The 123,779-nt window shown below is 35.9% G+C and overlaps 1 protein-coding gene across 2 annotated transcripts; it reads right to left on the bottom strand.

The window, feature by feature from the left end:
- Positions 1-20,898: 20,898 nt before the first annotated feature.
- Positions 20,899-118,107, bottom strand: Tbcd (tubulin folding cofactor D). 2 transcript variants are annotated; one of them, XM_081748995.1, is made up of 17 exons: positions 117,650-118,107; positions 93,605-93,792; positions 84,581-84,716; positions 79,323-79,521; positions 73,656-73,893; positions 72,619-72,767; positions 71,760-71,989; positions 70,832-70,971; positions 68,511-68,616; positions 65,568-65,754; positions 62,646-62,804; positions 61,144-61,359; positions 47,551-47,721; positions 32,203-32,336; positions 29,677-29,828; positions 26,404-26,599; positions 20,899-21,764 (listed from the first exon to the last, which is right to left on the bottom strand). In XM_081748995.1, the coding sequence occupies exons 1-17, from the start codon at positions 118,019-118,021 to the stop codon at positions 21,177-21,179; spliced, it is 3,561 nt and encodes a 1,186-aa protein (XP_081605121.1). In that variant the 5' UTR covers positions 118,022-118,107; the 3' UTR covers positions 20,899-21,176. The 2 variants fall into 2 exon arrangements, with proteins under 2 accessions (XP_081605121.1, XP_081605122.1); XM_081748996.1 differs by lacking the exon at positions 47,551-47,721.
- Between the last annotated feature and the right edge of the window lie 5,672 nt (positions 118,108-123,779).

The raw sequence follows: 123,779 nt of genomic DNA, 5'->3' as shown, positions 1-123,779 counted from the left end.
GGGAGATTCAATGTTAAATTTTAGAAGCAGTTTTCTCCAATAATTATTCGTGAAGATTTTGGAGCAAATGAGTTGTATTTGTTACAAAATGCAAAACCACTCATTCACAATGCTAGTAAAGCCGTCTCAAACATTATTTTGCGAAGGTCCTCCTTTTCGGGGGCAAGGGGCGTAAAAAGGTGGTAGGTGGTATGTTACCAAACTCCCAAAATGTATTTTCAGAATGCCAGTAAGCGTGAGATTAATCACAAATGTCACAGAATTAATGCTCCAATGTCCTTACATGTAAGAGTGACTGATAATGGGGCTACAGCCCCCTTTCAAAAATAAAAAATTACCATAAATATCCTTAGTAGGGACATACGAGGCAGAAGGTATTTTTGTTAATTAATGTGAAATTTGGCGTCATTGTATCAAATGAGTATGCGTTTTTCAAAACTGGAATGTTATTTTGATAACGCACCGCCTTAGGGGGGCACAGGGGGCGAAGCACTCAATGATGGATCTTTATATAAATAAAAATTCAAAATTTTGTTCCGGAAATACCAGTGAGCGTCAGATTTTTCACCACTGGCACGGAATTAATATTCTAATGCTCCTTGCATGTGCCAGTGACTTATATGGAGCTATAGCCCCTTTCAAAAATTAAAAAAAAATCACCATAAATATCCTTAGTAGGAACATACGAGAAGAAGGTATTTTTTTAATTAATGTAAAATTAGGCGTCATTGTATCAAAGAGTATGCGTTTTTCAAAACTGGAAAATTTTTCGGTTTTAATTCTACTTTTTAGTTTTCTGATTTCTGGTAAAATCCCTCTTTATTCTTTGTATATTTTTCGAAAAACTCAAAAAGAGAGAGGATCTTATTTACATATACACACATATACCGCACAAGTGAGTGAATTTGAGCAGCAAGAAATATATTAAAGGGTTGAGTATGTGAAACTTCCGTTCGTTATTATTAGACTAGCAGAATACCCGTTCTTCGCACGGGAAGAATACGTTTCATTTTGGACACAAAGGGCACAAAACTGTCACCAACGAACTTATGAATTCGACATTAATATCCGTAATTTTCAATTATCTTTACATGTCACCATCCCCCCTTAGAGTACCGGTACTAATGGGACTGAATTTCGATTTAAACGGCCGGGAGTGTCACTGTTCATCTCAGCGACCCCGAAAACTATGATTCGACACTAATATCGGTCATTTTCAATATTTTTTATATATCTTCTCCCTCCTCCAAGTTGTGGGGCCGAATTTTGATTTAAAGGGCATCGGAAGTGTTATTGTTCATTTCAGCGACCCCGAAAATTATGGATTCGACACTAATATCTGTTATTTCCCCCTCCCTTTCCCTCAAGTTGCACCTTCAAAGCGAAATAATAAAAAGCATCCCGAACCTCATTTATATTGAAAATTTTATCAAGGTCGGTAAAATTTCCAAAAATTTTGAACCTATTAATTAAAAAAATGTTCGGGAATATTTAAAAACTATTTTTTCGTCTGATGCTAGTAATCTTATTTGCTGTAACATGTTTGCAGCATATATACAATGTATTTTGCTAACAGGAAAAATACTTAAAGCAACAGGTTTTAATTTTACTTTTTAGTTTCCTAATTTCGGGTAAAATCTTCCCTCTCTATTATTTGTATGTTTTTCGAATAACTTAAAAAAAGAAATGAACTTATTTACACATATACACATATACCTCACAAGTGAATAAATTTGAGCAGCGACAAATATTTTAAAGGGTTGAATATGTGAAACTTCCGTTCGTTATTATTACAGACTAGCCAAATACCTTGCATGGGGAGAATACGTTTCATTTTAGACATAAAGGGCACCAAAACTGTCACCAATGAACTTATAGAGCCCCAAAATTATGAATTCGACACTACTGTCGGTAATTTTCAATTACCTTTACATGTTCCCGTTTGCCCTTAGGGGTACTAATGGGACTGAATTTGTGGATTTAAACGGCATCTTCTGTTCATCTCAGGGACCCCGAAAAGTATGGATTCGACGGCCATTTTCGATCATGTCTCTCTCTCTTTCTCTCTCTCATCGGAAGTGTCATTGTTCATTTCAGCGACCCCGAAAATTATGATATCTGCCATTTTCCCCTCTCCCCTTCCCTCAAGTTGCACCTTCAAAGTGAAATGATAAAAATCATCTATGTTGAAAATTTTATCGATGATTCAGGAGTTATTAAGTTGGAAACATTAATCCTCACTTTCATTTTGATTGTAATAGATAATCTGTCGCACTAGAAAACATGTGTTTGTTTACATACAGGTAGAGGTCTGCGCGGATACAAAATATCGCATCCGCATCCGCAGCATCTCTATCCGCATCCGCAACATCTCTATCCGCACCCACATCCGCAGATAATGAGGTAACAAATATATACAACTTACATATTCTATAATACACGTAGTTTTCTGAATCAAACGAAACGATATATTATATCAGTTTCCTCGTGATCAAATACCAACTACGATAAATAAAATGCAATATACACCGTGCAGATACAAATTAGAAATTAATGAACGATTTATGTATTTACCCAAGATCTTCAAATAAAGATATTGGACCAAAATAATGCCACGTAGGTAATATCCCCTCAATCGACTAATTTTAGAGCACGTCACTAAGTTCTTAAACTTGATAAAAAAAAAAAAAGGAGCATTTGTTCTAAACACAAAGGCGAATAGAAATAATTGTTATTAAGAAATAAAAATCAATCACAGGACTGCAAACACATCCACATATCCCAAACTGACACTGGCACCAGTAATTGCACTAAATTTTAATAAAATAAGTGACGAAACTAACAACGCAATACAATGCATGCTTTCACGACCAAGCTCCTTCGTGGCTAAGCGGTTAGCGTACACGCCTTTGGCGTGGGAGACTCGGGTTCAATTCGCGGCGGGAGCTCATGTGGTTCGGATTCCACGTTAATCGGTAGGCGTACGTATCATATAGCCTCGCTGCTGAATGGGACGTTAAACTCAAAATCAACTCAAGCTTTCACGACCAAGCTTTTACTGAAACTAGAAGTGAAAATAACTTCGAATACAAATAGGAAGTCTATACCGTTAATTTCGGAAAGAGGCAATAGAGGAAGTTTAGAATTTACTGCATTTCTTTGCAGCCCCCACTCATTGTTGGACACATTTAGGGTAGGAGAAACAACGCATTGGTTGTTCTTTCTTTCTTCATCAGAGGCCCAGAACATACATACATATACACATACACACAAGAAGAAAGAGAGAGAGAGAAAACAATTTCTGTTATAAAACTCCAATCCCTCGGAATGTTCAATAAAGTCCGTGGCACCTCTCCGAAGAGAGAAATCTGTGGGATCACAAACGTGCATTCAGTATCTGCTGTACTTCAAAGGAAACAGTGAAGATTTTTTTCCTTTTTTTTTAAGAGAGAGGAAGAGAGAAAGATGAGCGTATGATTTGATTTGTTTACTATTTCGGTGACCTACGCGCTTCTCCAGTTTGTCACAAAAGGCAAAGATAATTCTGCTGACCAGTTTTCAGTTTCTGGAAGGGGATGCGGTGTTTTAAATTAGGGTTTTGGTTCCTGACCACTCAGGCTAGAAAAACTTTATTTGAAGACATTTCTTCCTCTTCAAGGCGAATGGTCTGAAAATTTTCAGCTTTATCAGAGGGGCTTTGGCGGCAATTATTTTTCTTGTTTACAGTAAATAGAGGTACTTGAGGATTACCAATGGGGCCTGTCGTTTCTTTCTGTTTAGGTCAGAGATGTCATTCACCTACAAAACGGCTGCTAAAAATATTGAAAACAGCAATAAAAGGACAACTCTCTCGTGTCATATTTTTTGTCCTTTTGCTGTCACTGAGTCACAAGCTTCAAACACACATTTCTTTTTTATTTTAGTATTTTCAACTGGTTTTAAAACTTTTAATTCAAAACGAACGTTTCTAATGCTCTTTCCACCATTATCAGAAAATTCACAGCATTTTTTTTTTTTTTTGGTACAAAAAAATGTAGGAAACATTATCCGCAATTTTATTCGCTATCCGCACAGAAAAGAGATATATATCCGCATCCGCGCAGACCTCTACATACAGGATTTTGTTCATAAAGTTTATATAAGTGTCTATATTAAAATATTAAATAATAGTAGTTATATGTTTTAGTATTAGTATTAGTGAAGTTTGCCTACTGCTCTTTCTCTTAAGAAGTGATTTGGTTAAAAGTAACAAATTTCACTAGATCAAAGAGCATATTAAGAACTCAGTTTCATTCAAGAGACCTATTTGTTGCAACAGAAGCACTTCATGTTGGTAGGCTTGTATGTAACTGTAAAAGTTCTGTAATTAATGCACATCCACGAATAAATGGCATAATAGAAATAAGTGCAGACTATTAATTTTCAACTAGCTGAACCTGCGCTCTCTACACAGCGCACCATTCATATATGAGCATGAATCTCCTTGTCAATCCTCATATCTGTACATGTCCCTTTACAGATACAAGTGAAGTACACCTTCATAAAAATCGGCAAGGGGTATCATAAACGAGAATTTTTTTCGATTATTTTTTTTTCAATATTTCGCACCGTTTGCAAGATTTGAGCCCACTTGTAGTTGGAATTTCTAATTCATATATGACCAGTGTTTCCTTTCTTTTTGCATGCATTATGTAATAAATAAATAAATTACACACATAATTAATTATATCAGAGATATACGGAGTTCATTGTGAAAAAACTCCCCAAACAATGAAGATCCATCTTAGACTGGAGAAATGGTTATCCTTCATTTTCTTATACTTTGGCCATTAATCAAACCCCTGAGAGATATACAACCCCTATATACAACTATGCGACGTTGGAATATATAACTCATAGAGTATGATGCTTTACTTTTACAAAAAAAAAAAAAAAAATCAGTACTTCCACTGTACCCCTAAAAATGTAATAAAGAACTAATGGCCATGTTGTTTTTGTTTTTAAATATTCAATTAGAACTGGACAATTTACACAAAATTTTGGAATCGACCAATGAAAACGGCACGTTTCTAGCACTTGTGGGTTCAAGATCTCATTGTCGAAAGGACTGGAGACAAACATACAAACTTTTCTGTGAGGACAAACATATACGCGTAAATCTAGTATTTTAATATATAGATAATGATTGGAATAGTTTTATTTTCGAGTGCTATTTTTTAATATTGGCAATATTGAAATTTTTGAACTTTCGCGTTTGAAGAAAAAGATATGATTACTAGTAAAATTAATCTAATACAAATATTTTTATTTTTTCAATTTTTCCAATTTTTCATACCAACATGTTCAAAATTTCCGGAAATTTTACAACACTAGTTCAGACACACTTGTACTTTGCCCAGCATTAATTAAACTCTGATGTTGGTTCCGACGCAGTTCGCTGCCTGTCCTGTTTTACCAGTCTGCCCAGCCTACGACGTCGAACAAAGGTAATGAGGTGGGGGGCACCCAACCCCTCGACGTTTGGACGTCGTTTCCCCATAGTTTCGGCACTTGTTGAAGACACTCACCACAACACTCCTCGAACACCTGACAAGTCCTGCAGTTTCCGAAATTCTCGTGCCGAGTGTTTCTGAATGAGTACTTTCTTCAAAATAATATTAAAAGTTATAGAAAGATTTTCGAGACATTCGAGTCGAGTCGAGATTTTTAGGAGCTGTCTCGACTCGAAAATTCAAGTCGAGAAATACGCTTGTCTCGACTCGTCTCGAATTTTACAAAGTGTGTCTCGACTCATGCGCATCCCTACGGATCTGACAATGCATATAGGTGAAATCGCGGAAAATACAGAAATCGAAATACGTCAACCGAACGTGTTACATCTAGCTATAACAATAAGTCATATTAGTTGTGATACCAAATGACGTACTGTTGACTGGATATTATGGATATGCTTTACTCAGCTTTACAGGTCCACTAGTATAGGATATTTATAGTGAAATAATCACGTTTTTTGGTTTTATTTATTAATGTAGGCAGGGCCGGATTTAGCATTTTGGCGCCCCTAGGCCCAATAATTTTTTCCGCCCCAAAGTCTGGTTAAAGTTACTTTCCTAAAAACCTTTATTAAAAAATTCCTGCCAGTTCTCCCGTGTTTGAGATCAATGTTGTAACGAAGTTGATGCATAGGTCTAATGTTGAAAAATAGTTTAACTTTACCAACAATTATTTGTTCCAATGAGCTTCAAAATCAGAATGCTTTATTAGCCTGATTTTTTAAAATCGATTCAAAAAATATGTTAAGTTATGGCTATTTATTTTTATTTCTAGATGTTTTTTTATTTTTTTCTCTCGGCCGTGCGCCCCCTGGGAGCTTGCGCCCATAGGCCCGGGCCTACCGGGCCTATTGGGAAATCCGGCCCTGAATGTAGGATATAATTGAGTAGTGCATATTATATTCTTAAGTCATGCAGATCACTTTCATATACAGACGTATAGGCGAAGTTGTTTTATTTCCAATCCTGAAGGGGTGGAGTCACTCCTGAGCAAGGAAATGAAACTTGTTTTGGAAGTTACTCGACAAATCCTTTCAAGATATATTAGATTATCCCTAGATTCAAAGTTCAACTTTGGAGTCATACCTAGTTAGATTCCCTCCAATATTTTATACCAATTAGATTTCCTCCAATATAAGAATAATACCACAAACTTTTTTTGCGTAATTATTTAGAACTTAGAAAATACTGCTAAGTGAAATAACTGTGTTGTTGTTGTGTTCCCCATTATCCAAGAAAACCTTAGGCATATAAATGTGCTGGAAAGAATATAATGAGTTGAGTTGAGTTTAAGGTCCAGTTCAGCAGCAAGGCTACATGAGACGTGGATCTACTGATTAACGTGGAATCCGAACCACATGAGCTCCCGCCGGGAATCGAACCCGGGTCTCACGCGCCAAAGGCGCGTGTACTAACCGCTTAGGCACGAAGGAGCTCAGAGGAAGAATATAACAAAAAACATTGATTAGTTTATTCAATAGTGTTTTGTATTTATTAGAAAATTAAGCAAAGAAATTCTTTAATTTCTACAGGGTCCTGAACGAGGCACGACTGACGATCACTTCTACGAACATAACTCGATTCACATTGATTAGCCATTTTAAAATCTTGAATTTTTAAACGGAAATTTTAGAGTTTCGTTCAAATAGCTACTGCATCATCACTATTTATCCTAGGATCATTATTTGTACGCCATTCTCTTCAGAATAAATCACATATTCTACTGCTACCTTGTGCATGTGCGCATAATGTATATGAAAATGGAAATTCGGAAGAATTTCGCAAAATTTAACTCCAAAAATCTTTTTTTTTTTTTTTTAAATTGCGTTATCTCGAGCGGCGCCGGTTAAGAGTACAAGATCCTAATGTAATTTGAAAAATACTATGGGGTATACGGAATGCGTGTGCCAAATTTCATTTCAATATCTTCAATAGTTACAAGGGAAATTTTTTTACCAGTTCTCTGTGAATATCCTAACCTATAACTAGAACATAAAAGTTGAAAATAGAGAAATATTCATCCGGGTATATTTCGTATCAGGTTCTCAGCATGAAGCAAGCTTTCCAATGGTACAGTGCATGTGTGTGACCATGTATGTGGAAAGAGAAATTGGGAGAAACACTATTCTCATGTGTAGGAGAATTAGTATAGAGCAAAAAAAAAAAAAAAAGAAAAAAAAGAAGTACCACAGAAAACAACAGCAACCTGCTAGAGGAAAAATAAGAAATAATAGTTACGAAATGTTGGGAGAAGATCTCGATCACTAAGTAGCAGAGACTTTAATGCAAGTTTTCTACTATAGAACATTTTTATTTGAGATCTTTTGTTTTTTGATATAAATTTTGATACTATGCTTTCTAAGTAAAATAAATCGGTGTCAGTCTCAAGTTACTTTTCGTATAACAATTCAAGTGTTCAAACATACCAATTTGAAGCAGGCAACGTCGAACTTATGTTTGTGCCATCTTGGTTGCAGTTTGCACCTTAACTATTGAAACGTTTTCTACAATTTGACACAATTAGCCTCGATACAATTTTAAAACACTGGCTGTAGACATGGATTTATACCCGCGACATAAATACATCATTTGTTGGTATTTATAGAATAGAATAGAAATGATGTTAATTTGCTTTAGATCGTGAAAGAATGTACGGTAGAATCGGAGAAGTTCGTGACACATAATTATTGAATATTAGCTGAAATACCCATTTTTCGCGTGGGTCAGATAAAATATCTATGTAAACAAACTGAGCAATGAAAGAAAAAAATATCGGTCATTTTCTACAACTTTTACATACGCCCCTTGAGACCCTCTGGTTTGAATTTTGTCCCCCAGCCGATGGGGACTGTATTTGGAAGTCAACGCCTGAGAATATAGCCATTCATCTCAGTGACCGCCAAAATTATGGATTTGACACTAATATCGGTCATTTTGGATTATTTTTACGTCTCGGTACCCCCCCTCCACCCCCACCCCCCCCCGCAGGTGACTCAAGACTCACATGCAATGTAGGTGAATTTGAAAGTCATCGCTAATGGAAGTATCACCATTGATTGATCTCAGCGACCGTGAAAACTGTGGATTTGACACTAATGTAAGTCATCTTGGATTATTTTTACATGTCTCGGTATTCCCCTCTGCCCGCAGCCGAATGGGGTGAATTTGGAAGTTAATGCGATCGGAGTTTCACCATTGATCTGAGCGACCACGAAAACTATGAATTTGACACTAATATCGGTCATTTTCTACTACTTTTACATGTCCCGGTAAACGTCCCCCCTGAGACCCCCTGGTTCGAATTTAAAAAAAAAAAACGCTTCGTCTTGGTCTGGGACCCGTGACCAAACTTTGGTAACTCCCGGTCCATTCGTCTGCCACGAGTAACCAAGCTGGCCACTTCCCATAAACGTCACTACAACTTTTCGCGGGAAGTCAATGACGAAGTTATACTGTACCTTCCGTACTATAGTTGGAACAAGCCCAGAATTGCCAGATACAGTATATTTACAAGTGGGGGCGTAGATAAACACATATCAGAACCAAGAAATGCATATTACTTTGAGACTTTCAACATGGAAGATACAAATGCTATAAGCTTTCTGTTCACTTCAAACATTACGATCTACCCAGTGCAATGATGATACAAACGAAGGGGGGAAAAAAAAGTTCTTATATCCGTGATGGCCAATTCCTTTATCACCAAGCGCTATTGATTGAATCTGCAGAACTCACAAAGCTCCTCAAGATTAATGCGAAGATCTGTGATGAAGCTAGGCTCCTACTTTTAGGAAAATGCAGCCTGGAGAAATTACCTCCAACTAGTGATGCTCTGAACAACAACATAAAGAGATTCAATTACCAAACAGCAATTTGGGAAATGCTGATAAGTGTTAGATTGATTTACCAAGGCCAGAACACTCCGGATGGTACTTGGAGAACCAAATTCTGAGACCAGTTTTGAAAACACTCGAAGATGTTCCCAAGGCTTGTTTAGAGATTACCATATGTAGCTGTCAGAAACTTGAGTATGCAAATATAAGAATCGCGGTTTCTTGTGCACTCCAATCTGTAGTTGTCCGAGCGATTATAAAAATTCAATATCAGTTAATGAACAAAGTGATGGAGACTGAATGATACATTAAAGACATCACAAATTTCTTTATCTTTTTCGAGATATAAACGCAACCAAGAAAGTTCTGTCGTTTTCTGTGGAGGTCTGTGTTCAATTGGCCCTCACACCATGAGTTGAATGCGAATGGAGATAAGGCCAACACCAGTTGTTGGTGTGGGTATGTCCAACATACTACCTGGTTGTGGCAGTTCAGTTACACCGTGAACTTGCTTAAGGATAGAGTGAACATGGGACCTCCACAGTGCGTCATAAGAACGTGTATGCTCTACGAGTTCAAACTGGGCTGCAGCGGGGCGGAAGATATGCCAGGCCTTTGGGGAGAATGTCGTGATTACATGGACAGTGCAGTTGTGGTTTAACACTAGAAGGACTGGGAAAATTTGCCCCACTAAGGACTAAGCGGTCAATCTTACCGTTACATTATTTTTGAAGGTGGAAGCGGGTTATTGGTTATTTATTGGATATCTTCTGTGGTATTATTTTATATGGCATTTGATTTCCAATTTGCTATAATAATTTTTAATGGTTTAATTACTTCATAATAAGTAACTAGAAATATTTTTTTTACATAGTATAATAGAATTTACTTTTACTGCAGTGTAATACATACAGATATGTTATATATTTCTACGATAAGGAATACAAATTTTAAAAAATCTTAACGCTGTGTAATTTTTTTAGACTAAATTTTGAAGAATCGTCTAAAAATGGTACTTTGCAAAGGAAATATGGAGGTAAAGGTTTTAGATTATCGCAATGTCCTGCAATGTCTGCAAAATTATAACAATCATATGCAAGAAACTATTTCTTCACTATAAAAGTATAACTATATTTGAATAAATTTTCAAATACATTCATTTACCGCAGAATATCTATTGTGTAATGATGGAAATCAGTTTTCGTTTTATACGGAAACAGTTTACACGCAAATCAATCACTTTTGTGTCGCATTCTCTCTTTCAAATTGAATACTCAATGAGAAACACACTTCTTAAAAAAGACTTGCTTTCTGATTTTACCGACACACTTCCCACATATAAACTTCTTACTCTCTTGCACACATCCGTAATTTTTTTGCCATTACATAGCAGACTTTGTTATTGTTTTCTAATCTTGCACTGTGGTTGCTCATCATCTGAGAAACTGTCACTCTCGTCCTGTACATGCTCAGCTTTAGTCAAACAGGTGTCTCAGGAATTGTCTTCTGCTTATATATCTTTTCGTTACTTCCTTATAAACAATGCGGGAATTGAGATATGCTATATCCATCACATTATAAAACATGAATCGGCCACCTCCTACTATGTGATTTTACAGAGCATTTCCGAAGCATTTGGTCAACGACATTGACACTAAATTTTGTTTTGTTGTAGTAAAGTACAGTCTCAGGTTTCTTCTTATCTTGTGACACACAAACTGCCTTATGCATAGTACTGAAAATAGCTACACTCTTGTTCTTCCTGCATTTATATAATACTGTTAGTGTGTGATTGCTACTATCTTTGTAAATGTCAGTGGTATACAATTGCTTATATTTAGAATGGACACCTATTAATAAACTTTTCATTGTATCTGGAAACTTAGACTGTAGTAACTACAAAGAATATATATATATATATATATATATATAGTATGAGTGTACACTGCGCGCGCGAAAAGTATTCCAACAACAATGACTTCACACACCACAATTACAACGAAATTATGGACCATTAACTGCAAATAAAATATGTTTTCAGTGTCAGTATAAGCAAGCGGACAAAATGACCGTTTCGTCCTTCTGAGGGTATTGCGACATAGCGCCCCCTCCCCCCAATAACGTTAACAGCCTCCAAAATTTTTACACATAGTCTACTCTATAAATGATAAAAAAGTCACGGAGTTTCAGATTTCTAAGTAAAATTATTAGAGACGAGCAATAAGAAAAGTTAGAAAAAACGGTCAAATTGACCACCCCGTCCTTCTAGTGTTAACACCTTTAAGGACGGTGACTAAACACTCGAAGACGCACTATTTGCCGGAAGACCAACATGTGTAGATCTTCAGACAGCAATTGGGACGGACAGTGGCTAGATATGTGAGGAACTGGGACTACAATTCAGTGTGAGTGGAAAAACCGTTCGGCAGCACCTCCATCAACTTCGGAAGCACTACAAGTTGGGTCAATGGGTCCCACATGATTTGACTCCGGGCCAGAAGGCAACTCGAACAGACACCTGTGTTTCTTTGCTGTCTCGTCTGCGGAAGGAACCATTTCTTGACAGGTTGCTGACATGTGATGAGAAGTGGGACTTGTACGAAGCTCCACGGCGCCATCATCATTGGTTAGCATTCCATGAACCAGTTTCAAAACAGCCGAAACCAGCACTGCACCAGAAGGTCCTCTTGTGTGTTTTTTGGACTGCTAGCATTGTGCATCGGGAACTGCTACCAGCTGGTCAGAGCATCAATGCAACTGTGTACTGTCAGCAGTTAAGACGTGTTCAAGAAAAACTCAAAACTCTGAACCAGCAGTTCTGAATTGGAAAGAGGTCCTCCTGTTACGGGACAACGCAAAAGCCCTACGTGGCTAGGATGATCTGGGACACCATTCTAGGCTTTGAATGGGAAACACTATTGCATCCACCACACTCCCCGGACATTGCACCGTCCGATTATCACCTGTTCCATTTCTTGGACAATCACCTTCAAGGATGTCAGTTCAAATCCCTAGCAGAGGTGTAAAATGCACTTGATACATTCTTCGCTTCACGCAAAGTTCTATCGCGATGGAATTCATGGAATTCCAGAACGTTGGTAGGTCGTAAATGTTGATGAGGACTATTTTTGATCTTCCAGGTACGTCTTAGGTGACATATCAATGTTCGAAAGTGGTGTGTGAAAAAGCGACAGAACTTTCTTGGTTACCTTTATATAAGAGTGACATAACATTATTGAGAACTAATTCTAGAAATCAAATAATTTGGTCTCTTGTGTAAAGATATCTTAAGTGTGGTTTCCTTCTATTGCGTTTCTTATTATAGATTTATTGTATTATAACAACTGTACACAATCTTAATAATAGGCAGTACTTCTTCTGTAAATAAGATTTAACAGTTTAATAACTGATCATTTATAAAATGTGTTAGGTATATATATATATATATATATATATATATATATATATATATATATATATATATATATATATATATATATATATATATATATATATATATATATATATATATATATATATATATAATATATATATATACCGTCACAGTAAGTGTTAAGAGGGAAAGGTGGTAATATATAAAAAAAACGTGGATGACAAATTGTTCATAATTCTCTCTTGAAGGCAATTTTGAAATCTGGTTCCTCATCTATTTCGCTCAGTACCATTGTAGTACATAAATCGAAGGACTTGTGGCAAAAACAACCCTTGTCGATACAAGATTTTTTTTTTTCAGAAAAATGAATAGAAATCTGCATGTTTGTGCATGTTTTAGACGGTATCAGAGACACGTATAAAGAACAGGTTTGCATAATTTCTCATACTGTGTACTAAAAATATACCTTAAATATAAATATATAATACCCTATTATAACTTGACACCTAGTCTTCAGTTCCAAGCGCTGCTATCGGCTGAAGGAATTCCACTCCCTTTCACTAAGACTCTCTCGCTTAGCAATAGCTGAGCCCTTATTGGCTCAATGTGTGGGTGTGAGCTTTAGTTCGCATTTTTGCCACGACTCAAGACATTTTGGCAACACTATAGAGAAAGTTTTCTTTTCATTTTTCACAGAAATTTTGTCTTTTGACAAGGGTTAGATTATAGACAAACTTAATCATCAGGATTATATACTTGCAGGCAGACAAGATTATATATATATATATATATATATATATATTAATCATCACCAGCTGCCGTTTGTGGGAAGGTAACTCTTGGGTCAGTTTCGCACACGACAGAATAAAGTCGTTTATAACCCAGGCACTATTAGTCCTACACTAATATAAGTATACATTTTTCGAAAGAGCATAAAATGACGAAAAACTTTTAGAGAAACATTTCTCTGAATTCGATCTTCTAAAGAATCTGTGGCTAAAAAACTTGTCACGCGCAAACAATACTGAGTAAAAATGAAAATAAGAAGAAAACCATTATATTTAGCTCAAAAATGCATTAGAATTAAATTGCAGAAGACAATTAGACAAACAAGATGAAAAAAGTTTGGATGCTCTAGCTCCAATGGTTACGGAGATATGGTGAATAATAGAAACGGCTAAAATTTCGGTTTTCTCCCCCTCCCTCTCTCCTCCCGTGGTGTTTTTTTCTAGCATCCGGCATTTTTGTGATGGGTATACATTTAAAAAATATCGGATGCCAAATTGTTACATGATTTGCCCTTAGAACTCAATTTTTAAGCCCCGATGCCTAGACTATTAGGTAACTATCGGTCACTAGCTACTCAGGAATCGACAATGGCATCTGGAAGTACACGTTTACAATTATTAGGGAAAATAATTATAACCTTTTCAATATATGGTAATTCACACACTAGACACTTATTCATATACAAGAAAATGTTAGCACGGGGTGTCATCGGATGTAATTTGTTTCGGCAAAGAACAGTATTCTTCTACATCAAGATGTACCGCAAACTAAAGATACGATGCATCTCAGCGCGAATATATAAATGGAACTAGAGACAAATTCAGAATCCAAGCTAATCTAACGGGCAAAAAGGCAATTATACCGTCAAGTTCAAGCTTATAGCAGATGATACTACTGACTACGTTCATTGCTATCTGCCAGGACGACGAGATGGCAAAAATTGACAAAAAATTGGAAAGTGTTATCGCGGTACCAATTCCAAAGTTACCCAAGGACAAGGAATTCGCATGAGCAGGAAGTAAGACGTAATCCGCACTAAAAAAAGAAGAAAGATAACAAATCAGGTTCCATGGTAGGGAAGGCGGCCTAAACACTGCAAGAAGGGAAGAAAACAATGGATTAGGAAAAAAAAAATCAAGCTCCATGTTAGAAGGAACGGCAAAACTCCGATAACCATCCGAGCCACTATACAGCTCCAACTTGTCCTGAAGTGACTCCTTCCTGTTTCCGAGGATAAAAAGTGCGTTGAAAGGACACTGATATGACACCATGGAAGACGTCCAAAGAGTCGTGAAGAGGGTACTCAACCAGAAAAAGACTTCCGAGATGCCTACAAACAGTGCAAAAATCACTGAGCTCCCTGTGTCGATTCACTTTTATTTAAAGAATACTAGGTGTATTGAAAGATTTTGTCAATAAAATGCGTTTTTTGTAATTACTTTCCTTACTTACTATGCGTTTCCTTACTTTCAGGACAGATCCTGTAAATTGCAACTTCAATATGCCTATGAAGTTTCCCTCGGAATTACTGCATTAACGTCGTTTAAAATTGGTCATTTTTTTCATAAAGCTTCATAGACTCGAAGATATATAATGAAAAGTGTTTATGGCCAATGTTAAATTGAAGCTTTGAATCCATACCAGCAGTATCCATTCCTGATCCCTCTTATGCCTTCTAATCCGGGTCGGGAATTATTAAAGCGGTGTTTTCATTGAACCTGTATAAGCACTACCTGAAGTCGAATATTGGTAAATGAGTTTGATATAACATACCGTTCATCGACGTTGCGTCAAGTCATAACAGAACTTCGAAATTATTCTGGTAACAGTATCATGTTTAATGATTATATTCTTTCTGACTTCAAAATACCTATGAAACAGACGAAAAGTTAAACTAACAAGTCATTTATTTATAACATTTAATAACATTAATCATATTTAAAAAAAAAAAAAAAAAAAAAAAAAAACTTTAAAACTTTCTTTACTAACACTTTACAGCCATATTTGTTTCCTATAGATTTACAAGTAGTATTCGTCACTACAAGAAGTGTGTGTGTCACCGCTAAAATAAGACAAACGAAATTATTTAGAATCTGCTAGTTAATGGCGTATTTTTACCCCGTATACAGGATATAAATAAAATAAATAATCTATTCCAACAGAATAAATACTATTAATTATTATTGACAACGAATGTAATACTTTTTAGCACCTTTTTTTTTTTTTTTTTTTTCCTCGAAACCTCCGTGGGATAAAGGTTTCCTATCACTTAATTGCAGTTAATGTAGGATATTGAAATTTTACATGTGTATTGATACACATCTTTATAGGTTATGAAGAAAATTTCATCTTTTAACTCCTATATTTTCTATGTTGCAAGCACTTACGTGAGAGAAAGTGTAAAGACTGGTAAAATTGAAACCCGAGCGATCAAGTTTCTGTACTTGAGAAGTCGCACACCAAAGGGAGCATTTGATGAGATGAAAGATATTGATGAAGATAAAGCCCCATTATATGAAGTTGTGAAGCATTGTCATTGTCAGTTCAAATATGGTAGGACTTCCGCAGAAACGACCCTCATTCCAGCTCGGCAAATGGAAGCCACCATCTTGGACTAACTAACTGAAGATGTTAAGATATGTGGAGTCTTTGGGAAAAATAATCCATGACCATTTGCATATGCATAAAAGTGTCTTTACGATGGATTCCCCACTTAACGACACATTTCCAAAAGCAGGAATACGTAGCCTGGTCCCAGAGAATTTAGATCCTGTACCATAAAACCAAGTAAGATTTTTTTTTTTTTTTTTTTTTTTAGATTAATAACTCAGGATGAAACAAGAGTCTATCATTATGACCTTGAGACTAAGGCCCAGTCATGTCAATTGTAGCATACTTACTTACCAAGTTCACAGGAGGTCCGTGTCCAACCCTTAGTGGGCAAAATCATGCTGGCAGTTTATTGAGAGCAGCATGGATTATGGATTTCCTAACGAAGGGTACCATAATTACAAGGATATACACCGGTGTACTATGCTTCACTGCTGCAGAAATTAGGGGATTCCATCAAAATCAAGAGGCGTGGAATGCTGACCAAGTATCAATATCCTTCAAGATAACGCTCCAGGTCATAACTCGAATGTTGTCCAGGGAGAAGCAAGATCCTCCTCATACTCTCGTGACCTTGCACCATTTCATTTCACCTCTTTCCAAGCGTAAAGTCATTTTGGTGGGAAAGCATTTCCAATAATATGAAACACTGATTTCTGTGGTCAAGTCATGGCTTCTGGAATATTCTGCGGGCTTCTAAAAACAAGGTCTTAACAGGGGACAACGGCTGGCCATTGGTGGTTCCTACATAGAAAAGAACTAATGTATATAGCAAACTTCGTTTATCTCAGTCAACGGTCAGTGGATCAGGCGAAATCTTTAACGAATGCCCCTCGTACACATAAAAATTTACCCTCAAATTTCATTTTGTTCAACTTGATGCTTCTGTGAATTGATGTGTGTTTCAGTTTTGTACAATATTATAGGTTAACGAAAATTAAATTTCACCAGTTGGCCAACTTTTGGTTATATTTTACTAGCTAAAATGACCATTCTTCGCACTGGATATTTTTTTGAAAATATTTGAACCCCCTTTAAATTAAATACATCTTGCATTTAGAGCGCCAAGTGAGTTTTGTGGTGGACAAACACCGTGTGCGTGTGTTTTCTCGGGGTTCTTTCGTTTCCTCCCAGTTTCTTCATTTCACCATTTCATTCATTTCTCATTATCAGTCTTCTTTAGCCTAGCCGGCATATCCGTGGGACGTAAAACTTAAAGATTTCATTTTTTGTATTTAGAAAATCAAAATTTTTGAAGTGTTTTCTCACGCTACCTTCATAGCGATAAACACACAACGGCCTTTGCCATTTTTTAAATCTACTGCTCAAACTCGCCTACACAAACTCGCAACCATTGTAGTTTCTTAGTTAATAATCTTGTAGTGCGTATTTAAAAGAGAATCGTAATTGCATTTGGTTAGAATATAATCAGTGGCTTTAAAATCCTAGAAACAAAGTTTAAAATGTATTTAAAAAGAAAAAGAAAACTGGCTGTTGTGTAATTCAAATAAACAAAATGAACTAGTTGATAAATTTTACTCGTATGTTAGCATTTGAATGCCGCTACTAGGAGCGTTTTCTCCCAGTACGGAACCCTCTCGAGAAAACTGTGATAAAAACCTAAATTAGGCCATGGTCCACCCATGTTTCAAAAAAAAAAAAAAAAAAAAAAAAAAAAAAAAAAAAAAAAAACCATCAAAATGCATGAAGCAGTTTAGGAGTTCGAGGAGAAACATTACATTAATGTTTATGTATATAGATTAAATATACTGTGTACTGTTGCTGTGTTAGTGTCATAATGAAAAGCTTAGTGCATATTTCATTATCAGTTTTATCTTTTAGATGGCGTGTACCTACGTATTATCTTATAGGTTTTATTGATTTTTAAGTTTAAAAACTAGTTTTAGTCGATTTTCTCGAAATCTACGCATTCGGATTTTGTTGAGCTCAACGAGATTTTTTGATTGGGTAGTCTCGTCTTTTGACTACATTTTTCCAATTACACACTAATAATGCTGCAGAAAGAAAAAAAGAAAAAGAAAAAAAGTTTATACTATGAACACAAAACCATTATCCCCTTCTATTAGGAATCATATTCTTCTATTCCTATCTAGTTTGAGAGCCCACCTTATGCACTGAATTGCGGCTTTAAAAAAAAAAAAAAAAAAAATTACACAAACTCAACTCAGGCTATGTTTAGATGACGTTTAGATGAGAGAGGCCAAAAGTAGGTTTAAAAAAAAAACTTACAAGGGAAATGAGTTTAATTAAGGGAAGCGTAACTGATTACTCTCTCATTTAAGAATGAAATAGAAGTACATGTTGCAGAAATGAGAAATGCTGTAGAGACTATATGTACTTACCGAAAGCTCACGTAAGAGAATATGAAAACAATGATGCAAGTAGTATCCCTAACTAACCAAACCTAACCTAATATTAATAGAAATTACTGAAATTGTAGCATTTTTTCGAAGAAAAAAAAAGATAGCCCCCTTCAGTTAAACATTGGCCCTTAGAACCTCCTTTGGAGACGCAAAAACAGGATTTTCCACTGTTTTGATTGTTTTCTTGTTTCTAGAGTGAAGCTGTGTTCCCATGATTCATTGCTGGTTATGAACTGACGAATAAAATCTACTGGATTTTTCTTAGAACAAGCTGAGTTGTGCTTTGCATTTTGGGGCTGCATTCTGATTCGGATTCGTTTCTGGCCGTATCATAAGAATTAATTTGTCAAAATGTGAAATCCATATTCACCTAAAATATCTTATTCTGCAATATTACTCACCTTTAACCGGTAATCCTGGATTATCATATCGTATACATTTTCAATAATGTCTGGTGCAAGTTTAGTCGCCCACTTCGCAAGTCATCTTCCAAGTTTTCACAACTGCGTTTAAACTCAAATGATCACTTCGCAACAACTGAAAATTATGAAGAATAGTCACACGTAGTATTTTTCATATCATTATGTATTTTGTTGCCTTTAAATCGTTGCTCGCAATTCAAAATTTGTTATTTCTTGGAACATGCGTACACTAGAATTACAGAACAACAATTATCTAGCGCGGCCCAAAATAATAACGTACTCTGACTTAGTGCTGCCATCTGTGGTATCATTTCGAGAACCTTGTGTAAGTTCTAACGAAAATGTCACAAGAAGAAATAAAAAAAATAGCCCTCTTGTAGGCTAAAATTAATAAACAATATGAAAGAAATTCGAGCAACAGTATCAGTGTATCGAAAGTGCCCTCCAAATTTTTCCCTCGTAGCTGTACTATTGTGTATAATGAACGTAATTCGCTATATAGGGTGTTTTTCAACTTCAGATTGCAAAATATCTGGAGAAATAAGGATCGAATGGAAAAAAATGTTCGAAATAAAAAGTTAATATTTTGGAGGGGGAAATTCACCTATGATAAAATTAGCCCCCATCGCTTCCTCCTACCTGGAAGTGGGGTAACTTTGAAAACTTAAAAATGGGGATCCTCTCTTTTTATTGCAGATTCGGCTTCGGCTTTTACGAGAAGTAAGTAAATTTTATTTGAATTTTTTCTCGGTCCGTAATAGATGGTGCTATAATAAGTGAAAATTAGTTTCACTAAGGTTTATTCGATTGGGATACGTGACGTAACTGACGTGGAAGATTGATTTGCACTCGGCGTGAATTCAGATAATTCAAATGTGGTAGTGCAATTAGATGCAGCGTACGGTGTTGATCGTAATTTGCTACCAAACATTCTGTCGGTTGCATCTCTCCGTGTTCCACGCTTACGGTACCTTAGGAGCTATCCAATATACTTCTTATATATTTGATACACTCTTCTCTGAGAGAGGTTTTAATCTAATTGTTAATCAAAAAGTGTCAGTCGCTTTGTTTATTTATTTTCTATTACTTTTGAAGTGTATTTTATTTTACATTTTGGGTACTACTGACACCATACCCAATTGGATATGTTTTTATTACATTCGTGTAGTTGGGTTATTTGTTTTGAATTGTGTTCATTTCTTGTTTTTGAGCTAGTATTGCTTAGTTTTGATTATGGAGCGATGCAACCGATAAAATGCTAGATAGTTATCTACGATAAACACCATATGCTCCACCTAATTGCACTGCCACATTTGAATTATCAGAATTCACACAGAACGCAGACCAATCTTCCACGTCACCTATCACGAGTCAAGAAAGCGTTTAATACAAAAGACCTGTATTGTTTATCGCAGATTTGTTCTGCAATTAAACGCGGTGCTTCCCAATCGAAGAAACTTTAGTGAAACTTATTTTCACAGATTACAGCGCCGTCTATCACGTATCGAGAAAAATTTTTCGAACAAAATGTACTTGTTTTTCCCGTAAAATCTGAATCTACAATAAAAAGTTAGTGCGCCTTTTAAGTTTTCCAAGCTCCCCATCCCCAGGGGGAACGATGTGGTCTTATTTTATCACACATGAATTTCCTCTTCCAAAATATTAATTTTTTATTTCGAATATTTTTTTTTTCGTCCGATGCTTATTTCTCCAGATATTTTGCAGTCTCGAGGAAACACTTCACCCTATATATTGTCGAAACCACGCTTAAATTTATCCATTACTTCCAACTTTATTGCGAGAAAAAAAAAAATGGGTAAGGTGCGCACTCTTGCACGTCACAGAACTATGCACGTAACACAAACTTGAGTATTTCAAATTCGAAATCAAACGTTTTGACACAAACACTAGAAAAAATATTCAAGTACTTTAATATCAACTTTTAAATTAACAAAATTCATTACATGATTCTCTTGATTAAATAAATATACATTTTTAACAGCATATAACTTTCTTTCTATTCTGTTAAATGTATTCAAATTTTGCATGAGTTAACATTTTCTTCTATTTTAAGTCGTATATTCATATTAAATTAAAGTCATTTAACAAGCGTATTTAATTAGTTATTTATTGTTGTATTTGCAACTTACTTAAGTATTTAGAAGCTTCATTTTCATCTTATTTTTCAAATATTATTTCGCCGCTGTTACTGGTCTGGGAATTGGAACACACATTAGTTCACACAGGTTATTTCGGATCGGTTTCAATGTTTCAACAGGCTGATCCCAATTAGTTTCACTAAGGATCGTCATCACTTCTTCGAAGTTTTCTTCTGGAAACAATTCTAAATCAGAATACATTGTTATGGATTCGTACAGTTTACTTGCAGTTGCCTTCCGTATTCGTGGAAATTTGTGACAAAGAAAAATGGCTAGATGGTTCAACGCCTTCTTGGACACATCTCCCGAAACTTGAATTAACTGGCAAAACACATCACCACTTGCCATTAATTTCTTGGGATCTCCACATCGCATGATTTCTAGTTTTGTTAGCCTTAGAATATCACGAGCAAATCTTGATGCGGGATCTTCTAAGACGTTTCGTACGCAGCCTGAGCCCAAAAGATGATCAAGAAATTTCAATAGAGGAAACGTTATTCTATCTATCTTCTGGTTTTTCTCGAAGATTTCTATGAAGACATTACACAACCTGTCAAGCTCATTCCTATCATTATGTTTGGATTTTAGGTACGAAAATAATGAGGAGCTGGAATACTTCACCTGCGAAAGAAAATAATTCATGTAACGGATTTGTGTAAATTCTTTACACACAATTGTCCACTTCTACTATAAGATACATAATGAATAACTTATTACCTTACCTTGGATCCGCGGAATTAAAATCCTTCCAAATGGTTTCGATGTTCGTTGACCTTTCTATCAATGACTTATATTAGCTGCTAAGCTAGTATCACACGGATAAATTTTTGCCTTCCTACGAAACCCTTTTGAGGGCGAAAAAGTAAATGGAATCCTCACTTTTCAAACTATGTTGAACTTAGCCCCGTGAAAAATATGTTACAAAGTAGAGAGTCTTTTCAGTATTTGAACGTTGATATAACAGAGCAGTCAAAAGAGTTTCCGAGATGTTGTTGTAGTTTTGGCATTTGTAATGCAATCACAATGACTCTTGTACAGCACAGTCCTTAAGTTGTCTAATTATGAATGTGACAAAGTGTGAACAGGTTATAACAGGCAGTATACAAGTAGTGTAGCTGGACAGAGGAATGCGTGATCAGCAGTTGGCACAATGTCGCAGTTCAAGCAATGCGCAAACATCAAGTTCATGTGGGAATTGGGGAAATCTAATTCAGAGGCGTCGATAGCCTTAAAACAGTTTACGGTGACAATGCTTCAAAGTACAATTGACTACAATGGTATCCGTTTCGTCACCGAAGAAGACAATCAAAACCAATATGACGGCTGAACTTCAGAAGATTTCAAAAGAAGTCTTTCGTCTGTGTTTCCACCAATGGCGGGAGCAGTTGAGCAAGTGTGTGTGTGTTTCAAAGATGTCTACTTTGAAGACGATTAGGTAAATGTGTACTTATATTGTGGTAATAAAGAGCTGCAACAAAATTCCGGGAACTTTTTAACTGCCCTGGTATGTTCTTCCTGTTTGTAAAAAATGCTGTTGCAATTTTCTCTATCTTGTTCCACTTCATTACAAGAACCTGCCAATGCAAATCTATATCAACTTTATTTTCTTCTCTGATTTTCTTAGTATAAATTGATTATTTCCTCCTCAACAAGTAGACAAATGAACTAACGTCATGAAGAAAATTGCACCAACTTGTTTGCGAACAGGGGCCATGGTGGATCAGTGGTAAAACATTCACCTCTCGTGCATGGGGTCCTTCGTTCGATCCCAGCTCGCGCCAACTGAACTTTGTGGTGGACAAACACCGTGTGCGTGGGTTTTCGCGGAGTTCGCCCGTTTCCTCCCACTTTCTTCATTCCATCATTTCATTCATTTTTGATCATCTCCGTCTCCTTTAGCCTAAGCGGCATAAACGTGGGATGTAAAACTTAAAGATTTCATTTTTCATTTGCGAACAGAAAAGGTATAATATATAAACCTTCAATAACCTATAATATATCAACTTCGTACCGTATTTTTTCATGAGGTCAAGTGTGGAGAAGTGGGAGTATTATTTACTTTCTCTCTCTCTCTCTCTCTCTCTCTCTCTCTCTCTCTCTCTCTCTCTCTCTCTCAGAGGAGTTACACAGGAAGGCAGGAATCCACTTGCATATTACCAGCTGAGCAAGTAACAGAAATAATTGATAAAGATGTCAGTGAACATCTAAACCAACTGAAAGTATCAGGTTGTCTAAAATGTATTAAGCCTTTTGAAGTCAAATTAAGAATACGTTTATTCTGATTTGAAAATATTATTATGAAACCACATATGCACCATTTTGTTAGATGGCCTTTTGCCACTTGTCCGACAACACCATAATACCGTCGTTATAGAACTTCCGTAGTATCTGGGCAAAGCGTGTTTCACAGACCTCTTTTGAAACTAACTGAACACCATTCAGAAGGGTCGGCAGAGACCGAAACAGATGTTAGTTTGGCGGTACCACATCAGTGCTATACGGTAGATGCATTAGAACCTCCCGACCAAATCCTCTTAATTGTTGACGGGTCGTTAAAAATTATGCCGTCTCGCTTTGCCAGCATGGTGTACTACACCATTTCTGTTGACCGGTTACGATCGTTTTTAATTGGCAGGTGTACTCTCGCTAATTCTCAACAGTACAGTTCCGAGCGCCCGGCAGCAACAGCTCATAATACACGTTGTCCTTCCAATGCCACAAACGCACAGTCGTTAGTGTGGGTTTTGTCACAGATGGTGGAGCTTTTCCTCCTTCGACCACACTCTTTGTCGCACTTGTTGTAGTACCACTTTCCATCACTCGTGCTCAACCGCTTTAGAAATGGCTCGAGTTCATAGGATCGAGTAAATGTTTTAAAGTCAGATCATGTGGCACCCAAACGTCGAACTTCCTTTTGTTGCCAGCTTTCTCTAAATAATTTAACACTGTTTGGTGATGGATGTTTAGGTCATTGGCGATTCCATGACTGGTTATATTCTGATTTTGTCAGACTTCTGCCAGAATATCATCCACTTTCGCCGTGATTGGTCTTTCACTGCGACGAGCATCTTGGCCATGAACGAAAGCGACTGAATCATCTTTTGGCTGTTGCTTTAATAACGTATCTTACCCATAAACATCACAAATTTCTTCACGGACCTGCGCAGTATTTGTGCCTTTATCCAAAATTGTCAAATGTAGTGCAGTTTTGAGAAAGGTCACTCATCTTCACAGCACAATACCTTAGGTCTAATCAAAAGAATTCCAACACTTTTCGTACATCTACTACGAGGGTCATTCGGAAAGTAAAGAACGTTTTTGTATAAACACTTTAATAACTGATATACAAAGGCGAAATTTGTGTTACATACTATGTGATACTTAAGTTACTTTTCGACATAGTCGCCGTGTAAATTTAAACACTTGTCATATCGTGGTACAAGTTTTTCTATGTCTTCGGCATACACAGTTGCCGCCAAACTGTTGAACCAATCACTAACAGCTTCCTCATCATCATCACTAACAAAGTTCATCATCACTGCCGTAGAGGCTTCGTGCGGAAAGATTTCGTGCAGCCCATCAATAGTGAATCGCCTATCCTCTTGAATTTTCCGCTCAATTCTTCCTTTGAGTTCGTCAGTCACAACAGAAGGCCGGCCCGAGCGTTCATCATCGTGCACATTCGTCCGTCCGTCATTAAACATAATGCACCACTTACGAACTGATGCTTCATTCATTACATTTCCATACACCTTAGTGATTTGTCTATAAATTTCTATCGGACGCACTTTTCTTGCATTCAAAAATCTTATCACACTACGAACCTCACACTTGGCGGGATCAGTAATTGTATCGCACATTTTACAGTCGCACAGCGAAGCAATAACGGACCGTAGCGGATCGCAGCTGGTGCCAGACTGAGGCTAAAGCATGCCCAGGTCAATAACCCAGCGGGGGTGGGGGAACACGCGCACGCGCTAGCGCAAAACGTTCTTTACTTTCCGAATGACCCTCGTAGCTTCAACTGTCAGCTGTCGAAGTGACGTAAGATCTAACCCGCTGCGACTCTCATGCCCTGCAAGTTGGGGCACTATCGCCATCTTAATACTTTTTAGACTACCTCAAGTTTTTAATTCCCTGGATACAAGATATAACTTTGGTTGTACTTTTTCTTTCAATTGTTTTTTACTGTTAGTATTATCTAGCCTTACTTATATCTTAAATCGCTTTACGTAAAATGAGGTTTCAAATTCAAAATACTTTGTCTTGTTTAATTCTTCCTCCTGGTTACGCTATAAATAAGAGTAAGTGAGTTTTCATTTTGCTAAATTAATTAATATTCACTCCGTAAGACTCATGAAACAATGACATAGTGTTTTGAAGAGCACTATGAAGGGGAAACACCGGAAAAATTTTCAAGAAACCTTATTTGAATGACAAAATACCTTATCAAAGGTAGTGTAAAAGGAAGAACAATTCACTACTCATTTTTTTTATTTCTGAACACTGCTTTTAATTACCCTGCATTTAGGATTAGTTTGTTTCTATCCAGGTGGTTCGGTATGCGAGTTTATGGGTAGTATAGATAACCCTATACTGTTCGAATAATATTGAATAGGTCAAAGCTGTTGACGTAACGAGTTTGGAAACGAGGTTTCCCATATAGTACAACGAATTAGACAGCGTCAACACCGGTATGCTGCACATTTCTTTCAAATCGCGGTATATCATTCCAAAATATAAATACAAAAGTTAGTTAGTTAGTTAGTTAGTTTCTTTCTTTCTTTCTTTCTTTCTTTCTTTCTTTCTCTCTCTCTCTCTCTCTCTCTCTCTCTCTCTACACCCACCCACCCACCTACCTACCTACCTATTCTGAAGCCATTACTTAGCAGAATTTCGAAAAAAAAAAGAAAGAAAAGAAATGTTTAATCCAATTTTGAAAAAAAAAAAAAAAAAAACTATATTTCACACTGATAATATGTACGGCAGTTTGGAAGGAATATTACACATACAGATGACCATACCCTACTCTAATCATACCCAGAATACAACTCAATTCGTCCAAAATTGGTCTAATGAATTTGGAAAAGGCTTCTTCATTTACATCAAACATTCCCTTTTAGCCTTGGACTACAGTGCTCACTTTTGACGTCCATTCTCGTAGATGCAAACCACGTTGGAGATACACTCACCATTACACATGGACGTTATACATAATCAAAACAAAAGTTGATTCAGCATTTTTGCCTAAAGTACTTACAAGCCTTTCCGTTAATCCACCAATGCTAACCACCACACCTAGCAAAACATTATGAGTATATGGTTTGTAGGCTATAAGCTGCGTAAATCTTGGAAATGTTTCAGATTCTGAACTCCAATTAATATCCTCACATTCTGCCTTCGGGAAGATCTTAAGAATCTCTTCATGGTAAGGAATATTTGGAATTCGAGGTTCACTGAAAAAGAAAGAAAACAGCAAGAATAATAATAAAAGGAAAATGGTATTAGCATTAGTGAATTAAAAATTATAGATTAAAAATATATGTAAAAATGCTATTACACGTTGAAGTTACTCCAATGATTCGCAAAAATTGCTTTAAAAAATAATGATAACATAACTTTCGGTTTATGTTTTCAAAGAAAGAAATATTTTGTGTCCTAAGAAACATTATCACTATTTGGGTTGTATTTGTTGCTCTTTTTGATTTTAAAACATGTTCCTTTTGCAAAAGATCGTGTAACGTTTGAAATCATTCTGAAACCGTTTGTCCGAAATCCTCCAACAGTTACTTTGTCTTGCCCCGGGCGCTGATAGCAAGAGGGCGCCGAAGGAGCGAGAAAGGGAAAGTGCTGGAAATGAATAAACGATGCGTCGCCCCGAAAAAGTATTGGCGCCCTCTTTTCGGTTTGTAAAGAAATAATTTGGTAAAAATTTTCTTGCTTCGCTCGCAATCCAAACGTTTCAATAAGTCACAATAAGTTTTACTTATTACTTAAAGAAAGTTTATATATTATGTCTTAATGATGTGATATAGAAAGTACCGAGTAGTGACTTATAGTGTACGTAGGAGCGTTAGGTGTGAAATACATCTTCGACGTTTTGATGGTGACGAGTTTATCAAGCTTTTCTACCCAATCGGATTAATCACGGCGGTGAGAATGAAGGTATGGAAATGAGATGAGTAAAAATACACATTCCGCCTGCTGTTTATGCGGAAATATTAAAAATTAAGGTAAATAAGGGGAATAATAACATTTTCGAATTCGAAGTAGTTGTAGAATAGGGGCTTAAGGATCATAACTTAACCCAACGAATTTCGTTTTTATTCAAAGATTGATCACTACGTTTTTTTTTTTTTTTTTTTTTTTTTTTTTTTTTTTTTTTTTGTGCATACGTATCTAGTTGTGTGATACTTTTATCTATCTACGTACATACAAAACATATACCCACATTATATATATATATATATATATATATATATATGGGGGTGGGGGTGTTAGTGTATTATTAATATGTTAATAATAAGTAAATTTAAATTCAGAATTTTCATTCATTAAGAAATTAAGTGATTACTATAATTTCAAACATATGTAGTAGCCAAACTATATTTTGGATTTTAAATACAAACATTAAATATATTCTTCCCCTCCATCGATCAATATTGAGAAATATACAAATACGGCTCCTTCTGAACTATAGATTTTAGCCACCTATCATCCAGAAAAGTAATCCTGGTACAGTATTGAATATTACTATCTTTCCATTTACTGCTAAATCAGTTTATTTTCGTGTGCTTATATAAATAGAGTGTGTTTAAGAGTTGAATATACGTGCAATACTATTAAAATGAAGCAAAACACATATCGGACAACGTGATGAAAATATCTACATTCGATATAAATATGAAGGACTATAATTAATAATTTGGTTAAAACAAAATGTTACACCTTTTCCTTTCTATTCATCTCATAGTTTATCATATTCTTCCATCCTGAATTCAATACGACTACTTTTCCACGACGGATGTTTCCAAGTACTGACGTCATCACCCACTAGGTTATTCGCATGTACGGGAACGCTACTTACTATTACCAATATAGCGAACAAGGGAGTGGTCCCAGCAACGTTGAAATCTTAAGACACTATTAGAGCTCCTTCGTGGCTAAGCGGTTAGCGTACGCGTTTTTGGCGTGGGAGACCCGGTTCGATTCCCGGCGGAGCTCATGTGGTTCGGATTTCATGTTAATCAGTAGGTCCATGTCTCATATAACAACGCTACTGAAAGAGACGTTAAACTCACAATCAACTCATTAGATGCTATTAATTTCTGAATCTACTATTTCTCTATCATCTTCGGACTTCACAAAATGTCAGTGGATTCCCAGAATTTTTTGAACATACATCATAAATAGGCAATATTTTGAGTGTCGTTATCACTTTGTGCTAGGGTCAAGTTTGAATAATTAGGTTTTCTGCTACTTAGATATCTGAGAGTAACAAACTTTTTCTGATATCCATGGAGGTATAAACTTTCTGAGAATATCTGAATATTTTGAAGTTGCTTATACTTTTGCGTTGAACTGAATATTTTTAACATTACTGTTTAATTAAACAAGATATAATTTCAAGCATAAGAAATTAACGATTACTTTTATATTTCATGTTATGTGGTACGTACTTTTTAAAATTATTTCAACATCTTCTATTTTCCAGTGCCTGAGAGTTTTAAAGGTCCGTGGGGGTATATTATCTGCCCGAATTCTCGAATATACAAGGTACCTCATTAGTGGAACTTGCTAAACTCGGAAAATTCTATTTTAACCAGCATTATAATCAATTTAAACCCAAAGCGGTTGTTTCCTCCTTTTATTAATATATATGAAATCACAACCGTCATAAGAAGCTCGGTATATAACACTGGATTTTCCAATCACAGCTGGGGTCTGTGGTACAACCCACGTGGTCCGAGATGAGAGCACCGACCTCGACAATGAGTGACTGTTCTGGGAAGTGAGCTGGGTGGCATAGTAGTTAACGCATCGGCACGGTATGCCGGAGGTACCAGGTTCAAGTCCCGGTCCAGTAAGTCACTTCTTCACTCTTTGCGTTAGAATTCATACCTATAGAGGATTTGGTGTATGAAATAAAAAATCGGTTGTTTCTCCCTTTCATTTGTACAGTTTAAACTATTTCCAAAATTAAAGGTATTTTCTTCTTTGTAAATGATCTTTATGTACAGAAAAAACCCTTAACGTTATTACGGAATATTTCCGTTTACTCCATACACTTCTTCCTGATTTCTGTACAACTATAGCGAGTAAAACACGAACTCGGAAAACCTCAGTACAACTTTACTGGAAAATACCGCAAAAACAGAGGGAAGTTACGCATTAATAGTTACTTGTAGAACTAAATATGATAAACAATAGACATGTTGCCTAATCTCTTGTTTTTGTCTATCAAGATATACGAGTATCAAGATTTATACAAGATGTATAAAAAAATCATGCTATATTAAGACGTTAATCGTACCTGTGAATGATATTGTAAAACACTCGACAAGCATGTGCTCTTGTCCTGTCAATCCTCTCCACAGCCTGTTGTGCAACTTCAGCAACTAATTTGGACATCACATCTGGAGTAAGTAGTTCTGGTTCATACTGCACGACAAGTTTCAGCACATTCTAGAAAAACAATATGTATATATAATAACATGTTCCATGCACTTTTATTCAGTTTCATTTGTAACCTCATGTTCTTGCTATAAGGGAGAAATACCAGAATCGCTACGACTTGATCATACTCGGATATATCAGCTGCATCTGGGAGTACACTGATTGCTTGACTTTCCAAGTGCTGCCGAATTTTGACGACTTTGTAATTTCTTTTTCATAATCAAATTGCTCAACAACTGCTCATACTTCACTACTGAACTGAATTTCACTTTTAAGAGTTCCGACGATTACATTACTCACTTCTTTATTATTATTATCAGTATTAGTAGCATATACAGATCTGTATCAATTTAATGGAAAGACGTAATGTCTGAGTTAGATGGTGACCTCAGCGCCGAGCTCTTGGTGGTGGAGTCTTAGGGCAAATTCCGTACTACATGAGGAGCAGAAGAACAGCAATGTAGCAGCCAACTGAGCAGACGGTGTTAGTGTGAACTGGGCGATCTCTCTGATTTTCAAAGAAATGAAATTTTCGCGGTCGGTTATGTGGTGCGAGCATGACCAAAATGCCAAGTATGTTGGGTATGTCCAGAGTGACAATATCCAAGGTGATGGTGGCCCGGAAAACTAACGCCAAAACTACATCGGTGAAGAGGAACAGTGATCGGAAGAAAACTCTTATCTACAGGTCCCCACCGTGCATTGATGCGGACTGTCACTCAGAACCGTTGCATGATTGCAGTGGAAGTGACGGTGGAAATGACGAAAGAAGTCAAGCAGCACCTCTCACAGCCTTTTCGACGACCAGTCTGCAGCGAGTTACACTTTGTGGACATATGGGTTCTTGTACAGACGAAACCGTTGGTAAAATATCATCACACTTTAGCACGACGCTAACAGAGCCGCGAACATGCACCATGGGTCGCTGATGGCTTGAAATATACAATATTACTAAATAAGTAATCGTTCACTTTATTTCAAATCACGGACAATATTTATCGCGGAGGCTCAAAAAGCATATGATCCGCAGTGTCTCCGCTCAACTGTGAAATATGACGCCGGCCCTGTGATACTGTAGGCAACAATATCCTGATTTTCAGTGAGTTCTGTGTTAACGCTTACTGGTCGCATCACTTCCCGTCATTATGTCGCTATTTTAGGAGACCATGTGCATACTATGGTCTAATGTTTAAGCAATAACATTCCCGGATAAGAATGAGCTCATTCACACAGCTGGATCTGTTACATCGTAGTTTGAGGAGCATAGGGATGAAGCTGAATACTTCCCTCGGGTCTTCAAATGCCTGGATTGAACATAACTGTGGTCTATTTTGAGACCGAATCCGTCTCAGATTTTCGCCTCCGTTCTCTCTCACGGAACTGAGTGATGCACTGCGTGTGAATGGTGTAATATTCGACTTGCTACCATTCATGACCTCTATGACTCCATTTCACGTTACATCAGAGCTGTTCTGAGGCAAAAGATGTTCCAACGGCACATGAATTTGGTATGTTGCATTGTTTCCTCAGGTATTTACACTAAATTGATAAGGAACTGTAACCATTCTATTCTACTGAAGGTTTCCATTGTTGCTTCAACTATCGAGACATCTTGCTTCCTCTCCATAATTACAATGCCCTATACGTATTTTAAAAAATGAGAAATAACACAATCCAATAATAAAAAGAAGTCTGTTCGTGTTATCACTATTCTAATATATATAACCATCTGTTTAAGTTCTATAGTCTTCTGCTCGCGCCAAGTGAACTTTCTCTTGGACAAACATCGTGTGCGTAGGTTTCCTCGGGGTTCTCTCGTTTCCTCCCACTTTCTTCATTCCACCATTTCATTATTTCTCATCATCACCGTCTCCTTTAGCCTAGCCGGCATAACCGTGAGATGTAAAACTCAAAATATTTCATTTCTATAGTTTTCTGTGTAACCATGAAAAGAATACAATTTCTCGATTTGGTTTTTGGTAAAGCATATTAACGACGAGTGAGAGTGCTTGAAGAAAGCTGCTTAGATATAAAAGATCCTTGTCTTTCGACTGCTACTGGTGTTATTGGAATGTTAATATGAAAACTGCATTTCCTGTATGTATATAACCGAAGAGAGAAATTTGTTTCTCTCTCTTTTTCTTTTTCTAGGTAAAGTGATCAGATGAAGGCAGCCCATAGAAAAGCAACACTACAAAACAAAAGAAAATTCTGTAGATACAAAGGAAAATTATTGAGGCAAAGAGAAACAAAGTAACAAATCCTTACTTCTCGTTTTATTTACAGCTCATTGTTTCTCCTTCCCTCATTCCACTTACTTTACAAAATTAAAAACATTGTACTGGTTTAAGGTAGATATGATTATGTTGTTGTCAAGGCTTACCTGAACACCGGTCATGCAGGCTTCTCTCATCCAGGCACCTATGTCGCCTCGGCAATCAAGTGTGTAATCGTGCATTCCTTCTATAAAACAATTGAGTATCCTACGCAACGTTTCACCATTGATAACGTTCGACTCTGAAAAAAAAAAAAATTAAAATTCTCCATCAAAATGAGACTGAAGTTAAGTATCATGCTACTGAAAATTCAAAGGTAAAAATTTTGTTTTTCAGTTCCTACTTCTCTTACATAGTTTGAAATCACCAGCACGGCTGTTATCGATCAGGACACGGCTTCAAGTCTACCACCCGTTTTACTGTTGCCTACATGCAGGATACAGAGTGTAAAACTGATATTAGTTTTATATCATATTCTGACATACCAGAAGAAGTATGTGACACATATCCAATGGATTTCTGTGGCTTTGAGTAATACTAAAAGCTCCTGAAAATACACAACAGCGACCCATTAACAGTTTATTCAAATCCGATAGAAGAGATGGTACAAATAGAAGTTTCCATCGAAATTTGTTACAATGAAAAGAAGTTCCTAGCTAAATGATTTTGATAATCTAGTGGAGGGTTAAAAATTTAACCTCCTTACCACGAACACACACACACATACATACGTATCTTCGACAGGTTGAATTTCTCAAAGCTTCGTCTTATCTACAATCTAGAGTTAACGAGAACTGTGTAGAAAATTTCGACTTCTAAGCTAGAAGTTTTTCGGAAATCTCCCGACAAATTAATAAGATAATGAGTTGCGTGAACAAAAGTAATTACATAATCAGCGCACTACCACAGTAGAATTATCCTCCGCATTTCAACATTAAAGTAGTTATAAAATAAATTAAAAAAGAATGACCAAAGATTTAAATGAATGAACGAGAAAAAAAACTTCTACTAAAAGAAAATAAATTATTCTGGAAGTAAATAACCTGTTTTACTTTTAAAAAGCACATTGACATTGAAATGTGATGTAAGTCAATAGTTTTCGATGTTAATAAGATCAAGATTAGTTGAAGCCTGTAAAATAAACTTCTATGCGCCAGAAAAAGGTAAGGCACATAGACAATACAACATTTTCATGAAGTCAGGGTTGTTGGAATTTTTACCGGCCCAAAAATGTCCAGTGGATTTTTTGGGTAAAACCCACACAAAAAAAAAAAAATAAAATAAAATAAAATAAAATAAAATAAAATAAAATAAAATAAAAAACTCCAAACATACAATCCAAAACTTGAATGGAAATAATAATCTTAATGTGATTATAATTACGTTCTTCAATCGTGTTTCTTCGTACACGCCTATTTTCAGAATAGGTTTAAGATATGTATTTATCAAGACATCGTCACCAAACTGGGCTTTTGTTATGTTACTTTGATTGAAAATGAGAATTCTAAAGGGAGAACAAAGGATCAAACTCTATGCGAAAAATCGAATATCTAACAATCCTGTCAGGTTAGGGAGATGAAACCTGGTATGTAACTCCTCATTAAAAATAAGTGGAAATGTGTTCCAGCGCTTTTGAAAATGTTCTTTTTTTATTTTTTTAATTTTATTTATTTATTTATTTATTTTTTTTATTATTATAAGACGTTACTTGTCGTTTGTGATCGCGTCACAGGAAGATGGTTGAACAAGTTGAAATGAGTTTCTAAACATAGTACCTACCTCATGCTGAGATTTTATTATGTAATTTTATTTAAAGAGAGAAGAGGGTACAAAATTTATGCCAAAAGTAGAAAAATCTTATGGAGTTTTCATTATTACAATTTCATTAATATACGTATCCTAAGTGGGAGAGGAGGCTCAAATATTTTCCATAAACTTCATTCTTCCCGTGCAAAGAATGGACATTTCAGCTAGTCTGGAATAAATAACAAGGTAACTACGTTCCTTTGTTTTTGTAGTACATACTCGTGTATTAATACAAACAAATAAGAAAATATCTTTCAGTATGTCTCAGTTATATACAAATTGAAAACGCTTCTAAAAGGAAAATTGCTAACGATATATTTCTGTCTTCTCAACACTAACGGCAATCAAATCGTAAAACTCCCGAATTCTTCTTGTGCATCTGGTGAAGTATGTATCTACACTAAAATTATCGTATGTTACAAAGACTCTTGAAGCGTAAAATCTCTTGTGAAAACAAGTCAGCAACTAGAAATGAGAATTTTAAAAAACTCCATTCCTAACATTGTAATTCTTAAAATAAATATATAAATATATAGGGTGGCCCAAAACTAGGTATGCACCCTTGCATGGATCAAGTATAACATTCTAGCTTCTTGGTTTATTTGCTTCGGCTGTTCCGAGCTTAAGCTATAAGTAAAAAGACATTAAGAACAAATAATAAAGGAACTAAGTCTACATGATAAATAACAATAAGAAATGATATAAAAAGCAATGAGTTGATCAGTACGGGACTGTATACTTACTTTTGGGCCACCCTGTATATTAAAGAAATAAATAAAAATATCTATTTATCAAAGCCGTTTTTTTATCTCTGACTCCTAAACTTGAGGTACTATCCCAGTATTTCCCTGGTATGTTTTGAAGGAAACTAAAGGCTTCTTCAGCCAGAAAGACTGGCTTAAAAATTTGAATCCTGAATGTAATAGGAGATTTTATTATTTTTTTCTATATTATATAGAATTACCTACCTCTTTGTTACTCTACAAAATTGTCGATTTCCTTTCTAGAAATCGAAATATAACCGAGTGTCAATGCTGCAAAGCGAGTCCCACAAAACGCGGATGGGGCTTCACGGATTGCCTTATAGGACTTTCCTCTCCTTTCTTTTCAAGTTTATTTCAATGTCTCACGATTATGTACCGGGGCTAAGGAAGATAACGAAAACAGGAAACGAAAGAACCAAGGAAACGCATGCAAGGGACTCCTTCAGGGCCACTTGCTGGTTTCTTATATATGTATAATAATAATAATAATAATAATAATAATAATAATAATAATAATAATAATAATAATAATAGAAATATATATATACATATATGAATATATTCTTGTATATTTGTAACTACGTACAATATAGGTATAAGATAGCCAGCGTTGGTTTCAAAGGTAAAAGGTTATATATATATATATATATATATATTAGGGTGGAGCCAAAAAGTAAAATTTTCGAGTATCGAATTCTAATAGGGCTCAAAAGTTGCGTATTCGCATGCTAATCAATGGAAAAATAATGGAAAAAAAATCACACTTTGGATCTTTAGTTCGCGCAAACGGCCTAAAGTTTGAAAAATTAACCCCAAAAAACAACAAATTTACCTTTACACGAAAGAATCAGATTTTTGAGTATCGAATTCTAATAGGGCTCAAAAGTTGCTTACTGGCATGATAACACTGTTCAACAACGAAAATGTAAACTGAACAAAATCAGCTAATTCTTATTGATTTTGTGGTGCTGATCACGAATTTGAAAGTTATTTTCGAATATAAGCTCTACTTTTCGTTTTACAGGCATGTCTAATAATAACGCTTTAAAAATAAATATATTCGCTTCGTTTGGGGTAAAATGTTACACTGATCCGGCAACACTGGAGAAACTATATGAACGCTTGGTTTCATTATGTTCCTTCTCTCAGTAGTGTTCTGCTATTGTTAGAAAAGACAGGTTTAGTGCAGTTATCAGCCGTTTTGGGTGTGACGTTTGTGTAGTGCAGGACATAAAAATACAACTACAAGTACGCAAAAATACTGGTATTTCGAATGTATATTTTTAAATAGTCGTCGGAACTATTTCAAGTGACATTTTGAGGATTTCAATAAACAAAAATGCCGCAAAATTGTGTAAACAGTGCGGATAGTTTCTGCTACGTGGTGGGGAAGTGACATTTTCCTCACAAAAGCAGACTATAACACCACTAATAAGAAAAGCCTATCAATATTACTTTGGTTGTAAAATTGGAGACCAAGATAAATCTTGGGCACCCCACATTGTGTCTAACACTTGTGCCAGCAATCTAAGAAATTGGATTAATGGGAAGGGGCGCTCAATGCCTTTTGCAGTGCCCATGATTTGGAGGGAGCCAAGCGACCACATCAGAGACTGTTATTTTTGTATGGTTCCTTCCGTCAAGAAGGGAATTTCCACGAAGAAGAAGCGGGCCTTGATCTATCCTAAGGTTCCTTCTGCAATGCACCCTTTCCACATGGAGAAGGACTACCTGTTCCTGACCCACCTAAAGAATACGATCTTTTTTCTGATGATGATCAAGAAGTTGAAGCTCCTGAATCAAGTACTTCGAAGGACCCTACGTTTGTTGTAGAAGAACCTCCATGTGAACCACATAGACTTACTCAAGAGGAACTAAGTGATCTAATCAGAGACTTGGACCTCTCGAAAAGCAAAGCCGAAATTTTAGCGTCACGCTTAAAGCAACTGAATTTATTGCAGGAAAAAGTAAATATTTCAGTGTATCGGAATAGGGAGAAGATGTTCACTTCATTTTTTACTATGGAAGACACACTTGTGGCATGTACAGATGTAAATGGTCTCATGAGGGCACTTAAAATTAATTACGAACCTACGGAGTGGAGGCTCTTTATAGATTCGTCCAAGGTGAGTTTAAAGGCAGTGCTTTTACATATTGGAAATGAACTTCCTTCAATTCCTGTAGGTTACGCAGTTTATATGAAGGAATCTTATGAAAACTTGAAACGTTTACTTCAAGCCATTAAATATTACGATTTTCAGTGGCTCATTTGTGGTGACCTTAAAGTAATAGCACTGTTGCTAGGTATGCAGTTAGGGTATACAAAGTATTGTTGCTTTATATGTGAATGGGACAGTACAGATCGTGGATCTCATTACCGCAAAAGTGATTGGAGTACCAGAGAAACTCTTCAGCCGGGAGTGAAAAATGTGCAGCATGAACCACTGGTAGATCGTAACCGAATTTTGCTTCCCCCTCTACATATTAAATTAGGTCTTATGAAAAGTTTTGTTAAGAGCATGAACCAAGAGGATGAGGCCTATAAGTACCTAAGAGGACAATTCCCTCGATTAAGTGATGCCAAAGTTAAAGAGGGTGTTTTGATAGGGCCACAGATTAGGCAACTATTCAAAGATCACAAGTTCGACGAAATTCTCCAAGGTGAGGAGAAAGCTGCGTGGGAAAGCTTGAAGAGTGTTTGTTCACAGTTCTTGGGAAGACACCGAGCAACAAATTACAAACAACTGGTAGCAAAGTTGTTACTGTGCTACGAAAATCTTGGTTGCAATATGTCTCTGAAACTCCACTTTCTTCATTCACATCTAGACTTCTTTCCCGAAGATTGTGGAGCAGTAAGTGACGAACATGGTGAGCGTTTCCATCAAGATATTGCAGCCATGGAGAAGAGATATGAGGGAAAGTGGAGTTCTAACATATTGGCCGACTACTGTTGGACTATTGCAAGGGATGCTCCAGATGTAACCTACAAAAGACAAGCCAAGCGAAGACGCTCAAAATAAAATAAACATAATCCTGTACAGGGGATCACTTGAAACTTTTGTCTACATTGCAGTGTAGTTCTTGCACAAAAAGGTATTTATACATATTTTTCATGTTTTGATGTTAATACTGATTTTTATTACGGAATTGTTAATGTTTAACTTGACCACGGTTACTTTATTTTCTGTATCGCTGTGAAACTGGTATTTGCGCAATTTTGAAAAAGGAAGTACAAGGGTATAGAAAGCTATAGGTTAGGGTACTTCTTAACTCCCAAACTTATCACATCACAGTGAAATAGATAAAAAAAAAAGTGAAATGTAGGTTTTTACAAGGATTTTGCTTAAATGTTCTATAAATATTAATACATTTGTATATATACAGCTACTGTTGTACAAGGGCGTTTTTTTTTTTTTTTTTTTTTTTTTTTTTTTTTTTTTTTTTTTTTTTTTTTTACAACCTGAGCTAAGAAAATTCTTCTATTATCATTTCCTTTCATATTATGCTTAAATGAATGTAAAAATCGCAATTTCAAAGAATTTACGTACTTTCGATCAAAATTTGTTGAACAGTGTAATCAATGGAAAAATAACGAAAAAAAACATACTTCGGATCTTCAGTTCGCGCAAACCGCCTAAAGTTTAAAAAAAAAAAAAAAAAAATGACAAAAACACCAAAATTTACCTTTATGCGAAAAAATCAAATTTCTGAGTACCAAATTCTAAAAAAGAGTCAAAAGTTGCGTATTTGCTTGCTAATCAATGGGACAATAACGAAAATAATCACACTTCGGATCTTTAGTTCGCGTAAACTGCCTAAATTTTAAAAAAAATGACAAAAAACACGAAAATTTACCTTTACGCAAGGAATATACAAATTACTTTTTTTTTCTTCATTTCTATAGCGTCTAAGTACTTTATTTTAGTTGTATGAGGGCATGTTTGTTATTAATTCGTTTATATGAGTGATTTTATACATTTTATTTTCATAATGATTTTGCAGCTCTTAACTTTTTTTTTTTTTTTTTAATGGCCCAGAACTCATCACGAGGAGGTGACTGCAATTCGAGTTCCACCCACATCCTACTCAACTCTCCGACCAATTAGGATGTGCTAAATTATGTTGATTTAGTCAAGGATGTTTTAAATTAAGATTTTTTGATCAAATTTACAATCTTGAGAGCAATTTTACTCTAATGTACCCTTCTCTGGTTTCTTGTCCACATAGTTTTCCTGCACACACTGTAACAAGTTTGACACATCTTTCAACTTCCTGAGTATGGCACGGAAAATTTAAGAAGTCAAACTCATGAGCATATTTGTCATGCATAAGTGATAAGATAGTTTCTGTTGTCAAGCTTTCGAGCGCTGGAGGAGGCGACTGCTTACATTTTCTCCAATCTATCAGCTCACTGTAGTCCGTGGCATCAGAGGTGAAATTGCTCTCAAGACTCACAATCCCAAAATTTGATTTAAAAATCTGAATTTAAGACATCCTTGACTAAATCAACATAATTTAGCACACCCTAATTGGTCGGAGAGTTGAGTAGGATGTGGGTGGAACTCGGATTGCAGCCACCTCCTCGTGATGAGTTCTGCGACATTTCATGAAGAAAAAAAAAAAAAACGTTGACAAATAGGTTAAGAGCTGCAAAACCATTATGAAAATAAAATGTATAAAATCACTCATATTAATGAATTAATAACAAACATGCCCTCACACAACTAAAATAAAGTACTTAGACGCTACAGATATGAAAAAAAAAGTAATCTGTATATTCCTTGTGTAAAAGTAAATTTTCGTTTTTTGTCATTTTTCATTAAATGTTAGGCCGTTTACACGAACTGAAGATCCGAAGTGTGATTATTTTCGTTATTGTCCCATTGATTAGCAAGCAAATACGCAACTTTTGACTCTTTTTAGAATTTGGTACTCAAAAATTTGATTTTTTCGCATAAAGGTAAATTTTGGTGTTTTCTGTCATTTTTTTTTCAAACTTTAGGCGGTTTACGCGAACTCAAGATCCGAAGTGTGATCTTTTTTGTTATTTTTCCGTTGATTATCATGCCGGTAGGCAACTTTTGAGCCTTATTAGAATTCGATACTAGAAAATTTGATTTTTTCGCTCCACCCTAATATATATATATATTACAACGGTACTTTGGTTAGAGATAATATGTCACGTAAATGAAAGATTGGAAATTAGATTTTATATTTTATTACAAAATACATGATGATGAAAAGATGAATGAATGAGATGAAAGATCCGGAGTTCTAAAAGGGGATAATTTAAATTTCTAACTAGACCGGTCTACACATTGACCTGAAGGGTCTCGGTTTATGACCGGTTGTCTCGTTAGCTGAAGGCTAGCCAAATTGAGACAAATGAATTAAAACATGTCAATGCAAGGCTATGTGTGGGAATAGAATATTAGCTTCCTTTTTCCTCAAATGAACCTCTTTGAGAAACAAATCAAAATATGGTTTTGCTTACTCACGTATCTCTCGGCTGGATGCTGTCCAATGAACTGGGCTAACTATTGACACTGTTGTTGTTGAAAATCATACGACGCACTATGCACTTGTATTCTGTTGTTGAGGTCCTTGGTTCAAACCCGCCGGGAAACTTCCTCTTCTTCTTCCCTTGTGGCGTCGCCTCGTAAACTCGCTGGGCCTCGCTACTCGGCTTGGAACCTTCTGGTCCAGGGTTCGAACTTGGGTGGCGGCTGTCCTCGTCGTCAACCTCAGCGGAGCTGGACTGGGTCTGTGAAGTCCTCCCTGGAGGTCGTCTCAGGCAGAGACGTTTCTGGACACTTGGATATGGGCCGGATCAGCTACTTGGACCTCTGGTGCTAGATGCTACATCACCGAAGTATTGGCGTCGGGTCCTATCTTTCGGCGCACAGAGCGACGGCGTTGACACTCTATTCACTCGTGTTGAATTGGACAAGTAAACTTTCTAAATTTGAGCTTATAGTATACGGATAAGCATCCTAGTTTACTCATATGGGTTTTAATTTTAAGTCGATGAAAGTGTGTTACTGTGACATCCATGTCCCTATTTCCGGAATAACAGTCTATTCTGGAATCGCAAAGGATGCTCACAGTTCCAAACAAGAAATGTTAATTTCTTAATAATAAAAGGTGTTTTTAAAATAAACTTATAATTTTGCCCATTCTGGCTGCATGTTCGCTACAATATAAAGATAGATAGATTGATAGATAGGTAGGTATAGATATATATATACAGCGCGATTCGAAATGATGTGAACGATAAGGAAACGTTCTATAAGTGATAATACTCTATGAACAATGAAATCTCTATGGAAATACTTTCAATATTATCCTCAAGTTCTGTTTGGAACGAGCGTAGTAATTTAAAATTTATCCGCTAGGTGGCAGAGTGATTAGATCCAAGATGGCTGCCTGTGGAGCAGAGAGAGAGAGCATTTTAGGTTTTAGTTTCACGTTTGTCGGTCTGTTGTTAGTGTTCAATGGGAGTTCCGCACAAAATTTCATAAAGATCCACCATCAAAGAACTCCATACGTAAGTGGTATGACAAATTCAACAGAACGGGATGCATTTGTAAAGAAAAATCGCCCGGTGGGCCGTCCACTTCTGAGGCAGATGTCGAAAGGGTTCGACCCAGTTTTCAACGCAGTCCACAGAAGTCAACAAGGAGAGTTAGCAAAGAGGTTCAAATGCGTCAAACACCTGTTTGGCGTGTAGTGCGTAAACATTTAAAGATGTATCCGTATCGAGTGCAGTTGTTACAACACTTAACACCTAATGATCACACGTGTCGCAAGACTTTTTGTGATTCATTTCAAGAGTTGTGCAGTGTTGATGATGATTTTTGGGCAAACTTTGTTTCAGTGATGAGGCAGCGTTCCATGTTACAAGAAGAGTGAATAAACAAAATGTTCGCATTTGGGGAACTGAGAAGCCTCACCAAATCTGTGAAATTGTGCGTGATTCACCGAAGACGAATGTGTTTTGTGCAATTTCATCTTCAAAAGTTTATGGTCCGTACTTCGTTGACGATGGAGCTGTGACTGGACAAACATTTCTACAAATGCTTACTACGTGGCTTATGCCACATGTCGAACATGACAGTGAACTTCATCTATCAATTGGATGGAGCTCCATGTCACTTTCATCACAATGTCAGAAATTTCCTCAATAACAGACTGCCACACCGCTGGATTGGGCGGTCAGGTAAAAATGATCATCAGCTTCTACGTTGGCCACCAAGATGTCCCCTGCGATTTTTTTTTATGTGGGGACATCTAAAGGACATTGTCTACAAACTCCCTCTCTACCCCAAGATGTGAATGAACTGAAAGAGCGCATCACTGCTGCAATGGAAACTGCTGATGCAAACATGTTGAAATGAGTCTGGGTGGAATTGGAATACCGAATAGATGTATGCAGGATAACAAAGGGGGCCCACATAGAACATTTGTGATGTACTATTTTCATTTTTTTAATCACAAAAACTTAGAGAGTTTTAGCATTTAACTGTAAGATTTGAATCTATTTGGATGATTAATAAAAAAGTTATACGGAGTTGTAATCGTTCACATCATTTTGAATCACGCTATATATATATATGTATGTATGTATACATGTAAAATACCTTGTATTTATCCTGTATAATCCATATATTAATCTTGCATATTCTTTTCTGCAGCATATACAAATTTTCCTCTTTTATAGATAACGAATACTAGTTGGAAAGATTTTCCCGTTGCCAGCACGTTTAGAATACAGAGGGAAATGGGGACCTGATTTACTTTCGTTTTCTTTTATTCCGCCTATGCCATCTATATGTGTCAATGGGTGGTTTTACTAGAAAAACAATCGGATATCTTTCCGAACCTCTCATATATATAGAAGGCATTCTCTTGAAGCGGGGAACCATTTTAGTGCTTCGAATAGCGAGAGAGGCAGCTTTGTCCTTCTCTGGTTCTATTTCAGACGATGTGAGTTCCTTGGTGAGAACAGTCTAAATGATGACTTGTCTTTCGGGTATTTTCATAATAGGCTGAAAAGTTCATGTATAGTATAGTCAGTGTGCAAGTGAGTCCACGGGGATAGCTTAGAGCTAAATTTGTTTTACTTCTCTATCTAAAGGAAATATATATATATTTATTTTGGATAAATGTTAGCTCGCGATTTCACTTTAAGCATTTTAACATTTAGTGTCTTTTTTGTTTGGGCTCCTTGTCTGGGTCCAGTGGCTAGGCTTACTGCTTTTGAATTAGAGGGCTCCGTGTTCGAGCCCGGCCGACGTCTGGCTATATAAGGCCAGACTGATAGTTTGTTATAAAAACACATTTGGTTCCGCTCTAGATTGCTAGGGGACTGGAACGGGTGAATTTAACCTATACCTATAGATCTGAGTGCTCATCTAGAAAGGCCTCTTATTGGGATCTATTCCTCTATCCTCACTGAACCTATTCCTAGTAAATTTTGTTAGATAGTATCCTTTCTTGAGGAAGGTCTGGTTCCGGGCATTTCCACGAATGGGTTTAGGACAGATGCTGGATAAGTGGTGACGGCATCTTTAGTACTGTAAATTGGTTCACTTCATTAGCTTGTAAGAGAACGCTTCCTGAGTGAACCCTAATAAGCGAGTATTAGTTTATGGGTCAATCCATTTGTGGGTCAATCCATTTGAAGTGATCCAGAGTTGGTTGCTGGACCATTTTTGAAAATTATGAAACCTACACAGTTGTTTGCTTCATGTTTTAAGACTTTAAAACTGTGTTTACAATATGTCTATCTGAAGTGGTTTGCCACTGGCGGCCATATTTGTTTCATGATTGTAAGGGTTAACAAAAACGTTCTTTGCGAAAACAGTACTTGGTCTAGAAGAATAAAACAAAAATCATTTGATTGGTAATGGACTGAAGTAAAAACGAGGCCTATAGGTGTTTACTTATGTTTCTCCTTTCTATGAGAAACTTACTAGTAAAAGTAAACATCAATATCGGTGAAATTTCACTTTTTGCAATGTTTTGTAAGTAAGAAGGAGCGGTATATACAGTTTGATTTTGCTTGAGATATGAAGATATATGTCGATAGTTTTACCAGAAAAAATATTGATTGTGATATACTTACCCTTACGTTTTTATGGCTGTTAAAATCACGGTTTTGTCGAAAAACCCGAAGTTTGGGTTCAAATAACTCTGATGGGGCTAGTGATAAAAATCTCAAATTAGCACAGGATGTAGTGCTGTTGTGTATGTTTATGGCAAATAAAAAAAACATTCTTGTGTATTTTACTGCTACAAAAGTTATAGCATCTCAAAAATAAAACATACTCCGTTGTAGTGATACCGTTTTGGCACACTAAAGAACGGCTATATAGGGGGTTACTTGTCTTCAGAGCACGTTGATAGCTTCACACGTATCAAAGTAGAGTTTCAATAAATTATATTTGAACATTTTCACGGCTAGACTACGTTATGACAGGCTTGGGGGCATTTATAGCCGCAAGTGTTGATGCAACACATACAGTGTAGCTATGCTGTATGTGACCGATCAGTCTGATAGTAGTGAGTAATCTGTTTACATCTGTAGCAAATGGCATAAGGGTTTAATAGTGTCATAGGAATCTATATTTTTAAAATCTAAATGTTTATGTTGTAGGTGCCGTGTAAACAGGTAGGTAAACAGGCATTGTTGGACATGTTTATTATTTCCAACGAAACTGATGATTTGCCCGACACAATAACGTACAGAAAGCGGATAACAGCTGATAGGGCAGAGATGAACACAGATCTCAAGAGGAAAGTGGAGTTTTTTGAATTGTTAGCGGAGAAATTGGAAAACCTGAAACCTGTGTCAAAGTCTCAAGCTGTTTCTCAAGAAGAAAAAAGCTCAACTTACTGCAGAAGAATGTTTGGTGTTAACAGATTTTGCAGAAAATTATTCATTCATAGTTCAGATTGAGATTCAGTTTTCATTGGATCAATATCCAAGCCACGGTTCACCCTTTCGTGTTGTTTTAAGAAATGAAATCTTTCAGTTTTACGTCCCACGATTATGCCGGTTAGGCTAAAGGAGACGGTGATGATTAGAAATGAATGAAATGGTGGAATGAAGAAAGTAGGAGAAAACGGGAGAACCCCGAGAAAACCTACGAGCATGGTGTTTGTCCACCACAAAGTCTACACGGTGCGAGCTAGGACCGAACCATTGACCCCAAGCACCGGAGGTGAACACTCTACCACTGAGCCACCGCGCCTCCTCTGTTTTAAGGAAAATGATAAATTAGAACACAAGACATTTTATTGCTTTCAAAAGATTTTCACAACGTATATTAAAGAAGTACATCCGAACATTAAAAAACTTGGAGCTTCAAGTCAACATAAAAACAGAAAGAACTTTGCTAATATATGCTGTCACAAACACGACTTCGATCTGGACGCTGAATGGCACTTTTTCGGATCATCCTATGGGAAGAAACGCCTGTGATGGTGTGGGTGGAACTACAAAACGAGAAGCCTCAATAGCAAGTTTGCAAAGGCCAACCAGATACTAAATGTAGATGACGTTTTCATTTTGTAATGAAAAGTTACAAAACAAAATATTTTCTGCTGAAATCAGATGAAGTAGCTAAGATCTCCAAAACTCTACAAAAACGTCTTGACCGGTGTACTAGATTTGTTGGTACTAGAAGGTACCACAAATATATTCCTATCTCAGAAGGCAGAGTCAGAGGACTACGACGACCATCCTGTGTTACGTATTCTGCAATTTGCATCAAATTACTTTGTTATTGCTAACATGCAGTTATGTTTTGTGTCTTTACAACAACAATACGATTTTGTTTTCAAAATAGTTTCTTTTTATTGCAATCTCATTTGTGCTAAACGCTTTGGGTAAGGTATTCTCTCTCAAACAGTAATATGTTATTAGTATTGTGTAATCTCCGTATGTTTAAGTACTGGGAATAGAAAAATACAAAAGAACATAATAATTGTTTCAATATTGAAACAATACACAACATATAGAACAAGTATATACCATATCAACGTGTTCTGAAAACAAGAAACTCCCTATATAGACCTTTTTTTAGTGTACCAAAGAGGTATCTCTACAACGGAGTATGTTTCATTTTTGAGATGCTATAACTTTTGTAGCAGTAAAATACACAGGAATGTTTTTTTTATTTCGCATAAACATATACAACAGCACTACATCCTGTGCTAATTTGAGATTTTTATCACTAGCCCCTTCAGAGTTATTTGAATCCAAACTTCGGGTTTTAGACAAAACCGTGATTTTAACACAACCATAAAAACGTAAGGGTAAATATATCACAATCAATATTTTTTCTGGTAAAACTATCGACATATATCTTCATATCTCAAGCAAAATCAAACTGTATATACCGCTTCTTCTTACTTACAAAACATTGCAAAAAGTGAAATTTCACCGATATTGATGTTTACTTTTACTAGTAAGTTTCTCATAGAAAGGAGAAACATAAGTAAATACCTATAGGCCTCGTTTTTACTTCAATCCATTAGCAATCAAATGATTTTTGTTTTATCCTTCTAGACCAAGTACTGTCTTCGTAAAGAACGTTTTTGTTAACCCTTACAATCATGAAAGTAGGCGCGCGCCACGAAATAAATATGGCCGCCAGTGGCAAACCGCCTCAGATACATATTGTAAACACAGTTTTAAAGTCTTAAAACATGAAGCAAACAACTGTGTAGGTTTCATAATTTTCAAAAATGATCGAGCAACCAATTTATTTTTTTCTGGATCATTTTAGATGGATTGACCCTTATGTAATTTTGTCTTAATGACAGAAGTAGGAAATTTTTAGACCTACAAATAGTAGGAACTAATTCCCTATTCTTTATGGATTAGGATAAAGAAATTCTTAAGCCTTTCTCAGTCTCCGGGAGGGCAAGCAGAAAGAGATAAATATTTTATCTAGAGATCATCGACTATTCTGAGCCATCAGTCGCACTTTATTGAAATAAAGATATCTAAAAGAGGAAACCTGACAAGTTTTTGATTTAAATTTGAGTCTGGTATGCTAGTAGAAGTAAGAACACCCCTAGATTCTTACAAATAAGTGAATTGGTTAATTTAGAATTGGTCGACAAGAAAGGTTGTACGAGGATATTTAAAGGATTAGGAGATATTTAACCTATTTTCTCTCTCTGCCTCCCTTGAGTAAGTTAAAGAAAATAAGGGAGAGACTGAGTTCTTAAACCGTCCTGACCGAAATCAACCTTGGTGAAGTTAATTATTTGAAATTAGTGGTTCTATCATTTCTCCTCCAGAGGAATATTCTTTTTGGAGAGATAGCTGTTATCTGGTGGAAGCGAAAATTACTTTAAATACTGTGAGACTGGTAATAGCACTAGCATGCAGAGAGGTTCGCCTATAACCGTTACAAGCTGAGGGCTCTTAGAGAGCCATTGCAAACAGGGGGCTCGAAGAGCGCGATTACTTCATTCACAGTGTTTGTTCACCACAAGGCCCACCTGGCTGGAGCTGGGATCAAACCAGGAACCAGCACCAGAGGAGAGCCACGCGGCCTTATAAGGGAATTCTATAGTTTTAGGTGTACAATTGAATATGAATGCTTAAATGGTTTTAAGTACGAATATAGCTTTAAATATAAATACAAATTTTCACAACCCTAAATAAACAAATCATACAGATGAAGATCCATTTTTCAAATATCTAAAAGGCATCTAATAGATTTATAAGTGACTAAGGTAACCTTCTTCAGTAAGGTTGATTGAAAATACAGAGATTTAGAAAGAACGATAAGTATTATTTTTCAAACATAAGTGAATTTGCAGTATTATTTATTCTGCTTTCAATTCCTAGTCATTTTTACCTACCTGAGCCTTTCTCCTCTATTCCAACTGTTTGGCATACTGAAGTAAGAGCAATTATGGCATCACGTCTACAATCAGCCCACTTCTGAGTGTGCTCTGTGATTTTAGTACACTCAATCAAAGCTGGTACAATAATATGGAGCTGTCCCACCAACATACACTTGGGAAACGAGCCTGTCAAAACAAAAGATATATATATATATATATATATATATATATATATATATATATTAATATTGGACAGAAATACATACATTATTATTACATATTGTATACAGTGTAGGTTAAAAGCGAATCACTAACTCAACTTTTCTTGGTTCTCAGTTTTTGAACAAAAATGACCAAAAAATTCAACTCCAGTCATTATAAATACTGGATTATAACTTTTTATTAAAATCACACGTCGAATTTTGCCCATCAAAACTATTTACATATAGACTGATATATTTGGTCACTGAACAAACTTTATTTTTTATTATTTATTTATTTTTTACTTTATTACCGTATTTTCCTAATATATACCTTTAATGCGCAACCAAATTTTCAGATTAAACTTAAAAATAATTTTAAAAAATACTGGATTGTTCGGTCCTACCTAAGGTACACACAGAAAAATTTTACAATGTTACGCTACGGTATAAAAAAAATTCAGCAGCATCTACAGTAAATAGTCACTTATTCTATAGTTTTAACAATACGTTCCTTTTCGTTTGATTACATCTTAACTAAAAACAACTGTCTGCAAAGCAACCATGATTTCAACAAATCAGAAGATCGTATTCCAGGGTATTACAATATTTTGTGTACGGGTTTCGTAATTATTCTCTACAGAAATACTTTTAACCATCAAAACACAAATAAAAGAACTGAAAATACAGGGTGTCTACTGAGTTGCATTTTCAAAATTCCAGTATATTCAGTACAACTATCAGCAAAATTCCAGTACCTAATACTGTTCCTTTTTAAGTTCTTTAGGGATAATCACACTCTTGATTACTGCAGGTTTGTAATGGTTTTACCATCAAAAAAATTTTAATAAATTTAGTTAGCCTTGATTTTTTTAAAATACAAATAATTTTTTAACATTTTTAAAGGATCCCCCAACTTCCCTCACAGCCCTCGACTCCACTCATTGCTTTAAATGTCTAATTACAAAATGTATACAACTCTTGCTTTGGAAAAATTTACAATCTTAATAAATACAAAATTGTTTCTAAGATTATCAAAACAATTACAAAAAGTACTGCTCACCAATTACCAGTTTTACATAAATGATGAAAATCGTTGTATAAATTTATAGCTTCATATGTAACTGTTCATTTTTAATTCACAATGATATAACACACACAAAATATACTTGAATAGTGTTATCTAATATCACTGCTTCTAAGTGACAATGCACTTTCGGCTACGTGGATCACTTCGTGAACATTTACACCCAATAAACACAGCCAAAGAAAGATTATCACACAACATACACTGTGCAAGTAAACAGTTCTTCAGTAGATTCTATACCAGGCTTATTCTAAATAAAAACTTGTTCTAAATAATGTCATACGGTAGACATATGCTGATATGAAATCAACCACTTTTATATACAACACAGAAAGAAATTTAATACATTAGCCTGTATACAGTACTTTATATGCTGTATAAAATATGTAACACAAAACTTTATGTACTATGCTATATAGTCTACAGTATACATCTTATAACAAATTTGTGAATTATTAATTATTAATTCACAATGATTATACCTTATACTCAACAGGTACATACATTTAAGATAGTATCTTTTTCAAACTTTTCATCTTCTCCAGTTTTTACTTTCTTAGCACTCAGCATAATACATCGTTTCTTCAATTCTGTTTTATTTCTTCTGCTGCTAACTTTATTTTGGCTACATTGTTATTTTCACTCTTTTTATACTTTTCTAAAGCTTCATTTCTCAATGCTGATGCATTTTTGGACGCATGGATCATCTTTTTTTGAAACACTAATAACTAATACCTCACCAGCTGCAGATACTACATCATACACCACATGCTGTGCAATCAAGCTATTTTCATGAAGAATCTCTACTAGGTATTTCTTATTTATGGAAAAACTTCATTCAATAGCAGTGGTGCAGTAAAACAAAATCAGTACTTTTTGTGTGAAGTGGATCAGTTCTTTGGAAACATTGTGTTCCAAATAGACAGTGCTTAGAAAATGGTCCAATCGATCAGTTTTGGGATCAAAGTTAACAATCTAACAATTGTTAGATATTTCACCACTTCTTCCTTTGATGAGAAATCTAAGTAGTCTCGTTTAGCACTGTCAGCTTCCATACTAGATAATTGATTTGTCTCAAAAAGAGCTTCTAATGCAGAAGTTTCCCTGTAGGTCTTAATAGATGAATTGGTTGTAATTGCAGGATTGAAGCAGCTGGCACCTCTAACAAACTTGAAAGCAAGAGAGTTTTGACAAAAATCTTTATGCACATATTAACAAGGAATTTTCTGCAGTCTCCATAGAACTGAGGAACTTTCCCATCTTTTATTACCTTATCTTTTAAAGCTGCTGAGGCTGCAAATCCGATATCAACAGCACGGAAGATCTTCAGGTTTTCTGCCTTCTTCAAATCAATTCAGAGAAGTTTCTTATTAGTATTTGCCTACTTCGAAACCTGATTCTTTACAATTCTTCTCAACAGGTGTCGAAGCATAGTACTCAGATCAGTGAACATAAAAGACAAAGAGGATCATTACTCTGATATTTGGAAAGAAACTGTTCTACTTCAAGAGAAACAGAAAGCATGAATGTCAACTGGGAGCAGGTCATTTCTTACAAAACTTTTTATAACTACGAAGTTGTCTGATGTAGGTTATTTCACAAAAGCATCGACATACTTCTTAATATGTGGCAGCACTTTCAATAACTTTTGAGTTTTCGACCCATATGATAGAGCAAAACTTCAGAGGAAAGAGATGTAACCCTGTTATGCGTTTGTAATCTTCACCTCTACTTGGGTAGTCCTTGAAGAAGTAATAGAGAGCGTAAAAATCTGTGAATGTTCCATTTGGAGTTGCTGTTTCATATGCACCATCAATAGTATCCAAAGAGCACGTACCGAAGTCCACCAGCTTCGGATCTGAAGGTGAATCACTTAAGTACTTCTTTAGTCGTTCGAAAACTTAGGTTTACATTCGACCCGTCATTGACACTTGCAGCATCTTTTCCGCATCCAAACTAGTGTTTCAAGTTTTGCAAAAATGTCATCAGAAGGTCCTCAGCAGTAGCATGACCTAAATTGCGGACTTAAGATATCTTGTTTGAATTAAGTTTCCGTCCCAAAATCTAATAGCTATATCCTTTGACCCTTTCATCAAAAGAAATACAGACAAAAGGACATTCTTTAACCACGTTTGCCAAAGTAAGGACCCAGTTCATATGTAACTAAGTATCCAAGTTTACCCTTGTGCATCTTGAACTTCCCAATTTCGCTGTTGGAAAATATTACTTTAAAAAGATCACTAAAAATGCCAACACTTCTAGCAAAAGAATGGGTCATAACTTAATTAATAATCCACAATATATCTGCAGTAATAACTTCATCATTGATGATAAAATTGTTAAGAGTACTTCTAGGCATAACACAAGTATTGAATATTGTGACTCTAACTCAAGTATGTTCGTTGTTAACAACTGAAGTTCGCACTTCATACAGTTCAGCTTTCACTGGAACAGAGTTTGTAGGTAGTTGAAGGAGCAGCATTCACAGGAACAGAGTCCGTAGTTGCTTGAACTTACTCTTTCAATATGCTTTTTGCGTTTGACATGAGATCGAACTGAAGACACTCTTATATTGCCAATATCAAAACTAGTCATACACAAAGAGCAATACCCTTTATAATTATCATTTTCCAACGTTTGAAGCCAATTCCAATTTGAATTTATTGTACTATCCAACCACTCATATTTGAAAGATGTCTTTCCTCTTATTTTACTCACTGTCTCTGAGAAGATAAGTGCAACACTAATGTAAGTAAGTAAATAAATAACAATGGATGCAGTATATTATATACATAATGTACTCAGGGCTGCAAACTAGCTGTAGGGTAAAATTTACTGAGTAAAACTATGGAAATACTGACTAAATACCTGACATTACTGACATCAATCCTCTTTTAAATAAGAAGTAGGCTAGGCTATAATAACAAATCAAATAATTAATTGTTTTTAAAATTGGCCACCTTCTCCCAATACGCAGCTACGAAAATTGAAATTCGACCTTTAAATGATAAAGAAACGGGATAAACAGGTAATGCTGTGCAATCATCAAAGCCCAGAGAAAGTCACAGTTTCTCAGTCGAATTTCCTTGTCTCCTTTTTAATACACAACATAAAAACAAAGAAGTAAATATACAAAAATTTGTACTGCATTGCGTACGAAAAAAAAAAAAAAAAAAACTATCAACAAATGCTTCGTAGACTTCATAAAATATTTCTTCAAAAGTCAATAATTAATTCAATTTGCTACAAGAAACAATTTAAATAAAATTAAAGAAGAGTGGTGCTGTTAGGTATATATAGCTGCTCATGAAAGCGTTGAAATCTTTACACAAGCAAAGTGCCACATCCATATCAAGCATTAAAACTGGCCCTCAGTTTCCCATCATTGGGCATACTTTTACTGACTTTACTGACAAGTTTGCAGCCCTGTATACTGTACTTGAAGTGTTGCATATAATATAATGCATCCAATGTTATTATATGTGAGGTATTTAAAAAAAAAAAAAAGAAACTGAAACTGAAGACAGTATTAGTAGAGAAGGGGGAGTTAGTGATTATTTGCAGCCTCAAAAGAGATGGCGTCACGTCTTAACGCCGCGGTCATTTGACAAAATCACAATTTATTGTTTCTGTACTGTATATTACGTAAGTATTGTTGTTCTATATAATGACTTTTTTTATAAACTGAAACTCGATTTCACTACTTTCATGATCCTTTGACCGACAATCCCAATTCATGACTTTCATGGCCCGTAGACACCCTGCTCAGAGGCCTGATACAGTGAGCCAAGAGCATTATTTATTATCTAAATGTATTATTAAGTTATATTATAGCTTGTATAAATAATTGTATATTATTTATTCTAGTTATAATGTAAGATTGTTATTACCCTGCAAAAAAAATCTAGGGTAGATTATAAAGAATGGTAATATTTGTATATTTCATAATTTTTTCCAGTATGTGGATCAAAATTCCAGTATATTTCATGTATTTCTAGCACCAAAATTAAATTCCAGTATAATTTCAGTATTTCCAGTATCATTAGGCACCCTGAAATATTTATATCGATATGAAATTAGAACTAATATGTATAATGTGCATCCTTAGTTCGCTCTCAATTCGAGGAACAAGGTGTGTATTGTAAGCGCCAAACTACAGTATATTTTCGTCAAAGTCAATCCATTTATTATAATCAGTACATGATAATTAACTAACCAAATTATTAATAATAAAAAAAATCACTGTTAATATGTGTTGGTTAGTACTGATATGAACGATCGTACAGAGGTGAAAAGGCCGCAGGTTACAGATGATTTTCAAAAACCTTGCTACAAACTTTTAAGCATGTCGGAGGGATATTGTGTTACATTACAAAGCTCCCGACAATGTTCGCAGATTAGTTCTGCAGCATTTATACGGCAAACTTTGATTTCATGCCTTACTAGTACCTCTTGTTTAATTCCCCTCGTAAACAATAAAAAGAGTTGAGGTTAGAACGAGATGGCCAAGTAATCAGACTACAACGATCACGCATTAAAATGGTCAATAATCAGCCAACTGGCATAAGCCGGTGTTCCGATATGCTGCAAGACGAGATTCTGTCTTGTGTGTAGTAAAGGAACATCGTCTAACTGGTCTGTCAAATCACTGTGCAACAGGTGAAGGTACTGTATTGATGTGCATTCATGCGTTCATGAAGGATAACGAAGCTAACAAGAATGTCGCTAACCATACCACCAGATGTTAAAGAAATCGGTTTTGGTACATATGACAAGGACTGCGTTATGAAATGAAATCAATCTTTCAATTTATCGTCCCATGATTATGCCCTTTAAGATACAGGAGACGGATGATAAAGGCCACTGAATGATGACTGAAGAATCAGTGGAATGTTAATATGTTAATGTGGGTGGGAACGAGAGTTCCCCGAAAAAAACAATGGAAATGATGATATCCACACCAAACTTACTTGACCGGGATTGAACCAGGGACCCCACGCACCAGAGGTAAGCGCTCTACTACTGTGCCACTGTGCCCCCCTAGGATTGCGTTAGGGTCTTTTCGAGACCAAGTTTGTTTATTACGCCTCCTACTCACACTGGTACGAGTGAAGATCGACTCATCAGTGAATAACATATATGGCATGTGTACTGCATTGTGTAATAACAAATGACAAAATTGAAGGCGGGAAGCGTAATCAGCAGGATGCAAGTGCTGCGTCGGTTAGTGGTGAAATTGATACAAATTGTCCATGCATGAGGAATACCCAAACGTGTTGAAATTTATCTCTAACATGTATTAAGACTTCGTTGTACCAGAGCAATTATTTCCTCCTGTTCTTCCACAGATTGTCTCGTTTCGCGTCCGGAAGTCACTTTAGCACTGGAAACTGTTCCACACCCTCTCAATGCACGAAACGTATTAGTAAAAACTGCATTATTTCGTGTCCTGCGTAATGGAAAACACCTCCTGGATTCTGAAATAGCCGCGTGAGTACTTCCATTACAAAACCCGTATATAAACACCATGTTCGCATATTCCTCATTTCTGCATGTAATATTTTACTGTTGAGTGAAATGTTTCGGAAACAACCCAGATAATAGCAGCTCACAAATGTGCACGTGTTCCAGGTACACACACTCACAACATTGTAGGTATAACGCTACGATGAATACACCATCTGTTGGCAAATTTGCGAACTCAGTATGAAATCCTAATCAACAATCATTTTAAGATCTATTATCCTACAAACTACTATTCAGTAATTGTTAGGAAACATCATGGTTTACCTACTAGGTACTACGAAGCTCCTACATAATATTATAAATTATTTACTTTTAAACATCACATGCATTGACCTTGGTATCGGTAATTTTATTTCTGTTCATATCTTAGCTATATTTCACAATCGGACCCATGCTTATATGAGCTTTTTGCTTAGAATCACCTATACTATCATTTTCCAAAGCATTGACACCTTCTCCCGGGACACCGCCTATATATTTCCTGGACCTGACCACATACAGGAAATTAAACAAATTCTACACTGAGGTGCTCTGCAAAATGAAAGGAGCATTCAATACATAGACGTAAATTCTGCACACTCAAAATGAAAGCTAATATTTTTATTATTAATATTATTTTCCGCAGAACCACAGTCATACGTTACAATGGCACAATGTAGAGCTCAAACCCACTTTCTACTATGTTACAATGTAAATATTTTGAAAAAATGATTACATTAGATTAAAACACTGCTCACAATGAACATATAAATTCATTGCATTTGGTTTCAAAATGGACAGATAAACCCTCATTTTAATCAGTTTCAAACGAATTACAAAACGTTTTAGAAGCATAATTTTAACATATCATTAGTGCTCTCAAAGAACACTGAAAAAAAAAGTTTAGCAGGGTATAGACGTTTCTTCACTAATTAGTTGGATTCCGCTGAAGTCTATGCACATGCCAAGATCTTTATACAGTTCTGACAAAAAGGAACACACTAGATTTAAAGAATATATTCGTGATGCCAAATACAACGATGACCCAACGCAGGTCTTTTGCAACACCTAAAAGATATAAAACACAACATTGATAAAGCAGTGATCAAAACATCTACATTGTCCATTGAAAAACACGCATATCAATCCTTTATTATGGGAACGAAGAAACTCACTCACTCTATGCCTATGGAATCCGGAGATTTAGTGCCGTATTCACAAAAGCTCTCCACTGACTTCTGTCCTTTGCCAGTTTGTACTTTGTATTCTTATTCCTGCGAGATCTATCTTAATATTGTCCTCTCGTCTGCGCCTAGGTCTTCCTAATGGTCGTTTACCGATTGGATTTCCATTTAAAATTTTGAAAGCTTTCCTTTCCATTCTGGCTGCATTACCTGCCCATATGAGCCTCCTAGAATTGATGACCCTTAGGGTAGAAAGGGGGAATTGGGTGGAGGATGTAATTGGGCAGAAAACTTTTTAAAAATGTATATTTTGCATTTTAGTATATTTTTTATGGAATTTACAGTTAAATGTTGGATGAGTAGATGTTGATCAGAAAAAAAGCTTTGATGAATTTTCAGAGGGTGTAATAATGCCCAGAAAAACCAAAAACTGATTTGATTGAGAGATGACATATTTGAAACCGAGTTTCAAGTTTGTGTTTTGGTTTGAGCCACAATAAATCGCGCATCTGTTAATGTTTTGATCCCGATTTTTTTACTGCTGCTTAAAAACATCATAAGGATGGTGCCGTGAAGAGTAGCAATCTTGAATCCTCACTGTGAGGCAGTTAAAATTTTGTAAACATTTGTGGGCGCATGATGTGGGAGTAAATGGGTGGAATGTCTTAAGTGAGCGTTTCCCAACCTTTTTCAACTTGCGGCACACTACAGGTGTAACTTGAATTCTCGCGGCACACTCATATAGATATTATTATTATTATTATTATTATTATTATTATTATTATTATTATTATTATTATTATTATTATTATTATTATTATTATTATTATTATTTGTAAACATAAAACATCTTGGTAATTTTTTTCTGTGATTACTGATATCTTTTTCACAGACAAGAAAGTTCGATCATTGGTTTCAATCCGTGGTAAATCATTATGCTTATTTTTCATTCTAATTTAAAAATAGAAAACAATTACAATGAAATATAGGACTCAGGTTTATAAAAATACACTTTCTCTTTCGAAAATTGTATCCAACTTTTCACTAAGAAGGAATATCACTAAATAACGAACGAACAAACAAATCTCTTGTACTTTTAAAACACAAATGGTAATTTGTATGCAGGTTTGCTTTCTCGAAATGATTGAATAATATTTTAAAATTTCAAGTTACGAAATATTCTGCAACAATAAAGAAGCAATAATGGTGATAACAATTATAACAAATACCTTTTTAACATTAAAAATGTACAGAATAGTAACACAGTATGGAACTTAAAATTATAGATTCATAGTAGACGCTCAAAGTAATGTGAAACACAAATATACATTTTTCCTCACAAATATAATGTGAGACACAATGTCTAGCAATTTGATTGCAATAGAATTAATAATTATGTTTCGATTTCCTCGCGGCACACCAGCGGCCCATTCGCGGCACACCGGTTGGGAAACGCTGCCTTAAGTGAGCATTTTGTATTTAGAATTCATTTAATTGCTGTGCTATCTTTGTTTTTTGTGGTGTACACTTTTGTTTCATAGTGCTTATTAAGCTATTTTATTCAACTCAGGCCTCCAGTGGCCGTTGCGTATGCCAATAGTGCTGATGCTGTAAATAGAACCTGTTTATCAATCCAGAGTTCCAACACATGTTATATTGTAATAGTTTATCAATATTTAGTGTTAGTCTCATTACCTTCTCCTATGTTTGTTCGAATAACAGGGCCTGTTCTCTTTTTTTATTATTATTATTTTATTTTATTTTTACGTTTTCGGTCAAAGTTTTGACGGCTTATAATTTGTTTTTCGTATGTGATACATTTTGAATTACGTTCACAGGAGAATATACTATGCTATAAACAATAACTGGAAGGCTTGAAAAGGCATTCAAATATCTTTGAGATTTAGAAATAAGTTACTCCAAACTTAGGCCTCCAGTGGCCGTTGCGTATGCCAATAGTGCTGATGCTGTAAATAGGACCTGTTTATCAATTCAGAGTTCCAACACATGTTCTATTGTAATACTTCATAGCTATTTCGCGTCAGTCTTATTACCTTCTTTTATGTTTGTTTGAATATCAGGGCCTGTTCTCTTGGTTTTTCTATTTTTTTATATTTTTTTTATTTTTATTTATTTTATTTATTTATTTATTTGTTTTTATTTTATTTTATTTTATTTTTTACATTTTCAGCCAAAGTTTTGACCGCTTATATTTCTTTCGTATGTAATACATTTTAGGTTAAGTTCACAGGACAATGTATTATGCTATAAACAATAACTGGAAGACTTGAAAAGGCATTCAAATATCTTTGAGATTTAGAAATAAGTTATTCCTTATTTTGCGTAAACAAAGGTAATTATTTTTCTAGACCACATAAAACTATTAGTTTTTAAGTAGAATACAAGTTATATACATCAAATGAAAGCTTGAGTTTTCTTCATTTATACCCAATCACCTTCACAGGTTTATGTGCAACGGCAATTGTTTCAATCATTTTGCACCCAATTACCCCCTTGTTGCAACATCAAAAGTAAAGGTGCCGAAAGCTTACCACAGTAGGAGCAGAAGAACCTGCAACATATAATCAGTTCTTAAAAAACTAGAAAAACACCTATAACCTGTGACAGGGCGTCTACTAAAATTCCAAAATGAAATTTCGTGACCTTTTCTTTACCAAATCATAAAATTTCTAACATTTTCAAGAGCGAATTTGCGTGCGATTTAGGCCGAATTTTCATCCATAAGATAGAAACGTGCTTTGCTTGCGATTTGGTAGCGTCTAAAGCCGGCCATAGACATTTTTGGTGGTGAATTTTGACGTTCCACAGAACAAAATTCCAATCTGTATTTACATTTGTACAGTTAAAAAAAATCGTGACCCAAAGCTAAATTTCGTGACTTTTCCGTGACTTTCATGACCGTTTTCTGATTTTGTGACTTTTTCGTGACTTTCGTGACCGACAGACACCCTACCCTGTATGAAGGGAAAAAAAAAAAAAGTTGAAAAAAACATACCTCCCAATTCCCCCTTCTTCCCTACATTACCTGCCCACCTAAGCCTCCTAGACTTGATGACCCTAACTGTTTGGTAAACGGTAAAAACTATGTGGGAACGACGAAATCAAAATCCAATTCCGAGAAAAACACTCGGAACAAAAGTTGAAACAAAATCACTGACACCTTCATCAACTCTTACCATCCACAAAAGTAGTACAGGAGCTTAAGACTTGTACGCTGTGAAAAATTGCAATGGAAGACTCACCAAGCTATTATCTGTTATTTTGTGGTAAAACAATAGCAACAATGTTGGCTATTGTTTCACCACTTATCCAGTCTATCCTACTGCCACTAAAACCCTCGTTTCTTACCTATGGCAATGCTGACAACGGTCGGCAAAAATTCGACATATAATATGAATTTATGAAGAAAATCCTTAATAAGATGATACAGAAATACAAGATGAGTACCTTTCCAATTTATTATTACTATAATTATTTTCTTTCATTACAATATCATTCCTAATATAACTCGCTGTAAAAACAGTTTCCTTTAATCGGAGAGATTCCAAGTACGTGAAAAGTTAATACGATTATCTTTGGTGTATGCAAGCCATATTTCAATTCTTTACAAGACATCAGTGATGATTAACATTCAAGGAATAAAAATCAAAGAAATATACGAGCTGTAGCAATTTTAAAGCTACAAATTTAAATTTTAAAACGTAAAGATGTTAATTATAATATATATATATATATATGCAAGGTGATTCTTTATAGGGTTTACAACTTCAATCAGTTATAATTCTTTATTGGAACCACATACAGACTTGGTTGATATGTCATTATACTGTGCAAAACACTTCAAGTTTTTTGTGACAAATCCATTATGGCTCAATGTATGTACCTGCGGTCATCCTGAACACATCCCAACGAAAGTCGATTCCCTGCCAAACAGCAACCAGCATTTCGGGAGTAACGTCCGCGATGACTGTTGTGATGCGATGTTTCAGTTCATTAACATTATCAGGTAGGGGAGGGGTGTACACCTTATCTTTCACAAACCCCCACAGAAAGAAGTCAAGTGGCGTGTAATCTGGAGACTGTTTGGCGTGTAATCTGGAGACTGTTTTGGCCAGGCAATTGGTCCACCACGACCTATTCACTTATCTGGGAAACGCTGATCAAGAAATTCCCTTACGTGTATCAGGTAGTGCAGCGGGGCGTCATCTGGTTGCCACCATAAGCGGCCATCGTAGTCATCTTCATCTATCTGTGGAACAAGGAAGTTCTGGAGCATATCAAGATAGGCATTGACGGTGATGGTGCTCTCAGCAAAGAAGAATGGTCCATACACCTTTGCTCTGGAAACAGCGCAAAACATGTTCACTTTGGAGCTGTCACGAACCAGTTCCACGTGCACATGTGGATTTTCCGTGCCCCAAATACGACAATTGTGTGTGTTGACTCGGCCGGAAAGGTGAAAAGTTGATTCGTCACTGAATACCACATTGTTCCAGAATGACTCATTATCACTAATGCGATCCAACACGGTAACACAGAATTCATGTCGGGTATGTTTATCAGCTTCACTCAGTGCTTGAACCAAGAACAGTCTGTATGGCTTCATGGACAAACGTCTACTCAATACACGCCAAACAGTGGTCTGAGGGATACTAGTTTCTTGTGATGCACGTCATGTAGATTTTCGAGGACTGCGGATAAAACTCTCCCTAACTGCTTCCACCACATCGTCAGTCACGGGTGAGAGTCCTGCAGCCTTTGTGTGTCGCACAGAACAATCTGTTTCAACAAATGTCTGGTGCCATTTGTACACTGTTGGTCTGCTGGGTGATTACTTCCGTATTGTGTGCGAAACTTACGCTGTACACTCGTTGAGCTGACTTCGCTTCTTCACACCAAAACACGCAGTTAGCTCTTTCAGCACCAGTGAAAGTCTCCATTTTTGACGACTGACTAGTGGCGCCGCGTGTGGTTAACTCCGCAACTACTCACTACGTGAGTCAAACTTGAAGTGTTTTGCAGTATAATGATATATGATATATGGTATATGATAATGATATGTTTGTATGTGGTTCCGATAAAGAATTATAACTGACTGAAGTTGTAAACCCTACAAAAAATCACCCTGCATATCTTATCTAATATAAATAAAATAAAGAGTTTGTTTGTGGAAGTCTGTATGTGGTTCCGATAAAGAATTATGACTGACTGAAGTTGTAAACCCTACAAAGAATCACCCTGTATATCTTATCTAATATAAATAAAAGAAAGAGTTTGTCTGTGTGCGGCCTGAGGACCAGACGAGTGGACCAAGAGTTACCAAATTTCGGTCACGGGTACCTTGCTCCAGACCCCAGATCAAGGCAAAGCTTTTTTAAAAAAAAAAATCGAACAAGGGGTAGGGATGTTTACCGGGACATGTAAAAGTAATAGAAAATTACCGATATTAGTGTCAAATCCATAGTTTTTGCGGTCGTTGAGATGAATGGTGATACTCCCACAGGCGTTGACCTCCAAGTACAGTTCCCATGCGAAGAATGGGTATTTTCAGCTAATATAATATATATAATCTTTATGAATAACTAATTTCCAGGAATGATCTGTAACTCACCTAATGCTAAAGAAAATCCCATGCGATTTGCCTGAAAACATGAGGTTAATTCAGCCACATACTGTTTAACAATGCGTTCTTTCTTTCCTTGAATGGGGACGCCAGGAGCAGAGCAATAGTACTCGCTTAAAAAGTCGGGTATAGCTGACAACCCATATCCTCGAACACTTGCTTCAGTTTGGACTAAACAGTCATCAATAACTTGCTGCCACGCATCTGGAAACCACAAAAGTAATGAATTCATATAAATCGAAACCTTAGTATATTTAAATAAAAATGCATATGCATATATCTCCAACATATAGTATCTTTTTTTTAAAAATATACCTCTTAACACGTTTCTTTTAGAAATAACCAAAATTCATGAAATAATGCAATAATATTGCAAGCACACAAACCTATTGTAATTGTGAGATAATTACTTATTTCTTTATGTTTCTGTAGATGTTTATATACTTCTCGCTTTCAAACAAAGGTGTTTTGTTATTTTAAGAAACTGTAAAAGAAAATTTTACGTGGAGAATTTTCTTTCAAAACAGCGAGGAAAATTAACAGCAAAAACTGCTAATTTAAAAAGTTTCTCCAACTTTTCTTTTACAATTTCTTGAAAACAATTGCAAAGGATCTTTATTTGAAAGAAAGATGCATTTGTTAGGACCAACGTCTACTTTGTTCTAATTAGTTGGTTACTTTCCTTGATATCAATTCCTCAGATGTAAATTTTTATATAGCATTACAGAATCATCAGGTTTGTTACCAGTTTGTAGCAAATAGCACAATCACCCTTTAGAATAACTTACTTGCCAGAAAAAGCAATATATTTAACGAACCGGTACATGAGCACTAATCTTGCATCATAATACTAACTTATCCAGAGCGAAACAAAAACTTAATCTGTTCTGCATGGGACATGAACACATAAAGCAAGCCATATAACATCACAAACTTATTTTTTATTAATCTTCTTAATCTCGTATATAGTGACTCACTTCTCCCCTTACAAAAACCTCTACCTATTCTTCTTTACTGAAGGAATCTCGTAAAAACTACAGTGGTTGAAATTTAGCTCAAATATAATTCACTGATAGAACTTCATAGCCAGGTTACTAACTTATTATTGAGTTGTACTCTGCGTCACACACAAATACCTTATTACCCTCAGCAAAGTGAGTTTCAACCACAACATAAAACATCTTGGTTCCGTGCATTCCTCATGATTTTTCGCCTGTTAGGTTCATAAATTTGCTTACGAACAGAATGTTGTGATATCGACAAAAATAATGGAATCAAGGTAATATAACAAATAAATCTGCTGGAAGCATATTCAATATTTGGTTATATTCAATATATTCAATATACAAATCTGCTTCAAATAATTTATTGCATCCTTGATGTTTCAAAAAATAATATTCAAGGTAAGTGTTAAGCTTATAACAACCATAGCCCGTTTCATTACATTTAACTGCATGCGATCCTTATACTTATGGACAAAATGAACTCACCAATGACGTCTTCTCCATGAAATGGTAGATGAGATACGGAAGCTTTTTGTATAAGAACCGCAACAGCATGCCTCATGAAGTCCCCACCAATCCCACGGAATTTCTGCTTCTCCTTTAAACGAAGAACTAACTGTTTGATTTCATTCAGACTATCATCATCTAAAAGAAAATAAAATGAATACGAATTATATTAACGAATGTATTTTTAAGTGAATTTCTCACTTTTCGCAATGCTCTAACAACATTATCAGCTACTTTAAGAAGGTATTAGAAACTCACTTTAGATGTGTGTTCCCTGCGTTCTACATCTAATTATAAATATGCCTTTAGCTTATAGAAGGTATTATGGCCTATATATAAACATACAAAAGCACAGTATAAGTAAATATATGAGAACTCTTAAAATATATGTACTGCTTTGGTCAGTAAAATTATATATTTGTGTTACAGTTTCGGCTATGTAACACAGCCTTCCTCAGGCACATTATGAGAGAAATATCCAATTTGGACAGCTTATATATAATCTGGGTGTAAAACACGCCCACTTTCTCTTTACAAAACATGAACTTTTAATTGGCTCTAAAAACTAAATTTTTAATTACTGTAAACGTAAACTTTTAATTGGCTCAAATATATATACATATATATATATATAAGCTGTCAAAATTGGATATTTCTCTCATTTTGTGTCTGAGGAAGGCTATGTTACATAGCCGAAACTGTAACCCAAATATATAATTTTAAAATATATATACTGCTTTAGTCAGTTGGAGTTTTATTAGTAATCTTGGATTTTTCAAAGTTCCAATGAATAATTTACAAGATGAGAACTCCTGAACTGCTTTTCTGAATTTCTACTTAGATGTTAAATGACATTATAATGAGTACGCACTACAGTACTAAGTACAGAGCTCTTATTTATTTATTATTCAGACTACAAGGAAAATTCAAACATGTAATTTATGAAAACAGTTTAACACTTAAGCCGTATGCCCCGTCTGTGAGACGGGGTGGTATTTTTATTTCCATAGTGTAGCAACAATGAAGGTGCTAGAATCCTCCCCTCTACAGTACCTTTCCCCCTTTTCATCCTGCACCTCTGGGAATTTCTACGACTCAATACGAGCTCGGCATCTTTGTGTAGCAGTTGAATGTTTGAGAGTTAGTCCGTCTGACAGACGGGGCATACGGGAACTGTTACTTTTTTCCCCGTCTGTTTGACGGGGCATACGGTTAAGCGTATAAAAGTTTTAAATTTGGTGTTCTTTTTTAATTAATTTATTTAATTTTATTTTTAATGAACTATGTTTCTATGAATCTTTTCGCAATGGAAAGGCATTGTACTAGTCGTGGAGATATTGCTTGTTCAACTGATAGTGACTTTGATGCAAATATTAGTCGTTTATTGGCCGAACAAAGTGATGTTTCTAAACTCAGACTCGGATTACGATCCTAACGATACAAGTGGTGTAAAAGTAGATACAGGAGCAAGAGTTGGAGGATGAGGAGGAAGATAATTCAGTAGGAGATGAATTGTTACCGCCTGATCCTGTACAAATTTATGTTTCACCGGCAAATTATGTTGTCAAGGATGGTTACACATGGTCTTCTCAAGAGACTCTAGGAACTGTAGGACTTTACAGCATAACATCATTAGAGGTAGGTTCCCTGATTTGACTATTCAGGCTCGAGTGCTCCGACAAAATCCTTTCAAACATGAGGTGTGGTCCTTAATTTTCACAGATGCAATGATAAATGTTATTGTTTTGAAGACAAACAAAAGAAATGCTATAGCAAGACAAAAAATTCTAATTCCACTATCAAACTTACTTATAGAGACTCTGATCCGGTAGAAATAAAAGCTCTCATTGGTCTGTTACTTCTTTCTTCACTTATTTCATAACATAACTGAATGAAGTTACTGTTTGAAATGTGGGCTGGCCATCGAATTGTTACCGTAAAAGACAGTAACTGTGGGTCCAGGTAAATGGCAACGTTGCATTCCATTTAACATTGGGCGCATAAAGAGTGTACAGCCCAAACGATTATCCAATTAAAAAAAAAAAAAAAAAAAAAAAAAAAAAAAAAAAAACTTCGCTTTAGATTGAAACCATCATATTTGGAGACGGTTTTTCCTCTTACATTTTGTTGTAACTCTGATAATAACAGTTATCCTTGTCAGGGAACTTTTGAGACACCCTTTGTGTGTATATACATGTGTAAGTGCAAAATATCTTGTTGCTTTTCAAGGTGTTTAAGAAAAGTATAAACCATTCCAAAGCTGTTCTTAAACTGCATATGCATATATCGGTGGCCGTCTGAGAGACGGGGCATACGGTTAAGAGTTGGAGTAAAGGCATACGGTTTAAGTGTTAAGGAAGTCACAACTTTTCGTATGAGTCAGTTCATGAATGGAAAACAGACCTGGAAGCGGTAAACTTAACCCAGAAAATGGTAAATGAGCATTAGCAGTCAGTAATTTCAGAAGTAACAAAGTCTGGTTATGATGAAACGCAAGATTAAGATATAGGGAATAATTATGAATACCAGTATTTTAACACTTTTTAAAAACGATTAATTAATTATATCTAAGGTAAGAAGTCAGGTAAGTATCGAAAACTACTACGCTGGAAAAAAAAAAAGTTGAAAACTAATATTGCTCAGTGTGAAAATTTGTTTCAGCATATTACAACAGCGATCGAGCGAGAGAGAGAGAGAGAGAGATTTAACAGTATAGCGGTAGAAGCGTCCTGAATGACCCAGCGAGAATATGGTACATATAAAAGATGACATAAGGAATCATAAGAAATGGTGACTGCATTGGAAGCCCTTTGTTCATGTAAGAATGAAAGGGAATAACTAACTATGAAAGACATAAACATGTAAATAACTTACTGCATGAATACCTTATATAAAACTCACCAATAAATTTCCGAACGTCTGACCCTGACTCTTCAGCTAGTATGGTAAGGCTATGAAGAATTTCTCCAACAGCCAAAATGCATCCATGTCGTGCATTCAGATCAATGCCTTCAGTTCGTGTCAATATCTTTTTCATCACCTCCTTTGCCATATACTCGGGTGCTCTTGGTGTAAGATTATGCAACGCCTACATATATAAGCACACAAATAAATTCACACTTTATACATTTCAAATACAATACAATACATTGAGAAAAGACATGTTAGCAATGAAGCGCACATTTGTATATTCGGACCTGAATACACTAATCAGTTTTCTGGGTAAAATACTATATAAGTGAGTTTTCTTTTACTTTACTTATTATTATGCTCATCATACTATAAAGAGTGATTCCCAACTAGTGTGTAGCGAAGTCCCATAGGATGTATGGCGAAGTTTTTAAGCTTTAAAAAGCATTTAACAATAGAAAATATCAGTTTCGAGAAAGACTGTACCAGACAATGCTCTCAATAGCAGCAACAATGTTCAGTATTGCACAGTCACTTTATAGAAGCTGACATTCTTACATCTTTCAGAAGGAAAGGAAAAAATAAAATAAAATAAAGAGGGAATGCTTCTCATATGAAGGATTTTAATTTTTTTTAAAAGGGAAGAAAAATATTTAAATAGGGCATTTTTTGTTGTTGATGCATATCTTTCATTACTAGAAACAACGTTTTTTCTTTGATACTGCTGTACTTCAACGATGGATACCATGTGATGTAATAAATTTGGAGTTGTTTTATTTAAGAAAATGTCGCTGAGGAAGATGAGAATTACCACTGGAATATTTTGGCAATTATTGTACGACAGATGGATACAAAGATTAAGGCAAGTGAATATTTCTGATCATGCGTCAGTTTAGTTCCTTAAGTCGTTACTGAATTTTATATTTTACGAGGGTCATTCGGAAAGTAAAGAACGTTTTGCGCTAGCGCGTGCGCGTGTTCCCCCACCCCCGCTGCCGCTGGGCTATTGACCTGGGCATGCTTTAGTCTCAGTCTGGCACCAACTGCGATCCGCTACGGTCCGTTATTGCTTCGCTGTGCGACTGTAAAATGTGCGATACAATTACTGATCCCGCCAAATGTGAGGTTCGTAGTGTGATAAGATTTTTGAATGCAAGAAAAGTGCGTCCAATAGAAATTTATAGACAAATCACTGAGGTGTATGGAAATGTAATGAATGAAGCATCAGTTCGTAAGTGGTGCATTATGTTTAATTACGGACGGACGAATGTGCACGATGAGGAACGCTCGGGCCGGCCTTCTGTTGTGACTGACGAACTCAAAGGAAGAAAATTCAAGAGGATAGGCGATTCACTATTGATGGGCTGCACGAATACTAGTGACTTCCACCTATTCCCAAAGTTGAAAGACTTTTTGGGTGGAAGTCACTACGGCAGTGATGATGAACTTAAGGAAGCTGTTGGTGATTGGTTCAACAGTTTGGCGGCAACTGTGTATGCCGAAGGCATAGAAAAACTTGTACCACGGTATGACAAGTGTTTAAATTTACACGGCGACTATGTCGAAAAGTAACTTAAGTATCACATAGTATGTAACACAAATTTCGATTTTGTATATCAGTTATTAAAGTGTTTATACAAAAACGTTCTTTACTTTCCGAATGACCCTCGTACATGTGTTAGTCAATCTTAAGAAAATATTGAAATTAACAAGTGTAAACATTGTAAACAAGTTGGCTACACGGAAAATCCAACCGTCACCTGCCATCTGGGTTTCCACACATTTCGTTACAGGTTCTACAACATAAGCTTCAATATGTGAATCTGCAAATAAAACTTCCCCTCTTTCCCATTTCAAAATGAAATGAAATGAAATCTTTGAGTTTTACGTCCCGCGGTTATGCCGGTTAGACTAAAGGAGACGGTGATGATGAGTATTGAATGAAATGGTGGGAGGAAACGGGAAAACCCCGAGAAAACCCACGCACACGGTGTTTGTCCACCATAAAGTTTCTCTTGGCGGGGGCTGGGATCGAACCCGGGACCCTAAGCACCAGAGGTGAACCCTCTACCACTGAGCCACCGCAGCCCCCCCTACCCTTTCCCATTTCAATCATTACATTTATTTATTTAATCTTCTTCGCTCTGAAAAAGAATGACTAATGAAACCGACTATGGAATTCACTGATTGATAATACAGGTTTTTCAGGTAAGTCTATCTTTATGATTTTGTGAACTCCACACGCTCTAACAAAATATGTCTGAATTTAGCATGTGTTTTAAGTTCAATGGGTTTCCTTCGACACTGCAAATTCTCACACAAAGCAACACTATAGCTCTGTAGAAAGGCAATTACTATGTTAGTTACTAAGTTCTTTAAGCATATCACTAGGGTAGTGTCCGAGCAGTACATTTCCTCTCATTGCTGTTATTTCCGGCTTAGGTGCAAGGGAACCGATTTCAATTCCCGATAGCAGCTCATGTTTTGATGGATTGATTTGGAGTTTAGCGTACCTTTTAACACTGAGATTATATGAGAGGTGGATCTACAGCTTAACAGTACAGTAGAATCCGAACATGAGCTCCCCTGGGAATAGAACTCGGGTCTTCCACATCGAAGGCGCGTAAGATAACTATATAACCACAAAGGAGTTCCTAGAAGTTCATGTGGCTCGGATTCCATGTTAAACTGTAGGTCTCATAGTGATTAAAACGTACGTTTTAAAATCCAGATCAACCAATCAACAAATGAACCGGGTAAACACCGAAAATTGTTAGTCTAATAGGGAACGAATCCAGACCTCGAACCCAAATCTTTCGGCTACACAGAAGCACACAACAATAATATAAAAATGACTATACCCAGCACCACACAGAAATAACAAATGTTGTTAAAGTATCTACGAAAGCCTCATAAACGTATGAAATCACTTACCTTAGATGCAAGTTCTCGAATAGGTGGATCCCAATGCTCAAGTTTCTTTTCGACTAAATGGTTAATAAGCGGATACGTGTACTCCTCATATTGTGCGATATACGGACTGTAATCAAAGGATGTACAGTGAATAACATGATGTTAATTATTATATCTCTACTTACATTAAGTACAATACAATTGGTAATATAGTTTTGTACAGTTCGCAGCAAAAAACCTGCAACATGAGCATGTGTTTATTGTGAAATTACGCCTAATAGCGCAGGGAAGCAACATAACGTCTAAGTGGCACGAATCACGCCAGGAAAAACCTCGGCGTCCTCCCCTGCACACTTATTTTGAAGCAAAAGACTTCGTCGTTTCACAATAAACTTACATGGTCATGTTGCAGGTTTTTTTGCTGCGGACTGTACCATGCTTGAGAAGAAAGTACAAATCAACCAAAATGATTTAAAATGCCCAAAATGTTATTTCTGTACAATAAACATAAGAACTCCATAATTCTTAACTTGTAACTTGTTTCCCTTTACCTTAGAAGACCCAATAAAATCATTTCACACAATACAAGCTTCGATAACTCTTTCACAAATCCGTGTGACGACAGCTTATAGGAGGGCAAATACGACCCAAGTGTTAAATTTCAGCTTTAGGTTATTTATATTTGATTCACACTAAAAATAAGTTGATATAGCCACATTTAATTTACGTTTGTTATTTATAAGTATTATATACTCGTTGAACTCATCTTACTTCTTTTGTACAGCTGTTGTCAGTTATCCACACAGTTTTCGTGGACCCGCGTTCGATTCCTGGTAGCCGTCTCCATTATCCTACAAGATATACCAGTGGTTCAGAATTACTAGAAAAAAAAAAAAAACCTTTATGAATAAAAATCAATGATGATATCTTTCAGAACATAATCAGTTAATACTTATGAAGATGTATCTTATTAAAATTCAAATACAATAAAATATAGAGGTAATTACAGGAAATTAAATGTATTTTACTCTCCGCAGACGATAGTAAAATCGAAAGGAACTCTTTCAGAAATATTTGATTATGAAGTTTTCGTCGAGTTTTCGCAAACACGGTATAAATACTGAAGCTTCGTGGGTAAAATTTAACACAAAATTTGGTAAGTAATAGCCAAAGTCTCTTTCCCTCTCCCAACTCTCTTTATACAGTAATAGTATAGCAGTTACTTATACGCTTCACGTTACAGGTTATTCAATCACAACATCAATCTTAGCAGATGATTCCAACAATTACCAGTAGATAACTGGTTATTCGAGGATCGAGAACTGTAATCATAAAACTATATATAAGTGATAGAAACAAATAGTGAAGAAGGCACAGAAAAAATACTAGGAATCAGACAGAAGCACTATAACACAGACACAAACAAAAGTAAATAATATGTACTTTTGATCATGCTTTATCAGACAGAGGGACAGGAGCAGGAGAAATTAAATACAAGTCGGTTGACTTAGCCACGTTAGATCCAGGGTCATACAGAGTTCCAGGAATTTTCGTTTCCTGCTTTTCAAATTATTAATTATATCTACTGAATAGGGGTGAATTTTCATATACACGAAAAAGTGGGTAAAGAAAGCTTCGACAGTACCACTGAAAGAATATCGAAACTGAAGATTAAACCGTGACTAACTGCGTATATACAAATAACATTAATATCTCTTCCAGGGAATTAGCGCCAAAACGCAAGATATAAGCCAAAATCTATGGAAGATTGAATATTCATATAATCCATATGAATGAATATTTCCGATAAATCCAAGTTCTTTCATAATTCACGTCTTCCTCCTCTCTTTCCGGCGACTAAAATCTCTGTACTCCCATGGATCGCGTATAATTCATATAATATTCTTAATATAATCTAACCAGAGAGGTAAATTCCAACCTAACTTGAATTTTGGAACACGTTTTTCCTCATTTCAAATGGTCGATTTCAGAATAACTAAGAATGCCTGTATCAAGATGTGCTGTGCAACACTCTTAATACTTTGTTCTAACACTGGTAAGTAAAAAGTTAAGAGCACAATACTAGCAAAGGAAACAAAGATTGTAAAATTTGCATCGTTGAATATATCTCTAGTGGCTCCCAGAAAACGGGGAGAAGGCAACATATAAAGCACACTGTGTAGAATAACCTTTCGAAGAGAATTACTACAAGTTTTCCTCACTCAAAAAATTATGCAGTATTGTTAGTTGATGAATCTTGATATACTTTCACTACTCCATTCTTAACAAATGATCATCACTGGTGTTCAAAACGGTTCCATTTATGTCATTATTATACTTACGCCAAATTTAGGAATGCATTTGTTCTGCTGCCTACAGCAAAGTAATCGGCTGTTGTTAGTATGTCAATGCCGTGTGGGAACGTTCCCTGTCGACCGACATTTTCTTGAAATGCTGCAGACGCTGCACGCCTACAATTTACCTAAAACACAGCAAATGCACAATTATTAATATAAAAACATTTATTTAAAAGAAAAAAAACTATATCTATTATTTGCTACATTTTGTTACGTCGCCAGCAAAAGTGCATACCTGCCTTTCACACCGTATTTTATCAACAGCTTTGACAGTGCTAGGATTAACTGAATAGTTTTCTTGAGTAGAAAAATTACTCTCTTACCGAATCTCTCATGTAAATTACTCACTTTATTTCAAGTTATTCGGAATAAGAATTTAGGAGGAAACAGAAAACCCCTGAGGAAACCTACGGACACGATGTTATTTTTACTACAATCTCACATGGCCAGGATCAAACCTGGGATCCTTTGAACCAGAGGATCAACTGAGTCCCCATCCCAATTCTAAGAATACGTTCAAAATAACTAACGAAAGCATAATAATCCAACGACCACAAAGTAGGACATTGTGGTTTTCTGGAAAATTAAAAATTATTCCTATTAGCTGAGGTTGAAATTGGTGGGGAAATAGGACGATCCAATGCTTCACTTATTTTTTATTTTATTTATTTTATGTTTTTTAAAATCCTCGCTTTTACAATGAATGTATCACTATAATAGGACTCCCCTTTGTAATCTTAGTTTTGCATAAGGACGTAAAGCACAAAAAGTTCTTTAAATTCTATTTCAAACTTACTGGTAAATAGACTAACTACATATAGTGCATCTGTTACAGAAGTCACCTTGTTTAATAGTGTTTCGTAATAGCAAGCAGCAAAACAGAATTTTATACGTATACAAATATAACACTTACCTCCTTATCAAAAACAGACACAACGACAAGCGCACTTGCTATCTGATTCACGTAAGGCTTAATTGCAGTAGCGTCATATGCTCTAGCGAATGCCCAACAAACATAACAAGCGGCATCACGAATATGTGACCCTACAGAATAGTTTCCTTTGATTTCATCATAAACTAACGCACGAAGAACAACAGGAACGACTTCTTCTAATCGCAGAGGTAACAACAAGCCTCTTCGCCCTAAGGGAAAAAATAAATAAAAGCACTCTTTAACTATTATTATTGGTGGAAGAAAGCTCATTTATAAATAAAGAAATCAGTTTCACCGCGTCAAGGCCTACAAGGATAATACAAGGTGATCTGAGGAAAGTAAAAGACAATTCAAATATAATTTGAGGAAGATAATACAATAAAAGTTTAAGAATAAGACAAAGGAAGATGAAAGAATAAACGCTAAACTGACGAAGATAAAATACAATCTGAGGAAGGCACTGTTACGACGCTGAAACTTTATAGGAGTTTGTTTTTATTATATTCACAACCATTGACTCATTGGAGCTTACGCAGAATGCTGGTTTATTCAATATTAGTTTAATACTTTAAAAAGACGTTGGTAAGCTCACCAGATAATCCCACCTTGTAATCCCCTGTGATATTCGTTTGCACATTTTCACGCTGGTATTGCAAAGGTATTGCAAATTACCTTACCACGGTTTTTTAAAATATAGTTTTGCATCTCCAAGTGTATAACGACGACACCACTGACTTATATCTTCTTTTCTTCCTCTATCCTATAACAGCACTTTTGAAACACAACAGTAAATTTAAAAAAAATAAAATAAAATAAAATAAATAAATAAATACTGTACCTAACTCAGCTAACGCTAAACAACCTCCATGCCAGGCACTATCCAATTCCCTCAGAGTAAACAGTTGTAATATCGATTCCACAACTTCATCACCTAATTCTTTCGGCAGCCTATTTGTTACACGCCCGATACCTTTGGCAGCAGACCATCTGAAATCAAGAAATAAAAAATATCTGTATTTCCAATATATGAAACATAATATGGCATTTCTACGGAAATATATATTGAAAAGAACGAGAAAACTGTAACGACGAGTTGTATTATACAAAGTATAACAACATATTCTATATTTTGTAAATATGTGCTGTTGTGTAAAGAACAAAATGAGTTTACCACACTAAAGTACTGGCAAATACTATTAAGAGATTTCAAGTTTATATCAGCAAAGCCCTTTACCATATTACACGAAGTTATGTTAACTTTATCAGGTGTACTGCACTGCGCTAATATAAAGAACAGTGTCTAATCAATTCCTATCATCAATTATGTTGCTAACAGATGCTCTTTGCGCAAAGCACTCAAGTACTACATCGACTAAATAATGTAAATATGATTTACACTCGTGACACAAATATTTTATACTCTGACATTTTAAATAGTTAGTTTATTAATGCACTTGCGATACACATATTTAAGTTTTTTTATTATTATTATCTTTCTATGCAGTTGTAAATTTTTCCATATCAATGACCACATTTATCTAGTCTTTCTATGCGGTTCTAACCTTTTCCATATCAATGATAAACAACGAATTCAATGGCGCTACAGCTCGCGCCGTGTGGACTTTGTGGTGAAAAAACACCGTGCTCGTGGGTTTTCTCGGGGTTTTCCCGTTTCCTCCCACTTTATTCACTCCACCATTTCACTCATCTCTCATCATCACCGTCTCCTTTAGCCTAACCGGCATAACCGTGGGACGTAAAACTTAAAAGATTTCATTTCAATTCATTTCAATGGCGCTACAGCATATTGGTTCAATAGGTCCTTTCAACCCTCCATATTGAAATTGAATTCTGATAAAAGTTTGAATATCTTACCTTACTACAGTGTCCGCGTCTCGCAAACCTTGCATTAATTCCTCCATAACGTCTTCAATTAAATCAGGAACCTCGATGGAATCATCATCATCGTCATTTGTCTCAGACATTTCCGTGTTTGATTGAGGTAAACTTGGTTTCTGCTCTTTTGAGTCCCCACAACAAAGATTAATAGCTAAAGATCTTGTGCCTCGTTGATATCGCCATTTCGCTACACGAACTTTCAAGAACGTCAAACCTTAAAGAATAAGAAGCTGAAGTTAATATTAACACTGTAGTTAGTATGGAGAAATTGTCATTTCAATATTTGATTTATTTATGTGCACCAATAGACGAAATTTAATTACTCTAAAAGACTTAAGACCAGCCAGGTGTATCCCAACTGAATTATGTATAATATCGTATTGGCTCCTAATGCCACTTCTTATGGCTTTCTAGACTGAAATTTATCATCTCTTGATTCAAGGGTTTTACCAATAATGATGTCTGAACTTCAGAATGAGACATAAAAATCTATCAATGGCAGTACGTTTTGAAGATAACGTCGTTTCAATGCCTCTTCTGCTTCAGTAGTGAAATGGATTCTGCAGATTCAATTCTGGAGCACTTTTGCATACATAATACATATTATGCAATAATTTGCAATGGTGTGTTCAATGTTCCTTTTCAGCTCGTGAATCAGATACTTGAGATAGGCCCATAGAAAATAATAGAGAGCGGGAGGGGTGAGATCATATGATCTGGGCGGCTGGTTCACATCAGCATTTCTCGACAGAACGCGTTCAGGCTACTTTTTATGCAATACATCCAGAGTAGTACGACGAACTATGTGGCAAGTTACACAATCTTGTTAAATTTTGTCTCTTCATGCTAATTTGCCAGACTTGAAACGGATACAATTTCCTTCCGTCACCATTTTGTTTTCGTTAGTATCCACTGATCAACGTTTTCTGTATTTAACTTTTAAAAGCTGTTTCTCATACTGTTTTATCTTAATGTTTGTTTAGCTAATTATTTTTTAATTTCTACTTCTTTGTTTACCTGTTGTACCTATTATTAATATTTGTTAATTTGTGGTTTATAACAATATACGATTTTTCTGCATTATATGATTGCTAACGTAAGATGATTGACTTACTTTAAATTCAGTAGTCTAAGTTATTATGATCAAGGATGTTATCCGTGATCTTTCCATAAGTTGCTGTTTAGAAAAAGAAAAGAAGTTCCGATATACATATCAAGATTAAGAATTAGTTACCAAAAACTGATTATTGCTCCAGAAATTTGTTTTAAGCAATATTAATACTCTAAATTATATTATATATATATAGGTAATTTATAGAAATTCGGCATCTTAAAGACCCGTTTTATACTATTATACAAAGCTGCTAAGTTGTGAAAATATATTTCATAGAGAATTATGGGTCAAGCATTACGTATTTCCGCCAGTACTTCTGGCATTATATATTTCCAGTGGATTCCAGACCTACGAGTCAGATACGGAACTTATAATGGTAATGTTTTGTATTGCCTTATCTTCTTCCTTGTCTTCGCCCTTTTCCATTTTTATATAAGGGTCGGTGTTCAAGTCTGTAATTCTTTTCCTCCACTCTCCTCTATCCTGGGAGTCTTCTATTCTCCATACCGGCTCTCTCAGACCATTTTGTATATTGTTCTTCCATCTCATCTTGGGTCTTCCCCTCTTCCTCCTATCTGTGGTACTTCTAGCTTTCCAACTCTCTTTCTCACATAATCTTCGTTTCTCCATTTATACACACGGCTTTTTAACCTACATCTTACTTTCTTGTCATACAGCAATCTGCTCATCCTTCTCCACTTTAGCCAGCCAGATTGTATTCTGTGTTCGTTTTCTGCACGTAAAACTTACAATATAAACCTTGTTATTCAGTGTTGCAAACTAAGGAACCCAAAGTATTACAAACATCCAAAAGTTTGGTGGCCTTTACAACAATAATAACATAAGTGAGATGGACGGGGCAATACATAGCGTACCACAGTGCCGCATACTACGATCGTGATATGAGTGATTTCGAATAAATAGAAACAAATATGTTAAGGGATTTTTTTAAAGCACTTATTTCCAAAAATTCTTTAGATAAGTGCCTCATCCAGTTCTAGATAGCTTTCAATAAATGTGAACTTCATAATTTCGTTTAGCATTTTGATATGTCAAACCTTCTTAAGGTATGGTAAATACTAGTAAAGTGTACCACACTGCTAAAATTTATGTATAACTACTTGTATTACACCTGCCAAAAAGTATAAGTGTAATGTTATAGAAGCAAAGTATGTCAAAAATTGTTTTAAAAGATTCCCACGAATAAGTAATTTTAAGCATTATATCATTGTTTTTCTTTTTCTTTTTCATCTCCGGAATGGTTTGGGATATCAAATTGTAGCAAACGTCGGTATGATCTTTATGTCTATTGAAAACCCTCTCAATGTCTCCAAACATTTCACAACGGCCGTTTAGGTTGAGACATTTTTGGCTAGTTTCAATATTTCAATTTAAATTAAAAACGAAATCAATATGCTTCATCTCTCTTTTCATATTATAATATGAATAAAAAAATATTTTATGCAGGCCCATGTTATTTATAAGTTTTAATTTAATATTTTTATGCACCATTTATACAGAAATTATGAGAGGAAATTTACAATATACTGTTCAATATTTTAAATGGTTTCCTTGACATTAACCGAAGATTTACACTCTCGCTTATAAATGTTAAAGATCAACAAAATATATCCTCCTATAGCAAAAAGGAAAGTCAATATTTTACTATATACTCTATATAATATATTCACAACACTAAAATGGTGCAATTTGGACATTTTCCTACGGTTTGTAGTTGAATGGGAAGGGGAGAAAGAAAAAAAATGGAGATGGCTAAGAGAGGTCCAGATGGACGCCATGTTTGGAACGAATCTCAGCCTTTCCTGTTTTTCCTCCCTCTTCTTTTCCTACATTTCCCTCTCCTTGTGTGTTGAAATCTATAAACGAAAAGGTCCATATAGTACGTTGTTAGTACAGTGATTATGCTCCCACTATTTTCTGGTAATTCATTTTATATTCCCGCTTTGGGATTCCTCTGTACCAACTAATATAAGCCAGGCAGCTTTTTTTTTATGTTTTGCTTTTTGCTTAGCAATTTGGGAAACAAACTTAAATTTGAATCGCAATTTTTAATTTTGTATAGCATTTTTCGGCAGCAACAGAAATGACATTTATTTACTATTTTAGGTAGACATGAAATAAAAATTGACAATTTTCTATATAACAAACACGTATGATAATGAAAAGCAAAATAGAAGAATTTTAGGAATGATCCAAAAAAATGCATCGAAAAATTGCGATCTTGGCCAACAGTTTCTGGATGAGGGGCCACAAAATTTTTGAAGGGCCCCTAAATCGAGTTTTCGTATTTTCTACGGAATAAGCACATCCTACTAAGTGATGGTCTGGGTTTAATTACACTACATGTAATTCTTCAGATATAAGGCATTCAAGAAAATTTTTGATTGAAATACTGTGGATCTTTTGATTCAAAAAAGAAGTAATGGCAGTCTTTCTTTTCCAGGAAAATACAACTTCTTTATTCTACAGATTGCCTACGATGGCACCTGGGTTTGAATGTGTTCATGTAGAGTTTTTTCATTACGCGTTGGATCCATGGGCGGAGATAGGAATTGTCTCCTGAGGGGGCACACCTTTTGTCTGCTGGGAGGCACGGTAAATACAAATGAGAATTAAAGGATCTTATAGGTGACATTTTTATTTTTTGTCAAAAAGTTGGAGGAGTAATGCTCCCCATAGCTCCGCCTATGGTTGGATCTGTAATGCCGTCAACAGGAAATTGGCATTATACAGCCAGGAATTGAACCATGCTCTTTCTAACAAATTCTTAATTTCAGAGAAGTATTAATTTCCTAACGCCTATTGCAGCCAAATGTTGCTCGAGTCCGTTTTTTTTTTTTTTTTTTTTTTTTTTTTTAATAAAGAAGTTGTAAACCGAGCGGTACTTTTCTTTCGTCATTTCAGTGACAAACAAGAGGAAGCATCAAAATGATTTTTTTGTCAACATTTTGAAATAACTATCTACTAACTACTACTCATAGTTTAAACAACAAAAGGGAAGAAAAGGGGGGGGGTGCTTGTTATCTAATTTCCAAAAAGCACGCTAAGGTCCTGCATTGTGAAAGCTCATTAAGGTGCTTTATTTCCATAAGCCATGTGTTGAAGTGCACATGGTCTCTTTGTCATCAATTCTATGGTCAGTTTTCACTAATAGGTGTGTACTGCACAGTAGACTGGATTGGTATGTGTTATTGAGAATCAAAGAGGCTTCTAAATATACATGTTGAGTTTTCTATATAAACTATAAGTAAGATCAAGGGAAACCCCTTTTATCATGAAGGAAAGATTATGTTATGTTATTTTTGTTGCAAAAATGGTTGACATCTGTAATAAACTGTGACAATAGATGCATCGCAGCAACATTTCATTTGCATCGTATTTCTGTAACTTTGTGTAACAAATTGTGATGTGACCGCTTAAATAAAACGCTGATACTGAGTATATCAAAAGTCTGTGGCGAAAGGTCAACTCCGTTATGAGTAGATTTAAAAAAAATGGAATGAAAGTTGTTGAAAACAGATATTTCTCAATCTAAAATGGTGGTTTTTTTCAATTGTACCAGCCATTGGAGACAAGTAACGTGTCCTATGTTAAATTAAAAAAAAAAAAAGAAAAAAAAGAAAAAAAACAAGCAATCTTTTCAGTTAAGTAGGCTCTTCGAACGGAACGAAAGAGCACACAAAATGACATGAAGAACATACACATTGTTATGTAAGGAAGCATCTGTTTCCCAACAATGCTGTATAGTAGGTATGGTACGGGTCCAACAGAACTGCCTGCTGAACCGGCAATGTTGCTTTTTAATTTAACATAGGGTGCCTTACCGGTGTGGAACCCAAACTGTTAGTGGGTTGGAAAATTCTACAATTTTAGATTGTAATTCACCTATTTCCAACAAGTTACCTCCTTTCAATTTTGCTTACCTTTACCCATAACGGTGTTGCCCTTTGGCCCCAGACTTTTGATACACCCGTATAAAGAATCATATATTTCAATAAAACACATTTGAACACTACGCGTTATTTTTCCTTTTCGTTCATATTTGTCACAACACACAGTTTGCAACAACAGATATGTGACGGTAGCCCATTCAATAGTACATATATTTAATATTCAAAATTGAAAAACGATACCATATTGCTAGAATAAATCCACAATCAAATGCACCACCTGAAATCCAACTTTTCCCAACAGCCTCTCTTACGGAAGAAGGAGTTTTGTGTGTTCATATGAGTCCAATATGGCTTTTGCCTGACTCGGATCTATCCCAACAGAAATATTTGCTCACGCCATGTTCTAAAGACTTTAATCCCACGCAAGTTGAAGGACGTACAGCTTTCGGTAACTTAATAAAAGTGTTATACAACAGTAAAATAAAAATGTTCGTAAGATTGATCGAAAAGCCACACTTCTACATAAGATTGCCAGATTATATCTGGAGACTTTTTTAAAAGAATACAGAAAACATTCATAATATGTATCATTCACTCATAAGAAATGAATCTTACCTATTCGCTGAATTACTTTAATTCCATTCTTTCTGACCAAAGTGTTTGGAGAATCTTTGTATTTGCTTGTTAGCATCACTTTCAATATGTCTGGAGCATGAGGTAAAAGGTCTTCGCGTTTTCCGTGTTTCAAAATAGATGCTATAGCCTCTAAAGCTCCACATTGGGCAATCGATCCTGTATCTGATTGCACAACGCTCTGTAACAAAATTAAATAATATTTAATTATTATTTTAAATTGCAATATTTTCATCACTATGCACTCAAACAAACTTTTCTTCATTCTTGACAATTAAAATTTCATTAAGAGTACACAAAATCACACACAGTGTTAATAAATTGAAAGAGATTAATTTCATATTGAAATACTACTACCACGACATGATCCTTACAACAGAAATTATTTGGACTAAGGATCATTAGATACAAGACAACGAGAAAGAATTAAAAACAAACTAACCGCTGAATTAGAACAATTACCTTCTTTTGTTTGCCGTATAAGTGATTTGCCAACTGAATTACTATCAGTATGATCAGTTTTCTTTGTTCTTGATAGTTCATTGCTCAAACTCCTATTAACGAGTTATCTATTTGTATTTTGTCGAAGCAATCCAATAATGCGCGTATTTCAGATGAGGAAGATTTAGCGTGCTATGCGTCTATTCGCATAAATATAATACGGTGTTTTTAGTGTAAAAACAGTTTCATAAAATCCGCACTCAAATTATAATCGCAGCATAGCCCTTTACATTAAAAAACATTGTACATTTACATTTGTACGGTCTTTATCACTCTTTTGACACCGTGCCACACCGTTCAGAGACACATCAAAATTCGAGGTATACAGGAAATAGGTAATGGTTATGCATCATGTTCTAATTGGATTTGATTAGCATCTAAAATGTTCTATTAATGTTAGATGTAATCTTCACGACGCTACCACGGGATATACAATCACTCTGAAAATACAGCTTGAGTACTGAGTAAGAAGCGGTAACTACCAGAAGAAGAAAGTACAATGAAGACTGGAATATAAATGTTAAAAATAAATTTGAATTGGTATGCAAAATAATTCCACTATATATTTTCAAAATTCGTGTAATATCTCATGTTGGATATTTTTATTTTTTCAATTAAGATCATCTTAAAAACTTCGGATAGTATTATTTTCGATGTTGTACTGCATTCACAATTATTTAAATTAATTCTATCAGTAAACATAGAGAAATGATGAAATAACATCACACTAAGGCTTCCATAACTGAGATCTACTGTTTGGATATTTCAACAAAATGCATATATATATATTTCTGTTAACTGGAAGTTTGAAAGTGAAATTGATAAAGCATCTGGCTGGCAAGCGGGTAAGTTAGTTCATGTTCCGTCAGCCCAGCAGTCAAAAGTCTGCATGTTGCTTCATCACAAAACTCTTCGATACATTTAAGCCTGAAGCATCTTCAACACACTTTATAGGTAGCGTTCAAAACTTTATTGTATGAAATAAATTATTTTACTCTCTTAAGAACTTTCCACACGGTACGTCGATTGTAGTGTATCTAACAAAATTACACAGTAAAATACCTTGTTGGAGTTCTTTGTCTTAGGGGGGAAAAAAAAGTATAAAGCTGATATTAAGCATGATAACTGGAATCACACACCGTCGGAAATTCTCTAGAACTATAAACTGCCTTCCTCTGGTACACCACGTTAATCTAAGCCAGGTTGCAGTGTATGCTCTCATCTTCACTAATGTAGCTAAAGTGCTTCCTTTCCTTCAACTAGCTTTCAATGACCAGTCACATCTTTCCAATCATGCAACTGACCAGAATCTATATTTACTTCTGGCATATCAATTCTGATTCTCCAAGCATTTTGACTATGTCTTTCTCAACTATCGTTAGTTACTTAATCTTCACTTTCTTCATATCACGAATATTCTCTTTAAACGTGTCAACAGTAAACATTATTTTCATCTTCTAGAATATCTAATACGCTTCTTCAGTCTGATGTCTCAATTTTTTTTCCAAGAACAAGCCCACTATTATGTACACTCATGTCCAAAATCATTGTTGTATGTCTATAAATAGGTTGTTGTAGGAGTATAATCTGTTAACGATTTTGCCGGTATTTCTTATAATGTTAGTACGTGCATAATTGGCAAAGACATGTATGTGGCAAATTTCATGTCAACAGAGCAGCAAATAAGAACAATAAAACGAAAATAGAATTTTCTTGTCCATTTAGCAACATTTTGTTTTACTCGCTCTAATTTTCATATTTATAATTCTTTTCCTATGAAATTTACCACAAAGATACATTTTCCGACTATACACGTAGCAGCAGTATTAAAAGTACCCTGCAAAATCATTATCATATTATATTCTTACAAGAAGACAGTTATAGATATGCGACAATCATTTTGGACATGAGTGTACGTTATCCACGAAGTAGTTTTTATATCGTGTTCAATGTTTTGCCTAATTTTACGTGTGTTCTTGTTGGAGCAAAGAACGTCGTACCTTAAAAAGTATTAATAATAATAAAAAAATTCGAACATTAGCTTTAGTCCAGAACAGATGTCCGAGTTTTTGATACATCTTGTACAAAATTTAGTTATCTTTCCTGTACAGAAATAGGTCTAAAAAATTTAATTGGTAGTTATTTTCTTTATAGTTCGATAATATTCATGAAATTAATACTTAATTGTATTTGCTTTTTGGTGCTGATTGATTGAGCTGACTCTTTCAAATAACTAGTTACATTACTTTGAAGCGGGACTTTGAAAACATGATTTCCTACAATACATTCAATTTTATCGTTGTGATGTAAGCATCATTATACATATTCTCATCAATTTAGTGAAAACAGCTGAGAAAAATCAACTTACTAGATATGACGTTCAACTATGTTTCGCCTTTAGAATAGCTCTGATGCGACGTGAAATGGAGTCAAAGATGTCATGAATAATAGCAAGTGGAATATTACGTCATTCCGCGTGCTGTACATTACTCATTTCTGTGAGAGAGGAGGAAGGCGGAAATCTGCGCCGTTTCCTGTCTCCAAAACTAGACCACAGATATTCAATTATGTTCAAGTTTGGAAATTGGGCGGGCCGAGGGAGGTCTTCCAACTTAATGTCGATACTCCTCAAACCATGCCGCAACAGCTATATCTGTGTAAACAATCACACCATCATCCTGGAATGTGCTGGCATTGCCCAGAAAAAAACATCTAGATCATAGAATGCACATGGTCCCATAAAATGGAGATAAAATCACGGCCAGTGACATGATCAGTAAGCGTCCGCACAAGACTCACTGACAACCATAGCATCACAGAACCGCCGCTACGTTTCACGGTTGGGCAGAGCCAATGCGGATATCACAGGCTTCTTTCAGTGTTCGCCACACACAAACACGGCCAGTGGTTTCAAATAAGGTGAATGATTCATCTGATATCCCACTTTCCAGTTATTAGCGATCCATGCTGCATGTTCGCAACACCATTGGCATCGTTCTAAAGCACTAAGGTCCCTTATCAGCGTTTATGCCCCTGCAATCCGTCTACATACGTCAATGTCATGTAAATCGCGGCGGACTGTGATTGTCGACACAGGCTATGGAGAGGTGCTGCTTGAGTTTCTAAGTCACTTGCACCGAAATCGTACAACGGTTCTGAGTGGCAATTTGCTTTAAAGTTCGGCAGAACGTCACTGAGAGTTTTCTTCCCATCATTGTTCCTCTTCGTCGATGTGGTTTTGTGGTTCTCACCACTTTTGATACTGTCCCTCGCGATACACCCACCACTACTTTGCTACTTTCGGTACGCTCGAATCACATAGCCGGCCGCCAGTAATTTGCCCTCTTTGGAAATCAGAAAGATCGTCCATTGCATACTATCACCAGTCTATTCAGTGCACTGCACACCGCCGTTCTACTGCTCTTCACGCAGTACGGAGTTTACCCTAAGACACGACCATCAATCACTCGTTAAGTTAGCTAGAGAAAAAAGAAGATTGTAATGATAATGTCGATGATGGACGGATCACTCACATATATCAACCTCTTTACCACAATAAGGTAGTCCAAAAGAAGGTAACTGTAAACACTGTAGTATTAGTAACTTCCTATGAACAATGTACGGTTCCGTCATTTTACGGAACAAATTATTTCAATAATCTTATACTTCTGAACATAGATGCCCAACACTGAAAATTCAGAACAGCGTCTGAGAGATTTTACGGAGTGGTAAGAACAATTTTTGTTACTAAGAATAATATAAATTATTATTATTATTATTATTATTATTATTATTATTATTATTATTATTGTTGTTGTTGTTGTTGGTGGTGGTGGTGGTGTTATTATTATTATTATTATTATTATTATTATTATTATTATTATTATTATTATTATTATTATTATTATTATTATTATTTTGAAATTCTTTTTGAGCTAACTAATGCCAGTTCCCACTTATTTGGCGAGTACGAATTTCCTGCCTTTTACAGGTGTTCCAGGTCTCGATTTACAAACCTAGATGTCCATATCCAATGTTGAAAAGCAACTATACTTTTTTCCGTCCAGACAGTTTCTAATCTACTATGCCTCTACATGTATATAGTGCGCGTGTAGGTAGAAAAGTTTTGCAAAACAAATTATTTTATAAAATATCTCCTACCAAGTAGCCGGATAAAGCTATAAGAGAAATAGGTTTTGAGCAGTGATAATCTGTACTCAAAATTTCCTGACACTTCCAGGTTTTCCAGGTCGGTGGGGGAACGCTGAAATGACTTTTTTTTTTTAACTCTCAAGGGAGGGAATTCAACGTTGAATGTGAATGAATAGCCTGCTTCAAAATACTGTTTAATAATAATAAAAATGCTGACCAACGGTTGTATGGTATCTCAGTTTAATATGGTAGTAAAATAATTTTAAAATAACGAGCATTCTACTAATCGATCGCCACATTAAGAAAATATTAGTTCGAGACATCATGTCAGGGTATAAACACATATTATTAACTTATAAATACAGTATATTTATTTCTTAAAGACAGTACTCATAAACTGGCAGAAACCCAAGCAGAGCAAACACTTTCATAAATTTGAGTTTTCTTATTAATTTCTAAATATTCTATGGTTTTGCTCATCTTATAATTTTCTCGAATACTTGATAGTAGAAACTGACTAACTATAAAAAATAAATAAAAAAAAACAGTATTTTAAAAAAAAAGAAAATAAAAATACAATAACTCACGCTTGTCCATTCTAAAAACGGCTTCAAATGGACCTCTTTGACATCGGTTCGAGTTAAGAATTTGGACGCCATAAAAGCAGCAGCCGTTCTACATGTATCAGGCACAAATGCGTATCTCTTGCACACATCCAATATCCTACAAAGAAAAATTATAATTCACTATATTTACTAAAGGATGCTATAAGATACATAGTACATAAAAGATTGTTCAATGTACCCCTGCGTCCTGCGTTAGCTTTCTTTATATTAATGCATTATACTTCTTATCGCTGTAATCTTCACCACCACTAATTATTAAGCTTGATTTGTTACATAACGATTGTAAAACACTCGTGCTTACACCCCTTTTGCTTTGGTGCTTGTTATTACAATATTTATTTTAATTGCTTTTGCTTTTTGCAGTTCCTCCTACCTGAATGTAGACAAATTTGGCCAATTCTTTTAACGGATTCCTGTGAACTTGACTATTGGTACACAAACCAATGTTTGTCCTTCCACACACAACTTGTCAAATTACTATAAGCACATATTGAGATATACTTTCTACTATGTATATCTTTTATAAAAGTAAATTTATTATGTGTACAACGTAACTTTACTTTGTATATCTACAAGACTTGAAAAGTTAGAATTTTTACGAGAATATCAGTCACAAATTTTCTGATTTTACAAGAAGCAATTACAGGCTGTTTAAGTCACTTTCGACCCCCGATTTTCGCTTATAAAACTCAACCTATAGTTGAGTGTAGTGAAATTTGCTACAAACATACCTCGGTGTATGAGAAGCACGATGACGTCACACCCAGAGTTGAAAGAGGGTGGCATTAGCATCAATGCACTCCTGCAATGCTACAGAAGGTAGTCACCAACACATCAGGAGTCACAACAATTTTCCCCAAATGCTATCTCGCAGCATGGCCCGCAGAAAGAAGTTCGGTGAGATAAGGTTAGACGATCTGGGTGGCCGAAGTACTTTAAAAATGATATGATTTTCAAACAGCAGAATTTATTGCATAAAGATGTTGAACGTGCGGCAAGTGGCGATATCCTGCTGAAAATAGCCATTACAGAGTTTCTCATTTTCCAACTGATTTACACACTCATGGAAGATTCCTACCTTTTATTTCATTGTTATGTTGAAAACAGTGGAGCCAATAATAATACAATGGTTTGATAAAACGCATTACATTTCAATTTTTTCATCATGAAGAACTATTCTGTAGACATTGTGGGAATTCTCAGTAACCCACAGCCGAAAATTCACGATCCCACTTAGGTGAAATCATGCTTTGTCGGAGAACCACAAGTAGTTAAAGAGTTCATGGTTGTGCACTGAAAAAACTGTTGGAACGAATGGGAATAACCTCTTTACTTACGGAAGATTGTAACTTAGCACACCACGTGCTTGCTAGCGCAAGGGCTAGAAGACTATGGAACCACCTCCAATGACGTTACCATGCTTCTCATATACCATAGTAACCTCCTTCATATAGTTAGCGTGTGCATTTTTGATGTGGGAGAGCGGGGTTCATTTCTCAACCGATCTCATATGACTAGGATCCCACACTAAGCTGTAGATCCATGTTTCACAGAATCGCTGCTAAAAGAGACGCTAAACCGATCCAACCATTCATACATCATGGTATATCTACAGCAAAGTTCATATCATACCTAATACTTTGACATTTGTAAGGGAAAAATCAGATGCCGAGACCGAGTGAAACACCCCATATAAACGAAATGAAGGTAAATGAACTACAAAAGACTACAAGTCATACCACTAAAGCTTCTTCTTCTTGTTCACCTCAACCATAGGTTGGTGGGCAACATGGAAATTTTAAAACTTTTCTCTCGCTTGGGAGAGCTGTTTTATACTTTGATAAGGCCTCTTCTTCGTAACTGCATCTAGATATTCTATCCTTGGTCTTCCTCTTCCTGGTTTTCCTTCTATCAGCACAGTGATCCAATCGCAGTGTCGAATAAGATGGCCAAGCATGCTATTTCTTCTTTTTCTTATTATCTTCATGATCTGTCGTCCTTCATTAGCTTTCTTTAGTACGTCTTCATTCCTTTTCCTTTCGGTCCATGATATGCGCTAACAACACATTTCAAATGCTTCCAGCTTGGAAATTTCAGCTTTTCTCAATGTCCACGTCTCTGATCCGTACAACGCCACGCTCCATACCAGTGTCTTAATAAATCATTTACGAACGTCCAGCGTCACATTTCTTGATGTTAGTAGTCCTCTTTTCCTATTGAATGCTGTTTAGCTACACAAAATAATTTTGTCATCCTGTCGCTCCAGAACTTCTGCGGTTTCTAGTTAAGAAAAAGCACGTGGTTTCCATAGGCCTCTTTTGAAACTAACTTAACACGATTCAGAAAGTTCTGCAGAAACTGAAACAATGATAGGCTGATGGTGCCAGGTCAGGGCTATACGGTATACATTAAAACCTCCCAATCGAGTCATCTCAATTTCTGACAGGTCGTTAAAAATGTACCCAATCTCATTTTGCCAGTGTGGTTTACGACATCCTTTCTGTCGATCGGTTTCGACCCTTTGTTTTGAACTGTCACGTATACTTGCGCTAATCATCGATAGTACAGATCCAAGCGCCCCGCGGCAACAGCTCATCATGCACGATGTCCTACCAATCCCACTAAACGCACCAGCATAATCTTCCGAAGCGTTAGTGTGGACTTTGCCACACATAGTGGAGCTTCTCCTCATTTCGACCAATTGTTTCTCGCACATTGTTGTCGAAGGTATTCTACTTTCCATCACTCGTGATCATCCGCTTCAGAAATGACTTGACTTCGTTGGGTTTCAGTAGATTCGAAGACAGAAATTTGATCGATTAAATGTTATTGAGTCAGATCATGTGGTACCCAAACATCGAACTGCTGCTTGTAGCTAGTTTTCTCCAGATGGTTTAACACTGGTGATGGATGTTTAGTTCATTGGCGATGTCATGACTGCTTGCGAGCCAATCTTCCTCGCCTTTTTGCCGGAATAACATCCACTTTAGCTGTCATTGGTTGCCCGTTTTGAGGATCATCTTGGACATCAAAATTTCCAGAACAAAACCGACTAAACAATCTTTCAGATTTTCCTTTGGTAACGTAGGGTGATCAGATTGTGACAAGCGAAAAGTAGGACAAAAATACAATAGTATTTGATAATTTACTGCGTCGGCAATACACATATTTTTATTTTAGTTAACGTTAACCGTAAGTTAATCATTCATTTTTGTTAAAAAGAAAAGTACCGAACAAAAGTGTTGAAGGAATTCAACACAACTCTAAATGCTTTGATGAATGACAAAGTGGTTTATTTTTATAAATGTACAGTGAAACTTCGTGTAGGGCTAAATACTTTTTTTTAAATCGATTTTCAGAGCTTGTGATTATTTTAAGGAATGAGGGAAAATTTAGACCGGCACGAAAGAACTTCTACTTAATTTGGTTAGCATCGCTGTCGTAGCTTGAAGTAGAAATCTTTCCTACCTTACCGATCTTAACAAGCAGTAAAAACAATAGTTCGATGATTATTCTCTTTTCCTAATCTTGTGAGGAGAGTTAAAAAAAAAAAAAAAGCAGCGGTTCATCAATCAGCAAACGAGTTCCTGTGATTCAAAATGTTGTGAATAAAGAATGAACCAGTTGAGAACGCTCGAAGAGAATTGCCAGAACGAATTTATTTATTTTTTTTTTTTTAATTTATGTGAAATTGATCCAATACCAATACCAGCTATTGATTCAATAATTATTACGTCATTAGTTATTGAATCTGTATTGAATCAATATTGGTATTGATCAATACCAATATCATTTCTCTATGACTTACTGTTCCCGAGATATGGCTCCTTAAATCTCCCGGCACGATGAGAGTGGCGCGAAAAATTTCATCACTTCTTCCAGATAATTTTTGACACTCTATCGAATGAAGGGCTCAAAATTGAAAAAAATCGCAAATAGCAGAGACAGACAGATAAACAGAGAATTCAATAATGAACTTTTTAAGTTCATTGAACATTAAAATATTGGTAATAAGTTAACTCAGGACATTTCTCGATTTTCTAGGCGTCTTCGCAACACGCAGGACAGCTCTTTGAAAAACAGCACTGTACTGCGAGAATCAGTACGTCTGGTCACCCTAGGCATCGCCGGCTACGATCCCTTAGCGCCTTACGATATCCCTCTCGTAACATGAGATTTAGCGTACAGGGGATAGTTGACCTTTCGGCCGTTGTGGCGCCACTAACGTGCACTAAATAGGACAGGTTTTCTGTTACGTAGGCCCTAAGTCTGAGTGGATTTAGACAAGTGTAGTGTGGTCAGGATTGCCAAATAAAAATAGTCTAAATAAGGGATGGGTTGACTAGTTTCAATAAGTAGATTAACGGGAAGGGTTTTAATAAACATGATCTAGTGGTAGAAAATGAGCCAAGTATCACATCAAAAAGTAATCATTTTAGACTGAAAGAAACACAAAGGTATGAACTAATACAAAGAGTTAATATAGATCTAAGAAAAAATAGGTAAATCTTACTTTTAAAACATTGAACTTACGTAATCTAAACTATTTCATAAATCATACTTCACGCTTGACTTAACTGTACTGATAAAATTTTTCAAGTTTGGATTTTACTTTCAGATGTCGAAAAACTCAGCTGTCATCAACTGGGCAGAAACACATATTTCTGTGTCAGTCCATTTCAAATTCATATGTGAGAAAACTCTTTCCACAAATGAATTTGACGGTGGGATCCTTAGGCAAAAGGAGACGACTACAACTCGGAGCTTTTCTGAAATAGCATTTGCCATTTCTTGGCCAGGCTCATGACGACTTATTAAAACTTGCGGGCTTTAAAGTTGTTGTCTGAGGTAAATTTGTCATTTGGGCAAAATATGGGACTTTTGCTGCCCCGTATCGAAGCTCCCTGGGACGCGGGACAAAGTCATAAAATAAGGGACTGTCCCTTAAAATCCGGGACAATTGGGAACCCTGACTGTTGTGTTTTACGTAATTTCTCTCCTTGTTAAAAAAAATTCACGTGGCGCATGTAGGCACTATAGTTGCATAATACTTGCAGTATCTTTATGTAGTAAAATTAACAGCACAAAAAGTATTCTTTTATTGTTTTAACTATGGTATATTGTTGTGTACCATTTTGTCTGGGAGCAATGATATGTAGGTTTGCAGAGCCATTGTATGTACAATAAATCGAATTTTAAAAACTGGATTACTATCTCTGCCTTCCACCGCAAATTCTACTAATATTTCAAAGGAAAATATACATTCCCGACCACTTTTCTGATTCTGAAGCATATATACCCATACCAGATACAGTTACAGAATTGTTGACTGGTCTTCATACCGATCCTAGTAAGTGTTGTTTTTTGCTTGTGTAATTAATTTTATTTATTTATGTTTCTGAGTAGTATTGGGTTCTATGCGTACGTTGGTTCTTTTCTAAAGAAAAAATAGACCTAAAACCTTTAGCTTATGGGCAAGAGTGCCGATTTCTGTGTAACTTTGGGGGAGCCCTATGACAGATACGCTTTAGTAGAACAGGAAAACGAATTACCATGTACTGTAGAAATTGGAGAACCTACTTCAACTTACCATCTCCCCCCCCCCCATTAGGGGAGCCAATTTCAACTTCTGAGGGCCCGGCCTCCAAACTTCCCAAGACTGATGCCCTTGCTAATGGGATAGAAGAAGAACCCAGAGCCTTTATTACAGATACTATCCCAGTATTTGGTGTGCCAGTGGTAACCCCAAATTTTCGTAATATTTATCTAGATAAAATGATTTTATTTACTTTTGTGAAATATCATAGTAATATATTAGTAGACTCCTATTTACATCTTACTAAAACAGATAATATACAAAGATCCCATGTTGTAGAAAGATATTTATGTATTTCTGACAATCTACCATATGAAACCTACGATAATTCCAGGGAAAAAAATATAACCATTTTGTACTAGGAAAAAAATAGACACATTCATTAAAGTGTAAACTAAAAGTGAAATTCAGTTAAATCATAACGCCAATGAAATTCAATCCTTAACAATTCAGACTGTACACATTATATGCACAATAATAAATTAGTCAACTCATAACATTTTAAAGAAATTAGTCAATTCATAACATTTTAGCCTATTGTTCATTACTATTGTCACAATTTGTATAATTCTTTAACGTTCCCATTTATGGTTTTCTTTTCAGACATTTTATCAGGAACAGTGAAATTAGCTTCTACTGCTTTCTTAAGAAGTTTTGTAGATCGGAAAATTATTCAAAGTATAGATTGTGCCTCATGTCACAAACTTATCAGTCAGGACAAATGCAATTCCACGCTTATGAACTTGATATATAAACAAGACAGTAGAAACGTAATGTGCTATCCTACAAAAGAACTAGTATGGGTGATTCATGTTATTGAAAAAGCCCATCGGTTTGTGAATACCCGAATTTCGGAAACTCTTTCCGTCTATATTGTTTCCTCTCTGCAACACGTTTAGTATTTGCAGTGCCTCTTTTCGGACAATCATTCATTCAAATTAAGTGTAAAAATCTGCGATGTAATAGTTCGTGTTGCTGAAGAACGTAGCAGATGTTGAAACAGGATGTTTTGAACATGCAAAATTTCTAAATGCCAGCCATTATCTGGGGAAGTGCCTCGTTTGTAATTTGTAAAGGATTTCTTCCCGGTGTGTTTGTATTATCTTTTATTCTTATTTAATCGATACTAATTGTATTCAATTTTAAAAACAGTTTAGTTTTTGTGATACTATATGGGGGGGGGGGGAGAGTTAAGAATTCTTTTCGTGTTATAGCTAACCGTTTCATTTGCCTGCTACATACAGAAAATATTGGTGCACGTAACTAGCGCCACAGCGGCACCTAAAGGAACTAGGCCCTGTTCGCTTGTCTGTGCTATTTGGGAAGGCGCTAAGAGATCGTAGCCGGCGATGCCCTAGGTAACGTGTCTTGTCCATAAACATTACAAATTTCTTCACGGGGTTGTGCAGCATTTGCAACTTTATCGAAATAAGATTATAAAAAGTAGCACAGTCTTGCAGAAAGTTCACTCATCTTCACGGTGCAATATTTTGCGATCTGATTATAACTAGGGGCGCGAGTTTTTCGCACTAAGAATTTGAGAATTTCGCGTTTCGTTTTTCATATTTCGCGTTTTGTCGAATTTTCCAAATAAAATTTCGCATTTTGTAGCTCTTGTAGAAAATATATTTCCTAACATTTTTACTAATGTTCCTTTTATTCCTAGATCACTAGAGAAATAAACCATTAATAACCTAAAAACAAACTATACTGAATATTTCACTTGACATTGTAAATTTCACTTATAGAAAATCATATTTTTTAAAAAAAATCAAGGAAAATCGGGAATTAAACTTACTACAAGTAGGGAAGTTTTGCTGTCTTCTGTTTCATGCAACGTGTTTTATGATCTTGAGTAGCAGAAAACAGCAGGTGTCTGCAATGATGCCATTGGCTAGCTAATTAAAACTGCTCCTTCCCATTCAGCTGCGATGGTGATAGCTAACGCACAACATGTTCTCTATAGCCGTGTCTAAATCACAAAAAATGCACCGTTCATGCCACATTCTACCGTTCTGTCAGCGGAAAACTGGCGTTTTTAAATTAATGGAAACGTACTTTTAAAATTTCGCGTCATTTCGCGTATTGTTAGAAATTTCGCGCTAAATTGCCAATTTCGCGTTTTATCGCACAACGGAAATCAATGAAAATACACACAGAATATCATAAAACGTCAAGAAATTGAAAATTCCTTAATTCTGACCCATTTCGTTTTATCGCTCATTGCGAAAAACTCGTGCCTCTAATTATAACAATTCCAATAGTTTTTGGAGCCCTAAATATCTTCAGCTATCAAAGGAAGGAAGTTATTGCTGACTGATATACCCTGAGATTTGAACACTAACCCCACCTAGTGCGAAAAACCTCAATACTTTTTAGACTACCTGACAACAATAATAATAATAATAATAATAATAATAATAATAATAATAATAATAATAATAATAATAATAATAATAATAATAAGAAGAAGAAGAAGAAGAAGAAGAAGAAGAAGAAGCCAATCACTTCCCTCATAACAACATCCGACTGAAGTATCTGTAATACTGTGTTTACTCGCGTGATAGTTTGAAGTAAAAATATTCACCAAAAAATTTCCCCGCATAAAAGTCGCAGTCTATGGGATTTTTACCTTTGTGAACGACACTTCCTTCGAAATCATTTATCTTGCACGAAACCAAGCAAAAGAACTTTTCGTGTTTACTGATAAGTAATATCGTGACCCATCTGTCAACAGAGATCACGTAACCTACTTCCACCCTCCATTTTATGTTGACACAATGCTGTATGTATCAAAATTCGAAATTTTTTTGATCATAGCGATAATTGAATGGCAGCTTTCCTCGCATAATAGTCGCAGTTGAATTTTCACATTAAAAATTTGGTACAAAAAGTGCGTCTATTACGCGAGTAAACACGGTACTATCACGATAATCTTTTCATAAACTAACATTGCCCAATAATTGCATTATTATTCACCATATATATGTAAATAACCTGTTGATCTTGTTAATACTGCGTGTTATTATTAGCATTATAATCAGCACTATAGTTTTAATTTTGATCTTTCTACCTACAAATGTACACTAACATATATTTTCAAATAATCTTTTCCACAAGTTTGTCTAAATTAACGAAAATTGAGATCAGTCATACAAAATAGGAAAAATACAATTACCTGAAAAAGCAAACATGTTGTTTTAAATACGGAGAAATTCACCAACAAATTCATGAAAAAACAAATACTACGATTAATTTCACGAAACCAGCACAATACAAATTAATCACAAATAATACTTAAAGATTATCCTATTTTATACGCATTACCATTACATGAAAAGACTGTGAGTGATTATTTAAAAATCATAAACATCAATACACAATCTTACCTCGTCATCACTGACTTTTGCCCTTCTGATTCTTCACCTGGCTTGAAACTATCCAATCTTGACATATGGAACGGAATCATGACGATAATAGACATCCATAGCAGCAAAACATATCGAGTTTGCCAAGTTTGGGTATCGCTAGGATCTTGATCTTCAAGCATCTTGAGAACTGGTTCCACATCTTCTACCTAAAAATTAAAATAAAGAAAAAAATCCGTTTTTCTAATTTCACCCACTTAGCACTTTATTATCACATTAGCTGCCACTTAAAAAAAAAAAAAAAAAAAAGACACAGAGAGAAGAAAGAGACGACTATCTTACTACAGGGTGATTTTTTAAAACTCGCGGATTTCACTTTGCATCTAGAACTTCTAACTGAAGTCCGATTTTCACGCGGTTTGTGGCAAATAATCAAGGAAGGATGGGAGATTTATGGGACTATGTTTACTGGTTTAAATTTATCCGGGGTAATAATGACCACATCTCAAGAAAAACAGCAAATATTCGCCAGTGTACCTTACTGGAATGAGGTTTTGGATTTTTGATGCGAAATTGCAGAATACAAATTAAGTGTTAGAATCGATAATTGACCTCTTCCACAACACACGCCTTCGGGGTCCGATGCTTCCCTGTCTCACTCTGAAGCGATCCTGTTCCTTCCAATTTATTCACTAATGACCATATTCTGTTCCTGTCTGGGGCAGAACGTGAAGCAAATTTGTTTCTAAATGTCCTTTGTGTAGCAACAACAGATTCCTTTCTCCAAAATCTTGTTGCTTCGATAAACTCATGTTGCTCCGAAGAGTACACTATTCTCACTATGTCCTGATCATACTCAACGGTACAGCACAGCAAAGAACCGTATAGCACAATTCCCAATACAATGACCCAGTTTCCTTTTTCTCATTGACATTAGCAAGGTTGCCATCTAACGAAGAAAACTCAAATCTCCATACCGCATCGCACCTCATTCCTATTGTAAGGTACAGTGGCGAATATTTCCTGTTTTTCTTGAGGTGTGGCCGATATTACCCAGGATAAATTTAAACCAGTAAATATAGTTCCGTAAATCTCCCATTCTTCCTTGTTCATTTGCCACAAGCCGCAGGAAAATCGGAATTCATTTAGAAATTCTAGACCCAAATAAAACCCGTGAGTTAAAAAAAAAAAAAAAATCACTGTATTTACTAATGGATGCTACAGGATATAGCTATAACTCATAAATTGCTAAACCTACCTCTGTATCCTGAGTCAACTTTCTTTTTATTAGTGTATTATTTCAGATATCGCTGTAACCTTCATAAGCATCATTTTTTTGTGCTTGAACTTCTACAATGGTCATGTAACAAATCAAGCTTAATACGAAGAATTGGTGCCGATGAAAATCAAAGTTGCAATCGAAATAATATACTTAAAAAAAAAAAAAAAAAAAAAAAACGCACGATACAGAAGTAGGTTAGATAGTTAATTAATATCAAAAGTTTAAGAAGTACTAAGTTATGTAGTATTTGTCAACTATTAAATAAACTATGCTCGCAAACATATATTGGTGTGACAAAACAAACACTGACAAAGAGACTTTCGGAAGTGTCACTCTCGGATTTCAATGAAACTTTGCATACTTGTAGAACATCGAAAAATAATCGACACACATTTTTTTATTTCGGCAATGGTGCTGATATAAGGGTAGAAACCGCCCTTTGAACCCCCGGTCTCCAAACATCAACAGAAAACAATCATTAATGTAGAAGACAACATACCGCCAGGGGGGTTAGGATAGCTGATTCGGAATCTGACATCAAAATTACAAAATTCAAAATGGCGGATCCAATATGGTGGTTACACTTACAAACCGTCTTCTTGTTTGAAATGCTCTGCAATTAACCAAAAACCATTATAGTTGGCAGGGGTTATTGCGAGAAGGTTGAAGACCGATTTGAAACCCCTTTCTGTACTTACTTTAACGGGATGCTTGATTAAAGTTCATCTCTGCATCTCTCACGATTCTGGTTGCTTATTTGTAGTGAGTCCCTTCCCCTCTCACTATTCGGAGTGATTATTTAAAGTGAGTTCCCTCGCCTCTCATTACGACAGAACTTAATATATCCTCAATTGTTATAATTATGAATTTATTGATAAAAGTTTTACAGTAATGATATTCGGTGAAAAAAAAAATGTGTAATGCATAAACATTTTTACACTATGCATACCTTATTACTGCAAGAACTATGCACAAATCGCAAAATGCTACACAATCTTTGAAACAAAATGTTACGGGATTTTAAAACATAGGTGTTTTTTCTTCCAAATAACCGTTTTTGTACCACGCATACCTAATAATATTTGCAACTCTGGGAGATGAAAACTGACTGGATCTTAATTATATTATTAGCGAGAAGTATATTTATGTTATAGTTGTAGAGAGGGACAATGTCAAAAAACATCTCAAGAAGTTTTTCCACGACTTGAAGAAGAACACAAGAGGCTGAATCCTACTAGTTGCTCCTGCAGGAATAGTTTATACTTTGAGGTACTCTTTTGTTCTTAAAATAGGTTCAAAAGTTGATGAATTGTGACCACTCCACGAATCTTATTACAAAATAGACTTTGCATCAGATGCTAGGAGAAAAAAGTCTTGAAAACCCGATCTCAGAAGACTTGGTGTTAATCAGGGTGGAAAAAAATCATGATTTTTTTTTTAAAAAATCATTTTTGTTGATTTTTTTTATTTAAATCGATTTTTTTTATTTAAATCAAATCTTTTTCCTCGTATAATACAAGTCGCAAACTGAAGAAAAAGCATTAGGAATTAGTATTAAATGCTAATTATGCTATTTAAATGAAAGTATTGGGGTTGAATTTTGAATTATCCCCAATCGTTAACCTATATCAATCCCAAACAATGTTTCTTAACCCTTTTAAGTTATGGCTCTTTATAAAGATAAATTATAGACTTCCAGTCAAGCAGCTGCAGCATCATCCCTATTTATCCTAGGATCATGGTACATACATCACTCTCTTTAGATTAGAACAGCTTTTGAAACGGTAACATTCACATTTCCCTATCATGTTCCTGAAGTGGGAAATTTTGAGAATAATCGGCATTAAAAAAAAAAAAAAAAATGATCCCCTCTGGATTCCCCTGTGTTCCCACGCACAGATCTCCAAATCAACTAGGAAATACTAAGGGCTGTACTAAATGTGTATACAAAATTTCAAGATTCTATCTTGAGTAGTAAGGGTGAGGAAACTATTTAACAATGAGCTAAGAACATTTCCACAATGCCCCAGATGACCCGGATGTAATATAAACATTTCCTCAGACATCCCTTTTTATCCTAGGATCATGATTTGTACATTATTCTCTTCAGAATAAAACAAATTTTCAAACGGTACCCTTCAAATGTCTCCAGCATGTATCTGGGGAGGGTAAATCACGAAAAAAAGGAATTTTCTGTTAAAAATATCTTTTTTCTTAAATTTTTACCTCTGTGGACCCCTCCCCCTGTTTTAAGGCAGAGATCTGAAACAAATCTGAAAAATGCTGAAGGGTGCACTGAGTAAATGTGCAAAATTTCAGTCTTGTAGGTGCAAAAGTAAGCCCGCGAAAAATAATATTCCCCAAATACCCAAGATTCCCGTATAAAATAGGATCTCAGGTAACAGTTTCTTGAGACATCCTAGGAGCATAGTACGTACATCATTTTCTTCAGAATAGAACAGCCTTTCAAACGGTACCATTCATATGTCTCCATCTGAGGCGGGAAAATCACGAAAAAAGCTACTTTTGTTAAAAATATCCTTTTTTTAAAACATTTTTGCCCCTCTGGACCCCGCTGTTTCCACGCAGAAATCTGAAAACATCTGAAAATTATAAGCGGTGCACTGAACGAGTGTGCAAAATTTCAGTTTTCTGAATGCAAAATGTAACCTGCCAAAAAATAATAATAATAATACGCATAACAAAAAATATCTTTTTAAATTTATGACGTCATCACATACTATGCTTCAACGCAGAAAGGCGTGAAAGCATATGTAACGTGTTCTAAAATGCTACGTCTTGAAGAAAACGAAGTAAAAAGCCTTATTGGTACTTTTTTAATCGAATAATGAAGATTCTACCCTATCGCCTAAAAATAGGTGATATAATTTAAAAGGTTAAGCATTAAGGAAAAAGTACAGCAACGTTTATCAAAAGTTATTGATATTTGGCAGGGGCCTATTTTTAAAAACTCAGAACTAGCTTGCGGCATGAAATACATAAATTTCGCCTAAAGTTATAAAATAACAAAAAAAAGGGGGGAGGTGATAGGACCCCTCTAAATACGCCCTATTATCTGGGAACAAACAAACAGACACGCACAAAACAGAAATTTTGTCTTAAATGTCGATGGTGATTTCTTCGTTGGAATAGTTAACGATTTTAAAACCCAAACCCAATGTTACGAAAAGAAGAAAGCAGGATTGCTCCGTTACCTGTTCAAAACGAGATTTTCCATAATCATCCTCTGCATGACACTTGTTTTCATACTATACTGTACATTTGAGTCTCATTGTATTATGATTGTTAACTTCCATAATCGAAATAACAGAACAGAAACCAGAATTTACTTATTTTCACTTTAAATTAATTTATTTCGGAATTCGATTTAAATCAATGATTTTTATTTAAAAAATCAAGTGATTTAAATCGTGATTTAAATCAGACTGATTTAAATCAATCCACCCTGGTGTTAATTATTCCGAATTTCATGTTTTAAATATGCACCCTCACTAACGAGAGGCAAGGGACTCACTTTAAATAAGCACCACGAATAGTGCGAGATTAGGGGACTCACTTTCAATAAGCATCTTGAATAAAGAGAGGCGAGGGCACTAGCTTTAAATAAGAACCGCAAATAGTGAGAGGTGCAGAAACTCACTTTAATCAAGTATCCCGTTAAAATAAGTACAGAAAGGTGTTTCAAATCGGTTTGCAACATTCTTGCAGCAATCCCTGCCAACTACGATTGTTCTTGGCTAATTGCACAGCATTTCAAACAAAAAGACTGTTTGTAATCACCAAATTGGATCCGCCATTATGAATTTTGTAATTTTGACGTCAGATTCTGAATCAGTTGTCCTAAAATCACCCTGGTAGTATGTTTTGTTCTACATTAAATGAATGTTTTCTGTCTATGCTTGGAGATCACCCCTAACGTTCAAAGAGGGGTTTCTACCCTTAAACCCGCACCATTGCCGAAATAAAAAATTCCGCCGTGTCGATTATTTTTCGATGTTCTACAAGTATGCAAAGTTTCATTCAAATCGGTGAGTGACACTTACGTAAGTGTCCTTGTGAGACCAGTATCAATAAACACATCAGATACTCCAAGAACAAGGAAAGAGATGTCTCAGGTCTATGAAAACACATCAATTCAACCCTATATCAAATTCATACAGCATCATACAAAGTTTTAATTTACTTTAATTTACCAAAATCAAGTTATATAAAACAATTCTGCAGAATTTTCATTCCAATGACTATTTTACATTTTTGTGCATCTCAGGGCTAAAAATTACAAAATTCAAAAACATAATGTTCTTGTAAAGGTATAGAGATTCCCTCCAAAAATTGTCTTATCTCTACAACAACTACAAAAAAAAAAAAAAAAAAAAAAAAAAAGTTCTCAATATCTCAGGTACCACATTCGAAGTGTTTAGGTTAATTGTCAAAAACCTTAAGTTCAACTGTTTATGATCAATGATTAACGCTTTTTTTTTTTTTTTTTTTGTTTGTTTCAATGTGAAGTAAATTAGTTACAATAAGAAAAAAACAGCACAGCTAAAGAGATATTCTCACATTTTGTAAGTGTCTACAAGACTTCTCTCCTGGTTTCTTTCATGAAGAAATTACAGTAAAAAAAAATCTACATAAATAACCAGTGTAACAGCTTCATTGGCGAAAACCGTCCACTAAAAATCTTACAGACGCAATCAACGGAATCAATGTTTCCATCCATCATTTTATTAAACTATTTTGTTAACGTCCCACGATTACGCACCGAAACTAAGACGCTGATGATGAGAACGATAATGATGGAATAAAGAAACTGTAAAAGAACGGAACAATTCCGAGAAAACCCAGGCACATGTTGTTTGGGTTTGGGTACAAAACCTCGCGGCCAGAACCTCGCGGCGACAACCTCGCGGACCAAAACCTCGCCTGGCCAAAACCTCGCCTCCCAAAACCTCGCGGCCCAAAATCTCGCCGGGCCGAAACCTCGCCTGGCCAAAACCTCGCCGCCCAAAACCTCGCGGCCCAAAATCTCGCCGGGCCGAAACCTCGCCTGGCCAAAACCTCGCCGCCCAAAACCTCGCGGGACAAAATCTCGCCCGGCCAAAACCCCGCCTGGCCAAAACCCCGCCTGGCCAAAACCTCGCGGGCCAAAATCTCGCCGGGCCAAAACCTCGCCTTGCCAAAACCTCGCGCCCCAAAATATCGCCATACCCAAAATCTCGCCTGACCAAAATGTAAATGTTCCAACAGATGATAAGGATGACGGTATAAAAGACACTGTTTCAGAAAAAGTATCACGAGTATTTGACCAACTCCCGCGATATCATATGAAAATTCTATTTCTGTATTAGAGGATTTCAATGTGAAGATAGGGCGACAGGATGTTTTTAAACTGGTTATAGGAAAAGAAAGTCTGCATAAGGAAAGTAATGACAACTAACGGTGTTAGTTTCGTGAACTTTGGAACATCCAAAAACTTAAAATTTCAACAAAAATCTAATAATATTTATGAAAGTATGAAATAATATATGAGTTTTTACGACGTCCCTTGATTATGTCCTGTAGATTAAAGGAGACGTAGATGACAAGGATGAAGAAAATGATCGAATAAAGAAAGTGGGAAGAAACGGGAATAACCTGAGAAAGCCCACGCACACGATGTTTTTTGTATCTTATTATTATTATTATTATTATTATTATTTTTACTATTATTATTATTATTATTATTATTATTATTATTATTATTATTATTATTATTATTATTTTTATTATTTGTAACGTGGAATTGCATATTAAGAAACTCATTGGGTAAATTTTAAAGAAAAGTTTCATTCGCGGCGAGGTTTTGGCCACGCGAGGTTTTGGGTGGCGAGGTTTTGGCCCGGCGAGATTTTGGGCGGCGAGGTTTTGGCCACGCGAGGTTATGGCTCGGCGAGATTTTGTCCCGCGAGGTTTTGGGCGGCGAGGTTTTGGCCACGCGAGGTTTTGGCTCGGCGAGATTTCGTCCCGCGAGGTTTTGGGCGGCGAGGTTTTGGCCACGCGAGGTTTTGGCCCGGCGAGATTTTGTCGCGCGAGGTTTTGGCCGGCGAGATTTTGGGCGGCGATGTTTCGGCCGCGAGATTTTGTCCGTATCCCGTTGTTTGCCTACCACAAAGCGCACTTGACGCGACCTGGGATCGAATCAGAGACCCTACACAACAGAGGTGAGCGCTCTATCATTGAGCCACCGCGGCCCAATGAACTATTACATATGTTAAAAGATAAATGGAGGAAATATCTGATTTTGTATTATACCAATTTCTCTATAGGTGAAATTCAATTATATAAAAAATAAGAAAAAAATGCACGACTGCACCGAGATTCTCTCTTATTATAAAACATCCAAATTCTTATTTTATGTATCAACACCTGTTTAGTAACTTATGTCAGTTCATTATCATTATTAATGAAATACAATGGAGATGGCAAAAAGTTAACGCTGATAACAAGTGTTTAGAATTAAAAAGCATTGAAGAACACGCCATGATTCACGCAAATCAGATAAATTCTAAGGGAAAATGTAGCTAAAAACGCGTTTCTTTTTTCAAGATAAGCCTAATTTATGTCCTCTCTTTGATTTCAATATCAAACAATAAGGTAAGATTTAAGACTCGAACAAAACACACTACGTTTTACAAGAGATCAGATTTTTACACAATTATTGTAGAGCTTAAATTTTAAAAACTGGGGGTAGGTGCGTAAAATTGGAAAGCCTAAAAGATGTACCCTATACTGAAGATCATTTTTTTTTTTTTTTTTTTTACCGAAGTTTTATGAAAATATTATAGTTTGGAAAAATATACCTTTTTGAGATGGTTAAGCCTCATACACAGGAGATATGCGCTACTTTGCAAGCATCAAGTGTTATTTATTGTTAACGAAAATGATCGTGGAAAATTATTCTCTTGTATTATGTACATGAGTGTAGGGACTAACTCCAGGCAGTGAGAATGACTGAAAGAACTAAACAAAATATCCATCATACTTGCTAATGGACGCTATAGGATATATATTTACAAATGAAATACTACAAATCTTGTTTCTGTTAAAAAAGAAGTTAACCTTCTTTATTAAATTATTTCAGTATTCCCTCTTACTTTCTTTAGTAACTTCTTGAACTACTACGATGGAATCATTATGGATCCTCCCACTTAGAACTATCCCAAGACAACTTCTTTAGCTGGATAACATACACTAAATAATAGAAATTCGTGAAGCACATGTACATTATATAATTAAATTACCGTCCTCGGATCTTTCGATGCTGTTTACGTCGTCACAGCAATGCTAAATTTCAACAGTTAAATACTGTCACATAGTAAATGATATGTTTGTATATGATATCCAGTTACTATCAAAAACATGTGATTCACTTACGTATCATTTATTAAATTATATCAAATGCACATCGTCCTTTCAATGGATAGTTAGCCAGGGTGTCTACTCAAACTCCAAAATGAAATTTCGTGACTTTTTCGTGACCTTTTCTTTCCCAAGCCATAAAGTTTAGAAACATTCTGAAGAGCGAATTTGGGTGCGAATTGAGCCAAATTTTCACGCATGCGATAGAATGCTTGCGATTTGGTAGGGTCTAAAGCCGGAAATAGACATTTTTGGTGGTGAATTTTGACGGTTATAGAACAAAATTTTCCCGTCTATACCATATTTTTCCAGATAAAAATAAAATTCGTGACCTGAAAGTTAAATTTCATGACTTTTTCTTGACTTTCATGACCGTTTTCTGATTTCGTGACTTTGTCATGACTTTCGTGACCGATAGACACCCTGTGTTAGCATATTTAGAAATGCAGAGATAATCGATATCCTTCTACCGGCAATTTTCATTCTTGTTATTAGTAATTAAAGTAGGTGTCTACGAGCCGATGTATTGAAGCATATATTCATCGTCGGATTTATACGAGATTTTATACCTATCAAGTCAATTTAACACGCCATCAAACATGATATGAAATAATTAATTTATTATTATTGTGTGTGTTTTTGGATATAGGAATTGTACCGAAGAAGGAATCCTTGTATGGCAGCGGTTGTTATCAACTCATAAGCTAAGCTATACTTGAAACTATGAATGATCGAAATCGTTGATGTAAACGTTCAGTAATGCTGGTCTGTCTAGTACATGTCTGAATAGTGAGCGTGTATTGTAGTTTATTCGAGAAACTAATCCCAACTTGTGGATACTAAATGAACACGATACTAAATGAACTAGCTTATCAGCATCGTAACTTTAATTTTAAAAAAATGAAATGAAAATTTTTTTTTATTTTTGTGCATATGTCGCATGGTTACGCTGTATAGGCTAGAGGAGACACTGATAAGAATAAATGAATATGAGTTCATAGCGAAAGACACTGAGAAAGAAACATTCAAATATGGAAACAGGGAGGGTTGAATCATATATGCAAGTTTAGAATTGAAAAAAAAAAAAAAAAATCGGACAGAATCCATCTTATAACCAAAATTGTGATTTTGGGAAATAGAAGGAAAGGTTCCGAACTGCGAGGATCACATTAGGCAGTTGTCGAATTCAGATGGAGAACTCTTTTTAGAGCATTAAATTGTTGCGAAGTGAGAAAAAGATCTTAAGATCAGGAGAATTAAGAATTTGAAAAAAATTTCAGCTTTCGAGACGAGTTTCGAACCACGAACTTCTTAGTTATTAAGCCACGACTTTATCCATTCGGCCATGAAGACCTCTGTGTTGTAATCATATAACTTAAATTGTTAGTGCTCACTGAATCGCGACCACTCCACCACACAGTGTGGCCAGCCGCCCAGCACCCCGAATGGTAGTATTACATGACTACCAGAATTGTAGTATTGCAGAGAAAGAACACACTCCAGGCTAGATGTTGGCAAACAGCACACACTTATAATGGGAGGTGGGCAGGATTATTCGCATTCCAATAGGGTACGATTGTGGATACCCGAGTAATCGGTGCGTCAATAACCCAGACATCACTACTTGTCGGATGAGCCCGTTCCTGTGTGGTAAATGTGTACAACGAGTGGAAAGAAAATGGGGTAATTATCTCTAAGCGACGGAACTGCAGGGGCGTACGGAAGTTCAAAACGTGGGGCGAGCGTTGCATCAAACAACTCGTGAAAGCCAAACGAACCATCAGTGTCCGGGAATTAAATGAGCAATATAATGGTGGATGCACAACACCTATATCAAAAGCAAATATACGACGTACACTGGCACGCACGAAGTTACGCAGCAACGCCCCACTCTTTACGACTCGTCACTGTCGACTTCGTTGCGCTTGGGCACAGGAACAGCTAATTGGTTCGTGGATGATTGGCAAAGGGTGGGTTGGTACGATAAATTACGGATTGTGCTACTCCTTTCAGACGGGTGTATGCATGGTGGTGTGTGCGTATGCATGAATCTCTCGTGCATGGTGCATACTGTACAAACATACTAGGGCGGCTGTATGGTTTGGGGATGCTTCTGTTGCATGGAACGTTCGTGTACATGGACCACAATGTGACATCCGTTGTGTATCTGCAGGTACTGAGGGATCACGTACACTCTACAATGCAAAACTTCTATCCAGATGAAGATGGCATTTTCCAGGGCGATAATGTACGGTGCCACCAATTCATAACTCTACTTGCTGGGCTTAAGGAACATTCCACGAAGCTGCAGCATGTGAATTGGCCCTCTAACTCACCGGATCTTAATAATATAGAACATTTATGGGACGTTGTGGAATGACTCCTGCACCGACATCTATGGGCTCATTGTGGGACGCTATCAGGAATATATGGTGTCGATCCTCGTGGAAAAATTGGCAACAACAAGAATACATGCCACGCCCTGTTCAGGCTGTCATCTGAGCAAAAGATGGACAAACAAAGTATTTGGTAGGTGGCCGCATTCAGTGAACATTCAGTGTATTTGTTGATTTTAGTCAATGTGTGTTTTATAAATACAATAGAAATACATTTCTTTACAAACACATACACATACTAATTGTCATAAATGCAGAAAGACCACCACTTACAAGCTATAGCAATTTAGTTTAACTTGAAAAGAGAAAACGTTGTTTCGTTAGTACGAAATTTGTCTCAGAAACACTAGGAGCACTGCAAGAGATCAATCACAAACTTCGTAAGGATGTGTATTTTTATGTGAGAACACAGAAGAAGAACCAACAAATTCCCCCACCCTTCATATCATCATCCACTAGCAAATTACCTGATAAAGTATTGCAACAAAACCTTTGGCATTAAAGGAATTCCAAAGAGTTTGCTAAGTGAAATACCAAGGAGCTTGCTAGAATCTGCAAGATCTCCGGCGTAAGATCGTATGGTACATATGATCTCACGTTCCTCTCCAGTCAAAAGTAGGTCCTCAAAGACGGTAGAGACCTTGCCGAGCTTGTGGGGCTTCAACCAACATCTGCCTGCACCAACCTTCTAAATTTGTTTCGAACAATAAATAACACTTTGTCGTTTTCTTTTCAGGTTCATAAGGCGTCTAGAGTTATGAACGTTACAAGAATAAAAGACGACAAACTTGTATTGAAAATTGGAGGTATATACTTATTCGAAAGTTATGAGATCAAATCAGTTATCAGCTTATCATACATCACTTCCACACACATCTATTGGCAAACTCCGTTACGTTTTGATACCGGTATCTTAGTTATTCGCCCGTCCGTATGCAGCATACACGCTTTTTCACCACTTTAGAAAGCTTACCCAGGAGTAGTACAATTAAAGATTTCATATTTTCGTTACATTTTATTCCTTGCATTTTATTAATTTAACAATATTTTTAATTAAACTGCTCGAAATACCAGGAAAACAATCTTGAATATCTCATTTAAGATTACTGTTCAACTTACTTCACTAATTAGCATGTATTTGTTAGTCCTAAAATAAGCTAAATTTTCTAAGTGAATGATTGGGGTTTAGCAACGTTGACTAGATTACTATTGGCTACAACACATCTCCTCGTTTTTCCTGTTTACTCTCTCATTTTCTCCCGTTTTTCATTCCTACAACATTCTCATAAAACAGAACTCTCTGATGCAATACTGAATCTTTCTCTTTCGCAAATACAGAGTTCATTCTAGTGGTTTGTAGAGACTTTTATGTGAAAATGGCCGGTTTTTCTTCTGAGAATTTAATGAGATCACAGCAGCGTATTTAAATTATCTTTCAATGTTACTTTCCAAAACGTAGAGATGAAAACAACTGGATAGGAAATAGCTGCAGAACAAATGAGAGAACTATTTTACTGATCCTTCTTTGAAGGCTAATTTAAAAAGAAAACGTCTTTTCTATATTTGAGCAAGGGAAGTACTTGAAGTGGTACGCGGGGATCTGCATGTGTTATATATCGTTGGGAAGGTCACACCGAGTACACCTCACATGTGCAATATCTCGTTTGAATGGGGCCTGAAGGGGTCGTAGCGACCATTTGAAAATCAGAACAAGGCATGCTCCAAACACCAGAAACCGTGGACAAAATAGTAAGCTATAATGTAATTGTTTCGAGACGTGATATATATAAGTTTAAAAGGTAGCTGAATACGAATCTGAGACCAAATATTTACAAATCAAAATAGCGGATCCAACATGGAGGACACAAATTACCAAAAAACAAGCTATGGATCTGAAATTGGGTATATAGAGATATTCGACGTCGCTATGTATGAATCGGATACCAAAAGTGTAAAATTCAAAAGGGCGGATCCAAGATGGCAGACAAAATGCAAAACACTACTATGGAACTGAAAGCGGGTAGGTAGAGGTTTTCGTGGTCGCTGAGTACGAATTCAATGTTAAAAGTGCAAAATGCAATATGATGGATCCAATGTGGCGGACAAAAGTACAAGTAGTAGAAAAATACCTATAGCATATAACGGGGCAAGTAGGGGCAGGTAATGTATTACAATAAAGCGGGAACGTGCTTTGCTATACGATCATGCCAAAAATGAGGAACGGAATGCAGGGCAGGTTTTGTAGCGCACATGAAAGTTTTATGATACGAACAGAATGCAATCATTGACAATAATTATTTTACTACTAACTATTTCTCCCGCTCCAGAAGAGATACGCGGGGACCGACATGTGTTACATATCGTTGAAAAGCTCGCGCTGAGTACACTTTACATTTGTAATATTTCGCTTGAATGGCGCCTGTAAGATTCGTTGCGATTACTTGCAGATACCATCACAAGATCCGAAGAATAGCATTGAAAAGTGGGCATTGGTGTTTAAAACATCGTTTTGCTTACACAACTGTCTTTCCGGTTTCACATTATGTCGTGTATATTTTTGAGCCATATGTATGACAAATGTCCACTCTCATGAGTAGGGATAGTTCCGACACCGAGACTAGTTTTGATCTCGTCTCGGTCTCATCTCTAATTCGAGACCTAGATGTGCTTTTCCAAATGGAGATCAGACTGAGACGCAGCCCAGGTTCGTCTCGATAAACATTACGTCCATTCTGTACTTTTGCACTTTTAACATTGAATTCGTACTCAGCGACCACGAAAACCTCTACCTACCCGCTTCCAGTTCCATAGCAGTGTTTTGTATGTTGTCTGCCATCTTGGATCCGCCATTTTGAATATTACACTTTTGGTATCCGATTCATACATAGCGACGTCGAATATCTCTATATACCCAATTTCAGATCCATAGCTTCTTTTTTTGGTAATTTGTGTCCTCCATGTTGGATCCGCTATTTTGATTTGTAAACATTTGATGTCAAGTTTCCTATTCAGTTACCTTTTAAACTTATATTACCACGTCTCGAAACAATTACATCATAGCTTCCTATTTTGTTCACATTTTCTGGTGTTTGGAGCGTGCCTAGTTCTGATCTTCAAATGGTCGCCCCGCCCCCTTCAGGTTCCATTTAAACGAGATATTTCACATGTGAGGTGTACTCAGTGTGACCTTTCCAACGATATATAACTCACGCAGATTCCCCGTACCAATTCAAGTACTTCTCTTGTTAGTTACAGGTGCATAATGAACTTCCCCTTGTTCAGGAACACGTTTTAAGGCAGTGAAAGTTTGTTATTACTGTGTTAATTGAGTTATATTTGATAGAAACGTCTGATAAAATATTGCCAAATACTCAGACATAAATAATCGTTTGCAAAGCTCTAGTGGAAAATGAAACAAATCGTCGTAAATATGTTAGACTTTTGAAACGTAAAAGATTTTTTAAAAAAGCAATGGAAATGTGCATGAATGTGGCACTTGGATGCGAACCTATAACTATAAAAAGTAGCGTGTTTACTTCATTGTCTGTAAGATGAATGGTTAATATAAGGGACTTTACGTGGATGGTCCTACGTTCGAATTCTGACTCTTCTTACTGTTCTTTTCTTTTAGCTACGCTCATACTGTGCATTCCAGAAGTTCAATTTTAACCTTAATGTAGTCGCAGCTAGTTTAAGCCGGAATTATTTTCAAATATATGATTTGTTATTACACTCTTTTCTTTAATTTGCGATGTTTGAACTTCGATATTAAATTTTACATCCTTACTTTAACTCATTTCTCTACGTCATATAGTGATGAATGTTGCACAACGACGACAGTCGTGTGGTAATACAATATTCCATTATTACTGCAATATATTTCTATATATATTTAGACATTTTTTACTCACAAAAACACGTACAGTGGGCCCTACAATGCAGCATGGACCCCTGGAGGAATTTCAAACGGATTTAGTAAACGATTAAATTACCATCTGAAATATATACTGACGGGGGGGGGGGGGGCAAGTTACTGAAACTATTTTTCGGAGGGGAAGAGGTGATACGTAAAAGTAATTGAATGCGAAAGATATTGATGTCGAATTCATAGTTTCGGATTCGAAGAGATAAAAAGTGGCACTCCGGATGAGCACTTTTCACTTCTTTTCAGCCATGCATAAATAGAAGATAGTTTTAAAATTATATTTTTCCTTTCATGTATGATTATTAAAAAAAAAAAAAAAAAAAAAAAAAAAAAAAAAAACCTATCTTTTAACTTTATGTTTTAATTATTTTCTACTTTTCAGTTATAAGTAACAGTTACTTATATTTTCTATTTATATTATATTCTATGTTATACATTTATTATTTACATTTTATGTCATACATTTAAAGAGAAGCTTGTGACTTTTAGAGCAGCAGGAACATACACATGATGTATAGTCCTTGAGAGCCAGAGCCTACTCCCCCTCCCTCCGAAATCACTACTTTTCTGTAAATTTTACCTAATTTTAGAGGTGATATTAGACATTTTAGTACAGTGTGTCTTCATATTGACTTTGAAACCCTCGAAAAGTTTTCTACTCGTGAAATGAATTTCTGCCTACGACTCTGCACACGAATGACGATTTAGGAAGTGATCAGGTAGGAAGGACCTCCCTGAAGCAACGATACTTCCCCAGAAATCGTATCTCTGATAGTTCCTGATGTGATATCGGTATTTGTGCATTACCATTTTTCACTCTCAGTGTATTGAAATTCACCCCAAAGGAACTGTTATGAAATCTTCATGGGCTCCCCCTCTGACCCCCATGTCAACGAGGCCGACATTGGACATATATCACGTCTGGAATATCACTATTCATCTCAGTGGCCCTGAAAATCACACATCTGAAACATATTTAGGATGTTTTCGATTCTTTTCGCCTGTCATCCTCCCACTCTGACTTCCATGCCAACCAAGGCTCAACAGTATCACTATTCATCTTTGCGATCCCGAAAACTATGAATTCGACACTAATGTCGTTCGTATTTGACTACTTTTACATGTCACCTTTCTCCCTTATTAGGGATGGTTCCACCTAACTATGGAGGAATTTCAACCAACAGGAGTATACCTATAAATTACCATCTGAAAAAAACTGTGCATGTGATCTTTTTCAGAGAGGAATTCGTTGATTACTTTCTCAATACCAATTTGTTTATTTTTTTTTTTTTTTTTTTCGTTTTCCATGCTGAAGACTGCCAATGAGCTCAAATTCATCTGCACCATTGTCCTATGAATATAGATTTTCATGGCGTTTAGTTCACTGAATGGTCGCTTAGGTGTTCCTCTCGTCACAGGGAAAGTGAGATATAGTTATAAAAGACTAAGGGTCTAATCAAATACGAAACACTACTAGCAATGACAGTTGTCTAACAAGGGAAGCTATCTAACTCCTCGACGACTATCGCACTAAAACGTGCACAAGTGGAAGAACATGTTGAAAAATGAAAACATGCTTACTCCGATGATTCGCAACGCCACCGAACAGGAAATATAATGATTTTCCCCCATAGCCCCTGTAAGTTGTGAACTCTGGTCATACATGCCTTGGATGGGATATGAATCTGATACATTGGAACTTGTTTTCGCACGAAGACAAATGTTGCAAACTCAAGATGATAACAGTCAATGTTGATTGTGATCTCTGGTACGTTATTGATGCGAATCGATGTCAAACAGAACACGATCCGCGATCGTAAATTGTTGTTAACAACAACAAGAAGTAGTAGTATTGTTCTTTTTCTTCTTAATAATAATAATAATAAGAGGAAGAAGACAACAAAGGTATTGTTGGGCCCGTTCAGTAACGAAGGAGTTCGGCCCATCTTGATTGTAACGAAGAGTATAACAACCACACTACAGCTGGGACCTTGAAATCGCTTTCTTGACTCCTCAACCCACACGATCATCAGGTCGGCAAGAAGACGACATAATAATAATAATAATAATAATAATAATAATAATAATAACAATAACAATAATAAACTACTGGATAACATTGGAGTTTCCAGCAAAATGCAAGCAGGCCCGGAGAGCTATCTACAACTTCGTCGGATATAACCGGAAGTGATTTCTGAACGGCAGAAAGAGGTCGAAGAGCTGGCCAAATCATATATTTTGAGTTGACAGGGCATTATAAGTACGAATATATGCACGTTGATGTCACTCCCGGTTGGAAATCTTGGATCGGAAGTGGTCACAGGCAGCCGGATTCACATATTCGGTGTCCTCAGCCCATAAGGAGTAAGATTATATATAGGTTGATCCAACTTAATGTCACTTCCAACTATAAAGGGTCAACATGTATTCCCCTGTTGATCTCCGAACCTGGACGTGAGATCGGAAAATTGATTCCATATGTGGAATCCTGATCGGACGAAGACAACAACGAATATATTTTGATCACGATGTGGCCACTTCCGACCGGACATGACCTCTCGAAATACAACCACTTGCATTTTGCTAGAAACCTCAATGTCTTTCACTAGCTTTATTATTATTGTTGTCTTCGTCTTCTTTCCGAGGTGGTGATCGTGTGAGTTGAGGAGTGAGTCAAGCTAGAGATTTCAAGGTCCCGGCTTCGAATCCTGGCTATAGTGTGGTTGTTTGTGGATGTTACACTCTTCGTAGCAGTGCTAGAGAACAATCAAGGCGGGCCGAAGTCCTTCGTTACTGAACGGGCCCAATAACACCTTTGATGTCTTCTTCCTCTTCTCATCATTATTATTATTACTCATCATACTACTACTCATAATATAATATAATATAATAATAATAATATTATTAATAATAATAATATTATTATTATTATTAATATTATTATTAATAATAATAATAATAATAATAATAATAATAGAAAACCAATTTTACGTTGTGGTTTCAGCGTGCCCGTTTTCTCCACCAGGTAAACGTGTTCGTTTGAAACTTACGATCGCGTATCGTGTTCCATTTGATATCGATTCGCATCAATAACGTACTACAGATCACAATCAACATTGACTAACATCTTGGGTCTGCAACATTTGTCTTCGTGAGAAATCAAGTTCCAGTATATCAAATTCATATCCCATCCAAGGCATGGGATATGTATAACCAGAGTACATAACTTACAGGGGCTATGGAGGAAAATCATTATATTTCCTGTTCGATGACGTTGCGAATCGTCGGAGTAAGCATGTTTTCATCTTTCAACATGTCCTTCCACTTGTGCACGTTTCAATACGATACTTATTGAGGATTTCAATAGCTTCCCTTGTAAGATTAAAACTTTAGCTAAATCATTCTAAGTTGAAATTTCATTCAATCTTTTCCTTCATTACTGTTCAGAAACTTAAAACTGTTGCTGACGTAAATACCAGACGTAATATAGCAACCATGGAATGCCTTCCCCCCCTCCCCCCATCTAGAAAATTTTCTTCGGGCGTCCAAGATCCTGACTGAGATCCTTTGGCTTTTCTTCACCACTATTTTGGAATCGAAGGACTAAAAATATCAGTTGAGTACTAGTCAGGGTTTGAAAAAACCCGGGTTTTTCTGAAAAAGCCCAACCCACCCGGACCCATATGGGTTTTTTCGGGTATTTTCGGGTTTTATTGGGTTTTTTCGGGTTTAATTGGGTTTTATCAAAATATTTCAATGTCTCTGGGGTAAAAGTGTTAAAATGTGATTTATATTTCAAGATAATCATTGTCACAACTTGCAACAATTTTCTAATCACTGCTATTTTGAAAAAATGGCCGCCATTTTGAAATTTTACGTTGGATGATCGCCAAAATATATACAGCTAATTTAGAGTATCTCGTGCTTCTACTCTAAAAAATTTCGACTTAAAAGACTGAAAATTGCGCTTTGTAGCGTGCATACCCGCTATTTTGAAAAAAATAAATTGTCACCATTTTGAAATTTTACGTTGGTATGCCGCCAAAATCTATACAGGAAATTTAGTGTCTCGTGCTTGTACTCTGAAAATTTACACTTAAAAGACCGGAAGTGATTCCCTTTAGTATGTGTGGTACAAGCAGGCGAACGAACAAATGCAGATTGAATCATCCCAGAAGCCTCAGTGACGTTTGCCAAATATGAACACCAAATATATTAATTTAACAGCGTAAAATAAATGGTTTTTATTGTTGAAGTTCACTTTCGATACTCTGTGTGTTCAATTACGGGAATTTCCCGAGCACTTGTTGCAAGAGGGATCTTTCCAGAAAATTAATTTAAGACCATTAAGAAAGATATAATTCATATTTTATAAAATAAACTAGCTTTTGGCTAGCTGGGGGCTCTGCCCCCAGATCCCCGAGTTTCCTCGGCCTACGGCCCCACATTTCTTATCCATTGCCCTTTGCATCATCCTGAATCTGCCCACCCGGGGGCATCGCCCCCCCCCCACACATTGTCTTCGCTCGGCCTACGGCCTCGCATCTCTTAAACCCACAATTCTATCATTTTTTTTTCCTATTTCAACTATTTAAAAGATAAGATTTTGTATCCCAAGAAAACGCCCATTTAAATAACAAGGGAATTTCTTCATCACCCTTTAGACCCCTAAAAATATTTAAAATATTCACTTTTGGCTATTTTCCTGTCGGTTAGTCCTGGAATGCTATAATCATGCCATATTTCATCATTCTAATCATGCTGGAAGGACCTAAACATTTTGGGGTGTAGAAGGCGTCCCATATAAATAACATGGGAAAGATTTTTCAGTTCCCCATAAAACCACTCTACGGTTGGGATTTTTTATTTCTGATGTTTCAATTAGGTAACGCTTACGAAAACATACAACCATACCGAATTTCAAGATTTTATTCCAATTCTAAGTACCTAAAACATGAGATTATAAATTTTAAAAAAGGCCCATTTAATTAATATGGGGAAATTCTTCATCCAATCTTTAGACCCCTCAAAATTAAAAATATTCACTTTTGGCAATTTTCCTGTCGGTTAGTCGTGGAAGCCTACAGTCATGCCAGAATTTCATCTTTCTAATCCTACCGGAAGTGCCTAAAAATTTTGGGGTGTAGAAGACGTCCCATATAAATAACATGGGAAAGGTTTTTCAGTTCTCCATAAAACTACTCTACGCTCGGAAATTTTTATTTCTGATGATTCACTTCGTAACGCTAACGAAAACATACAACCATACCGAATTTCAAGTTTTTATTCTAATTCTAAGTACCTAAAACATGAGATTATAGGTCCAAAAAAGGTCCATTTAAATAACATGGGGAAATTTTTCATCCCCTCTTTAGACCCCATAGAAATTTAAAATATTCATTTTTGGCAACTTTTCTGTCGGTTAGTTCCAGAAAGCTACCATCATGCCAAATTTAATCATTGTAGCCCTACAGGAAGTGCTCAATAATTTATGTCAGCTCATGTAGTTTTATATATAGTTAGGATGTTTCAGAATGTCTTAAATGAAGTTAAATATCTTCCAGCATAAAATAAATAGTTTTATTGTTGAAGTATTCAGTTCCAATGCTTTGTGCGTTCAACTGGGGGAATTTCCCGAGAACTTCTTTCGGGACATGTTTTTTTTCCCTCCTCCCTCGAAAATACAGCTCCCTTTACTGTACATCGAAACTTCCACTAGTAAAAGTTCGAATTCAGCACTTGAAATAGTAAACGGTACGTAGTTCGGAACTCTGAGCATCGAGTTTTTTTACATTTGACGAATTTTTACGCTTTTGTTGGTGTTGATTCTGCAGAATGCTTATTTGAAGAGTACCTACAAATAGCTGCACTAAACTGTTGTTTTTGGAAAACTAAATTTTACTGAAGAATACTTGTGTTACCATCAAAGGTAAGAAATAATACTAATAGTTTTACTAAGGCACTACATGTTTACTGGTAGTACCGGCATCTATGGCTTTAAACGCGTCAAACGTATGAGGGACACCGTCCCTCGGCGTCGCCGAGTTGGCGAGCACACTATTCACGGAAAGTATTTTCTAAAGTATAAAATTGCATTTTTTCCCTTCAAATAGGCTATAAGCATAATCCATACATTAATTTGTTACTTAATTATCTCAAGCTAAGATAAGGTTTTTTTAATTCATTCAGTGCATTCAGAACTTTATAAAGGTCTTCTGTTGAATGTTGTTGTATACCTTAACGTGAAAGCATTCAATTCGCCCAGGGAAAGTCCAAAATCTGATAAAAATCGCTTTCAATATGATCACCTTGGTTGTATCAATAATATATTAACAAAAAGCTCAAAAACCCAGGTGGGTTTTAAGGTGGGTTTTTTCAGGTGGGTCCAACCCGAAAAAACCCGGTGGGTTTTTTCGGGCTGGGCCCACTTGGGCAAACCCTGGTACTAGTGCAAATCAAAGGCTTACACATGCATAAAGAAATCGACTGTACAATTGATAATAATTTAGATCAACTCTAAGTCTAAAAGAAACCGATGAAATATAAGTGTCACTGTTAATATTAAACAAATTGAAAATAGTTCGAAAAATGTATCGGTGACCATTTGCCAATATCAATACTCCCAAAAGTGGTCGATATCACCGATCCCGACATATCGGTACATCGGTTAAGAGTGCACTTTGTGCAGGACAAGTGATTTTGTCACTGGATCTGGTATTGGAGGAACAGAATCACTGTTATTTGTAACAGGTACGGAATCGGTGTTTTTGCTCCTTCTGCTGATATTATTGTTCTGGAGTTTTAGCGGTTGGTGGCACTAATACTGTATCCTGTGCTGTGTTGGCTGGTTGTGTTGCTGATTGGGCGTTGCGTATACTTGACTGATCATGCTCTATGTTTGAATGTTACAAGTTGAACATCCATGTTGCATAGGTCAAAAGTGTCAAGTCAAGAGTAGTTTCGATGTCGCCTTGTTCTTCTGATATTGTCCAAAAATTTGTTAGTAGTTGACACTTATTTCTTTCGTTATTATGTCATAACAGGAAGTGTTCGGCTTTTATGAAGTATTTCTGTGAAAAAAAGGAGCTTCTTTGATTTTTTTTTTTTTTTTTTTTTTTTTTTTTTTTTTTTTTTTTTTTACGTTACTAATTGATTTTATTATCAACCTGTGTTCTGGAATTTCTTCGAAACTCAGTAGGCACACTGTTTCGGATTGGTTGTGTTTCTGCAGAGAGGTGTGACTTGAAACAATCGTTCAACTACTAGTGACGTTATTGGAGCTCCTGGACTAACAGTTGAGGTGGACGAGAGTTTGTTCGGCAGACGCAAAATCAATGTTGGTCGATTGCACCGAAGTGATTTCGCTCATTATTTATGGAAGAGAAGGTTTGCTGCTTTTTCTAATAGTGAGATGTTTCTTCGTCATACTGCATTGATTTATATCGTGAGTGTTGAGTGTTCTTCATTTTATTTTATTATTATTATTATATTTGCAGTTTTTTTTTTCCTTCTTGCGTTAGATTTACAGTAATCATTTATTATTTATTTGTTGGTTTGGATTTTTCTTTACTGACTTTTGGGCAGGGGGTTTGGGGGGCGGCATCCCCCCACCACCACACCATTTATATCTCAAATTGATAGTCACCGTTTCACCCGAATTGATTTCTCATATTAGTTAAGCATCAGTTCCCAAGGATTTTTCCATTATTCGTAGCAATTAAAGAGTAAATATCTTAATGAGTGTGGTAGATCATTTGGTTATCAATCACAACCTAGTTTTCGCTGTTGTACCTCACTGTATTAAGTTTGAATTATGTGGGTGCATTACTGCTGCGACTTGGATTACAATTTCTCATTAGGTGGTCTCCAAAACTTGTCTAGAATTTACTTTTCGATTGCTCCAATTGATGGAATCTTTTTAGGAACTAATCTTTGACAGCTTCGAGGAATCGGTTCCTATGAATGTTCTGCACAAAGTGCACTCTTACCGGTACATCACTAGATTTGGGAGGCCAAAATTAGGTAAGGTAATGTTTACAGGAGAAATGAGGGATAAACTTTACAATATACGCTCCTGCTGCATATCAATAAGTAGTACTGCTTTAAAAGGGTATAACAGAATTGAGTAAGATAGGGATAAGTAGGGCAAGAGTAAGAACGGATTAGCCTAAGATCAGGGAAGTTTTTACCCATTTTCATAAAAAGAATACAGAATAATTTCTCGTTTCTGCGTCAGTATACCAGCTGGAGCGGGCATTATGAAGTTTAAACAAAATGAGGGTGAGTTTTACTATACGGATCCATAGATTGTAAAATGTACGGGAATATGTGGGGGGTCTTTAATTTGCCCATTTTATGTTGAGAACAGAACCCAATGAACCCCTGCGGGGCTTCTAACCCGTTCCCACCCCCTACTTCTACTACTACTTATATTATGGATCCGTATAGTAAAACTCCACGGAAATCAGTTTACGTTACGGAACGGTATTTATTATCTAAAGGTAATTGTTGCAGGAACTACTTCCACTTGACAGAAAAGGAAGGTAAACATCATAGTCTAAGAATACAGAAGTGAAACTGCTTGTAATTGTGATTCCAAGTATCGTGGGATTCTTTGTAGGTTACGGCTAATCTAACCTAAATTAAATCATCAAAAAATGCCGAAAAAACAGCGAGGAACTACGAATTTTAACCAAAAAATTCTGATCTCCCAAACCCAAAATTGTATGGGATATTCAATTGTCAAGTGCTGACCCAGCATAGTAATTCAATTGTAGAGCTGATTGAATACTTGCAACTGGGGAAAAGCTCCAGTTTAAATAGAAAGTCAAAATAATGAACTTTATTACCTACCACCTACGTAAAGCCCAGTAAAGTGTAACACCCAAAAATTTTATTTATAGCCGAAATTAGTTTTCGTTCATTCGGAAAGTGTGACACCAGACAAGGTAACTTTGATCTTATTTTCTACCCAAATCAAAGAATTACGCATTAATTACTTCATATTTAATGTCATCTAATACTAAAGCCTGTATCAAGCTTACCTCATGCGGCAAATGCCTGACCACAATCTTGTATCCTCTCACTTTCGTCAGAACATATATATAACTAAAACAACAATGCTTCAGATCCATCTCTGCGCTTTTATCTCTAGCAATAGTGATCATTTTCTCTAACATTATATCAAGATGCGGGTCAAGTAAATGCGGCTGTTCCTGATACTGGTTTAAAATAAATAAAAACCTTTCATATGCACGCTCCACAGGAGAAACATTTGTGTAAATGGTTCTTAAATTTTCAATTAAATTAAGAACTTCATCGAGTTCAGCAAACAGTTCATGAGCACATCCCAACCCAATATTTTCCGAATTGTCTTCCTCTCGCACAGTATCATCCATTTCCGCTGCAACAACCATTTTTATAAAATAAAAATATATTACAAAACGAACTGTCAAACCACACTATTTCTTTCTGCGAAGTATATAGTAGTGTTACCAGGTCACTCAAGTACATTCCACTTTATTCTCCAACATGCAACACAAAAAAAGTCACTGGACAACAAGGCTTCATTCCTACCAGTCATGCAAATTTTCCGGGTCCAAAACGCAAACAAAAGGCTAAAACAAGGAATTTCAAAATGCTATAGAGATTATTGTACAGTAAAACGCAAATTTTGCTGTTTCGTTGACGTAATATCATGATGTATATAACGAAGTCCATGGGAGGGTCGTTCCATACCAGTCTTCGCAAAATTCTAAGTACAGCAACAAAACACACACACACACACACAGACACAGCAAAAAGTAATTATAACTGCCCTAGCCATCGCATAGCTGTGCTAGCGTAGGTTACGTCCGAACGAAGCAGCGAGGAACACTAAACTTCTGTCTGCGATTAGATTATGACGATTTTCATTCGTTATGATAGAACATCATTTTTCTTCCCGACCTTATAGACAATATTGATTTAATTTCCCTGGTAGTTTGCTAGGCTTGAAAAATATAACCACTCTTGATATTCTGAACTCCAATTTCAAAGCACTGGAAGTTCATACATAATTGGTATTTAGCTTTCTTCTATTACGATATTAACATATTTGATTATATCGTTGAAATCCAAGAAGTACTTTGAAAAATGCAGTTGTAAAAAGTGAATTGATGAATGATATTCGTCACAACTAATACCGTGAATAAGATCGATGTGTCATTAGACAGGACCCTGGTTAAATTTTGAAGTAAGAAGGTTCATGTAGCGTGAACTTGAAGTCGTTTAGGTGTGTTCCTTTTTGTCACTTACAAAGATTCTAAAGTTTCTTCTGAGCATAAAATGTTAGGGAACGCTATAAAAGTTTTTCAAAATAATGTTATTTAGTTCCTCTCTGAAAGCCCTCAAGTGACATTTCTGAGTTCATTTAATCAAACACACTATACATTATGGGAATAAACATTTCAGTTCTCTCACCCTTTTCGAGTCGACTACACAGAGCTCCCGTACAACTTTTTTTTTTTAATATTATGAGAATGATTTTAAGTTACAACACCGTGTGCGTGGGTTTTCTAGGGGTTCTTCTGTTTCTTCCCACTTTCGTCATTCCACTATTTCATTCATATCCCATCTTCACCGTCTTCTTTAGCCTAGCCGGCATAAACGTGGAACGTAAAACTTAATGATTTCATTTAACTTACTTTCTGGGGAAAACCGGCATTTCCAGTTTTGAACATTTTTATGGAGTGTTCCTGCTGACCTACTGGTTAGCGCATGTGGTTTTGATGCACATGGGTCTCGGATTCGATTTCAGATGGAAGAACACAAACAGCTTTTCTCGCAATAATTCACTTTTATTAATTATCCATCTCCCTTAACCTAAAGAGCATCTCTAAACTAAAATGGTAAAGTAAAAGTTTCATTTTCATTTTTTTTCGGGGGGGGAGGAAGAGATAATGTAAAGGCACGTATAATCACTGGCGGATTCACGTGGGGGGCGAAGGGGGCGACCGCCCCCCCCCAAAGATCTTTTACTTCCAGCATTTATCGTTGGGAAATACAATTATTGTCTTTTCCCGACCGATCCAATTTGTATGACAAGCCTCGCAGAGTCTAATCAAAATGTGTGGTACTTAATGGTACTTAATACAGACACATGTGGGTTATTAATACTTCTGTCCCTAGTTCCTTCAAGCGGTCACCATGAGCCCCAAAGGAGCGAGAATATACAGTAATTCATTTATTAGACGAACAGCTGTAGGAAGGAGGGAAAGCCGGCTCACTCTTTGAACTAAAAATGTATATTTTAAAATTGTGTCCTAGAGAAAAAGCTCGCTGAATCTGAGATGAGCCTTTTCGGTTGATTGATTGATTGATATGTATTACTGAACCACTGCGTTCAATGTTCATTTACCGGGAATCAAACTACAGAACCTCATGCATCAAAGATCAAAGGTACGTCCGCTGGCTGTTTCATCAACAAAGAGAACTGTGACTTTTGGGGTTCAACACGGAAACATTAGGAAGGGACCAGGGATTAATTGTGAATTTTAATGGCATTTCATCTTTTCTTGGAAAATAACACAAACTGTTACTGTAATCATATATAAAAAAGCGAAGTCCTGATGTTCGCACAGGCCAAACCGCTTAAGCTAGAAACTTCAAATTTGGACTAGATAAGATTTGTAACGTAAGACTTGAAATTTGGTATTTGGATTCCTCATTTAAAATAATCTGACACGCGTTTTAACGTTTTTTGATACTTTAGTAAAATGGAGAAAAAGAGGTGGAAAGGAAAAGGGACAGGGATTGCAATTATTATAATAAGATATCCATATGTAAGAATCTTTGAAGGTTAGAAACATAGAATTTGGTTTATTGACTTCTCGCTTAAAGTAATTCAATACGTATTTCAGCGTATTTGATATTTTACCTACGAGAGAAGAAAAGGAGATGTAAATTATTATTATTATTATTATTATTATTATTATTATTATTATTATTATTATTATTATTATTATTATTATTATCATTATTATTATTATTATAAGATGCCCATTTTTCGGGATCCCTTACGGTTAGAGACATGAAAGTTGCTAGTTTGATTATTCATTTAAAATAATTAAACATGTATTTGAGCGTTTTTAACAACTTAACGTAGAAGGGAAGAAAAAGATGTGGAAGGGGGGGGAGGTTCACTAAAATGCCTTACAAGATGTTTGAATTTCGTGACAGAGTTTTAGCTCAATCCAATTCTATATGAAAGACACAGAAGGAAGAACGTGAAGCATTGTGCCACAGTAGCACATAATTGCTATATTGTACCAGGCCCTATTCCGAACAAATTGGGGATCTGGGGGCGAAGTCCCACCTTGCCTAAGACTATTGTAATATAATTTTATTGTTGTTGTAAGCATAACTATAATTATACTACGTTTATAAATGCTGCTTTTAAGAAATTTCCAACCCCCTGTTCCTAGTTTGGTCTAATGCTTTTTTTCTTTACATACTCAATTATGCCAGTGCAAAAGCGGGTATTCGGACAAAATCCCTATACAATGCTTATTGTTCCGGGTTCGATTCCCGGTGGGGGTACATTTTAATAAAAAGGTGTTCGGTTTTCACTATAATCAATAAGTGCACGTCTCTTTTAGCCATCATGCCATTACCATGGAACGTTAAGCTGAAGCAACAAACCAAAATGCATAGAGGACTACACTTTTGTAATAGTGTCCTATATTTGTCTTCTCGCTCTCTACTGTCTAAGTGAAAAATTTCTGCATGTATCAGAAATTGAATTCCTGATACATTCACCTTTAAATGCATCAGTTGAGTACATTTGGAAGCTTTTCTTGAGGAATTTACAATTCCATGGACACATAACATCAAAGTTTATCAGTGACTCCCAACGACTCATGAATTCTGGGTTCTGTACCAATCATAGAAATGTTTTCTTCACCTTTGATACATCAGAAAATTTTGGTACGATTTATGTCGCTGCAATCTAAACGCACATTTAAGAAAATGTCAACAATGTTGATAAACTGAAATCATGGTGAAATATTGAGTTTCGCAGAAACGAAATGTAACGGAAATCGAACAACATTTTGCCCTCAAAAAATGTTCTTCGCATAGCGCCATAGATCAAAGATAATGTCCCTCTCAGACAGATACTGGAAAAAGAAATGTCATGGATAGGGGTCGACGACCGGAACATACCCTTGTATTCTATTGGATAGTGAAATTGATAAATTTAGTTCAAGCTTCATGTTTTCCTGCGATCACTTTAGTGCAACAAAAGGAAACTATATTTACTTACACAGAGTAGCAAGGAGAGAGAGGCTTCGTGACAGATAACAGATGAATGCAATCGTCAAAATATTACTTTCTGTTGTGTAAGTACTGCGTAAGACAGCGCATCTGATATATCGCGGTGACTATGTGAAAGTGAATCATGACACCGCCACGCCTCCGAAACGGTAGTGCGTATTTAATTTAAATCTACAGAAAGAATATACTTTCATTTAAAAAAAATCGGGTCTCAAAATATCTGGGAATCAAGTTTACACCCTCCCTCCAACCCGGATTCATATGTGCCCCATTTTTGCAAATTAAAATTCTGTTTACCTTGTAGCTACGCTCATCTTCCAGGAAGCGAACCGCCCCCTCCAAACGATCCTTCTGGATCCGCTAGTGCGTATAATGCAAGATAATATCATACATTTCATGTAGTGACGGGAATTTATCAATTGCTACAAAAGGGGTATCACTTGTCATTGACTTGTGTCATGATTTTTTACAATATTCGTTCATCGTCACAACCAATCAGATGACCCCAAATATTTTGTATCTTCCTCTTAATGATCAACATAAACATATAAAATATATTACTCCATTCACCCCATTGTACTTTTAAATTGATGTCTTGTCAATAAACGGCTTTGGGGCATTTATTGCAGACTACCATGGTCATGCATCCAAGTATCAACAATTAAAATCTATTATAAAATTGAAAGAGACTAACTGACTACGTTTGTGACTCAATCTCTTAAACCACCCGACCGATCTCGATCAAATTTTCAACATGGATGAGGTTCGGACCTGACATATTTCTTGTCATATCACTTTGACAGTGCCACATACGGGAGGGGGGAGACATTTTAAAATAATCGAAAATGACCTATATTAATGTCGAATCTATAATTTTCGGAATCATTGAGACGAACAGTGATACTTCCGATATTGTTTAAATTCAAATTCAGCCCCGCAGCTTGGAGGAGGGGGTGGAAGGGGGGATAGATAGATAGATAGATAGATAGATAGATAGATAGATAGATAGATAGATAGATAGATAGATAGATAGATAGATAGATAGATAGATAGATAGATAGATAGATAGATAGATAGATAGATAGATAGATAGATAGATAGATAAAAAGTCTGTGTGTGTGTAATGTATTTGATCAATTCAAGCCATAGTACTATCTACGCTACAAGAACGTATATGGAAGTCTCATATATAACTAAGAATAATTTCCTTTTTATATATTTTTAACTTTATGATGAATTTTGCTTCAACGAAATCAAAGATAAGTTTAAAAAATGAGCCAAAATTAAATGTCTAGAAAGAATCTTACTTCACTTCTACTTATGTTTCTACAGATAATCTGTTTGCTATCGGTAATGTATTGTTTGTGCCTCTAAACGGAAGCTATGTAAACTAAAGGACCTTAAAAGCTGGAGTTGGTTCCCGTTAGAAGGTAAGAGATAACAGCAATCAAAGCGAGAATATAGAGATAAATGTTATTTACTTTCCCAGCTCGTCAACATCTACTCTGAGTCAAATAAGCAAAAGGAAAATAAACATATATCTGAATTGATTCGAGCTAATAGTACTTATTTTAGGACAAGTTGTTCGCAGCACAAAAGTCGCTAGATTTGTAAGTAAGTCGCCAAATCGTCATTCCAAAATCACCAAAAAAGTCGCCAATCGGAAAAATTATTTTTTGTCGCTTTCCTGGAAGGTGAATCCCCTAGATTTAGCGACTTTTCCCCCAAATTGGCAACATTGTCAGAGGTTCGAGATACGAGCTGCACTAACTGACTGGTCAATGTTGGCAGTTTATTCCAAAATGCACTCAGGTTAATTCACCTCCATGTATATGCAAATAGAATAAAAAAAGAATTGGC

Source organism: Thermobia domestica, chromosome 2 (genome assembly GCF_964235325.1).
Source record: "Thermobia domestica chromosome 2, izTheDome1.hap1.1, whole genome shotgun sequence".
Taxonomy (NCBI): Eukaryota; Metazoa; Arthropoda; class Insecta; order Zygentoma; family Lepismatidae; genus Thermobia; species Thermobia domestica.
This window is presented reverse-complemented; position numbering and strand designations above follow the sequence as displayed.

Bases quoted from the DNA above. Each gene is read 5' to 3' on its own strand.
- Tbcd (XM_081748995.1), bottom strand. From the start codon at position 118,021: ATGGTTGTTGCAGCGGAAATGGATGATACTGTGCGAGAGGAAGACAAT. The intron at 72,768-73,655 runs GTAAGATATTCA...TCTTGATTTCAG, and splicing joins GACGCGGACACTGTAGTAAG to ATGGTCTGCTGCCAAAGGTA. The intron at 47,722-61,143 runs GTGAGTTACAGA...TTGTTTTGACAG, and splicing joins GGGATTTTCTTTAGCATTAG to GCTCGTTTCCCAAGTGTATG.